This window comes from Salmo salar, chromosome ssa23 (genome assembly GCF_905237065.1).
Source record: "Salmo salar chromosome ssa23, Ssal_v3.1, whole genome shotgun sequence".
Taxonomy (NCBI): Eukaryota; Metazoa; Chordata; class Actinopteri; order Salmoniformes; family Salmonidae; genus Salmo; species Salmo salar.
The window spans coordinates 24,108,304-24,229,711 of NC_059464.1; the positions used below are offsets into that span (position 1 = coordinate 24,108,304).

The window sequence follows — 121,408 nt, forward strand, 5'->3', positions numbered from 1 at the left end:
CTCGTTTTACTATGGTTGAGGTAGAGGAGAAATCGTGAAATAGGGAGAGAAACTATCTCAGATAATTGAGGTTAACAAACGTTTGATTTTGCTATGTGACTGGCTCCATCGTATCCCCACAGACCTGTCAGTCAGTCGGATATTCAATCTGATTGGTCTGTCTGTTACAGTCAGCTCAGTGCCATAGGCGTTTCATTCACGTAGAAACTCACGGGGCTTTTACAGCGTAGTGACCAGGAAACATGACCACATTACGCAGTTAGCGCTAGAGATCCAAACGCCGCAGGTGAGGTCAAATGCAGAGGGAAGGGAAACCGCGTTGTTGTTGACAGGTGCAGTGAACTACCATGTCTAGTCATACCCGACGCGGAGAAATGGAGACTGACAAAGTGGTGTTGTGTGAGAGCCTTGCTATATGGGTAAGTATGTCAATGATGTCCTCTGTTCATTCAGAGAGCGCTCTAAAAAAGCGTCTGATTGCATGAATGTTTACTCTCTTACCGATGACGGTATCGTTTACCTACGGCAGGTAGGTTAGTGTTTGCCCATTCATAAACGCTAACCTTTAGGCGGGGCGGCGCTATAAGAGCCACGACGCTTTCTCTAAACCAGGGATGGGCAACTTTGATGGGGGTGGGGGCCACAAAAAAATCTGAAGTCATCATGAGGGGCCACAGTGGCTCACTGGTCTGCTTACCCACATCCATACACACGTACACCTAGTCACAGCTGGTCCTAGTTTTCTGGGTGCCCTAAGTGAAATGTTGTTTCAAGCAAAACATATTAGCAGCCCTCCCCTTGACAGCAGAGAGAAACAATTTAAGTATTACAGTTAATTACCAGCAGTTCTACACTTTTTGCCATGGGATGTAGAGATAAATGTGCAGTTTTACAGTTCATTTCCTGTAATTCTACACATTTTGCCATAGGGTTGGGAGACATTTGCAGTTTTGTATATGATATCTCAGCGAGGGTGACTAACAAAATCAATGGGGGCCCACCCAGTCGGTAATTTGACCATGATTACTACACGTTTACATACCTGGCTAAACTAATTTACCAATCTAAATAATGTTAGGTGACATGGGCTAATTGAGTGACTGTCAGTGACATAACAAGAGGGAAAAATGCTGATGCACAACCAAATTTCATAATTGTATTCTACTATTCTAACTCAAAACATACATTTTCGGTCAATTGACCTGCTGGTCTAAACGTTAACACACATTTCTTGCGGTATGGTTTTGGAAACGTATCTTTCATGTCAGTGAGAAATAAATACTTCTCAAAAAACTAAATGTTCAATTACTACACACCTTTTATAGGGTTATGGTTAGTGTTCCCACACGGCCATATCTCCATGTTACATCGCTTGTTGACAGAAGACAGGCGACCACCTGTGTTAATTAGCTACCTGTGTGTAAGCCTAACTGGGGAGGAAGGGTAGTTTGTCAATTAGAGGCACACAGCATATGGATCTGTGGAAATTTTGTTTTACCTTTATTTAGCTAGGCAAGTCAGTTAAGAACAAATGCTTATTTTCAATGACGGCCTAGGAACAGTGGGTTAACTGCCTTGTTCAGGGGCAGAACGACATATTTTTCCCTTTCAGCTCGGGGATTCGATCTTGCAACCTTTCGGTTACTAGTCCAACGCTATAACCACTAGGCTACCTGCCGCCCCAAATCTGCTACAGTAAGTGTATCTTTTTCATTTGAATAATTATTTATTTCTGATATGAAACATGTTTCGAAAACCATTTTACAAGTGATAATTTTTTACCTTTCTAAACGTTAAAGCACAGCTTTGGAATTGTAGTTCACACGGAGCTAGCCGTGGGCAAAGCTAACCTCTGAAAACCCAACAGAGAGAATGGTTGTTGAGAGCTAGGTCAGTGTTGGGACTGAAGGAATCAGGAAATGGGTCACTTGTGTGGATTTGGAAACCCACCTGTTCTCTCCTATTTACCATTGTCGATATGGACAGATTTTTTTTCACACCTATTCCCAACTTAACCCGCCAAGACAATGTGCTGTAGGACTTTGGTACCCAGCCAGGCACTAATGCATCTCTCTCACTGAATGAATGACAAATGGATGAAGGGGCAATAATTGTGCACCTGATCTCACAATTTAATTTAAATTAGGCCTAACTGAATAATAAGGAGGGAGAAGACTTTGATTGTAATTTAGAAATATAATAGTGTAATGATGAGTTTGTTATGCCTATTTACAGAAAATAATTTGACTGCCAGCCATGCGGATTGATACCATTCTCTTTAACATTTTACTTTGTAAAAATAAGCCGTTATGGGACTGTTTTATTTACTATAACTCTATTACTAATCAAATTTATTGTAAGGAAAACGTAAACATACAACAGTTGCAGTAGGCCTTTAGAATAATGCAAAACATATCCTTGACTATCCAAGGAAGCAAACGATGCCAGCCCACTGAATGAATGACACATGGATGGGATGGGCTATAATTGTGCAAGTTCCTTCACAATCAAATTTAAATTAGGCCCAACTGAATAATGAGGGTGAAGAGGTTGATTTAATTTAGAACAACACAAACTCATCATTACATTGTTGTTATGTCGATTTATCAGTGTTTTGCACTAATGCTAATAGTTTGATGGCATGCCTTGCTGGTTGATACCATTCTCTTTTACGTTTTACTTTGTAAAAATAAGCTGTTATGGGACTGTTTTATTGACTGTGACTTTATTATTAACGAAATGTATTGTAACGGAAGCGGATACATGCTACATGTTGCAGTAGGCCTTTAGAATAATTTAAAACATATCTTTGACGCTATCCAAGTTGATGAGCGGGAAACAAACGATGCCAGTCAGCTTGCACAGCTGGCCCATCGAAATTACACCTAAACTATACTGAAACTAATTTCACACATTGTAAGAGTTAACCTATAGACAATATTACATTTACAATAATCTGATGAGTGATATTAGGTTTATCAGTTGTCAAATTGTACATGAAGAGATGGGCTCATCTTGTAATTGACAGATGCACGGAAAGTACCATCACTTTATCAAATCCTCCTTCAGTCACTTGCAGGTAAAACATTTTCATTTCTATATAGTATCAGAAAGAGCATATTCTGTAGTTTCTATGACACTTACTTTTGTCAAATAACTCAACTGTGACTGAGTTGAATGATGAACTGAATGATGAGGGTGAAGAGGGTGATTGGATTTAGAACAATAGTGTAATAATGATGATGAAGAGTTGTGGGCGGTCTAATTATTTTATTATGAAAGGCTGGAAATGGTATATACTTTCCCCTGGGAGTGTAACATACAATCTGTGTAGTTCACAATGACAATCCGGACCAAATGAATGGACGCACTGTTATCTTTCGTCTCTCTGCGTTTCATAATTTTCTTTCAATTTGCAAGAGGCTGAATGTATCTCACAGTAGAAAGCATCCGAGCCAGTGAAACAGCGCCCTCTGTCTCTCTACGTGTAGGCCATCTATCTGATGCTGTGTGTGTCACGCCCTGACCATAGAGAGCCCTTGGTTCTCTATGGTGTAGTAGGTCAGGGCGTGACTAGGGGGTGTTCTAGTTCAATATTTCTATGTTGGTGTTTTGTATGGTTCCCAATTAGAGGCAGCTGGTAATCGTTGCCTCTAATTGGGGATCATATTTAGGTAGCCATTTTTCCCACCTGTGTTTGTGGGATATTGTTTGGTTCTTGTTACACCACGTAGTCACGTTGTGTTGCTTGTTTATTGTTTTGGTTGAAGAAGTTTCACTTTAAATAAATATGTGGAACAAACGCTGCGCCTTGGTCCATCTCTTATCAGCACCATGACAGTGTGGTCCAAACTAATATGATATTTTTACCGCCCCTTAGCATTGAAGGCAAGGGAATCCGGTGAGCATCTGGCCTCCCTTGACAAAAAAACTATACGAAATGTGTCAATCAGCGTTGAGCTAAACTGAACGAGCTCAACTGTGAATGGTCCTGGCGCCGCAACAAAAAGTGTCAAGAGAAGCCAGCTTGGATTGCTGTATCTCGTTGTGTTGTTGTCCTCTGGTGGCTAGCGAGCCAGCTAGCTAAAATTGGGCCTTTCCTAAATTAGCCATGGATGGAGATAGGGATTTGGACTTGTGGTTTTACTGTACTTTACTGGTATTCTCTGTACTGGGCAATGATTATAATCCAACCATCAGAATCGGCTTGGCTTCCCCTGTGATTTTACCCATGCACCACTACTGAGTGGGTATACGTTGTATACCTGCTGCGTATACCCTCCACTACACAACTGTTAATAACCGAAACCCCTGTCACGACTTCCTCTGAAGTCGGTCCATCTCCTTGTTCGGGCGACGTTCGGCGGTCGACGTCACCGGTCTTCTAGCCATCGCCAATCCACCTTTCATTTTCCATTTGATTTGTCTTGTCTTCCCACACACTTGGTTTCAATTACATCAATTACATGTGTATTTAACCCTCTGTTCCACCATGTCCTTGTCCGGTATTGTTTATTGTAAGTGCTTGTGCACATTATTTCTGGTGTGCGTTGGGTTTTGTACCCATTTATTGATTGTTCTGTTTTCCGGTGGTTTTTATTATTAAACTGTGCCGTTGGAAACACAGTTTTTGCTCTCCTGTTTTCTCAATTAAATTAAATTCAGCATAAAAAAGGAGCACGTTTTTAAGTTTGTTCCAACTGAGCGAGTCTGACCACACACAATGCGCTTGATGGATACTTTTTGTCTTCTTCTAATGCCTCTTAAGGGGAAAGTAATCAAAAATTAACCAGTTTTATGTTGCTGAGTTTGGGTAATCCAAAAGTTACATTACTGACTACAATTAGAGGTCTCAACCTTTGTCACAGACTTTCACCTCGTGAGTGAAGCCTGGGAGCTGAGGCTAGTGGTCATCTGACACCATGGAGAACAGTCCTGGAGGGTGAATTATTCACAAATCCACCGTAGCAGAGCTTAGAAGCATCTCTCTCTGGGGCTGTCTCTCGGTCTCAATACACACAAGCTTTCTCTCTTTCTGACCCAAGGTTTGTCGCTTTTCTATCTGCACACCCATGACATGTGTTTGATGGTTCACGACAGGCTTTGCAACTTGATGCTATACGATGAATGAAAATGGAGATAGATATCAGTGTCTCCAACTGCCTCGCCCTTTTCTCATTCCTGTCCCAGCGTCTCCCCTTCTCCTCAGTCTCTACTCTATCCTGTGTTATTCTCCCTGTTTGTATCACCCTCAGCTCCAGACCTTCAACACTGCAGCACCATGCACGACTGTAGAGGAGCTGACCACTGGAGCTGCCATTTCTCAGGCCCTGCATCAGATGTGAGGCACATACACATACACACAATTCACAGTATATGTCCAGGCTGCAGAGACATGAATTTATACTGACAGTCTTACCCTGGCTGAATATTTAACACACTGGAGTCGGGTCTAAGCCCAGTCAGATTCTGGGGTTGGATATTTTCTGATTTGAATACGGTTGTTTAGTAGACATTTTTGTCCAATGCTTATGCGTGTGTGTGTGTGTGTGTGTGTGTGTGTTGTGCCATGCAGAGATCCAGCGTGGTTCAGTGAGAGTTGGCTTGGTCGCATTAAAGAAGATGTTGGGAATAACTGGAGACTGAAGGTGCTGAACTCCATACTTACCTCTCTGTCCATCCCTTCTCTCCACTCCCTCTTTCTCTCTGTCTTTCTATCCCTAATTCCCTTGCAATCCTTCCTTCCTTCCTCTCTGCCTCTATCCCTCCTTCCCCTCTCCCTCCTTCTTTCCCTCCCCTACTGACCTAAAAGCCAGTGTGACTGCTCTCAGTATTTTAGCCAGCCATTGGCCTGTCAGATATATCCTCTCCAGATCAGAGAAGACTCACTCTAAATGTTTCCATAGCTCACTGTGAGGAGATTCTTTGAGGTGTAAACTTTGTTTATGTAGAGTGATGAGTGTGTAACTTCTTTCTCCAGATGAACAACCTGAAGAAGATCCTTCAGATGATGGTGGATTACTACAATGAGGTCAGTAGAAGCACTGATTTAAAACCCTTTATGTCTGGTTCTATTCTCTCTCTGTCACCTGTCACGGTTGTGTGGAGAGACGGAGCAAGGCGCAGCGTGCTCTGAGTTCCACATATTTTATTTAGTGAAACTCACAAAACAAAAGGAAACCAACAACTAACCGTAACATCAGAGGTGCTGCATGCACTAACTCAAAACAAGATCCCACAAAACACAGTGGGGAAATGGCTGCCTAAATATGATCCCCAATCAGAGACAACGATAGACAGCTGCCTCTGATTGGGAACCATACCAGGCCAACATAGAAATAAAACACCTAGATAGAAACACCCTCCCCTAGTCACACCCTGACCTAACCAAAATAGAGACTAAAAAGGCTCTCTATGGTCACGGCGTGACATCACCAGGTCCTGAACCAGCAGATCTCAGACTTCTCCCTCCCAGACCTGGTCCAGGTAATAACTGTTTAGTGTCTAGTTATAACTGTTATATTCTCTTTCTATGTCACTAGGTCCTGAGCCAGCAGATCCAGGAGTTTCCCCTGCCAGACCTGGTGAAGGTGGCACAACACTCAGACCCTGTAGAACTGGGACGACTGCTGCAGTTCACACTGGGCTGTGCTGTCAAATGTGAACGCAAGCAAGGTATTACGCTTGCACACACACACACACACACACACACACACACACACACACACACACACACACACACACACACACACACACACACAGTGTATTCGGAAAGTTTTCAGACCCCTTCACTTTTCCTACATTTTGTTACAGCCTTACTCTAATATTGGTGAAATAGTTTTTTCCCCTTCAATCAGCACACAATACCCCATCATGTTAAAGCAAAAATAGATTTTCAGACATTTCAAATTTATTACAAATACAATTTTTTTAAATACCATTTACATAAGTATTCAGACCCTTTACTCAGTACTTTGTTGAAGCTCCTTTGGCAGCGATTACAGCCTTGAGTCTTCTTGGTTATAACGCTACAAGCTTGGCACACCTGTATTTGGGGAGTTTCTCCCATTCTTCTCAGCAGATCCTCTCAAGCTCTGTCAGGTTGGATGGGGAGCGTCACTCCACAGCTATTTATTTTCTACGGACAATTCCTTTGACCTCATGGCTTGGTTTTTGCTCTGACATGCACTGTCAACTCTGGGACCTTAAATCATGTCAAATCAATTTAATTTACCACAGGTGGACTCCAATCAACGGTAATGTGTGTAGATTGATGAGGAATTATTTTTATTTAATCCATTCTAGAATAAGGCTGTAACGTAACAAAATGTGGAAAAAGTCTGAATACTTTCCCGAATGCACTGTATATACGCACATGGTGCAGTCACAGAGGCTGAACTAAAATTGTTCAACAACACTATATTGTTGCTTTGTCAAGACAATGACGAAGGAGTCTGCTCAATCTGAAACAGACTGGCACACAAAACGGGAACTATGTGCGCATATTAGTGTGTAATCCTCTCTTTCCCTTCCTTCCTCTCTCTTTCTCTCTCTTCCTCTCCAGAGTACATCCAGGTCATCATGACTCTGGAGGAGTCCGTACAGCATGTGGTGATGACAGCCCTTCAGGAGGTAAGGCTTGGCCTGACCAGGGCCATTCTCTCTGATTGATTTCAAATAGTTTGTCATGCACGGTAGGATCTTATAAATCAAATCAAAGTTTGATTTGCCCATTTGTGTTTAAAAAGCCAGTTACCAATACTGTGATGTTGTTAAAGTAAATGTCATGACATCTCTTTGGCTTTAGAAAGTCATTTAGAACACCTGTGGCGTGTGAATGAGTAGGGTTGAAGTTGGCTCTAACCAAACCTGTACAATGTCGCTCTCTCTCTCTGTTAGCTGATGAGTAAAGAGAACATGGCCCAGTTTGGAGCAGAGCCACCGGGGGACGTAGAATCACAGGTGAGAGGAGGAAATCCACTGTGTTAGGTCTCTAATAGTCTATAGTGTTGTTGCTGACAGTGCATGTCTCTCTATAGTTGACACTGGAGGACCTGGAACAAGAGGTGAGAGGAGATCCACTGTGCTAGGCATCTAATAGAATGCTGTTGTCTTTATTATAGTTGTTGTTTGCGTATCTCAATAGTTGACTGCTTGTCTTAGACTCTTTAATTAGTACTGCGATATTGCTTGTCTCTCCTTGGAGCTGCTGAAGTAGGCTTTAGAGCTGTATTGTTGTGTGTGTGTGTGTGTGTCTAGTTGAAGAAGGCTCTCGAGGACCTGGCAGATCTGGTGGCAGAAAAGGAGGAGCTAGCCCAGCGCTGTCAGGAGCTCGACGTACAGGTACACACACATTTTAAATACTTTATTTGAATCCACAAATCACATTACCTCATAAAGGATTCATACATTTAAAAGGTTGTTCATACGAGGACACTTAAGGAAACAAAAAACACCTTCTCCTCCACACAGCTAGTCTGCCCATAACGGCAGGCTTGTAATCTGAAGGTCACATACTGTAAGCCTATGTACGTGGCCGAGGATACCAAATATCAATGACACACACAACCCTGGTACTGTATAAACTGGGTCTGTGTTATGTGCTGTGATGCCAGAGGCTATTGTCTGTGGCTGGTGTAGCAGAAGGGCTGTGGTTTTACAGACTAAGCCACTGCTCTCCCCCTACCTGCTCTCTCTGCCACACCCTGCTCTGCCTGGCTGGGGAAAACATAGTACAGGACAAAATTCTGCTACTGGTTACTGATTAGGTCAAGTCCATGTTGTATGGGCCTCTCGTCTCGTGTCTCCAGATTGAGTTGTTGCAGTAGATCACCAGTGTCTCTTCAAGGACACACAGAGGTAAGTCAACATGGCTGCTCGTCGTCAAGGCGGACAAAAAACATCTAACGGCTGGTTTCCGAGGCGGATTAAAATATCTATACCCTGTCGTGCTCTCTGTCGCTATCGTATCACTAATCTAAACTACGGGGTGTGTTCATTTGTAGTGTTTGGGAACAGGTAGAGAGAAGACGCTGGGTTGAATTTTAAAAAAATGATGCACTCACACACACAAAGCTTCTATTCCCAAGTATTGTCTCTGACATAAAGCATGACTAATGAACAGAGGAGAGACTGTGTGTCAGGGAGAATAACCAACCAGCCTTTCAACCTATTAGTCAACATGTTGAAGGTGTTGTGTGGCCTCACCGCACTGTACTTTCAGGGTGTAATAATGATGCTTTGTTTGTTGAACAGTTGGCGAGAACGGGTCTTTCCCAGTAGAGATGAATTGATACTTATCACATCTCTCAAAGACTCTTTTAGTTACCTTTCTCCCCATTCTTCAGGCATCCGTGACCATGTGGTACCTCCGTTTTGGATGAACTGTAAAAAAAAATGGTGGTTGGAGGGTTATGTTCTCGCTCCTAATTCATATTTTGAGATTGAGACACAGTCCACCTCTGACCCTAGTTTGACCCTTGTCAGGTGACGGTCCTTCAGGAGGAGCGGAACAGCCTATTAGCTGAGAACGACGTGCTGACGGACCGAGCCAATCAGCTGGACTCGTTTGATGACCCGAGCACGCCCTCCGGACGGAAACACAGCCAGCTACAGATACAGCTAGAGACACTACAGGAGGAGAACTTCAGGTGTGTGTGTGTGTCATGTGTCAGTGAAAACACATCACACTGGAACGACAGAGTTATTCATCACAGCACTTACAGATGTCTCGCTCTCCCTCTCTCTGTGTGTGTGCGTGTGTAGGCTAGAGGCAGCTAAGGATGACTACCGTATCCACTGTGAGGAGTTGGAGAAGCAGCTGATCGAGGTTCAGCATCGTAACGACGAACTCACCAGCCTGGCCGAGGAGTCACGAGCACTTAAAGACGAACTCGATATCCTCAGGTGTGTTTGGTGGTGTTCTAGGTCCTTTATTTCAGTTGTAATCATCAGATCTTCTGAGATGTGCATCACTACCTGGAATGTGTATAAATGGGAGTGGGAGAGAGGAAGTGGTCAGTTTGAAGTAAGGGTATGTAAACTTTATTTAACTAGGCAAATCAGTTGAGAACAAATTCATATTTACAATGACGGCCTACAGTAAGACCAGTAAGAATATGTTGTTTGGGTCCTTACTTTAATCGATTTGCCTGTTCTATTTATTTATCTTTATAAATTCAATTAAATGCAATAAATTATAAGTGTGTGTGTGTGTGTGTGTGTGTGTGTGTAGGAGCTGTTCGGACCGTGCTGTGAAGCTGGAGGCGTCAGTGGAGACATACAGGCGTAAACTGGAGGACCTGGGAGATCTGAGAAGACAAGTCAAACTGCTGGAGGAGAAGAACATGACCTACATGCACAACACTGTCAGTCTGGAGGAGGAGCTACGCAAGGCTAACGCTGCCCGCGCACAGCTAGAGACATACAAGAGACAGGTGAGACATGCCTGAGAATATACTAGAAACAGGATAATTCCTAAAGGTGTCCCCTCCCTTCTGCCCTGTGGGTCTGACAGAACTGGGTTGGGAAAAGCAATATGCCGGAACTCTGAAGCTTTTGCCCTCACTTACCAAATCGTCTCTGAGGAGACATCGTTTTGGAATGGCAAACAGCCAATCAGGAGGCTTACTAAATCGAATTCCTGTTTCCTACCAGGTCCAGGAGCTGCACCGGAAGTTGTCAGAGGAGTCTCGGCGGGCAGACAACCTGGCTTACGAAAAGAAGAAGTTTGAAGAGAAACATGACACCTTGATGAGGGAGAAAGAGGTACAGACTGGATCCTAATACTTTCTATTCCAACCTACCTGGTCCCCCTGACATGCAAACACATTAGGGAAAGGAATGTTTTAAGCAATAATCTAATGCTGTTGACTTGTCTCCTGATGATGATGGTCATCAGAGGATCATTATTGAGCGAGACTCTCTGAAGGAGACCAATGAGGAGCTGCGATGTAACCAGGCTCAACAGGAACAGCTCCTACAAGCAGGTAGCTCATTGGACCATAACATTGACAATGTAGATTGACTGGTGCTGCATATGTTTGGAAAGCAGATTTACTGTAGTTGAGGTTTGGTTTTCGTTGATAAAGTGTTGGCGCGTTTGACATTGCTGACGACTTTAAAGGCGAATCGAGACTGACTGATCTCCAAATCACCATGCATCCTAAAGAACTTCTCAATGTTATTTTTAGATCAGTCAGTCACAATTTACCCATGATACATCACGGTTTCGAACACCGCCTGTGTCTCTCTGAAGCCTACAGAGACACGTGGCTACTGATCTGCTCTCTGTTTCTCCACAGGGATGGCAGGGATGCCAGCTGGTAGTCCAACCCATGATAACCTTGCTGCTGAGATCCTACCTGTAGAGTACAGGTGATTACCTGTATTTAATAGTTGTGTTTGTTTTGTGTGTGAGACACTGACTGCACTAACTGTGTGTCCTTGTCTGTACAGGGAGAAGTTTATTCGGCTCCAGCATGAGAATAAGATGTTGCGTGTGCAGCAGGAGGGATCAGAGAATGACAAGATCTCTGAACTACAGACACTGCTAGAGGTGGCACACAGAACCCGCTCCGAACTGGACACCGAGAATAGGTAAGCTGTGCTTGTTTGTTTTTTTTACTTCCTGTTTGACTGTGATGTACTTCCTGTGTGTCTGATGTACTTCCAGGTTAAGCAGGGAGAGGGTCACTGAGCTGCAGCAGCAGGTAGAGGATTTACAGAAAGCCCTACAGAGCCAGGGAGCCAAGACTGATGACGTGAGTTCTGTACTATAGTTTATACACTATATCAAATCAAAGTTTATTTGTCACGTGCGCTGAATACAACCTTACAGTGAAATGCTTACTTACAGGCTCTAACCAATAGTGCAAAAAAAGGTATTAGGTGAACAATGGATAGGTAAAGAAATCAAACAACAGTAAAAAGACAGGCTGTAAACAGTAGCGAGGCTACATACAGACACCGGTTAGTCAGGCTGATTGAGGTGGTATGCACATGTAGATATGGTTAAAGTGACTATGCATATATGATGAACAGAGAGTAGCAGTAGCGTAAAATAGGTTTTGGCGGGTGGTGGGTGGGACACAATGCAGATAGCCCGGTTAGCCAATGTGTGGGAGCACTGGTTGGTCGGCCCAAATGAGGTAGTATGTACATGAATGTATAGTTAAAGTGACTATGCATATATGAAAAACGGAGAGTAGCAGCAGTGTAAAGAGGGGTTGGGGGGGGCACACAATGCAAATAGTCCGTGTAGCCATTATACACAACCACAATGATACTACACAGTTACGGAAAGCCCTACATGGCCAGGGAACAAGACTGACAACATGAGTTCAACCAGACATATAACCTTACAGTATACTGCTATATCAAACATGAACCCTAAATACTGCATAATACTGCCACTCATATGTACAGTAGCAGCTGTGAGGTAACAGTAGCTGTGTGTTCGCTCTCTTACAACTGCTCTTTATTTGCAGTCTCACCTGAAGAGGAAACTGGATGCTCATATGTAAGTTTGGTCCAGACTGCTTTGTGAGACCTCTATGGCTGTGTTTACATAGGCAGCCAAATTCAGATCTTTTTTTCACTAATTGATCTTTTGACCAATCAGATCAGCTCTGAAAAGATCTGATGTGATTGGTCAAAATTAGTGGCAAAATGATCAGAATTGGGGTGCCTGTATAAACACAGCCATACTTCCTCCTGACAGAGACATTTGTAAAGTAAGGTGTTTTATTATCCAGGGTGCAACTGAACGAGGCGCAGGATGAGATCATGAAGAAGAAAGAACTCCTGGAGGACTTGCAGCCAGACAACACACAGACCTGTGAGTACAACCATAACGCGACCACAACACTGGCGGTATAGTTCTGAGTAACCCCAGTGAGTGTTGTCCGTCTGTCCCTTAGCTCTGAGACTGGAGGAGCTGATGGCTGCTCTGAAGAAGAAGGACGATGACATGAGAGCCATGGAGGAGAGATACAAGATGTACCTGGAGAAAGCACGCAATGTGATTCCTTAATCATTCATTCATTCTTCTCACATCCAACTAGCAGCTGGACAAAAAATAACAAGAGCAGAAAAAGAACATGCCTCTTGCTGCTGCTCCCACCAGTGATGTCTCTGTCTCGGTGCTGTAGGTAATCCGTGCATTGGACCCCAAGCTGAACCCAGCCACAGCAGAGATCCAGGCTCTAAAGAACCAGCTGACGGACAGAGACAAGAGGATCCTCAGCCTGGAGGTAACGCTGATCTTTAACCCCTGGCCCTGACCTTTGGCCCTTAACCATTAGCCATGAGGCACTCATTCACAAGGGGATACACAGTACTTATCTCACAATGCACTCTCGACCTCTTGTATTGATCGTCTCTCTCATTCTCTCTGTGTCTCTCTGTAGAGGGAGTGTGAGCAGGCAAAGCTGAGAGAGTATGAAGAGAAGCTGATTGTAACAGCATGGTACAACAAGGTTAGAACATGTAGTCAGAATAGACACGTAGTATTTTTGACCTTGTATTTTCTTCTGAAAATAAAGGACAGGAATGTACCATTTACAAATGTTACTTATACAGAGATTTTGTTCCAACTCAAATAAACATTCCTGATGCATGTCTTCCGCCTCCTTCAGAGTCTGAGCTTCCAGAAGCTGGCGATCGAGGCCCGTCTGGGGGGTCGCTCCACCTCCATGGTGCCCCCAGGTCAGTCCTTCCTGACCCAGCAGCGCCAGGTCACAAACGCCGCCCGCAGGAACCTCTCTGTCAGCGTGCCTGCCACCACCACTAAGTAGACCTGGGATGGGTGACTACTGAGGTGGGCCAGCATGTGTACAGGCTTCTGCTATTAATATTGAACCACGATTAGTTCAATCAGTTTTGTTAGTGCTGGGCTGGAACAAAGGCCTGCTGACACTGCGGCCCTCTAGGACTGGGATCTCCTACATCTGACGTAAACAAACGAATGGCTCCTCTCTAACTCCTTTCCAGAAGTGCACACTCAAGTGACCTTAAGCACATTAGTTCTCAGCCCCTGGATATGGGACAAGCATGCACTGACCGACTTGAACATGAGCACTTACTCTAACCAGGTTCCCTCCTCACTGATACACCAGACAGTAACAGTTATACGCCCCATTACAGTTTAGGATGTTTATAATCTCCTGTAATGAGTTTGGTCTGGCAACCCTACCAACATGCTTTATTAGCTTAGCACATAACACTGACTGAGCCCTACAATATACCTGTGTTGGCCTAGCTAGCAGCAGGCTCTGACTAGCAGTGATTCGTAACCTTGACATGTACACTGAGTGTAAAAAACATTAAGAACGCCTTCCAAATATTGAATCCTATGCCTCCCACAGTTGTGTCAGGTTGACTGGATGTCCTTTGGGTGGTGGACCATTCTTGATACACATGGGAAACTGTTGAGCGAGAAAAAACCCTGCAGCATTGCAGTTCTTGACACAAACCTGTGCGCCTGGCACCTACTACCATACCCCGTTCAAAGGCACTTAAATATTTTGTCTTGCCCATTCACCCTCTGAATGGCACACATACACAATCATGTGTCAAGGCTTAAAAATCCTTCTTTAACCTGTCTCCTCCCCTTCATCTACACTGATTGAAGTGGATTTATCAATAAGGGATCATAGCTTTCACCTGAATTCACCTGGTCAATCTATGTCATGGATAGAGCAGGTGTACACTCAGTGTGAGTTATTCTGTCTATGGATGTGCTAAAAACTATATTATTCACAATTGGTCTTAAACGGCTTATTTTAACGCTGAATATAGCTGATTTTATAAAATGTTTTTATACTACAACAAAATGATGAATCGACCGCACTATGCAGTTAAAGGATGTTACAATCATCTTATCAACCATTGGACTACAAAGAGAGTTTGACCTCTGATCTTCCTCTTCTGTGTTTCACAATCACCAGAATGGAATACAGGAGAAATGGGTGTATTTAGTGCTGGCAACCAAAAGTTGGTATTGCAGCACAGATCGGTCCATTACTCGTTTCTTACACAAAAGTAGTCTGTACTGCAGACCTGTGTCAACATCCTGTAATGCCATACTGACACAAGCATCTCTGTTGCTGCAACAACTAATCATTCAATCAAATCAGAAATGCAGGACTTGTTAATGGTATTTATTTTTGATACTGTGATCTGACTACTAGAACTTAGCGCATGCTCTATCGGAACACTGTTGGGCCTTTACAGTGCCTTCAGAAAGTATTCATCCCCCTTGACTCATTCTAAATTTTGTTGTGTTACAGCCTGAATTTAAAGATGTATTTAAAAACACACACACAAATGACCCATCTACACACAATAGCCCATAATGACAAAGTGAAAACATGTTTTTAGAATTTTGTAAATTTATTGAAATTTCATTTACAATTATTCACACCCCTGAGTCAATACATGTTAGAATCACCTTTGGGAGCGATTACAGCGGTGAGTCTTTCTGGATAAGTCTTTAAGAGCTTTGCACACCTGGATTGTACAATATTTGCGTATTCTTTTTTTTATTCTTCAAGCTCTGTCAAGTTGGTTGTTGATCATTGCTAGACAGTCTTGCCATAGATTTTCAATCCAATTTAAGTCGAAACTGTAACTAGGCTACTCAGGAACATTCAATGTCGTCTTGGTATGCAAGTCGTGTATATTTGGCCTTGTGTTTTAGGTTATTGTCCTGCTGAAAGGTGAATTTGTCTCCCAGTGTGTTACTGTAAACCAGGTTTTCCTCTAGGATTTTGCTTGTGCTTTGCTTTATTCTTTTTATCCCAAAAAACTCCCTAGCCCTTGCCCATGACAAGCATGCCTATAACATGATGCAGCCACCACAATGCTTGAAAATATGAAGAGTGGTACTCAGTGATGTGTTGTGTTGGATTTGCCCCAAATGTAACACTTTGTATTCAGGACATGAAGTTATTTTCCTTGCCTAATTTTTTGCAGTTTTACTTAAGTGCCTTATTCCAAAAAGGATGCATGTTTTGGAATATTTTTTATTATGTACAAGCTTCCTACTTTTCAGTCTGTCATTTAGGTTAGTGTTGTAGAGTAACTACAATGTTGTTAATCCATCCTCAGTTTTCTCCTATCACAGCCATTATACTCTTAACTGTTTTAAGGTAACCATTGGCTTCATCGTGAAATCCTTGAGCGGTTTCCTTCCACTCCGGCAACTGAGTTAGGAAGGACACCTGTATCTTTGCAGTGACTGGGTCTATTGATACACCATCCAAAGTGTAATTAATAACTTCACCATGCTCAAAGGGATATTCAATGTCTGCAATTTTTTTTTTTTTACCCATCTACAAATGGGTGCCCTTTTTTGCGAGGCATTGGAAAACCTCCTTGGTCTTTGTGGTTGCATCTGTGTTTAATTCACTGCTCAATGGAGGGATTTTACATATAATTGAATGTGTGGGAGACAGAGATGAGGTAGTCATTCAAAAATCATGTTAAACACTATTGCACACAATGGGTCCATGTAATTTATGTGACTTGTTAAGAACATTTTTACTCCATAAGGTATTTGGGCTTTCCATAACAAAGCGGTTGAATACTTATTGAGTCAAGGCATTTAAACTTTTCATTTTTTATTAATTTGTAAAAATGTCTAAAAACATAATTTCACTTTGACATTATGGGGTATTATGTGTAGGCCAGTGACACAAAGTCTCAATTTAATACATTTTAAATTCAGGCTGTAAAACAACAAAATGTGAAAAAAGTTAAGGGGTGTGAATACTTTATGAAGGCACTGTGTCTTGTGTCTGGATGAGTAGAAGGAATCAACAGTATAGTAATCTATACAGCACTACTGTAATCAGGGTTCAAACACCAGCTTGGAATTTTAGAACTGCTTTCACAGACCCAGATTGTTATAGTTGTGCTATGAAATATTGAAATGTGAATTAACTAAACCAGAATTAAACCTTGTCCTGGATGTATTTAATCTGCATTTGTGAAACCAGCTCCTAGATGAAATATTGTTCCTCTCTGATGAAGCAAAAACGCAGTGACAACTTTTGAATTTCTTACAAATGTGTATGGGCATGTTGGCCCTCTGTGGTGCATTGGGATCTCTGAATGAAACATGAAAAGCTCTGTAAAATAGCTATCAATTGATTTGATCATTTTCTACAATCCCTACTGGTTTGGATTCCTAGCCTTATAGTGAAGCTTAACGTAGCTCAAAGCTAGCAGTTAGCTAGATATTGGATTTGCTGTTTCGGGGAAATGTGATATTCCAGTATGTCATGATGCTTCTTACGTTATGTACACACACATACTACAGGTAAAACAATGTGGTATCTAGACTCGTGCCTCTAGGTCAAATCACATTTTATTGGTCACATACACATATTTAGCAGATGTTATTGTGGGTGTAGCAAAATGCTTGTGTTCCTAGCTCCAACAGTGCAGTAGTATATAACAAAACATACATTTTATAGTAAAATAATGTAATTTAGAAATATATAAATACTGGGACGAGCAATGTCAGAGTGACATTGACTAAAATACAGTATATATATATATGTATATGTATGTGTGTGTATATATATATATATATATATATATATATATATATATATATATATATATATATATATACATACATACATACATACATACATACATACATACATACATACATACAGTTGAAGATAAAGTAATCCTTCTAACCCCCCCCTAAAAGATTTAGATGCACTATTGTAAAGTGGTTGTTCCACTGGATATCATAAGGTGAATGCACCAATTTGTAAGTCGCTCTGGATAAGAGCGTCTGCTAAATGACTTAAATGTAAAAATGTAAGTCGGAAGTTTACATACACCTTAGACAAACACATTTAAACTCAGTTTTTCAGAATTCCTGACATTTCATCCTAGTAAAAATTCCCTGTCTTAGGTCAGTTAGGATCACCACTTTATTTTATGAATGTTAAATGTCAGAATAATAGTAGAGATTTATTTCAGCTTTTATTTCTTTCATCACATTCCCAGTGAGTCAGAAGTTTACATACACTCAATTAGTATTTGGTAGCATTGCCTTTAAATTGTTTAACTTGGGTCAAATGTTTAGGGTAGCCTTCCACAATCTTCCAACAGTAAGTTGGGTGAATTTTGTCCCATTCCTCCTGACAGAGCTGGTGTAACTGAGCCAGGTTTGTAGGCCTCTTTGCTCGCACACACTTTTTCAGTTCTGCCCACAAATTTTCTATAGGATTGAGGTCAGGGCTTTGTCATGGCCACTCCAATACCTTGACTTTGTTGTCCTTAAGCCATTTTGCCACTACTTTGGAAATATGCTTGGGGTCATTGTCCATTTGGAAGACCCAGTTGCGACCAAGCTTTAACTTCCTGACTGATGTCTTGAGATGTTGCTTCAATATATCAACAATTTTCCTTTCTCATGATGCCATCTATTTTGTGAAGTGTACCAGTCCCTCCTGCAGCAAAGCACCCCCACAACATGATGCTGCCACCCCCGTGCTTCAAGGTTGGGATGGTGTTCTTCGGCTTGCAAGCCTCCCCCTTTTTCCTCCAAACATAATGACAATATGGCCAAACAGTTCTATTTTTGTTTCATTAGACCAGAGGACATTTCTCCAAAAAGTACCATCTTTGTCCCAATGTGCAGTTGCAAACCGTAGTCTGGCTTTTTTATGGCGGTTTTGGAGCAGTGGCTTCTTCCTTGCTTAGCGGCCTTTCAGGTTATGTCGATATAGGACTCGTTTTACAGTGGATATAGATACTTTTGTACTTGTTTTCTCCAGCATCTTCACAAGGTCCTTTGCTATTGTTCTGGAATTGATTTGCACTTTTCGCACCAAAGTATGTTCATCTCTAGGAGACAGAATGCGTCTCCTTTCTGAGCGTTGTGACGGCTGCGTGGTCCCATGGTGTTTATACTTGCGTACTATTGTTTGTACAAATGAACGTGGTACCTTCAGGAGTTTGTAAATTGCTCCCAAGGATGAACCAGACTTGTGGAGGTCTACAATTTTGTTTCTGAGGTCTTGGCTGATTTATTTTGATTTTCCCATGATGTCAAGCAAAGAGGCATTGAGTTTGAAGGTAGACCTTGAAATATATCCACAGATACACCTCCAATTGACGTCAATTAGCCTATCAGAAGCTTCTAAAGCCATGACATTTTCTGGAATTTTCCAAGCTGTTTAAAGGCACAGTCAACTTAGTGTATGTAAACATCTGACCCACTGGAATTGTGATACAGTGAAATAATGTCTGTAAACAATTGTTGGAAAAATTACTTGTCATTCACAAAGTAGATGTCCTAACTGACGTGCCAAAACTATAGTGTGTTAATTGTAGTTTGTGGAGTGGTTGAAAAATGCATTTTATTGACTCCAACCTAAGTGTATGTACACTTCCGACTTCAACTGTGTATGTAAACATTATGAAAGTGACTAATGTTCCATTTATTAAAGTGACCAGTGATTCCATGTCTATGTACATATGGTAGCAGCCTCTAAGGTGCAGGGATGAGTAACCGGGTGGTAGCTGGCTAGTGATGGCTATTTAGGTTCTCTTGCAGTGGATGGTAGTTGTACACCTACTGATTATTCACATATACAATACCATGTATACAGAGATCAGCGCAGCACTAGGCAATGAGTTCACAATAAAGCTGTTCAGATAGTACTTATTGATTGTGTTAGTGGAACGATAAGGAAGTGTGAATTGTGAAATTATTATATGAAATGAAAAATAAGCCTTTGGTTTTCATGTATTGTAAAGAATAAACTCAAATGTATTTTTGAATTAGTGTTATGGTGTTATTTTGAATTAGTGTTATGGGTTGAGAAACCTGTGTCATCCTCAGTGGCCATGTCCATATTTTGATTTTTACTCACTTTCTAATCAAAACAAGAAGAGTGATCCTCCATAACATAACACATGTCGTCATTGCTCGCATATCCTTTGATCAACATTAATATTGTTTTTGAGTGCACAAACCAAAAAAATCAGAAAAGCAAACTTACTTGTATAACTTACTCAGGCTACGCTTTCAGTTATTAGTACATTGACACTGATACTGTACCGGCTTACATGCTGACCACACTACCCGCGTCGGGTGTGCGAGCGTTGCAAAATAAATGTACACGTTATTTATTCATGCACCAACACTACTTGCGCACGCCAACGAGCATCTGCATAGTCAGGCGCTAAAATCGAACTTGGTTCTATTTGTGATGATTGACGCGCTGCAAGTCCTGCCTCTCCTGTCTCCTCATTGGTTTTTAGGAGCGTAAACCCATGTGGGTGATTGAAAGATGAACTGAGCTCCATACTCCAGTTCAGTTGGTGGTGGTAATGCACCTTAAAGTTGGTTGCCAACCGCCATATAACCTTGTGCATTTCAGGTAAAATAACAACCCAATGTTTATATCCCAGGACAAATTAGCTACCAACAGCAAGCTAGCTAGCTACATTGCCATAAATGTTTAATGGTTCAGAGTTCGTTTTGATATTTCAACCTGCGTGTCCTGATTTGTGTCTGGTGTGGGTGGACAAAATCAACATGCTTGTGATGGCACACGCACGCCCGGTCTAATCAGCATGTTAGTCTACATTTTAAAGCTAGAATCCTTAGTTGCTACATCCATTTATGGATGTATAAATTAATGATATCTACCCATTGATTCTTGAAGAACATAACTTCTAAATGCCTGATGAGTTTAGTTCTACTGTCGTACCCCACGAGAACACACATAAGCTTGTTTTACTCCAATGTTTTTAAACAACGTAAATTTAAACAAACACTGTATAGCCTCAAAACATGATTCAAACTGTGTATGGCCAGTCCTTGCATCCATAGCTCTGTCTATGAAATTGAGAGTGGTTACATTTCTCCAGGCCCATCCCTCGGCTTTATACCAAAACCGAGGCAGGGTGACTGCTTTGTTATTGTTTCAAAATAGGATTCTAGATTTAAACTCTGTATAGAAATGCTAATGTAGAGAGTGCTTACATTGCCGTTGGAAGCGAACCCTCTCTGTTTACATTCCTTACTCCTTTCACTATCTACATAGAAACTGATGCTCTTTTAACCACTTTATGTAATCTCAGGTCATTGAACAGACTTGTATCACCATCATTAGCTTTGTTGATCAGCACAAGCTCTGGCCTTGTTGATCAGCATGAGCTCTGGCCCAAAGGTACATGTGGTAGAGGTGAATTCAGATGTATCTGGGGGTGTTTAATGGCCCTGAAATACTGCTCTAACTATCATCGCTTGGCACATTAAATTGAGGTTTAGGATGAAGTTAGGATAGGATAAATTGAGGGTTAGGACCAGCAGACTAGATTAAATCAGATTGACATCCACATAGCATTGTTTTGACATTGTTGAAGGTGGAACTGTGTTAGAGCTGTCAAATCAACAAGCGGCTCATTGCGTTACCTTATCGTGGACACTACCATTGGATGCAACGAAACCACACCTGATTATAATCTGACAAAATCCCATGCAGCCGCGTTACAAGTTCAAACACTTAAATTAGACTGATACACAAATACCCCCTCCAAATTAACATGAAAACATGCATAACACACTGTAAATGGTTTGACATTATTTCTAACATCTGTAGAGAACGGCAGGTAGCCTGGCAGGTAGGAGCGTTGGGCCAGTCACCAAAAGGTTGCTTGATCGAAACGCAGAGCTGGGGAGGTAAAAATATGTTGTTCTGCTCCTGAGCAAGGCAGTTAACCCACTGTTCCCCAGGCTCCGAAGACGTGGATGTCGATTAAGGCAGCCCTCCTCACCTCTCACCCCCTCTCTGAGGGGTTCTAACAAAATTATTGTATTTTCCTAACAGCTTGATGGTCATGACTTTCTTACACGAGGGGAGGTTAACTTGGCCCCAGACAATCGATCTGAGATCAACTTAAATTTCAGTCGAGGGATTTTTTGGGGGCTTTAACCCCTGGCTCCAAGTGATTTTAATTGAAGAAATCTGTTCCCAATATTCCCACGCATAATGGAGAGATGTGATCGTATACAAATGTGAGCAAGGATAGAAACGATAATGTTTTATTGGCATTCTTGCGGTCAATATGCAGTCTACAAATAATTTCAAATTATGTTCTGTCCCCCTGACCATCCACTAAAGAAAAATTGTCTCGCGGCTGAATCTAGTTAATGATTCCTGATCAGTGGCGACCCGTCATTCAGGGCACCTGTTTTGAGCACCACACTTTTAGGTAAAAAATAAATAATTAATAATAATTGTTATGTTATTTTGGCATTAATACATGTCACATATCAGTTTGCAAACAACGTAAAAGAACAACATTGAGTAAAGAAAGCCACATACAAACATGGTCTCTTTTTTGCTTTCTTGAGTAAGGCAGCTCCAAAATGCAGGTGTTTCAGCCTAGCTCAGTGCTTTCTGTGTTGGTGGGGCTAGCCAGCAGAAAATACAGAGCGTTGCGCCTGATTGGCTCAGTTTTCTGTAATGATTGGCTCAGTTTTCTGTCACTTGTGGGACAGTACGTCATCCCCAATTCTAAGTTTAGAGCTTGGAAATTTTTGCCCCTTGGGTTCTGCCATAGAGTTATATTAGAAGTGCCCATCCAAGAAGGCTCAAGGTCATTGGCCACAGATAGAATGAAACCAAATCACATTATATCTACAGTAGTATTGATTGTACTGATCATGTCAACATCTTACTTTCAAAGTATCAGTCATCATCAGTTGTCATCAAGTCGGCAATCTACTGGCAAATCCTTTTTAATCCTTGTTCAGTGAAGATAAATAATGAAGAGAAATGATCAAACTTATCGGTGCTCATCGACCATTGTACATAAAGATTACACAACAAGTTGGAAATCGCAAATTTGCACAGTGAGTCGTTTGGAAGGAATTTGTGGCTAACTGCAAGCGTTGCAAAGAAACCTCTAACGTTAGCCTGCTGTTCAAAGGAGTGGCTGTGTTTTTTCCCCCCCGAGTTCCCACCATAAATCCAGAGAATGCCAGACTGATGACAAAGTTTGATGACAATATTTGCCAACAAAGGACCACTGTGCCATCTTCACAGGGTGAGTCCAAAAATGAATTTTATGCTGCTGCATAAATGTAATATTCAAGGGAGAAATGTATACTGTAGCTAAGAAAGTAATACTAATTGCATGTTGTGTAGTAAGCTGTTAGTAGCCCATGTGCCTCACCCTAATGATTTGGTCTATTTTCACCAACGTGGTGTTGTAAACACATTGTTCGGTATGTGTGCTTGTTTGGCAACTTTTTTTGTACAGCTTTGACAATGCTACTGATAGTAGTTGTGGTGGTTGGCTTGCACTTGCAAATTCAGCACACGCAACATTCTATAATATAATTGTGTTATTTGACGTCTCGAATTAAAAGCTTATTTAACGCGTCAAATAGTGTTATATGACGTGTGTCTTTTTTGACACGCAAAGACCCAAATGGCGTTCAATGTGCCTCACGCTAATAATATGGTCTATTTTCACCTCTTAATTTTGCCACTGTTTTAACTTTCTGGTGCACAAATAGCCTATAACCTGTTTTAGAGAAATGTAATCATCGAATATTGTAAGAACTTTCATTATCTGTTTATATGCCCCATTTATTTATTCTACTGTTCTGACGTGTACAAGGGAGTACACTGTAAGAACGGCCCATGTTCTGAATTCTGTCTCTGTACATTTCAAAAGTGATGAACAAAGAGTTATATTGACTACGTCCGTCGTTGCTTGCTCATTAATGTCTTAATCAAAATTACAGATTGCCTCTTATCCGCTTGTCGTCCCGTTATGCCAAAGTTTGTACATCTCAATTGTCAGTAGAAACCACATTTGTTTAAGCAAGTCTGCCATATCATCTATGTTTTTATGTGTAGTGGCTTTGCTGGTGTAACCGTGTAGGTTCCGTCCCTCTCTTCGCCCCAACCTGGGCTCGAACCAGGGACCCTTGCACACATCAACAACTGACACCCACGAAGCATCGTTACCCATCGCGCCACAAAAGCCGCGGCCCTTGCAACGCAAGGGGAACAACCACTTCAGGTCTCAGAGCAAGTGACGTCACCGATTGAAACGCTATTAGCGCGCACCACCGCTAACTAACTAGCCATTTCACATCGGTTACACTGGCATGCATCCCACTTTCTCCTTTTTATTTTGCTCCACCAAGATTTACATGCTAAAATTGCCACTGTTCCTGGTGTAGGGCATCTTGGGTCTGTTAGACATGTTGGGTTGGCGGGACTGACCTATCACTCTGTTCATCTCAGCCTGGATCTTCTCTGTAAAGGAGAGGGGATCAATCAATCAATTAACTTCTATGGACGTGACCGTCCCACCTGCGGGACACACTATTCAGCAGCCAGTAAAATAGCATGGCGCGAAATACAAAACAGCAAAAATCTCATAATTTCATTTTCTTAAACAATCAACTATTTTAAACATTTACGTTACATTTACGTCATTTAGCAGACGCTAAAGGTGCATTCACCTTATGATATCCAGTGGAACAATCACTTTACAATAGTACATCTATATCTATTTTTTTGGGGGGGGGGGGGGTAAGTAGAAGGATTACTTTATCCTATCCCAGGTATTCCTTAAAGAGGTGGGGTTTCAGGTGTCTCCGGAAGGTGGTGATTGACACCGCTGTCTTGGCATCGTGAGGGAGCTTGTTCCACCATTGGGGTGCCAGAGCAGCGAACAGTTTTGACTGGGCTGAGCGGGAACTGTGCTTCCGCAGAGGTAGGGAGGCGAGCAGGCCAGAGGTGGATGAACGCAGTGCCCTTCTTTGGGTGTAGGGACTAATCAGAGCCTGAAGGTACGGAAGTGCCGTTCCCCTCACAGATCCGTAGGCAAGCACCATGGTCTTGTAGCAGATGCGAGCTTCAACTGGAAGCCAGTGGAGTGTGCAGAGGAGCGGGGTGATGTGCGAGATCTTGGGAAGGTTGAACACCAGACGGTCTGCGGCGTTCTGGATGAGTTGTAAGGGTTTAATGGCACAGGCAGGGAGCCCCGCCAGCAGCGAGTTGCAGTAATCCAGACGGGAGATGACAAGTGCCTGGATTAGGACCTGCGCCGCTTCCTGTGTAAGGCAGGGTCGTACTCTGCGAATGTTGTAGAGCATGAACCTACAGGATCGGGTCACCGCCTTGATGTTAGCTGAGAATGACAGGGTGTTGTCCAGAGTCACGCCAAGCCTCTTAGCACTCTGGGAGGAGGACACAATGGAGTTGTCAACCGTGATGGCGAGATCATGGAACGGGCAGTCCTTCCCCGGGAGGAAGAGCAGCTCCGTCTTGCCGAGGTTCAGCTTGAGGTGGTGATCCGTCATCCACACTGATATGTCTGCCAGACATGCAGAGATGCGATTCGCCACCTGGTTATCAGAAGGGGGAAAGGAGAAGATTAATTGTGTGTCGTCTGTGTAGCAATGATAGGAGAGACCATGTGAGGATATGACAGAGCCAAGTGACTTGGTGTATAGCGAGAATAGGAGAGGGCCTAGAACTGAGCCCCGGGGGACACCAGTGGTGAGAGCACGTGGTGCGGAGACGGATTCTCGCCACGCCACCTGGTAGGAGCAACCTGTCAGGTAGGACGCAATCCAAGAGTGAGCCGCGCCGGAGATGCCCAACTCGGAGAGGGTGGAGAGGAGGATCTGATGGTTCACAGTATCAAAGGCAGCAGATAGGTCTAGAAGGATGAGAGCAGAGGAGAGAGAGTTAGCTTTAGCAGTGCAGAGAGCCTCCATGACACAGAGAAGAGCGGGCTCAGTTGAATGGCCAGTCTTGAAACCTGACTGATTTGGATCAAGAAGGTCATTCTGAGAGAGATAGCAAGAGAGCCGTTCTGTGAGTTCGCAATGAGTCGTCAAGCCACGGAGCAGGAGGGGAGGACCGAGCCGGCCGGGAGGATAGGGGACATAGAGAGTCAAAGGATGCAGAAAGGGAGGAGAGGAGGGTTGAGGAAGCAGAATCAGGAGATTGGTTGGAGAAGGATTGAGCAGAGGGAAGAGATGATAGGATGGAAGAGGAGAGAGTAGAATGAGAGAGAGCGAAGGTTGCGACGGCGCAATACCATCTGAGTAGGGACAGAGTGAGTAGTGTTGGAGGAGAGCGAGAGGGAAAAGGATACAAGGTAGTGGTCGGAGACTTGGAGGGGAGTTGCAGTGAGATTAGTAGAAGAACAGCATCTAGTAGAGATGAGGTCAAGCGTATTGCCTGCCTTGTGAGTAGGGGTGACGGTGAGATGGTGAGGTCAAAAGAGGAGAGGAGTGGAAAGAAGGAGGCAGAGAGAAATTAGTCAAAGGTAGACGTAGGGAGGTTAAAGTCACCCAGAACTGTGAGGGGTGAGCCATCCTCAGGAAAGGAACTTATCAAGGCGTCAAGCTCATTGATGAACTCTCCAAGAGAACCTGGAGGGCGATAAATGATAAGGATGTTAAGCTTGAATGGGCTAGTGACTGTGACAGCATGGAATTGAAATGAGGAGATAGACAGATGGGTCAGGGGAGAAAGAGAGAATGTCCACTTGGGAGAGATGAGGATTCCAGTGCCACCACCCCGCTGACCAGATGCTCTCGGGGTATGCGAGAACACGTGGTCAGACGAGGAGAGAGCAGTAGGAGTAGCAGTGTTTTCTGTGGTAATCCATGTTTCCGTCAGCGCCATGAAGTCGAGGGACTGAAGGGTAGCATAGGCTGAGATGAACTCTGCCTTGTTGGCCGCAGACCGGCAGTTCCAGAGGCTGCCGGAGACCTGGAACTCCACGTGGGTCGTGCGCGCTGGGACCATCAGGTTAGAGTGGCAGCGGCCACGCGGTGTGAAGCGTTTGTGTGGCCTGTGCAGAGAGGAGAGAACAGGGATAGGCAGACACATGGTTGACAAGCTACAGGAGAGGCTACGCTAATGCAAAGGAGATTGGAATGAACACTCAATGACACTCAAATATAACTTTCCAACTTCCACTTTAGAAATTATAATTGATGTAAGCTCCAGTGGTTCAATGTTACCAGGAATAGGCTCAAACTTAGTTTATTCAGCTAAATAACTTGGTACAGTATTCTTCCAGTGCACCGTATCCTATGACGCCGTAGCTAACTAGCATGCTAGCATCCAATAACACACGGTTAGCACCAATACTTGGTTACAATAAACTACCAATGGATCATTCGTGTCCGTGTCTAGTACCTTTCATAACGCAGAAGTGATTACTTTACTGATTTCATGAAACGGGAGGAAGAGCAGGATGTCGGAGGAAAAAATAGAACTAACGACCTTGTGTCTATAACAACAACGTTATCAACTGCTCTAAGAAAGCTAGCTCCCTTGGGGGGTTGTAATCATGCTTATAAACTGGGTGGATCAAACCCTGAATGCTGATTGGCTGGTACAGGTATGACAAAACATTACTTTTTACTGTTCTGATTACGTTGGTGACCCATTTATAATAGCAGCAAAGCACCTCTGAGGTTTGTGGTATATGGCCAATATACTATGGCTAAGGGCTGTATCCATTGACCATATACCACACCCCCTTGGGTCTTATTGCTTAATTATATAACGGGTGGGTCTAATCCTGAATGCTGATTGATTAAAACCGCATTTCAGATGGTGTCTATTCCACAAGTTACCACCGGCTAAATCTACGATGTTAAAGTGCTTATTTACTCTGTTCCATCTGACTGTGCAATCCACTGTCTCATCAGCCCAGCCAAGCAATTTATAAACTTGATCTCCACTATAAAAAGCATCTAGACATTATCTCACATTTCTATTAGACTAACATTTAGTTTTCAACAGCAGAGATTTGTATAAACCTGTCTGTCTCTCCGACTTTTGCAACATTGTTTCAATATTCAAATTCAAGCTGTCCCATAGTAATGAACGTGTCAGGAGTCGGGATTACACGGACAGACAGGCAGTGTTTCTCAGCCAGTCGAAATCATGAATCAGCTGGCATACTTTTTATGGATATATAAAAAAAATTATGTAAAGGTAAAACTAAACGAAGTGCAGCTAGTTTGCAATCTTTCCAGCTTCAGTTTGAAGTGATTCAAATCAAATCAAATCTAATTGTATTGGTCACATACACACGGTTAGCAGATATTGCGTTATTGCAGTTATTGCGAGTGTAGCTAAATGCTTGTGCTTCTAGTTCCGAAAGTGCAGCATTATCTAACATGTAATCTAACAGTTCCCCAACAACTACCTAATACACACATATCTAAGTAAAGGAATGGAATAAGAATATATACATATAAATATATGGATGAGCAATGACAGAGCGGCATAGGCAAGGTGCAATAGATGGTATAAAATACAGTATATACAGCAGCAGCCTCTCTGTGTTAGTGATGGCTGTTTAACAGTCTGATGGCCTTGAGATAGAAGCTGTTTTTCAGTCTCTCGGTCCTAGCTTTGATGCACCTGTACTGACCTCGCCTTCTGGATGGTAGCGGGGTGAACAGGCAGTGGCTCGGGTGGTGGTTGTTCTTGATGATCTTATTGGCCTTCCTATGACATCGGGTGCTGTAGGTGTCCTGGGTGGCAGGTAGTTTTCCCCTGGCGATGCGTTGTGCAGACCGCACCACCCTCTGGAAAGCCCTGCGGTTGTGGGCGGTGCAGTTGCCATACCAGGCGGTGATACAGCCTGACAAGATGCTCTCAATTGTGAGGGTTTTAGGTGACAAGCCACATTTCTTCAGTCGCCTTCTTTACCACACTGTCTGTGTGGGTGGACCATTTCTCATCAACGGGGCTGTAGTGGAGCAAGTTGAGAGCTTCAAGTTCCTTGTTGCCCACATCAATAACAAACTAGAATGGTCCAAACACACCAAGACAGTCGTGAAGAGGGCACGAAAAAGCCTATTCCCCCTCAGGAAACAAAAAAGATTTGGCATGGGTCCTGAGATCCTGAAAAGGTTATACAGCTGCAACATCTAGAGCATCCTGACTGGTTGCATCACTTCCAGGTACGGCAATTGCTCGGCCTCTGACTGCAAGGCACTACAGAGGGTAGTGCGTACGGCCCAGTACATCACTGCCTGCCATCCAGGACCTCTACACCAGGCGGTGTCAGAGGAAGGCCCTAAAAATTGTCAAAGACCCCAGTCATAGACTGTTCTCTCTACTACCGCATGGCAAGCGGTACCGGATTGCCAAGTCTAGGACAAAAAGGCTTCTCAACAGTTTTTACCCCCAAGCCATAAGACTCCTGAACAAGTAATCAAATGGCTACACGGACTATTTGCATTGTGTGCCCCCCCCCCAATCCCTCTTTTACGCTGCTGCTGCTCTCTGTTTATCATATATGCATAGTCACTTTAACTATACATCCATGTACATACTACCTCAATTGGACCGACCAACCAGTGCTCCCGCACATTGGCTAACCGGGCTATCTGCATTGTGTCCTGCAACCCGCAACCCACCACCCGCCAACCCCTCTTTTACGCTGCTGCTACTCTCTGTTCATCATATATGCATAGTCACTTTAACCATATCTACATGTGCATACCACCTCAATCAGCCTGACTAACTGGTGTCTGTATGTAGCCTCGCTAGTTTTATAGCCTCGCTACTGTATATAGCCTCGCTACTGTTATTTTTCACTCTCTTTTTACTGTTGTTTTATTTCTTTACTTACCTATTGTTCACCTAATACCTTTTTTGCACTATTGGTTAGAGCCTGTAAGTAAGCATTTCACTGTAAGGTCTACACCTGTTGTATTCGGCGCACGTGACAAATAAACTTTGATTTGATTTCAGTTTGTCCGTGACGTGTACGCCGAGGAAATTAACTTTCCACCTTCTCCACTGCTGTCCCGTCGATGTGGATAGGGGGGTGCTCCCTCTCCTGAAGTCCACTATCATCGCCTTTCTTTTTTTGATGTTGAGTGAGTGGTTGTTTTCCTGACACCACACGCCGAGTGCCCTCACCTCCTCCCTTTAGGCTGTCTCGTCGTTGTTGGTAATCAAGCCTACCACTGTTATGTCGTCTGCAAACTTGATGATTGAGTTGGAGGCGTGCATTGCCACGCAGTCATGGGTGAACAGGGGGTACAGGAGCATGCACCCTTATTGGGCCCCAGTGAGGATCAGCGAAGTGGAGATGTTGTTTCCTACCTTCACCACCAGGGGGCGGCCCGTCAGGAAGTCCAGGACCCAATTGCACAGGGTGGGGTTGAGACCCAGGGCCTCAAGCTTGATGATGAGCTTGGAGGGTACTATGGTGTTGAATGAGGAGCAGTAGTCAATAAACAGCGTTCTTAAATAGGTATTCCTCTTGTCCAGATGGGATTGTGCAGTGTGATGGCGATTGCATCGTCTGTGGACCTATTGGGGCGGTAAGAAAATTGAAGTGGGTCTAGGGTGACAACGTAAGGTGGAGGTGATATGATCCTTAATTAGTCTCTCAAAGCACTTCATGATGACAGAAGTGAGTGCTACGGGGCGATAGTCATTTAGTTCAGTTATCTTTGCCTTCTTGAGTACAGGAACAATGGTGGCCATCTTGAAGCATGTGGGTACAGCAGACTGGGATTGGGAGAGATTGAATATGTCCGTAAACACACCAGCCAGCTGGTCTGCGCATGCTCTGAGGACGCGGCTAGGGATGCCGTCTGGGCTGGGAGCCTTGCGAGGGTTAACATGTTTAAATGTCTTACTCACGTCGGCCATGGAGAAAGAGAGCCCACAGTCCTTGGTAGAGGCCGTGTCGGTGGCTCTGTATTATCCTCAAAGCGGGCAAAGAAGGTGTTTAGTTAGTCTGGAAGCAAGACGTCGGTGTCCGTGATTGCCTGTAGACCCTGCCACATACGTCTCATGTCTGAGCCATTGATTTGCGACTCCACTTTGTCCCTATACTGACATTTTGCTTATTTGATTGCCTTGCGGAGGAAATAACTACACTGTTTGTATTCGGCCATATTCCCGGTCATCTTTCCATAGTTAAATGCGGTGGTTCGCGCTTTCAGTTTTGCGTGAATGCCACCATCTATCCACGGTTTCTGGTTAGGGTAGGTTTTAATAGTCACACTGGGTACAACATCTCCTATGCACTTCCTTATAAACTCACTCACCGAATCAGCGTATAAATCTATATTATTCTCTGAGGTTACCCGAAACATGTCCCAGTCCGCAGGATCAAAACAATCTTGAAGCGTGGATTCTGATTGGTCAGACCAGCGTTGACTGGTCCTTGTCACGGGTACATCCTGTTTGAGTTTCTGCCTATAGGAGGGGAGAAGCAAAATGGATTTGTGGTCAGATTTGCCGAACGGAGGGCAGGGGAGGGCCTTGTATGCATCAAGGATGTTAGAGTAGCAGTGATCCAGTGTTTTGCCAGCTCGGGTACTACAATCGATATGCTGATAGAATTTAGGTAGCCTTGTTCTCAAATTTGCTTTGTTAAAATCCCCAGCTACAATAAATGCAGCCTCAGGATATATGGTTTCCAGTTTGCATGGAGTCCAGTGAAGTTCCTTGAGGACCGTCACAGCTGTGACAATAACGGTAGAGAATTCTCTTGGGAGATAATATGGTCGGCAATTGATTGTGAGGAATTCTAGGTCAGGTGAACAGAAGGACTTGAGTTCCTGTATGTTGTTACAATTACACCATGAGTCGTTAATCATGAAACATACACCCCCCCACCCTTCTTCTTCCCAGAGAGATGTTATTCCTGTCGGTGCAACGCACAAAGAATCCCGGTGGCTGTACCGACTCTGACAACATGTCCCCAGAGAGCAATGTTTCCGTGAAACAGAGTATGTTACAATCCCTGATGTCTCTCTTAAAAGCAACCGTTGCCCTAATTTCGTCTACCTTGTTACAGTCTCTAGAGACTTGACATTAGCGAGTAATATACTCGGAACTGGAGGGTGGTGTGCGCGCCTCCGAAGTCTGACCAGAAGGCCGCTCCGTCTACCTCTTCTGTGGCGATGTTTTTTTGGGTCAGCCTTTGGAATCAGTTTGAATTCCTTGGGTGGTTCGAACAAAGGATCCGCTTCGGGAAAGTCGTATTCCTGGTCGTAGTGCTGGTAAGTTGACGTCGCTCTGATATCCAATAGTTCTTCCCGGCTGTATGTAATACGCGGGCAATATAGGAGTATCATGGCAAAAAATTGTCAGACTAGCCAATAGCTTCTTCCCTCAGACATTCAGGTTGTTAAATAGCCACTAGGCACTTAACTGCTCCCCCTATTCCCCTCTTGCCCCCCAGACTTCATACCCCCCCCCAAATACTATGAGTTTATTAATGAAATGATTAGTGTATAAAACTCAGAGATCACAAGACTAAGATATGCAAATAACAGGGTAGGGGTGTGCAGCAAATAGCTGGATATAGGTTATTCTTGGTGACTTGAGGAATACAGGGCTAAGGAAAATGGGTAAGAGGGCTGAGATAGGCAATTAACAGGAATGAGATGCTTTGGCAAAGGAAATGGGGTCTATGAGTAACAAATAGGGCATTTAGGGATAGGATATGGGTGATTGTATCAATATTAGGGTATTGACATGTGGCTGTCTAGCAATGGGGTAACAGGGCTGGGGTGTGTGGGTAATAGGGTTTAGGTGTATGGGTTAGTGGGCACAGGAATATACAGTAGATATTGGGGCTGAGGAATAGGTTTAAATGTCTGTTAATGTCTGTTATTATAGGCAGACCACTGGAGAGGAGAGGAGGAGGGGGCTAAAATGTGTTTGTTGATATTGAAGGAAAGGCTAGCTGTGTATTATGTAACAAGTAGGGGATAACTGGTTTGAACTTTTACAAATCTCTGAGGACAGTCGCCATCATTTATTCTCATTCTCTCCCTCGTCTTTTGAACCGCATGTGTTTCAAATTACAGACACGTACACATGCACTCACACACACACAGACACACAAATACAGAATGGATCTTATGTGCTGCATAAACTACCACCACTACTACTGAAACTAAAACTTTTCTTTGTCTTTGTTGCCCCTTAGAAGAAATAATTCCAAAGGGGTATTTGGCTATCCCCATAGGAGAACCCTTTTTGGTTCCAAGTAAAACTCTTTTGGATCCCATGTAGAACCCTTTGTGGAAAGGGTTCTACATGGAACCCAAAAGGGTTATACCTGGAACCAAAAAGGGTTCTTCAAAGGGTTCTCCTATAGGACAGCCGAAGAACCCTTTTCAGTTCTAGATAGCCCAGCTATAAGGATGCACTTTCATGATAGATTTAGGACCTAATATTGTAGCTTAAAGAGACCTGAACTGAAGTATAAAGTAGTCTTAAAACTATATACTTTTGTTTCGATACAAGTATCATGAAACCTGTAACACAAATTAAATTGACTTTGTGAAAATCTGTCTTTTGGACCTAATTTGCTTACCACATTTTCCATGTGCTTTCTTCCTTCACAGACTCCATGAAATGATGACCTCTTCCTACAGTGCCTTCAGAAAGTATTCACACCCCTTGACCTTTTCCATATTTTGCTGTGGGATTATAATTTATTTAATTGTAATTTGTCAACAATCTACACAAAATACTCTAATGTCAATGTGGAACAAAATTCTAAAATGTTCATTAAAAATAATGGAAAATAAACACGAATATATCTTGATTCAATAAGTATTAAACCCCCTGAGTCAATACATGTTAGAATCACCTTTGGCAGCGATTACAGCTGTGAGTCTTTCTGGATAAGACTAAGAGCTTTGCACTCCTGGATTTTACATTCTTTAAAAAAATCTGAAAGCTCTGTCAAGATGGTTGTTGATCCTTGCTAGACAGCCATTTTCAAATATTACCATAGATTTTCAAGACGATTTACGTCAGAACTGTAACTAGACCACTCACGAACATTCAATGTTGTCTTGGTAAGCAACTCCAGTGTATATTTGGTCTTGTGTTTTAGGTAATTGTCCTGCTGAAAGGTGAATTTGTCTCCCAGTGTTTTTTGGAAAGCAGACAACCAACTTTTACTCTAGGATTTTGGCTGTGCTTTCTGTAGCTCTATTCCATTACTTTTTATCCTAAACAACTCCCTAGTCCTTGCCAATGACATGCAAACCCATAACATGATGCAGCCACCACCACGCTTGAACATCTGAAGAGTGATACAAATTTTTTTTCTGCAAAAGCTTTTGCAGTACATACCTTATTGCAAACATGATGCATATTAGGGACATTTGTATAATGTACAGACTTCCTTCTTTGCACTCTGTAATTAATGTTAGTAGTGTGGAGTAATTACAATGTCATTGATACATCCTCAGTTTTCTCCTATCACAGTCATTAAACTCTAACTGTTTTAAAATCACCATTGGCCTCATGGTTTCCTTCCTCTCTGGCATCTGAGTTAGGAAGGGTGCCTGTATCTTTGTAGTGACTGGGTATATTGATACCCTATCCAAAGTGTAATTAATAACTTCACCATGCTCAAATGGATATTCAATGTTTTTACCAATCTACCAGTAGGTGCCCTTCTTTGCGAACCATTGGAGAACGTCTCTGGACTTTGTGGTTGAATCTGTGTTTGAAATTCACTGCTCGACTGAGGGAACTTACATATAATTGTATGTGTGGGTTACAGAGATGGGGTAGTCATTAACAAATCATGTTAAACACTACTATTGCACACAGAGTGAGGCCATGCAACTTTGTGACTTGTTAAGCAAATGTTTACTCCTGAACTTATTTAGGCTTGCCATAACAACAGGGTTGAATACAAAACGACTCAAGACATTTCAGTTTTTCATTTTAAATTAAATTAGTTAACATTCTAAAAACATAATTCCACTTTTGACATTATGGGGTATTGTGTGTAGATCAGTAAAACAAAATATTTTAAATTCAGGCTGTAACGCAACAAAATGTGGAAAAAGTCAAAGGGTGTAAATACTTTCTGAAGCCACTGTAAATATTTAGTCACACAATTCATTTTGTGTATGGTTTCCTAGAAACATGGGGTGGTTCAGCTAACCCTTTGGCACGATTTCCCCACTCTCCCCTACTGACCATAACTAAACACAGGTCACTACTTTCAAATCAACCATTAGTCATTCACCTCTGCATATCTTTATTTGATACAAAGTACACAGTTGTATGACAGGGAAATCAATACTCTGTTCAAAAGTGTAAAAAAAAGAAAGAAAAAGAAACACCACAAACACTATGTTCAGTACGTATATTGAGAGAATCTATAATTGGACCTGGAAAATGTGTAATTTTAGTAAATCTGCATTAGTAAATTGCTATTAGTTCAATATTGAGTTCTCTATAAATTGCAGTTACCTGTAGTTGAATCAATAAAATACACAGTACAAAAAATATATTATTTCGTAATGATATCCTGTAGTCTACTTCTCTCTGTCTGGTGAATCTCAACACTCACAGCTGTTTCCTGCTTCTTCCAGCCAGCCATTGTTTGGAGACACCATGTGTTGCTCTATGTTTTGATCAGAGTGAGGGGGAAGTGGTCAATGTGAGGAGGTGGTCACCGTGGCAGGGCTCGGACCAGGAACTCCGCTGGGGAGTGAGTGAACCCCAGGACACCGTCCAAACTGGGCATGGCTCCAGAGACCGGAGACAAGGAGAAACGCTGGAGCAAGGAGGAGAAGAACAGGAACAGTTCCATACGAGCCAGATGCTCCCCCACACACGCACGCTTACCTGGAGAGACACACACATTTAATCTGAGGAGACACACACGCTTACCTGAGGGCGAAAGATGTGTGACTGACTGGGTTTGAATCATTTGTCAAAAGCTCAGGAGTGGCAGATACCCTAGTGGTTTGAGAGGCGAGCCAGCAACCGGAGGGTTCAACTGAACAAAATTTGTCTGGAAGTGAGCTGGCATCAAATTCTAGATGCTATTGCCTACCGTTGTGACCTTGAGCAATGCACTTAACCCCACAAAACAACAGCTCCCTGGGCACTCAGTGTGGCAGCCCCCCCACCTCTCCAAAAACCTGTATACGTGTATCTTTCGGACAGGTTGTGTTAAAAGCAGATGTCAAATTTCAGTTGGACTTTCTGTACATTTGACCAATAAAGGGATCTTAATGTTAAGTTTTCCGGTCACAGGCAAGGTTATTCATCACACAAGTTTGTAATGAAAACATGAAAACAAACCCACAGAGATCATAACCTAAGCAACGAATAATAAATGTTGTACGGATAGTTTGTTGTATGACCTGCTGAGAAAGGCAGGAAGGCATCTCTCCTTCTGAACTGTCCTTCAGAATCCAGGAAGTGCTCTGGGTTGAAAGTGTTTGGAGTTTCCCACTCGTCTTTGTCAAACAGCACCGAAGACAGGTTGGTGTTGACAACCGTCCCCTGAATAGCACAGAGATACTGTAACTCACAGACTGCCCACCTGCCCAGCAATGTGCAGAGCAAGACTATAGCTTATAATCAGTTGTAGCAGCCATATGGTTAAGTTGGTACATTAATGACTAACTGTACAAATCATCCATGGATTTTGGTAGCTATTGTTTGTATTCCGCTAGCCTTGAGAGCTGAATGTCACAAAAGTTCAGGGACAACAAGTATCATTCACTTGATACATGGAGGGACTCAGGAGTGTTAATGCTGTATCTTACCTTGGGTATGAAATATTCCCCAAGTTTCGTGTCTTTGCTGGCCATCTTGGGGAAACCCAGCGGCAAAATGTTTCCTATCCTCTGTGTCTCATGGATGACAGCGTCAGTGAAGGGCATGTTGGGTCTGTCAGCCATGGTGGGCTGGCGGGACTGTCCTATCACTCTGTCTATCTCAGCCTGGACCTTCTCTGGAGGGATAAAGGAGAAGGGATCAATCAATAGATTAAATCAAACACAGGGATGCTGTGGAAGAGTCGACTCACCCTGTATCTCTGGGTAGTTCATCATGTAGACCAGGACCCAGCGTAAGGTGGTGGCAGCGGACTCCATCCCAGCCTCGATCAGGTCCAGAGTACACACCACCAGGGTCTCTGTGTTGAAGCCAGCTTTAGGGTCCTCCTTCCTCTGAGAACGTTGAAGGAGAAGGTGGATTGGAATGTGGCAAAATAAAAGAAAACATGACTTGTCTGGTAGAAGTGGTTCGCTACATTCACGTGATGTGTGTCTTTGACCTTTGTCTTAGTGTTGGCTACTATTCTGGTACCATACCTTGTCAATCTCTGTGAGGTATGTGTCTATGTAGTCCCGGGGGTCCTCTGGATCCCAGTCCTCCTGATGCTTCTCTATCTCTGCCTGAAGGAAGTCGGTGATCTGTTGGTAGTTGGAGTGGATGGTCTGGTGGGGACCAGGCAGATATTTCATGATGTGTGGGAAGGCATCATACAGCTGGAACAGGGAGGGACAGAGTTACACATACAGATCAAACTACAGGAGAACAGTTATGTTTATTTTCCTGTTTATACTGTATGTGCATAATAGTTAAGATAAAAGGATAGGATTTCTCAGGTAATTCCCCAAAATAGTTTTGTGATGGACAGGGACATGAGCTCTGACCACTGAGAGCTAGGCTCTAAGTTTAACATCCCATCTGAAGGAGTTAAGACCATTAACCTGCCAACAACTTGACACCCACCTGAGCCCGAGCAGAGCCGGATAGTATCACAACCTCGTTGTCCAAGCGTAGGACCTTCTGGAAGGTTTCATCGCTGTACTCGAAGCGATGGCCGAACACCACACAAGAGATAATGTTCCCCACCGCGTTGTTCAGGATGTAGTGGGGGTTGAACCCTCCCCCTGACAGTAACACATACTGGCTATGCAAAGCTTGCATGGATTCTCTCATCAACTGTTGTCCTGCATGTGTCTTTATTATTTTATTATTAGTAAGTTAAGTATAAGTGGACCAAAGGCACATGAAGGTTACACGTATTCTATAGGGGACACAGTTGACATGATATATTGATAGAGTGTGTTCTCACAATGTTACGACAGAAATGTGTACAGTACATGTCTGGTGTATGTCTACAGTGCAGTGTTGTTATTTCTATAAAATAAAAAGCAGTAACCCTAACCCTAAATATACATACCCTGCTCCTCTCTGAAGGCCTCACACAGGAAGTTGCTCTCCAGCTGGATGTAGTGCTCCAGTCCCTTCTTCCCTTCTCCGAAGTATCGCAGGTGGGTATGGGCAAACTTTCTCTGGTTCTTCCACATGTGACCGTTGCTTAGAGTGATACCTGAAGCCAGAGGAGAGGTGGAGATTAAGAGCCAGGTATTGGGTGGATCTCAATAGTCTAAAATGTCCTTCATCTCCTTGTCTCCTTTCCCCCCACCTGCAGTGATAGGTGCATTGGGCAGGTGGAAAGTTCATTCCTGGTAGGCATCCTTTTTCAGCTATTTCAGATGAAGGAGAGGAAGCGAGGTAGGCAAGCATTTTTAGATTATTGACAATATATACAGTACCAGTCAAAAGTTTAGACACATACTCATTCAAGGGTTTTTCTTTATTTTCACTATTTTCTACATTGTAGAATAATAGTGACGACATCGAAACTATGAAATCATGTAGTAACCAAAAAGTGTTTGTGTTATATTTTATATTTGAGATTCTTCAAAGTAGCCACCCTTTGCCTTGATGACAGCTTTGCACACTCTTGGCATTCTCTCAACCAGCTTCATTAGGTAGTCACCTGGAATGCATTTCAATTAACAGGTGTGCCTTGTTAAAAGTTAATTTGTGGAATATCTTTCCTTCTTAATGCGTTTGAGCCAATCAGTTGTGTTGTGACAAGTTAGGGTGGTATACAGAAGATAGCCCTATTTGGAAAAAAACCAAGTCCATATTATGGCAAGAACAGATCAAATAAGCAAAGAGAAATTACAGTCCATCATTACTTTAAGACATCAGAAGGTAGGTCACTTTTATTAGAGTTAACTGCACCATTGCAGCCCAAATAAATGCTTCACAGAGCTCAAGTAACAGACACATCTCAACATCAACCGCTCAGAGGAGACTGTGTCAATCAGGCCTTCGTGGTCAAAATGCTGCAAAGAAACCACTACCAAAGGACACCAATAAGAATAAGAGACTAGCTTGGGCCAAGAAACACAAGCAATGGACATTTGACCAGTGGAAATCTGTCCTTTGATCTGATGAGTCCAAATATGAGATTTTTGGTTCCAACCACCGTGTCTTTGTGAGACGCAGAGTAGGTGAACGTGTAGCGGTATTTATTAGAGAGGGGTAAAGATAAAGATTTTGTTGGGGCGCCAGGCAGGTATTAACCATGCCGAAAGGAAAAGAGTAGAACAGAGAGAGTACCACTACCAGACCCACACACACGTCAGCAGAAGAGACTGCCTAGAGTGTTGCCTGTTAGCCAGTGGAGGGAAAAGAGAATACACACCCTATAAAACCCACATCACAGCACAGGGGTAACCCCACCAAGAATACCTCATATAATAATAATAATAATAATAATAATAATAATAATAATAATAATGGCAGAGCAATTGAACACCAACTTCATAGAAACAATTTACAAGAAAGAACCCAGTCATCAACAGAAGATTTGCAATAATCTGTATTATCTTCCAGGAGAGGAGTGCAGAGGGTATGAATGTGGGGGGTGTTCATAGACAAAACAAAGGCCTTAAAAATATCCACAATCTTCTCGGCCACATGTCATTAGTACACCCCACCTCAATACAATTCAAATAACAATCCACAACTTGCAAGTAACCTCCCTTTTAACTAAAATGTTGACCCAAATACTTCTGGCAGGGCAATAATAGTCAAGCTCTAATGAACATCAATGGGAGGTGCATTTGAAAAATAGAAAGTCTGTTGCAGGGTAAAGCACTGGAACGAGAGGGAAGAGAAAGAGAACAAGAGAGATCTTAGCTGTGGTCTTCAGGCTTGTAGTTGTCCTGTCTGACCCTCCGATGGTTTGTATGTCAAAGCTTCGCAACAATGTTGCTACTAATCCAGGTGATCCATAACAGCTCCTCCCCAGAGAACGGAAAGAGCTGTCTTTATTTCCTCCTTCCTTACTGCTGATGCGCTCTTAAAGTGGCAGCACACGGTGAAGGCTCCGTGCAGGATTTTGCCACAAACGGATGATCTCCGTATGTGTGGTTCCCACCACGAAGCATGGAGGAGGTGTGATGGTGTGGGGGTGGTGAAGGCTCCGTGCAGGATTTCGCCACTATATATATATATATATATATATATTTATATATATTTGGTCGTCTTACTACGATTTGCTTATGTCAAATGAGGTTTTTGGTTGAGAGCCTTGATACATTTTACTTATTTTCTCTCTCAATACCTGTTATAAGACTGGGAATATAATTATATACATCTGCAAGTGGTGCTTTTCTAATTTCAATTGCACACGGGATTCACTTTTAATTTTTTCTCTCTTTTTGCTGCTTCATCCACTAACACAAAATGCGCCTTTAAAGAGTTTGGGTTTAACACCGCACTCTCACAGACATACTGTGCGAAGAGAACATGTCCTATTTAGGCTTGTACCTTGTTTGGGGAGGTACTATCAAGGCTCTCAACCAAAAACCTAATTTGAAGTAAGCAAATCGTAGTAAGACGACCAAATATATATAAAAAATAATTGTCTAGTTGGATGATAAGACAACTTACAGCCAAGACCAAAAAATGACGTTCAGTGCCTTGCGAAAGTATTCGGCCCCCTTGAACTTTTTGACCTTTTGCCACATTTCAGGCTTCAAACATAAAGATATAAAACTGTAATTTTTTGTGAAGAATCAACAACAAGTGGGACACAATTATGAAGTGGAACGAAATGTATTGGATATTTCTAACTTTTTTAACAAATAAAAAACTGAAAAATTGTCCGTGCAAAATTATTCAGCCCCTTTACTTTCAGTGCAGCAAACTCTCTCCAGAAGTTCAGTGAGGATCTCTGAATGATCCAATGTTGACCTAAATGACTAATGATGATAAATAGAATCCACCTGTGTGTAATCAAGTCTCCGTATAAATGCACCTGCTCTGTGATAGGCTCAGAGGTCCGTTTAAAGCGCAGAGAGCATCATGAAGAACAAGGAACACACCAGGCAGGTCCGAGATACTGTTGTGGAGAAGTTTAAAGCCGGATTTGGATACAAAAAGATTTCCTAAGCTTTAAACATCCCAAGGAGCACTGTGCAAGTGATAATATTGAAATGGAAGGAGTATCAGACCACTGCAAATCTACGAAGACCCGGCCGTCCCTCTAAACTTTCAGCTCATACAAGGAGAAGACTGATCAGAGATGCAGCCAAGAGGCCCATGATCACTCTGGATGAACTGCAGAGATCTACAGCTGAGGTGGGAGACTCTGTCCATAGGACAACAATCAGTCGTATACTGCACAAATCTGGCCTTTATGGAAGAGTGGCAAGAAGAAAGCCATTTCTTAAAGATATCCATAAAAAGTGTTGTTTAAAGTTTGCCACTAGCCACCTGGGAGACACACCAAACATGTGGAAGAAGGTGCTCTGGTCAGATGAAACCAAAATCGAACTTTTTGGCAACAATGCAAAACGTTATGTTTGGCGTAAAAGCAACACAGCTCATCACCCTGAACACACCATCCCCACTGTCAAACATGGTGGTGGCAGCATCATGGTTTGGGCCTGCTTTTCTTCAGCAGGGGCAGGGAAGATGGTTAAAATTGATGGGAAGATGGATGGAGCCAAATACAGGACCATTCTGGAAGAAAACCTGATGGAGTCTGCAAAAGACCTGAGACTGGGACGGAGATTTGTCTTCCAACAAGACAATGATCCAAAATATAAAGCAAAATCTACAATGGAATGGTCTTGATGTGATTGGCCTGACTGAAACATGGCTTAAGCCTGATGAATTTACTGTGTTAAATGAAGCCTCACCCCCTGGTTACACTAGTGACCATACCCCCCGTGCATCCGGCAAAGGCGGAGGTGTTGCTAACATTTACGATAGCAAATTTCAATTTACAAAAAAAAAACAATGACGTTTTCGTCTTTTGAGCTTCTAGTCATGAAATCTATGCAGCCTACTCAATCACTTTTTATAGCTACTGTTTACAGGCCTCCTGGGCCATATGCAGTGTTCCTCACTGAGTTCCCTGAATTCCTATCGGATCTTGTAGTCATAGCAGATAATATTCTAATTTTTGGTGACTTTAACTTTCACATGGAAAAGTCCACAGACCCACTCCAAAAGGCTTTCGGAGCCATCATCGACTCAGTGGGTTTTGTCCAACATGTCTCTGGACCTACTCACTGCCACAGTCATACTCTGGACCTAGTTTTGTCCCATGGAATAAATGTTGTGGATCTAAATGTTTTTCCTCATAATCCTGGACTATCGGACCACCATTTTATTACGTTTGCAATTGCAACAAATAATCTGCTCAGACCCCAACCAAGGAGCATTAAAAGTCGTGCTATAAATTCTCAGACAACCCAAAGATTCCTTGATGCCCTTCCAGACTGCCTCTGCCTACCCAAGGACGTCAGAGGACAAAAATCAGTTAACCACCTAACCGAGGAACTCAATTTAACCTTGCGCAATACCCTAGATGCAGTTGCACCCCTAAAAACTAAAAACATCTGTCATAAGAAACTAGCTCCCTGGTATACAGAAAATACACGAGCTCTGAAGCAAGCTTCCAGAAAATTGGAACGGAAATGGCGCCACACCAAACTAGAAGTCTTCCGACTAGCTTGGAAAGACAGTACCGTGCAGTATCGAAGAGCCCTTACTGCTGCTCGATCATCCTATTTTTTTCAACTTAATTGAGGAAAATAAGAACAATCCAAAATTTATTTTTGATACTGTCGCAAAGCTAACTAAAAAGCAGCCTTCGCAAATGGAGGATGGCTTTCACTTCAGCACTAATAAATTTATGAACTTCTTTGAGGAAAAGATCATGATCATTAGAAAGCAACTTACAGACTCCTCTTTAAATCTGGGTATTCCTCCAAAGCTCCATTGTCCTGAGTCTACACAACTCTGCCAGGACCTAGGATCAAGGGAGATACTAAAGTGTTTTAGTACTATATCTCTTGACGCAATGATGAAAATAATCATGGCCTCCAAACCCTCAAGCTGCATACTAGACCCTATTCCAACTAAACTACTGAAAGAGCTGCTTCCTGTGCTTGGCCCTCCTATGTTGAACATAATAAACGGCTCTCTATCCACCGGATGTGTACCAAGCTCACTAAAAGTGGCAGTAATAAAGCCTCTCTTGAAAAAGCCGAATCTTGATCCAGAAATTATAAAAAACTATCGGCCTATATCGAATCTTCCATTCCTCTCAAAAATTTTAGAAAAAGCTGTTGCACAGCAACTCACTGCCTTCCTGAAGACAAACAATGTATACGAAACGCTTCAGTCTGGTTTTAGACCCCATCATAGCACTGAGACTGCACTTGTGAAGGTGGTAAATGACCTTTTAATGACGTCAGACCGAGGCTCTGCATCTGTCCTCGTGCTCCTAGATATTAGTGCCGCTTTTGATACCATCGATCACCACATTCTTTTGGAGAGATTGGAAACCCAAATTGGTCTACATGGACAAGTTCTGGCCTGGTTTAGATCTTATCTGTCGGAAAGATATCAGTTTGTCTCTGAATGGTTTGTCCTCTGACAAATCAATTGTAAATTTCGGTGTTCCTCAAGGTTCCGTTTTAGGACCACTATTGTTTTCACTATATATTTTACCTCTTGGGGATGTCATTCGAAAACATAATGTTAAATTTCACTGCTATGCGGACGACACACAGCTGTACATTTCAATGAAACATGGTGAAGCCCCAAAATTGCCCTCGCTAGAAGCCTGTGTTTCAGACATAAAGAAGTGGATGGCTGCAAACTTTCTACTTTTAAACTCGGACAAAACAGAGATGCTTGTTCTAGGTCCCAAGAAACAAAGAGATCTTCTGTTGAATCTGACAATTAATCTGGATGGTTGTACAGTCGTCTCAAATAAAACTGTGAAGGACCTCGGCGTTACTCTGGACCCTGATCTCTCTTTTGAAGAACATATCAAGACTGTTTCAAGGACAGCTTTTTTCCATCTACGTAATATTGCAAAAATCAGAAATTTTCTGTCCAAAAATGACGCAGAAAAATTAATCCATGCTTTTGTTACTTCTAGGCTGGACTACTGCAATGCTCTACTTTCCGGCTACCCGGATAAAGCACTAAATAAACTTCAGTTAGTGCTAAATACGGCTGCTAGAATCTTGACTAGAACCAAAAAATTTGATCATATTACTCCAGTGCTAGCCTCCCTACACTGGCTTCCTGTTAAGGCAAGGGCTGATTTCAAGGTTTTACTGCTAACCTACAAAGCATTACATGGGCTTGCTCCTACCTATCTTTCCGATTTGGTCCTGCCGTACATACCTACACGTACGCTACGGTCACAAGACGCAGGCCTCCTAATTGTCCCTAGAATTTCTAAGCAAACGGCTGGAGGTAGGGCTTTCTCCTATAGAGCTCCATTTTTATGGAATGGTCTGCCTACCAATGTGAGAGACGCAGACTCAGTCTCAACCTTTAAGTCTTTACTGAAGACTTATCTCTTCAGTAGATCCTATGATTAAGTATAGTCTGGCCCAGGAGTGTGTAGGTGAACGGAAAGGCTGGAGCAACGAACCGCCCTTGCTGTCTCTGCCTTGCCGGTTCCCCTCTTTCCACTGGGATTCTCTGCCTCTAACCCTTTTACAGGGGCTGAGTCACTGGCCTACTGGTGTTCTTCCATGCTGTCCATGGGAGGGGTGCGTCACTTGAGTGGGTTGAGTCACTGACGTGGTCTTCCTGTCTGGGTTGGCGCCCCCCCCCCTTGGGTTGTGCCATGGCGGAGATCGTTGTGGGCTATACTCGGCCTTGTCTTAGGACGGTAAGTTGGTGGTTGGAGACATCCCTCTAGTGGTGTGGGGGCTGTGCTTTGGCAAAGTGGGTGGGGTTATATCCTGCCTGTTTGGCCCTGTCCGGGGTATCATCGGATTGGGCCACAGTGTCTTCTGATCCCTCCTGTCTCAGCCTCCAGTATTTATGCTGCAGTAGTTTGTGTCGGGGGGCTAGGGTCAGTCTGTTACATCTGGAGTATTTCTCTTGTCTTATCCGGTGTCCTGTGTGTATTTAAATATGCTCTCTCTAATTCTCTCTTTCTGTCTTTCTCTCGGAGGACCTGAGCCCTAGGACCATGCCTCAGGACTACCTGGTATGATGACTCCTTGCTGTCCCCAGTCCACCTGGCTGTGCTGCTGCTCCAGTTTCAACTGTTCTGCCTGCGGCTATGGAACCCTGACCTGTTCACCGGACGTGCTTGTTGCACCCTCGACAACTACTATGATTATTATTATTTGACCATGCTGGTCATTTATGAACATTTTAACAATTTAACATCTTGACCATGTTCTGTTATAATATCCACCCTGCACAGCCAGAAGAGGACTGGCCACCCCTCATAGCCTGGTTCCTCTCTAGGTTTCTTCCTAGGTTTTTGGCCTTTCTAGGGAGTTTTTCCTAGGGAGTTTTTCCTAGCCACCGTGCTTCTTTCACATGCTTTGCTTGCTGTTTGGGGTTTTAGGCTGGGTTTCTGTACAGCACTTTGAGAATATCAGCTGATGTACGAAGGGCTATATAAAAATAAATTTGATTTGATTTGAATTTTGAATGGTTCACAAATAAACATATCAAGGTGTTAGAATGGCCAAGTCAAAGTCCAGACCTGAATCCAATCGAGAATCTGTGGAAAGAACTGAAAACTGCTGTTCACAAACGCTCTCCATCCAACCTCACTGAGCTCGAGCTGTTTTGCAAGTAGGAATGGGCAAAAATGTCAGTCTCTCGATGTGCAAAACTGATAGAGACATACCCCAAGCGACTTACAGCTGTAATCGCAGCAAAAGATTGGTCAGTTCTAATGTTGTCATTCTGTCTTCTTTTTAGTTTTTTTTCATGTACTTTTTCCAAGTATTCTACACCGTACATTATTACTCTGAGACAAGTTATTCTGGGGTTTTGGTCACTCTGCTTTTCCACACTATGCTCTAATGACAGGGTTGTATAATGGTGAGCTTTCAGTTTGGCCGAAATAATACGATCAAGTACATTTTGTGGAATATCAAAGGGGCTAACAACCATGTGAAGCGTAAGAGGATGCTGACATACGTAATTTGAATGAAAATTTTTCATTTCTACAAGAGACTCACTTGAGGACTGGTGAGCACTTTAGGATGCGTAGGGACTGGGTTGGTCAACTGTTCCACTAGTAAATCAAGAGGTGCTGCCATTTTGGTTGATAAATCTACTCCCTTTGTAGCTTCTTCCTAACCTTTGGAGGTGTACTTATGAGAGTATTGTTATTTCTGACCATTCACCATTAGTGCTTGACCTACAGTTTCCCCAGCAACCTCCTATGTGTTATCAATGGCGTCTTAACCCCATTTTACTCTCAGGTAAAGAGTTTATCAATTTAATTTCTTCTGAAATCACCCTATTCCTAGAAATTATTTCAACGCCAGGTATGTCCTGCTCTACCATGTGGGAGTCTCTCAAAGCATACCTAGGTGGCCAAATTATTTCTTATACAGCCAACAAAATCAAAGCTCGCTCTCAGCAGCTTTGAGACCTGAGTGAAGCCATAGCTACATTGGAAGAGAAGTATGCTACAGCTATTACCTCTGATCTACACTTGAAGTCGGAAGTTTACATACACCTTAGCCAAATACATTTAAACTCAGTTTTTCACAATTCCTGACATTTAATCCTAGTAAAAATGCCCTGTCTTAGGTCAGTTAGGATCACCACTTCATTTTAAGAATGTGAAATGTCAGAATAATAGTAGAGAGAAAGATTTATTTCAGCTTTTATTTATTTCATCACATTCCCAGTGGGTCAGAAGTTTACATACACTAAATTAGTATTTCGTAGCATTGCCTTTAAATTGTTTAACTTGGGTCAAACATTTTGGGTAGCCTTCCACAAGCTTCCCACAATAAGTTGGGTGAATTTTGGCCCATTCCTCCTGACAGAGCTGGTGTAACTGAGTCAGGTTCGTAGGCCTCCTCGCTCACACACGCTTTTTCAGTTCTGACCACAAATTTTCTATAGGATTGAGGTCAGGGCTTTGTGATGGCCACTCCAATACCTTGACTTTGTTGTCCTTAAGCCATTTTGGAAGTATGCTTGAGGTCATTGTCCATTTGGAAGACCCATTTGCGACCAAGCTTTAACTTCCTGACTGATGTCTTGAGATGTTGCTTCAATATATCCACATAACTTTCCTTTCTCATGTTGCCATCTATTTTGTGAAGTGCACCAGTCCCTCCTGCAGCAAAGCACCCCCACAACATGATGCTGCCACCCCCGTGCTTCACGGTTTGGATGGTGTTCTTCGGCTTGCAAGCCTCCTCCTTTTTCCTCCAAACATAAATGGTCATTATGGCCAAACAGTTAAATTTTGTTTCATCAGACCAGAGGACATTTCTCCAAAAAGTACCATCTTTGTCCCCATGTGCAGTTGCAAACCGTAGTCTGGCTTTTTTAAGGCGTTTTTGGAGCAGTGGCTTCTTCCTTGCTGAGCGGACTTTCAGGTTATGTCGATATAGGACTCGTTTTACTGTGGATATAGATATTTTTGTATCTGTTTCCTCCAGCATCTTCACAACGTCCTTTGCTGTTGTTCTGGGATTGATTTTCACTTTTCACACCAAAGTACGTTCATCTCTAGGAGACAGAACGCGTCGTCTTCCTGAGAGGTATGACCGCTGTGTGGTCCCATGGTGTTTATACTTGCGCACTATTGTTTGTTCAGATGAACGTGGTACCTTCAGGCATTTGGAAATTGCCCCCAAGGATGAACCAGACTTATGGAGGTCAAAAAATAAAATTCTGATGTCTTGGCTGATTTCTTTTGATTTTCCCATGAGGTCAAGCAAAGAGGCATTGAGTTTGAAGGTAGGCCTTGAAATACATCCACAGGTACACCTCCAATTGACTCAAATGATGTCAATTAGCCTATCAGAAGCTTCTAAAGCCATGACATCGTTTTCTGGAATTTTCCAAGCTGTTTAAAGGCACAGTCAACTTAGTGTATGTAAACATCTGACCCACTTGAATTGTGACACAGTGAATTATATGTGAAATAATCTGTCTGTAAACAATTGTTGGAAAAATTACTTGTGTCATGCACAAAGTAGATGTCCTAACCAACTTGCCAAAACTATAGTTTCTTAACAAGAAATTTGTGGAGTGGTTGAAAAAACAGTTTTAATGACTCCAAACTAAGTACATACAAACTTCCGACTTCAACTGTACATAAAGAACGCCAGCTACTCCAATCTGAATTTGATGAGCTTCTACCAGACAAGCTGAACAATTAATCTAACGAGCTCGATACAGAGTGTATGAATAAGGAGACAGGGCCAGTAAACTCCTTGCACATCAGATCCGTAAATCTGAGGCCTCACGTTTAATCCCACCAATAAAGACCCTGTCTGGTGCTACCACAGTTATGCATAAAGAAAGAAATGATCAATTCAAAAATTTTACTCTGAGCTATACACCTCTGAATCTCATCAAGACCCTTTGCTGATTGATTGATTATTTAATGGTCTGAATATGCCTTCAATTGATACAGACTCCCATTACTGTTTAGAAGAAGAATTTACACCTGAGGAGATTGCAACAGCAGTGTCCGCAATGAAAAGTGGTAAATCACAGGACGTTTTCCGGTCTGCTTTGCACATTCCTGTCTCGATTATTTGCAGAGTGCCTTAATACATCAAAAGCTACCGCCTAGTCTTTATCAGGCTTCAATTTCATTACTATTAAAGAAAAAACAAAGACCCCCTGGAATGTGGATCCTATAGCCCAATCTCGCTTTTAAACTGTGATTACAAAATCCTAGCCAAGCTCTTATCCACCCGTATGGAAGGCTCACTACACCAAGTAATACACTCTGACCAGACTGGCTTTATGAGAAATAGGCATTCGTTTTTCAATATTAGATGCCTTATGAATGTACTGTACTGTACTCCCCAGCGTCGGGGGACCCAGAGGTTGTGGTCTCGCTCGATGCGGAAAAAGCTTTTGACCGCGTTGAGTGGGACTACCTAATAGCTGCCCTTTATAGATTTGGCTTTGGCCCCAAATTCATTGCGTGAATAAAGATTCTTCACTGCTGATGACCTCCTTTTGTTTATCTCCAGCCCTGATTCCACATTACCACATGCCTTATCTATTCGTAAAAAGTTTGGATCAATCTCAGGGTTGCCTAGCTGCATCTAGGCAAGAGTGAGCTTTTTCCTGTAAATCAGGCTGCTTTAAAGTGCTCTTTTACAAGCTTTCAGTTTAGGATTGTCTGGGATCAATTCACCTACTTGGGAGTTAAAGTGACAAGGACATATTCAAATTTGTTTAAGGAAAACATTGTTGCTCTAGCAGACAGTTTGAAACAATCTTTTACTTTTTGTAAGTATCTACGTCTTTCTCTTATTGGAAGGATTAATGTCATTAAAAGGAATGTGTTCCCCAAATGTTTATATTTATTTCAATGTTTATCCTGTTTTATTCCAAAATCTTTTTTTTATTCACTGGATCAAACATTCATGTATTTTATTTGGGATGGCAAGGTACCACGGATTTGTAGAAAACATTTACATAAGCCTAAGGCATTGGGTGGTTTAGCTCTACCAAATTTTCAAACATACTATTGGGCTGCAAATTTCAGAACCCTTTTGTACTGGCTGCAGACCGATCCTACTGGCCCAAGACCACTCTGGGTCCAGATGGCGTCTGAATCGTGTAAACCTGCTGCACTTTCTTCTGTGTTGTGCTCGTCTCTCCCAGTGTCCCTAGGCAAAAGGTTGAGTGTGTAAAGCAGTCTCTTAAAATGTGGAATCAGTTCCATTTAGCCTTTGAGGCTTTTCTCTATCAGGCCCAATCAATCAGAACATGTTATTCATTGGGACTCTCCTCTCTAGCCCAATTATTCTTTGATGATACATTTGCCTCTTTTGCTCGGCTACAGGAAGAGTTCAACCTCCCCCAATCCTACTTTCGTCCGCTATCTTCAGACTAGGAACTTTGTCAGAGCTAACACACCTGAATCTCCCCATAGGCCTGCGAATACAGCTGTAGAGAGCATCTTTGAGCTAAACAAGCTTCCTAGTGGTGCAGTTTCAGATGTACATGCAATCATTAATGACTTACAGAACCCTTCTTTGCTGCCTTTAAAGACTCAATGGGAAAAGGATTTGGGGGAGGAACTTGGGGAGACACCTGGGAATCTGTGCTGCACAGGGTACATTCGTCCTCTTTTAGCACTAGACACAGCCTCATTCAATTCAAGGTGGTTCACCGTATCCACTGGTCCGGGGCCAAACTTGGAAGAATATTCTCTGATTTTGATCCTACCTGTGTCCGATGTAAAACGGAACCAGCCACACTGTATCATATGTTTTGTGGCTGTCACATATTTAAATGTTTCTCTGATATATATGACACTGTTATAGATGCGTCTCCCATTAAAACCCTTTTTGGAGTACTGCTCATCAAGAATTCAGTTGGACACTGTTGCTTATACAACTCTTTTAGCTAGATGGCTAATACTCCAGAACTGGAAGTTGGCAGTTCCCCCATCTTATAAATATTGGGTGGGAGATGGGTTGTGCTCTTTGAAATTAGAAAAAATGTAATTCAATACAAGTGGGAATCCCAAACTGTTTTATGAGGCCTGGGTTCCATTCCAGTCTTACTTTGAACAGTCCATCCTCTGATGGCATTCTTATTAAAACAAAAATAACTCTGTATTTGACACCCCTGTGACTTAAGGGTTGGATGAGCATTTCTTTGTGGGGTTTTTTGGGGGGGAGGGGGGTGCATTAAGGTTGATGATGTGCCTATTGATTCTTATTGGATGTGACTTGTGGATGCCTTGTTCATCTTGCCCTGTCAGAGACTAAAAGGTGAGCTTGTTTTGCGCTGTTTTTTTTATTTTTGTTTACACCTACATTAAAAGAAAGCATTGTAAACTTTATTTTTCATCCAGTGGATGGTCGGTCTGTGGCCATGACTGTCTGTGAGTGTGAGTGGTTGCATTTCTTCACCCATATCCCTTGTCTGTTTACAGGAACAATGGTGAGATGTCCACTCTGTCCCTGTACTACAGATTGCACTTTAACCTTTGTAGCCTTCTGCTCGGTGTGTTTAACTTGTCTAAAGTATGGTATCTTTATAGCTAGTCTTTTTTATTTTTTCTAGTTGTATATTATTTATATTGTTTTGTGTTGTCTTATGTGTGTAAAACTGAATAAACAGAGTAAAAAAACCCACCCTCTGTGTTCTGTTAGACAATTAACCATTTATCCACATTATAGCAGGGGGTGTAAAGCCATAACACATACATTTTTTCTGCAGCAGACTATGACCGATAATGTCAAAAGCTGCACTGAAGTCTAACAAGACAGCCCCCACAATCATTTTATCGTCAATTTCTTTCAGACAATCATCAGTCATTTGTGTAAGTGCTGTGCTTGTTGAGTGTCCTTCCCTATAAGCATGCTGAAAGTCTATTGTCAATTTATTTACTGTGAAATAGCATTGCATCTGGTCAAACAATTTGTTTTCCAGAAGTTTACTAAGGGTTGGTAACAGGCTGATTGGTCGGCTATTTGAGCTAGTACAGGGTGCTTTACTATTCTTAGGTAGTGGAATGACTTTAGCTTCCCTCCATGCCTGAGGGCACACACTTTCTAGTAGGCTTAAATTGAAGATGTGGCAAATAAGAGTGGCAATATCATCTGCTATTATCCTCAGTAATTTTCCATCCAGATTGTCAGACCCCGGTGGCTTGTCATTGTTGATAGGCAACAATCATTTTTTCACCTCTTTCAAACGGACTTTACGGAATTCAAAAGTACAATTCTTGTCTTTCATAATTTGGTCAGATATACTTGGATGTGTAGTGTTAGCATTTGTTGCTGGCATGTCATACCTAAGTTTGCTAATCTTGCCAATGAAAAGGTTATGCAAGTAGTTGGCAATATCAGTGGGTTTTGTGATGAATGAGCCATCTGATTCAGTGAATGATGGAGCCGAGTTTGCCTTTTTCCCCAAACATATCATTTAAGGTGCTCCAAAGCTTTTTACTATCATTCTTTATATCATTTATTTTTGTTTCATAGTATAAGTTATTTTTCTTTTTATTCAGTTTAGTCACATGATTTCTTAATTTGCAGTACGTTTGCCAATCAGTTGGGCTGCCAGACTTATTTGCCATAACTTTTGCCTCATCCCTCTAAACCAGGTATCCCCAAACTGGAGTTCGCGTACCCCCAGGGGTACGTACAATGCCGTCGGGGGTACGCCAAATATTTTTTTGTTTTTTATTCTCACATTTTCAAACAGTCCATTTATATTTTCCAATGGGGCTATACATTTGGGTGAGGTTTTTTTCTTGCCTGAGTAGCCTCGTTTCACTGCCAAATATTAAATGAAACCATCTAGTGTTCAGCGAAATAACAACACAATGTCAAATACAGGTAGCCTAGTCAAATAATTAACCTGTTGAGGACCCCTTCCCGCTCTGATCCCGGTACCGGGATTTATTGACAAGATACCATGGCGGGAAATTCAAAACTGCAAGAATCTAATAATTTCAATTTCTCAAACAATCAACTATTTTTCACCATTTGAAAGATAAATATCTCCTAAATCCAACCACATTGTCCGATTTCAAAGAGGCTTTACGGCGAAAGTATAAAGTTAGGTTATGTTAGGAGAGTACATTGAAAATAGCTGTGTGTAATGTTTTGTCAATTCAAAGACAGGCGTCACCAAAAGCAGAAAACCAGCTAAAATTATGCACTAACCTTTGACAATCTTCATCAGATGACACTCCTAGGACATTATGTTATACAATACATGCATTTTTTGTTCCACCAAGTTCATATTTATATCCAAAACAGCATTTTACAGTGGCGGTGAAATTCAGATTTTTTTTTCCCTCAAATGCTTCCGGTGAATCAGCGTTACAATTTACAAAATTACTATTCGAAAACATTGGTAAATTATAATATTGTCATTCAAAGAATTATAGATTAACATCTCGTAAATGCTACCGCATTGCCAGATTTCAAAATAACTTTACTGGGAAATCACACTTTGCAATAAACGGGGTGCTATGCTAAGAACAATAGGCTAGGATATACAGGTTAGCACCATCTTGGAACCATCTAATATCAATAATACTATTGTAAATAATCCCTTACCTTTGATTATCTTCATCAGAAGGCACTTCCAGGAATCCCAGGTCCACAACAAATGTGGTTTCTTTCGACAAAGTTAATAATTTATGTCCAAATAACTCCAAGTTGTTCCATGTTGTTAGCGCGTTCAGTAGGCTCCTCAAAATGTAGGGCGGGGGGGAAAAGTCACGACGAAAAGTAAAAAAAAAAATCTATTTACGTTCGTTGAAACATGTCAAACGTTGTTTAGCATCAATCTTTAGGGCCATTTTTAACGTGAAACATCAGTAATATTTCAACCCGACCTCTCCTGTGTCTTGAAAAACGTTTTGAAAAATGTCTCGCCTCACATGAACGCGCATGTGCGCGCAATAATGAAGTGAGGACATCCCAGGGACGTCAACTTCTCTTCCTTGTCATCCGGTCTCTGTTCATCATAGACGCTTCAAACAACTTTATAAAGATCGTTGACATCTAGTGGAAGCCGTAGGAAGTGCGAAATGAATCCTTTGTCACTGTGTGATCTATTAGCAATGACTCGAAAATAGTACAGCCACAAAATTCTCATTTCCTGCTTGTATTTTTCTCAGGTTTTTGCCCGCCATATGAGTTTTGTTATACTTACAGACACCATTCAAACAGTTTTAGAAAATTAAAGTACTGGACAGCTTTGTGACATCAAATGAACTTTGGTGGTCAAGATGTGTTGGTATCTGTACTGATGGCGCAAAAGCCATGACAGGGAGACATTGTGGAGTGGTAATGCTCGTGCAAGCAGTTGCTCCCAACGTCACTTGGGTACACTGCAGCATCCACCGAGAGGCTCTTGCTGCCAAAGGAATGCCTGACAGCTTGAAAGACATTTTGGACACCACAGTGAAAATGGTTAATTTTGTTAAAGCAAGGCCCCTGAACTCTTGTGTATTTTCTGCACCATGCAATGATATGGGCAGCGACCATGTAACGCTTTTACAACACACAAAAGTGCGCTGGTTATCAAGGGACAAAGTATTGACATGTTTTTTTTAAATTGAGAGACGAGCTTAAAGTTTTCTTTAATGACCATAATTTTCACTTGTCTGACAGCTTGCATGATGATGAGTTTCCCACACGACTGGCCTATCTGGGTGATGTTTTTTCAAGCCTGAATGATCTGAATCTAGGATTACAGGGATTCTCCGAAACTATTTTCAATGTGCGGAACAAGATTGAGGCTATGATTAAGAAGTTGGAGCTCTTCTCTGTCTGCATTAACAAGGAAATACACAGGTCTTTCCATTTGTGTAAAAATGAACTCAAGCTAACGGACAATGTCAAATGTGATATAGCGAAGCACCGGAGTGAGTTAGGTGCGCAATTACTCAAGTACTTTCCCCGAAATGGATGACACAAACAACTGGATTCGATATCCCTTTCATGCCCTGCCTCCAGTCGAGGACCGATATCTTACCGATATCTGAACAAGAGAGCCTAATCGAAATTGCAACAATTGGTTCTGTGAAAAATGTATTTAATCAGAAACCACTGGCAGATTTCTGGATTGGGCTGAGCTCAGAGTATCCTGCCTTGGCAAATCGCGCTGGTAAGACAATGATGCCCTTTGCAACCACGTACCTATATGAGAGTGGATTCTCGGCCATGGCTAGCATGAAAACTAAATACAGGCACAGACTGTGTGGAAAATAATTTAAGACTGAGACTCTCTCCAATACAACCCAACATTGCAGAGTTATGTGCATCATTTCAAGCACACCCATCTCATTAACATGTGGTGAGTTATTCACAATTTGATGAACAAATAAAGTTTTATATGTAAGATGGCTAAATAAAGAGCAAAATGATTGATTATTATTATATTATTATTTGTGCCCTGGTCCTATAAGAGCTCTTTTTCACTTCCCACGAGCCGGGTTGTGACAAAAACTCACTCATTCTTATGTTTAAAAATGTATCTTATTGTGTATGTGTGACAGGCTTACAATGATAGTAAAAAACTACATTTGAGAGTGCGCTGACCCTGGTGCTAGAGGGGGTACGCAGCTGGAGTTTGAATGTTTGAAGGGGTACGGGACTATAAAAAGTTTGGGAACCACTGCTCTAAACCATACCATTTTTCAATTCCTCATCAATCCAAGGGGATTTAACAGGTTTTACAGTCATTTTCTTAATGGGTGTGTGCTTATTAGTAACTGGAATGAGCAATTTCATAAATGTGTCAAGATTAGCATCTGGTTGCCCTCATTACACCCCACAGACCAGCAAATATTATTTACATTATCAACATACGAATCACTACAAAATTTATTGTATGACCTCTTATACACTATATTAGGCCCAGCCTTCGGAACTTTGGTTTTCCTAGATATGGCTACTATATTGTGATCACTATATCCTATGGATTTGGATACTGCTTTAAAGCAAATTTCTGCACCATTAGTAAAGATATGATCTATGCATGTTGATGATTTCATTCCTGTGCTGTTTGTAAATACTCTGGTAAGTTGACTGACAACCTGAACCAGATTGCAGCCACTGGTTACAGTTTGAAGTTTTTTTTGGAGTGGGAAGCTTGATGACAGCCAGTCAATATTTAAATCACCCAGAAAATATAGCTCTGTTGATATCACATACATTATCAAGCATTTCACAGATATTACCCAGTATGGTGGCAAAAGTGCAAGATTATGTTATAAAAACTTTTATTGCATCAAATGGTTATTTTATTTCAACGGAATAGAGTATTCTTAACTTCTCAGGGCTACGTGGGACGCTAGCGTCTCACCTGCGGGACACACTATTCAACAGCCAGTGAAATAGCATGGCGCGAAATACAAAACAGCAAAAATCTCATCATTTCATTTTCTCTAACAATCAACTATTTTACACCATTTTAAAGATAAGACTCTCGTTAATCTAACCACATTGTCCGATTTCAAAAAGGCTTTACGGCGAAAGCATAAAATTAGATTATGTTAGGACATAAACTTCACAAGAAAAACCACACAGCCATTTCCCAAGCAAGGACATGCATCACAAAAACCAAAAGTACAGCTAAAATATTCACTAACCTTTGATGATCTTCATCAGATGGCACTCATAGGACTTCATGTTATACAATACATGTATGTTTTGCTCGATAAAGTTCATATTTATATCCAAAAACAGCATTTTACATTGGCACGTGATGTTCAGAAAATGTATTCCCACCAAATTTACAAAAATACTCATCATAAACGTTGATAAAATTTACAACAGTTATTGAAAGAATTATAGATACACTACTCCTTGATGCAACCGCTTTGTCAGATTTCAAAATAACTTTACGGAGAAAGCACATTGTTCAATATTCTGAGTACATAGCTCAGCCATCGAAGCAAGCTATACAGCTACCCCGCCAAGTTCTGGCATCAACAAAACTCTGAATTAGTATTATAAATATTCTCTTACCTTTGCTGATCTTCGTCAGAATGCACTCCGAGGACTCCTACTTCCACAAGAAATGTTTGTTTTGTTCAAAATACTCCATATATATATCCAAATAACTCCATTTTGTTCGTGCGTTCAGATCACTAGAGACGAAAAGTCTCAGTACCAGAGACGAAAAGTCAAATAGTTCCATTACCGTTCGTAGAAACATGTCAAACGTTGTTTACAATCAATCCTTAGGGTCTTTTTAACATAAAACGTCGATAATATTCCAACCGGACAATAGCGTATTCACTCAAGAAGAAAAAGAAGGAGGGGCGCGCTGGCGGGCTCGCGCATCACCAAGTCCTTTGTCCATAGGCAGTCCACTCATTGACTGAGGTCCTATTTTCTGCCCAGTAACAGGAAAAGGATGAAACATGTTTCTAAAGGCTGGTGACAGCCAATGGAAGCCTTAGGAAGTGCAACATGACCCCACAGACACTGTAGTTTCGATAGGGATTCAAAAGAAGAACTACAATTCTCAGATTACCCACTTCCTGGTTGGATTTTTCTCAGGTTTTTGCCTGCCATATGAGTTATGTTATACTCACAGACATCATTGAAACAGTTTTAGAAACTTCAGAGTGTTTTCTATCCTACTAATAATATGCAAATATTTGACTCTGGGCCCGAGTATTAGGCAGTTTACTCTGGGCACGCTTTTCATCAGAAAATGAAAATACTGCCCCCTATACCTTATAAAGTTAACTATTGTGTGTGTGTTCTACTAAGGATGGGCCTCTGGGAGATAACACTGACAGGAGATTTACGATGTCGTTTGGGTGATAACACCTAAAGAGCATGAGTTAATATTTCTTTTCTAAACCGTACCAGGGAGAGATGGTTCCAGTTTGGAATCGGCGGGCCAGACACTGGTCTATAAAATGAAAACTGTTGACACAGCAGATACTGTCTGCTATGTATTATAGGTATCTTTCATACAGATCTTAACCTTGTGACCCATTCTATATATCTGTTGTTCATCATGTAGGTTGAAAGGGGTGTATCTTGGCTATAAAAGACCTTTGTACTTTTGTCTCATCACTCTCAATGAATCATCAGAGACGGTGATTCATCGACCAGCCATCGCTATTGCAAAGCTCTCACTATTAAAGATTTAGTTTAAGTATAACTCTAACTTGTGTGATAAGTTTGTCTCTCCTCATTTGATAGTAAAGAAATGAACCACCACACCAGTTACTGACTGTTGGCACTTGGTGGTCTATAGCAGCTTCCCACAAGAATAGGCTTAAGGTGAGGCAGATGAACCTGTAGCCATTTTACTTCATCAGTGTTTAACATGAGATCGTCTCTAAGCTTTACAGGAATGTAGTTCTGAATATAGACCGCAACACCGCCCCCGTTGGCATTTCTGTCTTTTCGGTAGACGTTATAACCATGTATTGCTACCACTGTATCATCAAAGGTATTATCTAAGTAAGTTTTAGAGATCAGAATATGAATGTCATCTGTTACAAGCAAGTTATATACTTCATGGACCTTGTTTCTCAGGCTGCACATGTTAACATTGGTTATTTTTAGCACTTTTCTGGTTTGCTTGAATGTTTTTAATGCTTTACTGGGAAGCTTATCAGAAGTAGACTTGCACATGTTATTTATATTGGAGCTGATAGTGAAGGGTGAGCTGCACACAGTGGTCTGCCTACTAGGGCACACCACCTAAATGCTAACAGTATAACTGTTGGACCGCAGAGTGAAGGAAAAGCAGCCAACAAGTCCTCAGCATAAGTGTCCTTCAAGACTGTTGGAAAAACATTCCTCATGAAGCTGGTTGAGAGAATGCCAAGAGTGTGAAAAGTTTTCATCAAGGCAAAGGGTGACTACTTTGAAGAATCTGAAATATATTTTGATTAACACTTTTTTGGTTACCACATGATTCCATATGTGTTATTTCATAGTTTTGATGTCTTCACTATTATTATAGAATGTATAAAATAGTAAAAAATAAAGAAAAAACCTTGAATGAGTAGGTGTATCCAAACTTTTGACTGGTAATGTACATAATGCAGAATTTTCATATCTGACATATTTATCCTCTCCAAAAAAGCAACAGGAGTATATTCTAGTGCTCACAGCCTTACTCACTGGAGCCTGGCCAGGTCAGAAGTGGTGCACTATGTAGGGAATAGGGTGACACTCACTCACCAATGCCTTTGAAGGTGACATGAAACAGAGGGACAATGGGCCGGTCATAGAAACTGTCCAGTTGGTTGACCAGAGCTTCCTTCACCATCTTATACCCTGAGATAAACACTACCCTATCACTGCCTCGACGCAGGCTGAACACTGGACCATAGTCCTTAGCCATCTGCAGGGAAGGAAGGAATGGTGGTGACACATTTATTAAATTTTTATAAAAAATTGAACCTTTATTTAGAGAATCCCAATTAAGACCACAGTTTATTTTTCAATTGTGCCCTGTGTAAAACACACCACATGCAAGTCAAATCTGTGTCAATGATTTCACTGCACTAGTAAAGATATAGTGTTGGTAACATAAGTCATTAGTAATCAAATATTACTGATTAATATTAGCAATGATTATATGAGTATTTATCTGACCTTGTCAATGGTCTTGAAGTCGAGCCCTGTGAAGACATTACCCAGGAAAGGTACAGACCAGGGTCCAGGGGGGAAGTTAGTTGGAGTTCTGTTTCTGACGATGTCCACCACCAAGAGAAACACAAAGATAAACACCAGCCAGCCCTTCACATCGAAACAGTCCAATACCGCCAGCAGAATCATGGTGAGAACATCTGTTTTTGCAGATACTCTCTCTCTGTCTTTCTCTCTCAGTAGCCTCTCTCTCTCTCTCTGTTTCTGTCTTTCTCTCTCTCTGAAGCCCTCCTCTTTCTGTCTCTCTTTCTCTTAGCAGCCTCTCCACTATCAAGCCTATCCTTAGCAGTGGTAACTATAAGAGTCAGTGACAAGGATGAAAACGAGGCTGCTCGACCATTAACTTGTGGTCTCAGGAGGAGTGTTGTTCTGTAATGGGGCCCCTTTCAGAGTTTCTGAGAAAAACAAAGGAATACCAGACACGCAGGAGAGGGAGCACGAACTTTCTCCCTAACATGCACTTTTGTTAATTTTTTCAGAAGCTGTAAAACTAGCAGTGATCTTGTTACAAGAAGGCTATCTACAGAATAAACCAACAGACAAGTTTAACTACAATAACATTCTCAGTAACATTTATTTGTCGTTGCTATTACTGTGGAATGTTGGTGTTTATATACAGTTGAAGTCGGAAGGTTACACACACTTAGGTTGGAGTCATTAAAACTTGTTTTTCAACCACTCCACAAATTTCTTGTTCACAAACTATAGTTTTGGCAAGTCGGTTAGGACATCTACTTTATGCATGACAAGTAATTTTTGCAACAATTGTTTACAGACAGATTATTTCACTTATAATTCACTGTATCACAATTCTAGTGGGTCAGATGTTAACATACACTAAGTTGACTGTGCCTTTAAACAGCTTGGAAAATTCCAGAAAATTATGTCATGGCTTTAGAAGCTTCTGATAGGCTAATTGACATAATTTGAGTCAACTGGAGGTGTACCTGGGGATGTATTTCAAGGCCTACCTTCAAACTCAGTGCCTCATTGCTTGACCTCATGGGAAAATCAAAAGAAAATCAGCCAAGACCTCAGAATTTTATTTTTTGACCTCCACAAGTCTGGTTCATCCTTGGGAGCAATTTCCAAATGCCTGAAAGATACCCCGTTCATCTGTACAAACAATAGTATGCAAGTATATACACCATGGGACCACGCAGTCGTCATACCGCTCAGGAAGGAGACGCGTTCTGTCTCCTAGAGATGAACGTACTTTGGTGTGAAAAGTGCAAATCAATCCCAGAACAACAGCAAAGGACCTTGTGAAGATGCTGGAGGAAACAGGTACAAAAGTATCTACATTCACAGTAAAACGAGTCCTATATCGACATAACCTGAAAGTCCGCTCAGCAAGGAAGAAGCCACTGCTCCAAAACCGCCATAAAAAAAGCCAGACTACGGTTTGCAACTGCACATGGGGACAAAGATCGTACTTTTTGGAGAAATGTCCTCTGGTCTGATGAAACAAAAATAGAACTGTTTGGCAATAATGACCATTGTTACGTTTGGAGGAAAAAGGGGGATGCTTGCAAGCTGAAGAACACCTTCCCAACCATGAAGCATGGGGGTGGCAGCATCATGTTGTGGGGGTGCTTTGCTGCAGGAGGGACGGGTGCACTTCACAAAATAGATGGCTTCATGAGAAAGGAGAATTATGTGGAGATATTGAAGCAACATCTCAAGACATCAGTCAGGAAGTTACAGCTTGGTCGCAAATGGGTCTTCCAAATAGACAATGACGCCAAGCATATTTCCAAAGTTGTGGAAAAATGGCATAAGTACAACAAAGTCAAGGTATTGGAGTGGCCATCACAAAGCCCTGACCTCAATCCCATAGAAAATTTGTGGTCAGAACTGAAAAAGCGTGTGGGAGCAGGGAGGCCTACAAACCTGACTCAGTTACACCAGCCCTGTCAGGAGGAATGGGCCAAAATTCACCCAATTTATAGTGGGAAGCTTGTGGAAGGCTACCCGAAACGTTTGACCCAAGTTAAACAATTTAAAGGCAATGCTACCAAATACTAATTGAGCGTATGTAAACTTATGACCCTCTGGGAATGTGATGAAATAAATAAAAGCTGAAATAAGTCATTCTCTCTACTATTATTCTGACATTTCATATTCTTAAAATGAATTGGTTGTTATGGCTGTCGAAAGGAGGGGACCAAATCGCAGCGTGGTGAGTGTTCATTATATTTATTTAGACAATGAAAACACTATAACAAAGAAACAAACCGAAAACAGCCAAACAGTTCCGTCAGGTCACAGAATAACAAAAACTGAAAATAACTACCCACTACCCAGGTGGGAAAAGGCTGCCTAAGTATGGCTCCCAATCAGAGACAACAACGATAGACAGCTTCCTCTGATTGGAAACCATACCCGGCCAAAACATGGAAATAAAATACATAGAATGCCCACCCCATATCACACCCTGACCTAACTAAACAGAGAAAAACGTCTCTCTCAGGTCAGGGCGTGACATTGGTGATCCCAACTGACCTAAGATTTTTACAAGGATTAAATGTCAGGAATTGTGAAAACATGAGTTTAATGTATTTGGCTAAGGTGTATGTAAACTTCCGACTTCAACTGTACCTTAGTTGAATACACTGACGACTAAGTTGCTCTGAATAAAAGTGTCTGCTGAATGAACAAAATGTAACGGTGAAAAACAAATCCTTGCACAACATGCTGGGTATTATTGTAATGAGCTCCTACCCCAAACAACTACACAATTGGTCGGTGCGGACCAGATCCAAATCTGAACAAATCATAGACATCTAGGCTGTTGCACAAGTTTGAACATCACATCACTACAACACATCAATACTGTGCTCCCCTGCATTGCATTGACTGTACTATAATCTACTTTTCTTTACTGTACTGTGGACTGTAATGTACTGTACTCTGCTGTGCTTTACTGTACTGTACTGTGCTGTCCAAACTTGTGAAACATGGATGTACATGATTGGTTTAAATTTGGTCTGAACAGAAACCAATCTGAACCAACTATATATGTCTATGTTTGGGCCAAATCAAGGCTGGACCAGACCAAATCTAAACCAATTTGTAACGGCTGTCGAAGAGATGAGACCAAGGCGCAGCGGGTACCTGAATACTCATACTTTAATATTATTATTTAAAGTGAGTAACAGGAAAAAACAAGAAACAGAACGACAGCTAACAGCTTTGCAGGCTAAACAAACAGCAGTGCAAATACAACTACCCACAAAAACCCAAACCAAACACACACCTATATATAGGACTCTCAATCAGAGGCAACTAGAAACACCTGCCGCCAATTGAGAGTCCAACACCCAAACCTAAACATAGAAAAACTAAACTAGACAGAACATAGAAATACATACAAAACACAAACCCTCTGCCACGTCCTGACCAAAACTAATACAATTACTCCCTCTGCTGGTCAGGACGTGACACAATTATAGACGTGCATGTTTACTTTGGGCAAATATAGGCCGGTACGGACGTCTGTGGACGTTGAAATCCAAGATGGTCCAGACCGGACCAAATCTGAGCCAAATATAGACATCTGATTGATTTAGATTTGGTCCGGTCCGGACCAAAAATCGACATCCTTGGATGTTGAAATCAAGGCCGGTCTGGATCAAAAAAATACCAAAAAAGATGGTCGGTCTGGACAGGACCAGAAAAATAAGTTGTTAATGCTAAGTGGGAGGGTTTATGCGCGCTAGCAGGCACCGACTCATAGGTAAGAGCGGGGCTAAATGTAACACTGTAGGCCTACATTATAACTACAGTGTATCCTTGGTTGGCTGTGTCAGTGAAATGTTTTTTGGGGACATTCAAGTCATCAATATGTTGCTATAACTAGCCTAATGTTTAGACTTCAGAGTTTGTGATCTAGCTAATGATTATCCCAATGGGGGTAAATGCAGACGGGTAACCCTCAGACTATTTATTTATAGCCACTATGCTGCATCAGTTGGGCTAAATCATGCGATGCTATGCTCAGATGACGCAGATGCTAAGCTACAGGGCTGTTTTGCAAGCACAGACTGGAATATGTTCTGGGATTCTACCGATGGCATTGAGGAGTACACCACATCAGTCACTGGCATCAATTACGTCATCCCCACAGTGACCATACGTACATACCCAAACCAGAAGCGATGGATTACAGGCCACATCCTCACTGAGCTAAAGGGTAGAGCTGCCACTTTCAAGGTACGGGACTCTAACCCGGACTCTTATAAGAAATCCCGCTCTGCCTGTTTGATGGTTCGTCGGAGGGCAAAGTGTCAAAACAGGACTAAGATTGAATACTACTACACGGGCTCTGATGCTCGTCGGATGTGGCAGGGCTTGCAAACTATTACCGTCTACAAAGGGAAGCACAGCCTTGAGCTGCCCAATGACACGAGCCTACCAGACGAGCTAAATTACTTCTATGCGTGCGTCGAGGCAAGCAACACTGAAGCATGCATTAAAGTACCAGCTGTTCTGGATGACTGTTTGATCACACTCTCCGTAGCCGTTGTGAGTAAGACCTTTAAACTGGTCAACATTCACAAGGCTGCAGGGCCAAACGGATTACCAGGATGTGTACTCCGAGCATGCGCTGAACAACTGGCAAGTTGTCTTCACTGATATTATCAACCTGTCCCTGACCGAGTCTGTAATTCCAACATCTTTCAAGCAGAGCACCATAGTCCCTGTGCCCAAGAACACCAAGGTATCCTGCCTAAATGACTACAGACCCATAGCACTCACATCTGTAGCCATGAAGTGATTTGAAAGGCTGGTCATGGCTCACATCAACACCATTATCCCAGAAACCCTAGACCCACTCAATTTGCATACCGCCCAAACAGATCCACACTGCCCTTTACCACCTGGACAAAAGGAACACCTACGTGAGAATGCTATTCATTGACAACAGCTCAGCGTCCAACACCATAGTGCCCTCAAAGATCATCAATAAGCTAAGGACCCTGGGACAAAACACCTCCCTCTGCAACTGGATCCTGGACTTCCTGACAGGCCGGCCCCAGGTGGTAAGGGTAGGTAACAATACATCTGCCACGCTGATCCTCAACACGGGGGCCCCTCAGGGGTGTGTGCTCAGTTCCCTCCTGTACTCCTTGTTCACCCATGACTGCATGGTCACACACACGACTTCAACACCATCATTAAGTTTGCAGACGACACAACAGTGGTAGGCCTGATCACCGACAACGATGAGACAGCCTATACGGAGGAGGTCAGAGACCTGTCAGTGTGGTGACAGGATTATAACCTCTCCCTCAACGTGATCAAGACAAAGGAGATCGTGTACTACAGGAAAAGGAGGGCCGAGTACGCCCCCATTCTCATCGACAGGGCTATAGTGGAGCAGGTTGAGAGCTTCAAGTTCCTTGGTGTCCACATCACCAACTAACTATCATGGTCCAAACACACCATGACAGTCGTGAAAAGGGCACGACAACACCTATTCCCCCTCAGGAGACTGAAAAGATTTGGCATGGGTCCTCAGATCCCCAAAAAGTTATACAGCCGCACCATCAAGAGCATCCTGAGTGGTTGCATCACCACCTGGTATGGCAACTGCTCGGCCTCCGACCACAAGGCACTACAGAGGGTAGTGCGTACGGCCCAGTACATCACTGGAGCCAAGCTTCCTGCCATCTAGGACCTCTATTCCAGGCGGTGTCAGAGGAAGGCCCTAAAAATTGGCAAAGACTCCAGCCACCCTAGTCATAGACTGCTCTCTCTGCTACCGCACGGCAAGCGGTAATGGAGCGCCAAGTCTAGGTCCAAAAGGCTTCTTAAGAGCTTCTACCCCCAAGCCATAACACTCTTGAACAGCTAACCAAATAGCTACCCGGACTATTTGCATTGACCCCCCCCCATTTTTACACTGCTGCTACTGTTTATTATCTATGCATAGTCACATTACCTGTCACGAACTTTGTTGTAATGATCGGACCAAGGTGCAGCGTGGAATGGTTTCATCATCTTTATTCGAGTGAAACACACAGAAAACAATAAAGAGCAAAATGAAACGTGAAGCCAATGTAGTGCTTGCAGGCAACTATACATAGGCAAGATCCCACAACAAACAGGTGGGAAAAGGCTGCCTAAATATGATCCCCAGTCAGAGACAACGATAGATAGCTGTCTCTGATTGGGAACCATACCAGGCCAACATAGAAATACAAAACTAGAGTACCCACCCTAGTCACACCCTGACCTAACCAAACCAACCATGCTTATTGCTAAATAGCACACCTGCCTGATAATATGGACCATTTTATTTTTCTTCATTTTGGAGTAGAATTTCCTTCACCAGAACTGACCTTCTCACACTCATAACCCCCAAGAAAATTGCATGTTCCTCCGCGACCTGTACAACACTGTTATATGTGCTTTTGTCAGTATATATTTAGGTGGATGTATAATATAACAGGGAAATAAATACTCTGTTCAAGGGTGTAAAAAGCAGGGAAACACTGTATGTGTACAGTACATATATTGAGATAATCTATAATTGGACTGGAAAACATTTAGTAAATCTGCAGTAGTAAGTTGCTTACCCAACCTCCCACCTCTGTCTGTATAAATGTCCTCAGAGTCAAGCGCTCTTTTCTTTATAGAAAGGAAAGCTAGACAGCTGTATATTTTGGTTAATAATTAAATGAATGACTCATGCATCACATGATTGCCTCTTCATCCCTTATTGTCATTAGGTTAAAATGTATGTGTCACGACTTCCGCCGAAGTCGGCTCCTCTCCTTGTTCTAGCCATCGCCGCTCCATTTTTCCATTGTTCCACTTGTTTTGTCTTGTTCCCTGCACACCTGGTTTTGATTCCCTAAACACACTCACTAGCGGTTCTGGGGGGGACAGGGGGGGCCAGTGCCCCTGTGACAACAATGTTGGACCCCCTTGTGGCCCCCCTAAATGTGGAGTATGAAATCATTTTTATAACACATTTTTGCTGTCGTTCTTTTTTTACATCCGTTATTAGACAGTGGCAACGATGATGATTATGAGCATGGTCTTTTGCCTGCTAATGCCTGCAATGCAGTGAAGAAAATGATATGACAACAATAACGTCTAATGTTATATCTAGCCTAGCTGTAGAAGAACGCACATCTGCACAGTTTCACATTGTACATCACTCTGTTGTTCAACCCATTCATCCGTAAAGCAGCACACTGTCGTAAACCATAACAACGTACGGTATGACGTACAGCACGTCGTACCATACATAACATTTCCCCCCCCTTTCCAAAACCAGGGACTGGTACCATATATAAAAATGTCCATAGGGCAAGAACCTAGAGTGATACCTGTAAGAAATAAAACATGAACCCTTAAACGGAAGGACTCTCCAAACTAGCCAGCTCAGTCCATTAACCTGGAGGATGACTAAGACACCTACCGGAGCCTAAGAATGAAAAGAGGTTAAGTAGTCCCCCAGATGAGCAGGGCGAGTTCGTGCCCGCATAGGCCTTTCTTCAACCGCCACCGCTTGTGGCTCTGGCCCTTGGGGAGCCCACAGAGGCTGGGGCTCGGGTGGTAGTGGTGGGGGAGGTCCATCCGGTGGCGTCTCTGGCCTGCATGTCTGTTCTGTGTGCATTCGTATTCCTTGAGGGGCAGGGACTTTTCTGAGGCGGCTGGCGTGCCAGCGTGATCCATTGCTCAACATGAATGTGGCGGGCCCCAGTTGTCGACTGACCTGCAAGGGGTCCGACCAGAATGAGGCCATTTTGTTGCACCGCTGAGGCCGTCGGGCTCGGACCCAGTCAGACACTTGGATGATCGACTTCTTCACCCTGTGTGCCTTGTCAAAACGCTGTTTCATTGCTCTTTGGTGCCTGGTCACTGCCTGCTTTTCTTGGGTGCACCTAGTCGCCGGTTCTGCAACTCTCTGTGTTCTGAGTCTGTCCAGTGGCAGTTCCATCTCACGACCTAGCATGAGGGATGCCGGGGAGACCTGTGTTGTTGTGTGTTTGCTTGCTCTGTAGTGCATTAGCGTTTGATTCAAAGCAGTTTGGAACGTGCACCCCTGGACCAGGTGCACTCTGATGCCGTTCTTCAGCGTTTGGTTGAAGCGTTCCACCCCTCCGTTAGCTTGTGGGTTGTAGTAGGCCGTGCGGATGTGTTTGATTCCCTTGTTGCTGAGATATGAGGAGTACTCGGCAGAGATTAGCTGGGGCCCATTGTCCGTGGTAAGGGTGAGGGGCAGGCCCCACCTTGTGAACAGGCTGTCTAGGATGTCCACGATGGCCTGTGCTGTGACAGTTCCGACAGGAACCACTTCTGGCCACTTAGAGTGGAGGTCATACACCACCACCAGGAAGCGCTGATGGTGAGGGACTGCGTGACCATGGATCTCGCAACAGATGTCCAGTTGGATGTGCTCCCAGGGGCGGGACGGCCATGCGAGAGGCTGCAGGGGGGGTGGGGCGTCATGTCCTGTTTTCCCACTGAGGAGGCATGCAGCACAATCCCTGACCAGGGCTTCAATGTCGTGGTCGATGCCTGGCCACAACACAAGGTCTCGACATCGCTGTTTGACCTTCACTATGCCCAAGTGCCCCTCGTGCGCCATGGATAGAACACGCGCACGCAGACCACTTGGGACCACAGTGCAAAACCCTCGAGAGACACAGACTTCTTCCCAGCAAGACAGTTCGTGCTTCACCCTGGCGAAAGTCGCCAGCTCTTCCGGCACGTGTGCTGGCCATCCAGTGCATATGTAGGTGCGCAGGGTAGACAGTGTGGGATCCTGTTCCGATGCTTGCTTCAGCTCCTCCAGTGAGACGACTGACTGAAGAGGAGCGTAAAGCATTTGTACGAGCTCTGTTTCGTTGTCGTCTGGCAAGACGGTCGGAGTAGGAGCGTCAAAGGAGCGTGAGAGGAGGTCTGCCACCACGTTATCCCTCCCTGGAGTGAACTTCAGCTGATAGTCGTACTGTCTGAGGCGGTCGGCCCATCTGTGCAGCCGAAGTGGCTTGTGGCCAGTTCCTGATGCCGACAGTAGCGGTGTGAGGGACTGGTGGTCGGTTCGGAGCGTGAACAGATGGCCATAGAGGTGCCACCTTTCGCACGCCCAGACACAGGCCAGTGCTTCTCGTTCGCCCACAGAGTACCGTTGTTCTGTGGGGCTCAGGGCCCTTGAGGCGAAGGCGACGGGCCTCTCAATGCCATTCTGCAGCTGTGAGAGGACAGCTCCTAGTGCTCCAGCTGAGGCGTCACATGTGACAATGGTGGGGCAGACGGGGTCAAAGTGAGCCAAGACTGGGGCTGTGGTGAGCTGGCTCTTCAGTGAGCGGACCGCGTCTGAGCAGGCTGCCGTCCAGGCCCATGGCTCATCCTTCTTGAGGAGCTGGTGAAGGGGCGCTGTGGTCTGGGAGTAGTGGGGCAGAAACCGGAGGTAGTAAGCTGTCATGCCCAAGAATGATGCCACCTGAGAGGCTGAGGTCGGTTCCGGGATCCTGTGGACAGCTTCAATGTTCGACATGAGTGGGGCGATGCCTTTGGCCGACAGGCGGAACCCCACAAACTCGACGGCTGGAGCTGCAAAGGTGCACTTTCCACCGTTAAGGGTCAGGTTGTTCTGCAGTAGAGCGCTGAATACTCTGTGGAGTCGATAATCATGGATGTGGAGGTCAGGGCCGTGGACCACGATGTCATCCAGATAGACCGCCACCCCAGGTATTCCAGCGAGGATGGTGCTCATCACCTTCTGGAAGCAGCTGGGGGCGGAGCTAAGTCCAAAAGGCATGCGTGTATATCTGAACACGCCAGCATGTGTGACAAAGGTAGTGAGATCTCTGCTAGCTGCATGGAGGGGTACCTGAAGATAACCCTGACGAAGGTCAAGCTTCGTGAAGGTCGTGGAGCCATGGAATTGTGCGGTCAGCTCCTCAGCTGTAGGCAAGGGGTACTTATCCGGGACAACGGCCTTGTTCATAGCACGGAGATCCACGCAGGTCCGGATTCCACCTGACTTTTTGGTTGCAATGACTAAGTTTGAAATCCAGGGGGCAGCGTTGACTGGCTCAATGATGCCTGCATCCAACTGTGCCTGGAGATCTTTTGTGACGTCATCACGCAGTGCAAAGGGAATGCGCCGCAGGGGCTGCATGACTGGGGTCACTTCCGGATTCACTAGGGGCCTGTGAGTAAAGGCTGTGAGGCAGCCCAGTCCATCAAACAGAGTTGGCCAGTTCTGTTGCCATGTGCAGGTAACCTGGTGGATAGCTGACACACTGTCATCTCTCAGTGTGAATCCCAAGCCTGTGAAGAGGTCGAGGCCCAAGAGGTTGGCACCCCGCTTTGCAACATGAAATGTGAATGATGGCAGATGCTTGGTGCCGTAGTGTACTGGGACCTGGAGGGTGCCTACAATGTCTATCTTGGATCTACCGTACCCACACAGGGCAGTGGAGGGCTGTTGGAGTGGTAGGTGACTGAAAAACTTGTAGTAAGTGGCAAGGTTGAGCAATGACACCGCAGCGCCAGTATCCAGCAGCAAAGGCAAACCCACCTCACCCAGCTGCACAGTGCATGTCCTGAATGACGCATGGTTGGTGGAGACAGTTCGAATTTCTGTGCAGTTGAAATGGTCTAGAACCGCCACTGATCACACTGATCACACTGCATGTATTTATTCTTTGTCTTTGTGTAAAATTGTATTTGTTACGTGTTTCGTGTGTACGCGCCAGGCTGGGTTTTTTCCCGTTATTTCCGTGGTATTTCACGAAGGTTGTTTATTGTAACATTTGCTCATTTTTTTGTGACTGTTTCGCGCCTTGCACTTTATCCTTTGGCTGGAGGTTTTGATGCAGTGGCGTTTGTCTGTTTTATTGCCTCTGCCCAAATAAAGTGTGTGCCTGTTCACAACTCTCTGCTCTCCTGCACCTGACTTCTCCACCAGTAGTGCTCACCGTGACAGTATGGAGCGATTTAATTGCAAACAAAAATTGTATTTGAATTCCATAATTTTGAATTAATATTAAGATTTTATCATTGAATTTACAAATTGAACTTGTATTTCGTGATTTGAAACGGAATCAAATTAATATTGTATTCAGTAAAAAAAATCTATTTCAGTTTAATTCCATTTTCAAATTCAATATTTATATATTAGTTTTGATATGGTAAACATTGCATTCATTTTCTGCATTTAACTTCTCAGATGCATTTAGATTCAGTTTTCAAATGTAGTTATCTAAATTCAGATTAAAAACCTAAAAACAACATCCTGGTACTTTGCCAGCCAGGAAAGCTACCGGAGAACAGATAGAATCAAATGCTGTCTGGTAAACAGAAGCTAGCGGTAGGTATGGTTTCTGAAGCCAATGTGGCATGTAGAATTTATTTTCTTTGTATGAATATGGCTCTAGGATTTTAGATCCAACTTCAGCAGCACCATTGTAAAGGATATCACGCTGCGAGTAACGCTTCCTCCTGATTCAACTAATATCAAGACTCAAACTCAGGACCTCTGCCTCGCAAACATGTGACCTCTTTCCTGAAGCAATCCAACCCATCGTGCTATTGAAAAATGCCAGTTTCAATTGTGCAAGGGGCAACACTTCAGGCTGAGGATTGAGTTTCACAGATTCCCATCGATTACACCAGGGGTAGTCAACTAGCTGAATTATTAGCATTCTTTTGACTAAAAACTACACTCAAAACTTTGGGGGGCCCCAAAAAATTACTTACAGACTGGTTTTGGCCACAAGTCTTCAAGATCCAGCAAGGTTACTTATCAAGAGAGCATGGTTTGGTAATCTAGTTTGACATGCTTTAGTTTGTGTTAGATATGTTAGTTTCAAGTCTCCGGCAAGGGTAGTCATTGTAAGGGTAACATGTGACTGACTGGGTTATGACTGTGTTAGCCTGCTAAGCTAAAGTACAGGCATTGGTCCTGTTACTTGGATGGGTCTCTTCAAGGAGGTCAAAGGGGGGTGATGTGTAACACAGGTAGTTCAGTGACCGCGCTTGCGTAATGAGTAGTCCGTGTGGTCCTCTGTAGCTCAGTTGGTAGAGCATTACGCTTGCAACACCAGGAAAGTGGGTTTGATTCCCTGCACCACTCATATGTGAAATGTATGCATGCATAAGTCGCTTTGGATAAGAGTATCTGCTTAATGGCATATATTATTATGAGCAACTTGGAAAGTTGAATTGGCTGTCTGACACACAGGAGACGTGGGTTAGAACCCCATCAGTCAAACTAACACCTGTCTTCAGGTCACAGACAAGGTTGCTCATCAAATTCATGGATCACCAGACCACCTCGGTTGCACTCTCATTACATGGGTTGCGCAAATCCTTCACCTTCTGTTTGCCACGAAAGGGTTGTTGCTGTTGTGCAGTAGGCCTGATTTTGAACCCAGTCAGTTACATTGGTGCCGTAATCTCAAATCGCAATATTTACCATATTGAAGCTGAATATAAATATTGAATTTCAAAATTGAACTACATTTAAATTTAATTTCAAAACTGAATGTAATTTTCATTCGATTCAGTTTCAAATCATGAAATATAAGTTACATTTGTGAATTCAATTATTACGTTTGTGCATTACAAATTCAAAAATATCTAATTCAAATTCAATGTTTTAATTCAAAATGATTGAATTCAAATAAATGTTCTGTTGGCACGGAAATCGCTCCATACAACTGCCATGTCTGACTGGGAGTCAGATGGAACACATCATGTGAATCCTGGGTCTTAGTGCTGGGTTGGAGGAGGAGGGGACCAAAATATGGTTGTTGATGTATAGTAGGAAATGCTAGCTTTGTATTATATAACAAGTAGGGGTTTCCTGGAAAGAGGGGAAAAGTGCTAATATTGGTTTGAAATTTTACAAATCTCTGAGGACAGTCTTCATCATTCTCTCTCTCTGTTTTCTAACTGCTTGGTCCTCAAATTACAGACAAGCACACACACACACACACACACACACAAAATGGATCTTACAGTGCTGCGTAGACTACCGCAACTACTACTGAATCTACAATGACTCTTTGCCTTTGTTGCCCCACTATAACTAATAATTAACAACTGATGAATAATTTACAGTGCAATATAATTTACAGCACAAATAACTGCACTTTATCTTCTCTCTAATATTATACAGTCAACACTATCTGCCCTTTGTATGGTACCTATACCTTACTGAGCATAACTAATGACAGGTCACTGCTTTCAAATCAACCAGAAGTCATTCACCTTTGCATATTTTGAATGGACACAAAGTACACAGCGGCATGACAGGGAATCAACACTCAGTTCAAGAGTGCAAAAAGCAGGAAAACACCATGTTCAGTTCAATCGAGTACAGGCTTAACTGAGTGAACAATAACAGAGTAGAAGAAACAAGAGGCTATGCTCATGATGATACGTTTGTATTCATTAGAAAGGTTTGTGGTCAATCCTTAAAAACATAGGTGCTGGGGTAATAAAGAATACTAGCATAGAACAAGAAGGCCCGCACACTGTTAAAGCTCCCAATTCACCGCCTTATTGACAACGTTTCGATCCGAACGGATCTTTGTCATGTCAAACACACTGAGTGTTAACATCCCAAAATATTGCAGCGACCCGCACAGACAGCTGTGGGTTATGTGTTATGCTGTTAGTTGGTTGTGTTGTACTTACCAGTACTCAGTGTTCGCGGGGTCCGACATACCAATCAGCCTGCTATCTGCCAATCACAGGAATGCCTGGATTGTTCTGATGCTGGGCATCCTGGTGGTTGATGTAGTGGTGGGGAGGGTTGGCAGGGGGATGGAGCATTGCAAGTTAAGACCGTTTAGCCATTGTTCTCTCTCTTACGTCTGGTCTTCACAAGAGAAGGTCACGGTTGTTTTATACGGGTGTCTTTCATTTATTTGGCTCACTCAGAAGTAAAAATGTAGATAAAAGTTAGCCAGCTAGCTAGCTGACTACCGTGGCTAGCTAACGTATGTGACAATGGTGGTTGAAAATTCTTCGAGGGAATCCTGTCACACCCTGATCTGTTTCACCTGTCTTTGTGATTGCCTCCACCCCCCTCCAGGTGTCACCCATCTTCCCCATTATCCCCTGTATATTTATACCTGTGTTTTCTGTTTGTCTGTTGCCAGTTCGTCTTGTTTTTCAAGTCAACCAGCATTTTTGTTCTCAGCTCCTGCTTTTCCAGTCTCTCTTATTCTCGCCCTCCTGGTTTTGACCCTTGCCTGTCCTGACGCTGAGGTGCCTGCCTGACCACTCTGCCTGACCCTGAGGCTGCCTGCCGACCTGTACCTTTGCCCCACCTCTCGATTATTGACCTCTTCCTACCCTGACCCTGAGCCTGCCTGCCGTCCATTGCCCCACCTCTGGTCACTAATCCCTTCCTTCCTTGACCTGTCTATTGCCTGCCCCTGTTGCATTATTAACCCATTGTTAATTCGACGTGTCTGCATCTGGATCTTACCTTCATACCGGATAAAGTGAAGGTGGAGGTAGGGGACAATTATGGCCAAGGAGGTGTGTGTGCATGGACATCGGAGGATCTGGCTGAGGAGATCACCAGGGCATTGGAGCACAGAGGCCGCTTGAGGGAGACCGCTAGAATGATGGCAGCTGAAGCGGGCATGAGTGCTTTGTCGATTGTGCTTAGTGCGGATTCTGGTGGGCGGACCGAAGGGATTACGTCGACGCTGCGGGACGAGTAATCTGGGGCTCAGGATGTAAACAAACATGGCGACGCCCAGTTCCCAATTGCGTCCATATCTGTTAAGACCCTGAAGTACTCCGGTAAGGCGGATTGGGAAGCTTTTCATTCTCAGCTTGAACTGGTAGCTCATTTTGGGGGGTGGTCGAATGAAGATAGTCAACTGCAGTGCCCTTTGTGCCTCACGGATAATGTTCTGTCCTGTATGAAATTGATTAGCCGTGAGGACAGACGTGATTATGGGGCTTTAGTGCGAGCACTAAGGAAGGTCTTTGGACAGTGTTTTCAGCCCAGGTTGCTGTGCTCCGAACTGAGTAATAGACGCAGGCAGCCTGGAGAGCCACTACAGGTGCTAGCTAATGACATTGAGAGTTTCTCTCGGCAAGCATATCCTCACAAGCCCCCCTCCGTGCAGAGCGAGCTAGCATGAGACCAGTTCAAACTTGCACTCTCTCCTGCGGAGCTGCGCATACAGAGCCATCTGGCTCATCCTGAGTCAATGCAGATAGCCTTGGAGAGGGAGCTCGTGTGGGCTGGGGCTTCAGTTGGGGCTTCGGTGGGGGTGCAGGGAGACAGACCCAATGTGCAGGCTGGGGGGCAGAGCAGACCAGAGCCAGAAGAGCATAAATGGGTAGCAGAAATTACTGAACCCATTCGTGCTGTGTCGCTACAGGCAACAGGAAACACATGCCCTGGTCCCAGGGTCTGCTGGGGGTGTGGCCAGCCAGCCCATCTGCGCCGGGATTGCCCCATGTCCCCTAGAACTCAAGGAAACGGCTCGGGTCCGCATAACGGGGCAGTGCGAACCCCTGGCTCTCTTTCCCAACCACCACCATCTTCAGGAGGAGCCCACTGACACGGACCAGGGAGCAAATCTCCCCCAGAAGCAGACGAGGGCAAGCGTATGGAGCCTGTTGTGGTGGGCCGGACCTGTGTTGGGGACTTTTGTCATGTCCCTGTCAATGTGGAGGGGGTGCCCTGCTCTGCCCTGGTGGACACTGGGTCCACAGTAACCCTAGTGAGGCCAGATATAGTGCTAGGTTGGACTCAGTTTGAGCCCACAACTTTGCTGCTCCGCACAGTCACAGGTGAGCTGGCACCCACGAAGGGTGGGAATAATGACTCTGACAGTAGGGGGCAGGACTGTGCCTCATCCTGTGTGGGACCCTTGTATCCTGGTGTTGGACTTTCTTAGGAGCACAGGCTGCCAGTTAGACCTGTAGACAGGCGGCTGAATGAGGTAACCAGGAAGGACTCAAACCCCATGTCACATATCGATGAGTCGCTGGACCTGGTTAAGGGGTCCTCCTGGTTCTCCTCACTAGACCTCCGCAGTGGCTACTGGCAGGTGCCCCTATCCCCAGAGGCCAGAGCCAAAACTGCCTTCTCCACTAACAGAGGACACTGGCAGTTCAAGGTCCTGTGCTTCGGGCCTGTGCAACGCTCCAGCTACTTTTGAGCGTTTGATGGACAGGGTGCTGGATGGCATCCTCTGACAGGAGTGTCTGGTATACCTCAACAACATCCTGGCCCAGTGTAGCTCCTTCCAGTCAGCCCTGGGGGTGCTAAGGCGTGCTCTGGAGAGGGTGGCTGGCGCAGGCCTGAAGTTCCACCCCAAGAAGTGCCACTTCATGAGGAGAGATGTGTCCTTCTTGGGCCACCGAGTGGGGAAGGAGGGTATCAGCACCATGGGCGACAAGGTGGGGGTTGTCCGAGACTGGCCCACACCCACCAACCAGCATCAGCTGAAGAGCTTCTTGGGCCTGATCTCATACTACAGGAGGTTTGTACGGGGCTTCTCAAACACACACACACACACACACAAATACAACATGGATCTTACAGTGCTGCGTAGACTACCGCCACTACTACTGAATCTACAATGTTTCTTTGTCTTTGTTGCCCCACTATAACTAATAATTAACAACTAATGAATAATGTACAGTGCAATATAATTTACAGCACAAATAACTGCACTTTATCTTCTCTCTAATATTATACAGTCAACACTATCTGCCCTTTGTATGGTACCTATACCTTACTGAGCATAACTAATGACAGGTCACTGCTTTCAAATCAACCAGAAGTCATTCACCTTGGCATATTTTGAATGGATACACAGTACACAGCGGCATGACAGGGAATCAACACTCAGTTCAAGAGTGCAAAAAGCAGGAAAACACCATGTACAGTTCAATCGAGTACAGGCTTAACTGAGTGAACAATAAAGAGTAGAAGAAACAGTAGAAGAGGCTTTTTCCCCCAAGACGGCATAGCAGTGCAGACATGGTTTGTTGTCCTCTCGTTTACTTTTTTTATTTTGTCTTTTTTGTATATATTCCAATTTATTTTTCAAACTCTTTTTCCATTTTTCAATTAAATATACCTTCTGGTAACCCGCCTCACTCAATGTGACACGGATCCGCTATTTTCTTTAGACCTTATAGCCAAAACTTTCATCGGAAGCTAGCCTGCTAATTAGCTACTAGCTATTTAGTCATTGTTAGCCACTGCTAGAGGCCTTTACCCTCTGCTCAGGCACCAGCCTTTTTTTAGCCTGGATAATACCTGCCAGCCTCGGACTGTTTTTCTCCACTACAACACCGGATTCCTGCCGTTAACCCTGGACCATTACTCCTGATCATCACAGCTAGCTAGCTGCCACTGAGTGACCCAGCCCCGACGCTAGCCCTGAGCCAGGCGCATCTCCCGGCTAGCAAACGAACTTACCACAACTACAATACCTCTTTCGCCATCTGGCCCGGTCCCTTCGTCGACACGGCGCCCCGCCGCACCACCATGACTGGTCCACAGACGTAATTCCATCCGCTGTGCCTTCAACCGGCCTTTGCCGGACGTCAGAGCAGACGCCTCTACTTACCCCGGCCAGCTAACTTTAAACGCCGTGTCTCCCGCGTGCTAGCATAGGAACGACTACCCCGCGGCTTCCCTGTTCCATCTATTGCTGTACACTGGACCCTATGATCACTTGGCTACATAGCTGATGCCTGCTGGACTGTTCATTTATCACGGTATTCCACTTTGTTTACCTTTGTTTATCTGTCGGCCCTAGCCCCGAACTCAGGCCCTGTGTGTAGTTAACCGACCCTCTCTGCCCATTCATCGCCATTTTACCTGTTGTTGTTGTCTTAGCTGATTAGCTGTTGTTGTCTTACCCGTTGTTGTCTTAGCTATCTCTCCCAATCAACACCTGTGATTGCTTTATGTCTCTCTCAAATGTCAATATGCCTTGTATACTGTTGTTTAGGATAGTTATCCCTGTTTTAGTTTACTGCGGAGCCCCTAGTCCCACTGTACATGCCTCAGATACCTCCTTTGTCCCACCTCCCACACATGCGGTGACCTCACCCAGTATAACCAGCGTGTACAGAGATGCAACCTCTCTTATCATCACTCAGTGCCTGGGCTTACCTCCACTGTACCCGCACTCCACCATACCCGTCTGCACATTATGCCCTGAATCTATTCTACCACACCCAGAAATCTGCTCCTTTTATTCTCTGTCCCCAACGCACTTGACGACCAGTTTTGCTATCCTTTAGCCGTACCCTCACCATACTAATCCTCTGTTCCTCGGGTGATGTGGAGGCTAACCCAGGCCCTGCGTGTCCTCAGGCACTCATTTGTTGACTTCTATAATCGAAAAAGCCTTGATTTCATGCATGTTAACATCAGAAGCCTCCTCCCTATGTTTGTTTTACTCACTGCTTTAGCACACTCCGCCAACCCTGATGTCCTTGCCGTGTCTGAATCCTGGCTTAGGAAGGCCACCAAAAATTCGGAGATTTCCATACCTAACTACAACATTTTCCATCAAGATAGAACTGCCAAAGGGGGAGGAGTTGCAATCTACGGCAGAGATAGCTTGCAAAGTTCTGTCATACTTTCCAGGTCTATGCCCAAACAATTCGAGCTTCTAATAAAAAAATTCATCTCTCCAGAAATAAGTCTCACTGTTGCCGCCTGTTATAGACCCCCTCAGCTCCCAGCTGTGCCCTGGACACCATATGTGAATTGATTGCCCCCCATCTATCTTCAGAGTTCATTCTGTTAGGTGACCTAAACTGGGATATGCTTAACACCCCAGCAGTCCTACAATCTAAGCTAGATGCCCTCAATCTCACACAAATTGTCAAGGAAACCACCAGGTACAACACTAAATCCGTAAACATGGGCACCCTCATAGATATTATCCTGACCAACTTGCCCTCTAAATACACCTCTGCTGTTTTCAATCAGGATCTCAGCGATCGCTGCCTCATTGCCTGCATCCGCTATGGGTCCTCGGTCAAACGACCACCCCTCATCATTATCAAACACTCCCTAAAACACTTCTGCGAGCAGGACCTGGCCCAGGTTTCCTGGAAGGATATTGACCTCATCCCATCAGTCGAGGATGCCTAGTCGTTCTTTAAAGGTAATTTCCTCACCATCTTAAATAAGCATGCCCCTTTCAAAAAAAATTGAACTAAGACCAGATATAGCCCTTGGTTCACTCCAGACCTGACTGCCCTTGACCAGCACAAAAACATCCTGTGGTGGACTGCAATAGCATCGAATAGTGCCCGCGATATGCAACTGTTCAGGGAAGTCAGGAACCAATACACACAGTCAGTCAGGAAGGCAAAGGCTATCTTTTTCAAACAAAAATGTGCATCCTGTAGCTCTAACTCCAAAAAGTTTTGGGACACTGTAAAGTCCATAGAGAACAAGAGCACCTCCTCCCAGCTGCCCACTGCACTGAGGCTAGGTAACACGGTCACCACCGATAAATGCATGATAATCGAAAAATTTCAATAAGCATTTCTCTACAGCTGGCCATGCTTTCCTCCTGGCTACCCCAACCCCGGCCAACAGCTCCGCACCCCCCGCAGCTACTTGCCCGAGCCTCCCCAGCTTCTCCTTCACCCACATCCAGATAGCAGATATTCTGAAAGAGCTGCAAAACCTGGACCCGTACAAATCAGCTGGGCTAGACAATCTGGACCCCCTCTTTCTAAAATTATCCGCCTCCATTGTTGCAACCCCTATTACCAGTCTGTTCAACCTCTCTTTCGTATCGTCCGAGATCCCTAAAGATTGGAAAGCTGCCGCAGTCATCCCCCTCTTCAAAGGGGGTGACACTCTAGACCCAAACTGTTACAGACCTATATCCATCCTGCCCTGCCTTTCTAAAGTCTTCGAAAGCCAAGTTAATAAACAGATCACTGACAATTTTGAATCCCACCGTACCTTCTTCGCTGTGCAATCCGGTTTCTGAGCTGGTCATGGGTGCACCTCAGCCACGCTCAAGGTACTAAACGATATCATAACCGCCATCGATAAAAGACAGTCCTGTGCAGCCGTCTTCATGGATCTGGCCAAGGCTTTCGACTCTGTCAATCACCGTATTCTTATTGGCAGACTCAATAGCCTTGGTTTCTCAAATGACTGCCTCGCCTGGTTCACCAACAGCTTCGCAGACAGAGTTCAGTGTGTCAAATCGAAGGGCCTATTGTCTAGACCTCTGGCAGTCTCTATGGGGGTGCCACAGGGTTCAATTCTCAGGCCAACTCTTTTCTCTGTATATATCAACGATGTCGCTCTTGCTGCTGGTGATTCCCTGATCCACCTCTACGCAGACGACACCATTCTGTATACATCTGGCCCTTCTTTGGACACTGTGTTAACTAACCTCCAAACGAGCTTCAATGCCATACAACACTCCTTCCGTGGCCTCCAACTGCTCTTAAACGCTAGTAAAACCAAATGCATGCTTTAACCGTTCGCTGCCCGCACCCGCCCGCCCGACTCGCATCACTACTCTGGACGGCTCTGACCTAGAATACGTGGACAACTACAAATACCTAGGTGTCTGGCTAGACTGTAAACTCTCCTTCCAGACTCAAATCAAACATCTCCAATCCAAAAGCAAATCTAGAATCAGCTTTCTATTTCGCAACAAAGCCTCCTTCACTCATGCCGCCAAACTTACCCTAGTAAAATGACTATCCTACCGATCCTCGACTTCAGCGACGTCATCTACAAAGTAGCTTCCAATACTCTACTCAGCAAATTGGATGTAGTCTATCACAGTGCCATCCGTTTTGTTACCGAAGCGCCTTATACCACCCACCACTGCGACCTGTATGCTCTAGTCGGCTGGCCCTCGCTACATATTCGTTGCCAGACCCACTGGCTCCAGGTCATCTATAAGTCTATGCTATGTAAAGCTCCGCCTTATCTCAGCTCACTTGTCACGATAACAACACCCACCCGTAGCATGTGCTCCAGCAGGTATATCTCACTGGTCATCCCCAAAGCCAACACCTGATTTGGCCGCCTTTCCTTCCAGTTCTCTGCTGCCAGTGACTGGAACGAATTGCAAAAATCGCCGAAGCTGGAGACTTACATTTCCCTCACTAACTTTAAACATCAGCTATCCGATCGCTGCAGCTGTACATAGTCCATCTGTAAATAGCCCACCCAATCTACCTACCTCATCCCACATATTGTTTTTATTTACTTTGCTGCTCTTTTGCAAACCAGTATCACTCCTTACACACCATCTGCTCATCATCATCTGCTCATCTATCACTCATGATAATCTGCTAAATTGTAATTACTTTGCTATTATGGCCTATTTATTGCCTTACCTCCTCATGCCATTTGCACACACTGTATATAGACTTTATTTTTTTCTATTGTGTTATTGACTGTACGCTTGTTTATTCCATGTGTAACTCTGTGTTGTTGTTTCTGTCGCACTGCTTTGCTTTATCTTGGCCAGGATGCAGTTGTAAATGAGAACTTGTTCTCAACTAGCTTACCTGGTTAAATATTGGTGAAATAAAAAATGCTCATGATGATACGTTTGTATTCATTAGAAAGGTTTGTGGTCATACGCACATCCTTAAAAACATAGGTGCTGGGCTAATAAAGAATACTAGTATAGAACAAGCAGGACCGCACAGTGTTAAAGCTCCCAATTCACCGCCTTATTGAAAAGTTTTGATCCGAAATGGATCTTCGTCAGGTCAAACACACTAAGTGTTCGCATCCCAAAATATTGTAGCGACCCGCACAGACAGCTGTGTTATGTGTTATGCTGTTAGTTGGTTGTGTTGTACTTACCAGTACTCAGTGTTCGCGGGGTCCGACATACCAATCAACCTGCTATCTGCCAATCATGTGGATGCCTGGACTGTTCTGATGGGGCAGGGGGGGTTTGCAGGGGGATGGATCATTGCAAGTTAAGACCGTTTAGCCATTGTTCTCTCTCTTACGTCTGGTCTTCACAAGAGGTCACAGTTGTTTTATACGGGTATCTTTCATTTGGCTCAATTCTCAGTCTGGACAATTGTTCCTTTATGATCTATCTAGGTCATTACATTGGTGTCAGAAGTAAAAACGTAGATAAAAGTTAGCCAGCTAGCTAGCTGACTACCGTGGCTAGCTAACGTACGTGAGAACGGGGGTTGAAAATGCTTCGAGGGAATCCGGTCACACCCTGATCTGTTTCACCTGTCTTTGTGATTGCGTCCACCCCCTCCAGGTGTAACCCATCTTCCCCATTATCCCCTGTATATTTATACCTGTGTTTTCTGTTTGTCTGTTGCCAGTTCGTCTTGTTTTTCAAGTCAACCAGCATTTTTGTTCTCAGCTCCTGCTTTTCCAGTCTCTCTTATTCTTGCCCTCCTGGTTTTGACCCTTGCCTGTCCTGCCCCTGAGCCTGCCTGCCAACCTCTACCTTTGCCCCACCTCTCGATTATTGACCTCTTCCAACTCACTGCCTTCCTGAAGACAAACAATGTATACGAAACGCTTCAGTCTGGTTTTAGACCCCATCATAGCACTGAGATTTTCTGTCCAAAAATGACGCAGAAAAATTAATCCATGCTTTTGTTACTTCTAGGCTGGACTACTGCAATGCTCTACTTTCCGGCTACCCGGATAAAGCACTAAATAAACTTCAGTTAGTGCTAAATACGGCTGCTAGAATCCTGACTAGAACCAAAAAATTTGATCATATTACTCCAGTGCTAGCCTCCCTACACTGGCTTCCTGTTAAGGCAAGGGCTGATTTCAAGGTTTTACTGCTAACCTACAAAGCATTACATGGGCTTGCTCCTACTTATCTTTCCGATTTGGTCCTGCCCTACATACCTACATGTACGCTACGGTCACAAGACGCAGGCCTCCTAATTGTCCCTAGAATTTCTAAGCAAACGGCTGGAGGTAGGGCTTTCTCCTATAGAGCTCCATTTTTATGGAATGGTCTGCCTACCAATGTGAGAGACGCAGACTCAGTCTCAACCTTTAAGTCTTTACTGAAGACTTATCTCTTCAGTAGGTCCTATGATTAAGTATAGTCTGGCCCAGGAGTGTGAAGGTGAACGGAAAGGCTGGAGCAACGAACCGCCCTTGCTGTCTCTGCCTTGCCGGTTCCCCTCTTTCCACTGGGATTCTCTGCCTCTAACCCTTTTACAGGGGCTGAGTCACTGGCCTACTGGTGTTCTTCCATGCCGTCCATGGGAGGGGTGCGTCACTTGAGTGGGTTGAGTCACTGACGTGGTCTTCCTGTCTGGGTTGGCGCCCCCCCTTGGGTTGTGCCATGGCGGAGATCGTTGTGGGCTATACTCGGCCTTGTCTTTGGACGGTAAGTTGGTGGTTGGAGACATCCCTCTAGTGGTGTGGGGGCTGTGCTTTGGCAAAGTGGGTGGGGTTATATCCTGCCTGTTTGGCCCTGTCCGGGGTATCATCGGATGGGGCCACAGTGTCTTCTGATCCCTCCTGTCTCAGCCTCCAGTATTTATGCTGCAGTAGTTTATGTGTCGGGGGGCTAGGGTCAGTCTGTTACATCTGGAGTATTTCTCTTGTCTTATCCGGTGTCCTGTGTGTATTTAAATATGCTCTCTCTAATTCTCTCTTTCTCTCTTTCTGTCTTTCTCTCGGAGGACCTGAGCCCTAGGACTTTTGCCTCAGGACTACCTGGTATGATGACTCCTTGCTGTCCCCAGTCCACCTGGCCGTGCTGCTGCTCCAGTTTCAACTGTTCTGCCTGCGGCTATGGAACCCTGACCTGTTCACCGGACGTGCTTGTTGCACCCTCGACAACTACTATGATTATTATTATTTGACCATGCTGGTCATTTATGAACATTTTAACATCTTGACTATGTTCTGTTATAATATCCACCCTGCACAGCCAGAAGAGGACTGGCCACCCCTCATAGCCTGGTTCCTCTCTAGGTTTCTTCCTAGGTTTTTGGCCTTTCTAGGGAGTTTTTCCTAGGGAGTTTTTCCTAGCCACCGTGCTTCTTTCACATGCTTTGCTTGCTGTTTGGGGTTTTAGGCTGGGTTTCTGTACAGCACTTTGAGAATATCAGCTGATGTACGAAGGGCTATATAAAAATAAATTTGATTTGATTCCTACCCTGAGCCTGCCTGCCGTCCATTGCCCCACCTCTGGTTTACTGACCCCTGTCTGCCTTGACCTGTCTATTGCCTGCCCCTGTTGGATTATTAAACCATTGTTAATTCGACGTGTCTGCATCTGGATCTTACCTTCATACCGGATAAATCCTAAAGTGAAGGTGGAGGTAGGGGACAATTATGGCCAAGGAAGTGCGTGTGCATGGACGTCGGAGGATCTGGCTGAGGAGAACACCAGGGCATTGGAGCACAGAGGCCGCTTGAGGGAGACCGCTAGATTGATGGCGGCTGAAGCGGGCATGAGTGCTTTGTCGATTGTGCTTAGTGCAGATTCTGGTGGGCGGACTGAAGGGGTGACGTCGACGCTGCGGGACGAGGAATCTGGGGCTCAGGATGTGAACAAACATGGCGGCGCCCAGTTCCCGATTGCGTCCATATCTATTAAGACCCTGAAGTACTCCGGTAAGGCGGATTGGGAAGCTTTTCATTCTCAGCTTGAACTGGTAGCTCATTTTGGGGGGTGGTCGAATGAAGATAGTCAACTGCAGTGCCCTTTGGGGCTTCGGTGGGAGTGCAGGGAGACAGACCCACTGTGCGGGCTGGGGGGCAGAGCAGCCCAGAAAAGCATGCATGGGTGGCTGGAATTACTGAACTCATTCGTGCTGTGTCGTTACAGGCTGCACGAAACACATGCCCTGGTCCCAGGGTCTGCTGGGGATGTGGCCAGCCCATCTGCGCCGGGATTGCCCCATGTCCCCCAGAGCTCAAGGAAACGGCTCGGGGTCCGCATAACGGGGCAATGTGAACCCCTGGCTCTCTTTCCCAACCACCACATTTTCAGGAGGAGCCCACTGACATGGACCAGGGAGCAAATCTCCCCCAGAAGCAGACGAGGGCAAGCGTATGGAGCCTGTTGTGGTGGGCCGGACCTGTGTTGGGGACTTTTGTCATGTCCCTGTCACTGTGGAGGGGGTGCCCTGCTCTGCCCTGGTGGACACTGGGTCCACAGTAACCCTAGTGAGGCCAGGTATAGTGCTAGGTTGGACTCAGTTTGAGCCCACAACTTTGCTGCTCCGCACAGTCACAGGTGAGCTGGCACCCATGAAGGGTGGGAATAATGACTCTGACAGTAGGGGGCCGGGCTGTGCCTCATCCTGTGTGGGACCCTTGTATCCTGGTGTTGGACTTTCTTAGGAGCACAGGCTGCCAGTTAGACCTGTAGACAGGCGGCTGAATGAGGTAACCAGGAAGGACTCATACCCCAGCCAAAACTGCATTCTCCACTAACAGAGGACACTGGCAGTTCAAGGTCCTGTGCTTCGGGCCTGTGCAACGCTCCAGCTACTTTTGAGCGTTTGATGGACAGGGTGCTGGATGGCATCCTCTGACAGGAGTGTCTGGTATACCTCAACAACATCCTGGCCCAGGGCAGCTCCTTCCAGTCAGCCCTGGGGGCGCTAAGGCGTGTGCTGGAGAGGGTGGCTGCCTCAGGCCTGAAGCTCCACCCCGAAAAGTGCCACTTCATGAGGAGAGATGTGTCCTTCTTGGGCCACCGAGAGGGGAAGGAGGGTATCAGCACCATGGACGACAAGGTGGGGGCTGTCCTCGACTGGCCCACACCCACCAACCAGCATCAGCTGAAGAGCTTCCTGGGCCTGGCCTCGTACCATGCTCTAGTCGGCTGGCCCTCGCTACATATTCATCGCCAGACCCACTGGCTCCTGGTCATCTATAAGTCTATGCTAGGTAAAGCTCCGCCTTATCTCAGCTCACTGGTGGCAGGGGGATGGAGCATTGCAAGTTACGACCGTTTGCTCTCTTACGTCTGGTCTTCACAAGAGAAGGTTACGGTTGTTATATATGGGTATCTTTCATTTATTTGGAGTGGGCTACAGCCAAACAGTAGCCTGTGTGGAGTTGGGTTAATAAACTGTGAATTCGTAAACTCAAACCTCCGACTGGACAATTGTTCCTTTATGGTCTAGCCAGGTCATTACAATATACACATTTCACCTCACATAACCATTGCGGATAAGACGTATGGTGGGTGCAAAAAACATTTGGATATCTCTAATAATTAAATAAGAATGAGATGGGTACAGGTAATGGTTCCAGAAAATAATATAAATTTACAAAATGACCAAGTGGGTAACCTGGAAGGCAAGACAAATCAAAGTAAAGTAACATATTCAGGTAAGAAATGGTCTGATATCAAACTCGGTTCAGACCTCTTGGAGACATGGCACATAAACGGTGAATCCAATACAATGCTTTTAGTCATTTAGTCATGTTCGATGCCAATGTATCTCAAAGAGCTAATGTTGTGATGAGCCTCCATGAAATGCACAGCCACAGGGTTTCTCTGGTCAAGGGTCCTGATAACACGTTCCTGTGTTCTGCTAACCTTGTTTTCAGAGCTCATTTTCTTTTTCCTTCATAGCATAGACCACAAATACACCTGATCAGGTATATCACATTAATCTTAATGGCCTTGCCCATAATAGGGTGATTGAATATTTTGCATTTGTTCGTGAAGTTACACTGTGCATCCGCCACATCTAGTTACCGTCCGGCACATTGTCTAGAAAGGTACTGCGTAGCACTGGTGGAAGATCAGACCTCATCACCATTTGACTGATGTTGGGGGCGCATCTGAAGACTACCCGCGGGTGTTCTTTAAACGTCTTTTGCACTTGTGGATCAGTGCTCAAGATGTATCAGTGTTTTTTTAATGATGTGGTTGAACTGTTTACCAAGTGGGGAGTACTGAAGGAAGCATTAAATGCGTTGGTCAGCAGGGCGGGGATGTTTGGGCGTGAGGCTGTCATCCTGGGGGATATTTTTATAACATTACCTTGCGTCATGCAGCCATTCCTCTGCGTAACCCCGCTGTCTGAAACGCTCATCCAGATGGTCGGTTTGTTTGACATAGGATTTGTAGTACACAGAGTGACTATGTATGCAACTGTATTGGCTAATGGGGAGGCTCTTTTTTATGGGTGTAGGGTGGAAGCTGTCTCCGCATAACAGGGAATTCCTCCCTCCATCCCTCTTAATCAATGTGAGGGTGAATTTCAAATGTTCACTGCTTGTTTTGATGAAGGAGTGGAATCGATTAAGTTTGTATTCATTCCCACTATGTCAGTAGAATAGGAAACAAAGTGAATTAGGTTATGCTTACTGGATGAAGTTAAATAAGCATTTGGACCAGCCTTCCCGATTGAACCTTCGTAAACTAAATTTCAATAGAGTACAGGATAAACCGAATGAACAATAAAGCCCTATGCGGGGCTGCTGGCATGGGAACCCTCCAAAAATATAATGTTACTTACCAGGGAGAATGGACACAACGAAACAACAATTGGATCTAAAGATTGAACACAATTATTAATTGCATTTACTAGACACTCTTATTCAGAGCGACTTGCAGTAGTGAGTGCATACATTTTCATATTTTTTCGTACTGGTCCCCCATGGGAATCGAACCCACAACCCTGCTCTACCAACTAAGCTACACGGGACTAATTAGATGTAAAATAGATATATGTGAAGAATAGAACAAAAGTGAGATTATGCTGTAATGGAAAGTATTATATACACATTTTCAATAAAGCATGACAGATGGTATACTTAGATGAAATTCTATGTATACATGTATGTAGAACCCAACCATGCATTATGTAATGCGATTTGTATTATAAAATTTGACGTTTCCTTTGCGTCGAACCCAGTCATGCATGCGATAATATGAAGCGATACCCTTACAAAAAAAGATTGCAGTTTTGAAACTGCAGTAAAAATGCAGTAACTGCAGTCAACTGTGGTAATGTGGACGCAGTAATTACAGAATAACTACTGCAGTTATACTGCACTCTGATTGCAATCTTTTTCATAAGGGTAGGGACACGTGCCAAATAGTGTCTGACCGAGTGCCGGTGTTGTGCCGAAAATCTCCCCCCTGCCAGAATTCTCCCCCTTGAGTCAAATACTTTCTGTGGCACACATCAGAGTCAAATACTTTCTATAGAACAAACTTCATGTCAGGATAGGCAAACGAAATTAATAATTAATGTATGTGTGTTATATTAAACATAGAGGAGGGAGTAAAATGTTGGAAAGCAATAAACAAACTATGGCTGAATTATTATCCTACACTTTCAAAAATACTAGTCGAATAAGACATGGGAGCGATGACGAATTTTGACAAAGAGATTTATTTATAGACTAATACAAATCAGTAGCGGATTTAGGTACGGGCGGCATCTTGAACCCACCCCCGGGTGCGGGCGCTGAAGGGGGGGGGGTTCGCCCAGGGCGCCATACAAGCTAGAACCATCATATACACTTGAAACAAATAGCCAAACCGAAAACTGCAGACAAAAATGCTTTCTGCTCCTAAGATCAGTGAAATTGTGTTCGCCTTCCAAGCCAGCAACCTGGGTTCTATTCCCCGCCCCGCCGTTCACTACAATATCATGACTTTATAAATCAAAAAATGGATGTAACAACTCCAGATTGACCCTTTAATAAGAGGCCAGTTTTTTGATGACATCACCGTTTTAGTGACATGCCATGCTGCGGGACTGCAGCTGGATGCGTCTATAAAAATGTAGTCTTTATTACAAGGAATGGTATTCTTCTTTTGGACATCTTCAGCATCTTACTGACATATCATCAGTAACCACATACGTCACTGAAAGGTGGTAGCATAATCATAATATTATTACTCTCCTTATGTTCGAAATAAATGTTTGTAACCTGTGTCGCTTCCTCCACTGTAACTGCCCCCTACTGGGCTTGAACTAGCGGTCCTCTGATCGCAAACACATGTGATCGCCTGCCTTGCAAACAGACCAGGGGTGCATTCAGCAGTATGCAACGTTTTGGAACGACATCATCTGATAACAAGATATATGTAAGAATGATAACATTCAATCAATCTATACAGTTGCAATCAGAAAGTATCCAGACCCCTTGACCTTTTCCACATTTTGTTATGTGACAGCCTTATTCTAAAATGGATTAAATAAAATGTTTTCCTCATCAATCTACACACAATACCCCATAATGACAAAGCGAAAACAGGTTTTTACAAATGTATTTAATATAAAAAACATACATACCTCATTTGCATAAGTATTCAGACCCTTTGCTATGAGACTTGAAATTGAGCTCAGGGCACCCTGTTTCAATTGATCATCCTTGAGATGTTTCTACAACTTGATTAATTTACCCCAGGTGGACCAAATTGATTGGACATGATATGGAAAGGCACACACCTGTCTATATAAGGTCCTACAGTTGACAGTGCATGTCAGAGCAAAAACCAAGCCACGAGGTCGAAGGAATTGTCCGTGGAGCTCCGAGACAGGGTTGTGTCGAGACACAGATCTGGGGAAGGGTACCAAAACATTTCTGCAGCATTGAAGGTCCCCAAGAACACAGTTGGCTCCATCATTCCTAAATGGAAGAAGTTTTGAACCAACAAGACACTTCCTAGAGCTGGCCACCAAGCCAAAATGAGCAATCGGGGGAGAAGGGCCTTAGTCAGGGACGTGACCAAGAACCCGATGGTGACTCTGACAGAGCTCCAGAGTTCCTCTGTGGAGATGGGGGAAACCTTCCAGAAGGACAACCATCTCTGCAGCCCTCCATCAATCAGGCCTTTATGGTAGAATGGCCAGACGGAAGCCACTCCTCAGTAAAAGACACATGACAGCTTGCTTGGTACTTGCCAAAAGGCACCTAAAGAACTTTCAGACCATGAGAAACACGATTCTCTGGTCTGATGAAACCAAGATTGAACTCTTTGGCCTGAATGCCAAGTGTCACGTCTGGAGGAAACCTGGCATCATCCCTACGGTGAAGAATGGTGGGGGCAGCATCGACTGTGGGGATGTTTTTCAGCGGCAGTTACCGGGAGACTAGTCAGGATCGAGGGAAAGATGAACGGAGCAAAGTACAGAGAGATCCTTAATGAAAACCTGCTCCAGAGCAGGTTCACCTTACAACAGGACAACAACCCTAAGCACACAGTCATGAAAACACATGTCATTCCTGAAGAAGACTCAAGGCTGTAATCACTGCCAAAAGTTATTCAACGAAGTACTGAGTAAAGGGTCTGAATACTTATGTAAACGTGATATTTTCATTTATTTGCATACATTTGCAAAAAATTCTTAAAACCTGTTTTTCCTTTGTCATTATGTGGTATTGTGTGTAGTTTGATGGTGATAAAAAACAGTCAATTTTTAGAATAAGGCTGTAACGTAACAAAATGTGGAAAAAGTCAAGGGGTCTGATACTTTCCGAATGCACTGTATATAATTTTCAGATTTTAAATAAGCATAAATCCTTTAAATGAAATAAATCCTTTAAATGAAATAAAAACTCAATTCAACTCCCACTGAGACTGACAACTCCCGCTGACAAAACTCTTATTGACGCTGATAACTGTTTTGTCTGTCTCAGCTGGTGTTGCGTCATTTGGACTTCGGGGAATCTGCATGCGGAAATGTTCCTGCAGAGGGCACTCAACTCCCACTGACACAACTTTTACTGAAGCAGACAACAGCTTTTGTCTGTCTCAGCTGGTGTTCCATCATTTGGACTTCAGGGAATCTACATGCAGCTATTTTCTTAGAGGGGGCTCTCAACTCCCTCTGACACAACTTTTACAGACGCTGATAACAGCTGACCGACATGTGACAGCACCATACCACCCCTCCTCAAATGTACAGGCTGAAAGGATGGTGCAAACCACCATGACGCACTGAAGAGGATTGCAGCAGGGCACTGTCAGACACGCTTGGCCAAGTTCCTACTAGCCCAACACACAACCCCCAACTCAGCCACAGGGAAGAGCCCTGCATAGCTGCTGATGGGTCATCGGCTGACAACTGCACTTGACTGCTTGCACCCTGATCTCCAAGAGGATATGCACCACAGACAAGAAGAGACAGGAATGAGGCACCAGGAAACATTCAGGCAGTTCCAACCAATGGAGACTGTGTTTGTCCACAGTGTTGTAGGATGAACTAGATGGATGCCTGCTGTGGTGGAGCAGGCCACAGGTCCGGTGTCATGCAGAGTCTCTGGACACAAGTACATTTTAGTATTTCATTATAACTTAAAGATTGCATACAGGAATGCACCAGGTGTCGGCTACCTGAGGCCTAAGGGACATTGCTCGTCCATATATTAAAATATTCTTAATTACATTCCTTACTTAGATTTTTGTGTACTGGTTATATGTTGTGAAATTGTTAGATATAACTTGTTAGATATTGCTGCACTGTCGGAACTAGAAGCACAAGCATTTCACTACACCCGCAATAACATCTGTATGTGACCAATAAAATTTGATGGTCAGGTTCACAGGCACCATGTTGACCAGCTTTGAGGGCGCACTTCTGTGGCAGGGACCGAAACAACACTGCCCGTCCCAGCCGACTCACAGCTTCCTCTCAGAAGTACCACTGAAATGACTCCTGCTTCTGCCCCACCAGATTCACGAACTGCTGGAGCAGAGTCCTGCTACTGTGGGAGGCCCTACGAAGGTTAGTAGCTCAGTTTCTCAGCGATCCCGCTGGGTCAGAGTTCACCCTAAGCATTTTGAGGACTAGGGTGGTCTAATCTGGGGGAAAGGAGTGTTATGTATAGAGTTACTTGCTGCCCAGCTACAAGCGGCTATGGGGTGGGGGGGCATGGTTCACAGTTGAGACTGTTCTGAAGTTCTTAGTAAAAACCCATAAATGTTAAATCGGTCTTCAGCCATCCTTCCTACTTATTGAGAGACGTTATACCTCCTCTGTCTCTCTTTCTCTGAGCAGCCCCTCCACTGCCAAGCCTACACTGCCTATAGTTGGCAGGGGTTATTATAAGAGTCAGTGACAGGGATGAAACGAGGCTGCTCGACCAACAACTTGTGGTCTCACGTAGTATCTTAGGATGCTTCTTAGATCGTGGAATTTCCTTCCTTCTTAATGCGTTTGAGCCAATCCGTTGTGTTTTGACAAGGTAGAGGTGGTATACAGAAGATAGCCCTATTTGGTAAAAGACCAAGTCCATATTATGGCAAGAACAGCTCAAATAAGCAAATAGAAATGACAATCCATCATTACTTAAAGACATGAAGGTCAGTCGATCCAGAAAATGTCAAGAACTTTGAAAGTTTCTTCAAGTGCAGTTGCAAAAACCATCAAGTGCTATGACTTGGTTAGACCCTGTAAGTAAGCATTTCACTGTAAGGTGTGGTATTCGGCACACGTGACAAATAAACTTTTATTTGATTTGAAACTGGCTCTCATGAGGACCGCCACAGGAAAGGAAGGTTTATTGATCACAGAGAAATGGGGAGTGCAGAACTGGGGTAGCTCAGATGAGTTGCAAACACCAGGAGTGTAGAGTGAGGTTGGAGTTGGCTGAGTAGAACAGGGGAACAGGTCCGGAGGGGAATCCAAGGCAATGGTGGTGAGTGATATCCAGAGCAAGGTGGTTGGTGGTGAGATGTGGAACAGGAGACAAGAGCCAGAGACAGAGCAGTAACTGCAAGGAGAGGACAAAAATGGTGTAAGGCAGGAAAACAAGCAAAGCAGAGCAACAGGAGCTTGAGAATAGACAAAATGCTAGAGTGATAAGTGACTGAGCAGAGATTACAATCTGGCAGAGTGGAGGTGGCAGGGATGAGTATATGTAGAGGTCTTGATTTATGGGACGATTTGCAGCTGGTAGGGATCTGCTCTGACTCCAGCACACCTGTCTCCAACCACACCAAGAGAGAGAGAGTGTATACAGGGGGAGAACTGAAGGTTTGGACGACACCGGATGAACACCAGAGGGCGTAGTGGGCGCCGATGTGATATGTCTCCCCTTTTTTTTGCCGATCCGAAAAATGATCCAATCCGTGACTCAAAATTGTGATCTGATCCGAACCATGAGTTGTGTGACCCCGTTGCACCACTATTAGGCACCTACAGTAGAACGTCATGATGGGGGAAACAAAATTGGTCATGCTCCTTGTCCTACCAGATCCGCGAAGAGAAGGTTCTAACTAGTGTATCCCGCTGTCCTTCGACTCTTGTTGAGTGTAGTTGTCCAGTTTATCGGGTCCCAGGCTCCCATGGCTGTTGTAATTAACTTGTAAATACAGAATCATAACAACAACCAAAAATTGTAGGGGCTCATAATATTTGGGGGTCCTTGATATTAAGAAGTTTGAAAACCCCTGGCTCAGAGGAAGCTGGGCAGAACCTTCTCTGTTGTCAGTTATATGAAATGGTGCCAATTTTGTACTGTCACTAAGTATGACATTTATTTTACAGTTATAAGGTGAAATATTATATTAAGTTGTTTATCATTTGATTGTTACTGTATTTAAAAAAGCATTTAAATAAGTTCAAGCCACTTTTGTTGAATAGGAAAAAAATAGATCATTTTTCATAATATTGGTGTGTACCCCTCAGCAGTTTATAACTTTTTTTTTTAGCAGAGACCTTTCTAGAACTATGCAGCATTACTAGTTATTGTTTATAGCCCTCCCATGATAAATAATACATTTTGGGATTACATAGGTTACATCTAACAGGTTTTAAGCATTGCGTTTTCGAACTGGCACTGGTCACCTTAGATATGAAAACGAAAATACACCTATTTCACTTTTGCATGTAGAATCACCACCAACCACCGTGCTGCGCAAGCTGCCACTGTTTCGATCGCCAAAGTTTGTTTTATTTTTAGAACAAGCAGTGCACAGCCAGCTCATGGGTGCATTGGTGCCACAAGCAAAGGGAAAATGCAACAAGCACAGATGCCACAAGTTAAAAAAAACGTATCTAACTGGGGATAGCTATCGGCATGCAAACTAGAAAGCTAGCTTCCGGTAGCTAGCATACTGGAGCTGGTATAAGTTAATGTACAAAGCACATTCAGCTTGTCTATATGGTATAGTCTGTCTCCATCCTGTCTCCATTCTCATTCTAGTCCTCATCTGGCAGGGAAAACAAATTGGGCACAGAGCCATGTTTTTTTTTGTCCTACCAGATCCGCGAGACGGTTCTAGCGTATCCCTCAGTCCTTTGACTGTTTATGGATGTGGATAAAGATATAAATATTTGATGTGGTTGTCAGATTTAGGTCCCAGGCTCCCAATGACTGTCATGATTATTTATTTACAAGTAAATTACAACTTGCTCTTTAGCGCCATCTGTTGAGTAGCCTACCTGAGAGCCAAGTACCCCTGACTGCTGTGTGCAAGTCGGGGCCAGGCTCAATGTGGGCGGGGTCAAATGGTTGACTCCACCCACCGTTTTTTGTGTGAGCTTTGACAAACACACATGTTTGTGCAAGGCACATGTTGAATACAAACGTATTTCATTTTTGAAGATTGTAAGCAATATTATATAAAGTGGTACCAGCACATGAGTTGTAACACTTATTTGAGACAAGCTACTGATATTGTTGCAGTGAACAGACTTATGCATGTCATGTAGTGTTAAAATTGTGTGTGTGTGTGTGTATGTATATATACACATACACACACAGTTACTACCTATCCTGATTTATAATGCCATTTACTTTCCTCATGAGAATGGAGACAGACTATACCATATGGACAAGCTGAATGTGCTTTGTACATTAAGTTATACCAGCTCCAGTAAAGAGTTCAGAGACTCGGGTGACTTCTACGTCATCTTTACTAAACAACAGAACACAATTAACACAGCAGACAAAAATAAGGTTTGAACACTCCTATAAAATTGCTTCACTCCTGCTCTTCAAAATGGGCAAAGACAGTAATTTTCTTGTCGTCAACTGCCTCCACATAGAACATCTCATAATCTCTCTGTAACGACAACATGAATGGTTCCTTGAGGAGAATATTTTCCTCTTCATCCAGGCCATCATACAACCGTAGCACTTGAAGGGTTGTAATGCGGTCTTCCCCGTCCATCCCAATTACACTAGGGAGGGAAACAGTGCCTTTAAATGTTTGGCATGTGCCAAACATTAAGAGTAGTGCCTCATTGGGTGATCCAAGTCAAATTACACCCCACTTTCACAATACCACCATGCAAACAAAAGCCACTATTACTAAAGGGGTTTTCAGTGATATCTATAACTACTCAACAAGTCATCACAACTATTATACATTGCCATGCATCAAGCCTTCAGCATTACACACAGTAGACTACATACCCAGTTCACAGTGCATTTTGCTTTCAGTATCGTCTAGAAAGAAAACAGATTGTGGTCATTAAGTAATGTAAGAGAACCTCTCGGGATGTGTGTACAAGAATGCACCTTACTTTAGCTAATAGCCTATACAGTACCTGATCCTGCAGAGCTGGATGCTGATGTGACATACTGTGACTTATTGGGGAGGACATCTTCTACATCATCCTGAAATATATTGGAGAGGGGTGGGTTTAACCTCTCTGGGCCAGTGGGACCCACCCTAGTCAACAGCCAGTGGAATCGCGTGGCGCGAAATACAAATACCTAAAAAATGCTATAACTTCAATTTCTCAAACATATGACTATTTTAAACCATTTTAAAAGATAAGACTCTCGTTAATCTAACCACGTTGTCCGATTTCAAAAAGGCTTTACAGCGAAAGCAAAACATTAGATGTCAGGAGAGTACCCTGCCAAAAATAATCACACAGCCATTTTCAAAGCAAGTAAATATATATATATATATATATATATATATATATATATATGTCACAAAAACCAAAACCACAGCTAAATGCAGCACTAACCTTTGATGATCTTCATCAGATGACACGCCTAGGACATTATGTTGTACAATACATGCATGTTTTGTTCAATCAAGTTCATATTTATCAAAAACCAGCTTCTTACATTAGCATGTGATGTTCAGAACTAGCTTACCCACCGAAAACTTCCAGTGAATTTACTAAATTACTCATGATAAACGTTGACAAAATACATAACAATTATTTTAAGAATTATAGATACAGAACTCCTTTATGCAAACGCTTTTCGGGGGAAAGCACATTTTGCAATATTCTTAGTACATAGCTCAGCCATCACAGGCTAGCTAATTTGACACCCACCAAGTTTGGGACAACCTAAACTCAGAATTACTATTAGAAAAATTGGATTACCTTTGCTGTTCTTCGTCAGAATGCACTCCCAGGACTTCAAAAACAAATGTTGTTTTGGTTCCAAATAATCCATAGTTATATCCAAATACCTCCGTTTCGTTTGTGCGTTCAGGTCACTAGCCGAAGGGTAACGTGCGAGCGCATTTCGTGACAAAAAATGTCAAAATATTCCATTACCGTACTTAGAAGCATGTCAAACGCTGTTTAAAAATAAATTTTTATGCCATTTTTCTCATAAAATAGCAATAATATTCCAACCGGACAACGTTGTATTCATTCAAAGACTGAAAGAAAAAAATTGAGAAGTCTCGTGAACACGCATCTCAGTCTCACTGTCCCCAGGCAGGCCACTTACAAACTCTGCTGCTGTACTTTGCCCAGAGACAGGAGACACGTCATTCCATTTTCTGAACGCTTTAGAGAGCCAATGGAAGCCTTAGAAAGTGTCACGTAACAGCACAGATGCTGTATTTTCGATAGAGATGCAACAGAAGGACAACAAATTGTCAGACAGGGCACTTCCTGCATGGAATCTTCTCAGGTTTTGGCCTGCCATATGAGTTCTGTTATACTCACAGACACCATTCAAACAGTTTTAGAAACTTTAGGGTGTTTTCTATCCAAAGCCAATAATTATATGCATATTCTCGTTTCTGGGCAAGAGTAGTAACCAGTTTAAATTGGGTACGTTTTTTATCCGGCTGTGAAAATACTGCCCCCTAGCCCCAACAGGTTAAGTTTGATAGTTCTGATAACAATAATGATAATAGTAAATAATAATACCACCCCCTCACCAGGAATATATTTCAAGATGTAGAAGACACACACACCCCCCCCAACAAGTCACAGCATGTCACATCAGCATCCAGCTCTGCAGGAGTTTGATGTATGAATTGTGTTTGCAGTGTAAAAGCTGTAGGAAATAGGTCCTAAAGTGTCAAGAATAATAAACAAGAAAAAGTATGAGCAACAACAATAGTGTGCTTTGCTTGCTGCAAGCACAGACATATTGATAACTTTTCATATGTTATAACAGAAAGTAGGACTAATATAATATAGTGAATAGCCAGCATCTTACCATCAAAACAAACCTTGCTTTGGTAGGCCCTGTGGTGTGAACAAGGTACAATTTTCAATAAAGGAATGACAATCAAAACGTACAGTTCAGTGGAATAATTTGAAGGAATATCTAACCTGATCATCATCCACACCAAAAGTCCTCCAAGGTCCAGGGGGCAAGATCTGAGCAATGTTTCTGTCAACACAGTGTATGTGAAAGTAAAGAAAAATTACAATTCAACAGCTTTTTATGCTCCAGCATGCATAACAGTTTTGAACACCGCAGTCAGCGGCTTCTCGAAATAGCAGGTCCAGAAGACCTGGGTGTTCATCTGAACTCCCCCAGGACAGTAATTTACTTTGTGCTGTGAAAGTCATATGATAAAATATTTTTGGAACAGTAAAATGTACACAAATTAACCACGCTTTTATGGACAATTTAAACATAATCCAATTATATATTATTCATTTTTCACCAGAAAAAGTCATGTTTTTTTACCACTCACAAGTGGAGTACCACCCCTAATGCCCTACTGGATGGGTCCCGACTGCAATCAAATCAATATTTAATATTAAGGAAATTGTCACATTCATTACCTTCATCTGAAGATATCTCGAAATCACTGTCAGACCAATACGCAGCGGGTTGCGTGCTCCACATCATGTTATTTAAATATGATGTACACGAAAAACAATAAACACGACAGATGACAGTTTCACAGGCTAAAGCAATAATACTTAGCAGTGCAAAATATAACTACCCACAAATGACAAACCAAACACACACCTACTTATAGGACTCCCAATCAGAGGCAACTAGAAACACCTGCCTCCAATTGAGAGTCCAGTACCCAAACCTACACATAGAAAAACTAACCTAGAACATACTAATTCAGAAACATACACCCAAAACCCAGGAACACATAAATAACACACCCCTCTAAACCACACACACACAAAAAAACACCATACAAAACAAATATACCTCTGCCACGCCCTGACCAAATATAATACAAATAATACCTAAATACTGGTCAGGACGTGACAGAGATATAACCCTGGCCTACAGACAAGACAAACATTTATTTTTGCGTATTTAGGAAAATGATTCACCTCATCTTCTATTAAACATATCATTTACACCATGCGAATCTGGTATTCTACAGGTACAGTATATAAAGTATAATATACGTAAATTAGGCATAGTAATAATTAGACAATGGTGAATAACCATGAGTGCATTTGTATCTATTTTATTACTCTCTCTCTCTCTCTCTCTCTCTCTCCCCCGTCACACAGGCAGACCTTCAACTTGTGCTGTTGGGGAAGGGATTCCTGGCAAAAACTTGGCAGGAAACACAATCCTGGGTGAGGAGGAGTTTGACACAACCAAGAGGACTGCCCAGTGTGCAAGCTGACAGACAGGTCCCTGTGGTAGACACACCTGGCTGGTGGTGGAATCACTTGTTGGCGGTGACCTCAGCACAGGACAAGCAGGAAATTGCTCTTGCTGTGTCCCACATGCCTTCCTCCTTGCGCTTTCCTTGCACATACTGCACGCAGACACAGTGGAGGAACACCTGAACCACCTCCTTGAGCAGAGGGTATGGAGACACACCATGGTGCTCTTTACCAGAGGGAAATGGCTTGTAGATACGACATTACAGCAACACATTTCAAGTGAGGGAGGCATCCTTCAAAGGCTTGTAGAAAACTGTGAGAACAGGTACCATATCATAGACAACAGAAACAGGGAGAATGTGACTCAGGTCACTGACTGTTGCAAAATATAGAGAGGATGGTAGCACAGAGTGGTTGTTATCAAATTCACAATGACATGATTGTAAAGTTGCTGCAGAAGAGAGCGGATGTGAAAAACTGAGGGATGCTGAGGCTAATGTAGAAGAGAGCAACTGTGTGTGATGAGTGTATATTGGGATTAGGTTTGGAATCTATGGGATTAATGTTTTCTGTGGGGGGGGGGGGGGCATTAATCAATTAGTGAAATTCAATGCTATATAAACAAATATTGTCATCTCTCCCCTTTGTTTGTCCATCTTTCTGTCTGCCTTATAGGAGGAGGTAAACATGATGTGGAGGTGAGGGCTGTGCTTCTGGGTGCGAACTGTGTTGGGAGGAGCATGGCAGGGAACATCATCCGGGGCAAGGTGTTTGATACTGAAAGACTGGCGCACAGTGTGAGATGACAGGGTGAAGTGGCTGGTAGGCAGGTAGTCTTAGTTGATACGCCTGGCTGGAAGGGTGAGTTCACCACTGAATTTGATTCTGAGGACTCCGAGTGTGGCTCTATACTGCCCTGGACCCCATGTGCTTCTCATTGTGATGCCTGTATTCTCCTCGTTCACTGAATGGTGAATAAGACAAACAGATACCTGCCTGACGTACCTGGGAGAAAAGGTTTGGAGTCACCATTCAGGTGGACAGCCATGGTGCTGTCCACCTGGGGAGACTGGCTGGGCAACACCACAATAGAGCAGTACATAGAGAGTGAAGGGAGAACCCTCCAACAACTGGTGAAGAAATGTAGGAACAGATACCATGTCTTTAACAACAAAAACAACAGATCCCACACAGGTCACAGAGCTCCCACAGAAGATAGAGCAGGTGGTGGCATCCACAGGCCATTTGGAGATTGACCAACATGTGTTGAGCGAAATAAAGGCACACAGAGTGGTAGTAGAAGACAGATCAAAGGAGAGACACAGGAAGGCACTGAGGCAGAGAGAGACACTCAGAGCTCTGTTTTTTAATTATTTATTTTATTTCACCTTTATTTAACCAGGTAGGCTAGTTGAGAACAAGTTCTCATTGCAACTGCGACCTGGCCAAGATAAAGCATAGCAATTCGACACATACAACAGAGTTACACATGGAATAAACAAAACATACAGTCAATAATACAGTAGAACAAAATAAAACAAAAAGTATATATACAGCGAGTGCAAATGAGGTAAGATAAGGGAGTTAAGGCAATAAATAGGCCATGGTGGCGAAGTAATTACAATATAGTGTAACCGATGTGAAATGGCTAGTTAGTTAGCGGTGGTGCGTGCTAATAGCCTTTCAATCAGTGACTTCACTCGCTCTGAGACTTGAAGTAGGGTTTCCCCTTGCGTTGCAAGGGCCGCGGCTTTTGTGGCGCGATGGGTAACGATGCTTCGTGGGGTGTCAGTTGTTGATGTGTGCAAGGGTCCCTGGTTCGAGCCCGGATTGGGGCGAAGAGAGGGACCGAACCTACACTGTTACAATAGCAATTAAGAGACCCCTTAACACGCGAATCCCGTTAGCGGGATCGATTTGCCAACAGCCAGTGAAATAGCAGAGCACCAAATTCAAAACAACCAAAATCTCATATTTCAAATTTCTCACACATACAAGTATTATACACCATTTTAAAGATAAGATTCTCCTTAATCCAACCACAGTGTCCGATTTCAAAAAGGCTTTACGGCGAAAGCATAGTATTAGATTATGTTAGGACAGCACCTAAACAAGAAATACCACACAGCCATTTTCCAAGCAAGGAGAGGTGTCACAAAAACCAGAAATACAGCTAAAATTAATCACTAACCTTTGATGATCTTCATCAGATGGCACTCATAGGACTTCATGTTACACAATACATGCATGTTTTGTTCGATAAAGTTCATATTTATATCCAAAGATCTCAGTTTACATTGGCGCGTAATGTTCAGTAATGTTTTGCCTCCAAAACCCTCCGGTGATTTTGCAGAGAGCCACATCAATTTACAGAAATACTTATCATAAACTTTGACAAAATATACAGGTGTTATGCACAGAATTATAGATACACTTCTCCTTAATGCAACCGCTGTGTCAGATTTCAAAAAAGCTTCACGGCGAAAGCACACTTTGCAATAATCTGAGTACGGCGCTCAGACAACAACAGCAAGCCAAACAGAAACCCGCCATGTTGGAGTCAACAACACTCAGAAATGGTATGATAAATATTCACTTACCTTTCATGATCTTCATCAGAATGCACTCCCAGGTATCCCAGTTCAACAATAAATGTTTGTTTTGTTCGATAAAGTTCATCTTTATGTCCAAATACCTCCATTTTGTTTGCGTGTTAGGTTCACTATTCCAGGTGTGTGCTTGCTAAGTCCAGATGAAAAGTCAAAAAAGTTATACTACAGTTTGTAGAATCATGTCAAACGATGTATAGAATCAATCTTTAGGATGTTTTAACATAAAATCTTCAATAAAATTCCAACCGGACGATTCCTTTCTCTTTAGGAATGAAGATATACTAAGCTCGCTCCCAAGGCTGCGCGTGTAACTGAACTCATGCCTTATCCTGGGACACCTGGTTGAGTCAGCTCTTGTTCGCTCCCTATTCACAGTAAAAGCATGAAACAAGGTTCTAAAGACTGTTGACATCTAGTGGAAGCCTTAGGAAGTGCAACATGACCCCGCTAATACTGTATGTTGGATAGGGAATCACTTGAAAAACTACAAGCCTCAGATTTCCAACTTCCTGGTTGGATTTTCTCAGGTTGTTGCCTGCCATATGAGTTCTGTTATATAATCACAGACATCATTCAAACAGTTTTAGAAACTTCAGAGTGTTTTCTATCCAAATCACCAATAATATGCATATCCTACCTTCTGGGCCCGAGTAGCAGGCAGTTTCATTTGGGCATGTTTTTCATCCGGATGTGAAAATACTGCCCCCTATCCCTATTAAAACACTGGAATGGTAGATGTGCAGAAGATGAATGTGCAAGTAGAGATACTGGGGTGCAAAGGAGCAAGATAAATAAATAAATACAGTATGGGGATGAGGTAGGTAGATAGATGGGCTGTTTACAGGTGGGCTATGTACAGGTGCAGTGATCTGTGAGCTGCTCTGACTGCTGGTGCTTAAAGCTAGTGAGGGAGATATCAGTCTCCAGCTTCAGAGATTTTTTGCAGTTCGTTCCAGTCATTGGCAGCAGAGAACTGGAAGGAAAGATGACCAAAGGAGGAATTGACTTTGGGGGTGACCAGTGATATATACCTGCTGAAGCGTGTGCTACGAGTGGGTGCTGCTATGGTGACCAGTGAGCTGAGATAAGGGGGGGCTTTACATAGCAGAGACTTGTAGATAACCTGTAGCCAGTGGGTTTGGCGACGAGTATGAAGTGAGGGCCAACCAATGAGAGCGTACAGGTCGCAATGATGGGTAGTGTATGGGGCTTTGGTGACAAAACAGATGGCACTGTGATAGACTGCATCCAGTTTGTTGAGTAGAGTGTTGGAGGCTATTTTATAGATGACATCACCGAAGTCGAGGATCGGTAGGATGGTCAGTTTTACGAGGGTATGTTTGGCAGCATGAGTGAAGGATGCTTTGTTGCGATATAGGAAGCCGATTCTAGATTTAATTTTGGATTGGAGATGCTTAATGTGAGTCTGGAAGGAGAGTTTACAGTCTAACCAGACACCTAGGTATTTGTAGTTGTCCACGAATTCTAAGTCAGAGCCGTCCAGAGTAGTGATGCTGGACGGGCGAGCAGGTGCGGGCAGTGATCGATTGAACAGCATGCATTTAGTTTTACTTGAGTTTAAGAGCAGTTGGAGGCCACGGAAGGAGAGTTGTATGGCATTGAAGCTCTTCTGGAGGTTAGTTAACACAGTGTCCAAAGAGGGGCCAGAAGTATACAGAATGGTGTCGTCTGCGTAGAGGTGGATCAGAGAATCACCAGCAGCAAGAGCAACATCATTGATGTATACAGAGAAGAGAGTCGCCCTGAGAATTGAACCCTGTGGCACCCCCATAGAGACTGCCAGAGGTCCGGACAACAGGTCCTCCGATTTGACACACTGAACTCTATCAGAGAAGTAGTTGGTTAACCAGGCGAGGCAATCATTTGAGAAACCAAGGCTGTCGAGTCTGCCAATAAGAATGTGGTGATTGACAGAGTCGAAAGCCTTGGCCAGGTCAATGAATACGGCTGCACAGTAATGTCTCTTATTGATGGTGGTTATGATGTCGTTTAGGACCTTGAGTGTGGCTGAGGTGCACCCATGACCAGCTCTGAAACCAGATTGCATAGCGGAGAAGGTACTGTGGGATTCGAAATGGTCGGTAATCTGTTTGTTAACTTGGCTTTCGAAGACCTTAGAAAGACAGGGTAGGATAGATATAGGTCTGTAGCAGTTTGGGTCTAGAGTTCAGATGAGCCAACTCACCATCTATCCCAGGTATTCCCAAACTGGGGGTACGCTCAATGCCTTCGGGGTACACCAAATAAAAATGTGATTCACATTTTTTTTTTTTTATGTAGTTTTTTTTCACATTTTCAAAGATTTTCCAATTTCAAACATTTTCAAAATGGGGCTATACATTTGGGTGTGTTTTTCCTCTTGCCTGAGTAGCCTCGGTTCCCTGCCAAAAATAAAAATTAAACCATCTAGTGTTCAGCGAAATAACAACACAATGTCAAACACAGGTAGCCTAGTCAAATAATTAACATCCAATCACATTAACCGTTACTCTCTCGCTGGAATTCCACTAACGGTCAATATGTAGCCAAACGTAACTGCTGCTCATTTCGTTTGCTCGAAAATTGACAAATGGTTAAAACAAAGTAAGGCCCGCGTCCATAGAGACACATACCAGCTCTACTGGTAGTACTGCTACTACCAGCAGTACTACACCTGCACCTGTCCACGACACAGGTTGTTCTGCTTCCACGAGCACATCCAATGCTAGCATCAGTAATTTTACATCTGTTGTTAGTCCAGCTAGCATGGATATTGGGACCCCAGTGATGACTCCCCTCAATCTAGCATAAGCACCAAGGACATGGCTTTTAAAATTCTTCCCATTTTCAAAATCTTCTCTAGCTGAGCCTGGCTACCACACAATATTAACAATCTACCATTTCCAATGAACCCGAGCTCATTTCACTTCACCTACCTATGGCATTAGTAAGTCTGATAGTGTGTAAGTGAGACCCTTTGGTCTCATCAAACACTATCACCATTTTCCACTCCAACACATCCCTACTATTGCTTCTTACCTTGGTCCTCTTTATGCTTTCTTTACTAGACGCTCCACTGCTTTCTGTATCATGATCTCTCTTCTTCCTATGTCTTTCCACTACCGGCCATTCCGGTCCTTGACCCTCGTCCTCCCGCTCCATGACATCAGAACTGACACTTTGTTCGCATTCCAGCACAGCTGTTGCTTCACCAACTTTTCCTCAATTTCGTCCGCACTACTCTCCGCCATTTTCCATTCCCCGAACTATGGATAAACTCTACACGCTTCACCAATCAAGGAACCTCATGCGAACAACCACGCAGCTCGACTCTTCTGCCCTGGAAGACCCATTCTTCTTCTTCAGTGGGGTTTATCGGCATTGGCATCCAACGTTATGGTGCATTACCGCCACCTACTGTACTGGAGTGTGGGCCAGAGACGGCGAGAAATGAAATCCTACCTGCCAGCTCCCGTTACTCTTAAAAAAGATAACAAAATATTTGAGACTATATCCAATGACGTTGGATGATTTCCTATCACATTTAAGGACTTATTCAACTGGCTGTGTCCCACCCTTAATCTTGTAAAAATAGCCTCCTCTCTTCTGTCCCTTCCTGCCTTCCTCCCCTCCGCAACTTTCCTCTTTACTAGAAATAAATGCCTGCCCTTGGTCACTCTATTCCACTGCTCCTGCCATCTCTGCACCATCACTGTCCATATCAGGCTTTTTGCCTCTGTCTTGCCCATTGAAACTACGACATCAACATCCCCACTTCTATGTGCTTGTTTAGCCAGTACATCAACTGCCTTGTTCCCCTCCACCCCCATATGGGCTGGGACCTTAGTAAATCTTATCTGTATACCCATCTGTCTAATCCTGCCATGTGGAAGACACATTGTAAAAGTAGATGCTTTTTGTATTAAAACGTGTCCAAGTGCAACATGCCTAGCTCTGCCCACTGGGGCGTGGCTTACGGAGTGGTCTTTTATATAAATGCTTGTCTCACAGTATTCTAACGGATTGAGTTATCTCGCAACACTTGCCTACAGTACTACCTCAAATACTCGAGTATCCCTTCACATTGTACATTTGGTACTGGCACTGACCCTGGATATAACTTCCTCTCTTATTTCTTATTTCTCGTGTTCTACATTTTGTATTAGTTATACTATTTTATATTGAATCCTGCACTGTTGGGTAGGGCTTGCAAGTTAAACATTTCACTGTACTTGTGACAAGTAAAACTTGAAACTGAAAAGTGTATATCCGTCCACAAGAGGGAGCCATACATATCATAAACTCCATTGGTCGTGACGTCAATTTCTACGGGCCGGAAGTTCAAATTGTAGTTGTTCGCCTCACTGCCACTGGGTGACACAGGCACACATCAATATTTCGTCTGAAAACCAAAGTAAACGAATCCACACATTGCTACAACAGCAGTAGACTTTTGGAGTGAGTATATGTGGTGTTATTATGTTGGAATTAATGTTAGTACATGTGTTTTTATCGAATCGACATGTGAATAAGCGGGTATACTCAACGGTGCGTCCGACAGCTTGGGGTCCTGTTTTGTTGATGGGCGATTGCCAAGTCGAAGCGCTAATCATGTATGTTTACAAATACTTTCGACTGGCGAGTCGATCTTCATGTATTCAGCAAACGGATTATTATTATGCTGTAGCCGACTTGACACAACTCAGTATTCCCCTCACTCGTTGTTTTGCTGCCATCAGAAGGTTGGTGCGGTTTTGGGCAAGTGTGATTACGGCCCGCAATTTGGGGCGTTCCTGCATGTGGGAATTCCTGCATCTGCAAACCCCCCCCCCCCCCCCGAACATCCCATTGGTTTCTGCATGAACGCCTTGTGTAAATAGCCTCCTCTCTTCTGTCCCTTCCTGCCGTCCTGTCCTCCCCGACTTTCCTCTGTGCTTGAAATAAATGCCTGCCCTTAGTCACTCTATTCCACTGCTCCTGCCATCTCTGCATCACTGTCCCTATCAGGCTTTTTGCCTCTGTCTTGCTCATTGAAACTACGACATCAACATCCCCACTTCTAAGTGCTTGTTTAGCCAGTACGTCAACTGCCGTGTTCCCCTCTACCCCCCACAAGCACGACATTTTCATGCTTGTGACAATTTTGGATTTAGATGGAAAGCAAAATTAAAAGTATTATCAGAGTTTTTGCACCACTCTGATGTGTTCTGGAGTCCTTAACTAGCTAGCGGGAGTGACACCGGTTGACAGTGTCCTTCGCTCCCGCCTGACCTCACCGTTGTTAACAGAACTGCCGGAAAACGGTGCCCGACAGGCGAGGCTGAAAGACACTGTCTACCGGTGTCGCCCCCACTAGCTACTCAGGTTAGTGATGGGCATTCTGGCTCTTTTCAGTGAACCGGCTCGTATAAAATGTATGCACTCACTACTGTAAGTCGCTCTGGATAAGAGCGTCTGCTAAATGACTAAAATGTAAATGTAAATGATCGGCTCAGCTCACCTAAAAGAGCCGGCTCTTTTGGCTCCCAAACGACTCTTTAAAAAAATATGTTTTATATTTTTTCAAGTCAAACAGTTTGCGATAGTTTGACTATGATTGGTGTTAAAACAATTAAAATTAAATTATTAAATGAAATCATACTCTAACTTAACCACAATGTATTTAACAATGCATTGGTTTGTTATGAAAAATAATGCTATTAAACATTTGCATTTAAAGTATAACTTTTTAATGTATATAAACAAAGTGCATATAAATCTGTCCATTCAAAACGAACACAATCTGAACAGCATAATAGAATATTGCGCCATATCAAAGAAAAATAAATAAGAATTTGCAAAACTGCAGCATCCCACAAATTGAAATAAATGTAAAAAAGAAAGATGCTATTACACATGTGCATTTAAAGTATAACTTTTTTAATGTATATAAACAAAGTGCATGTAAATGTAACATTTCAAAACTAATACAATCTGAACAACATAATAATAGAATATTGCACCATATCAACGAAAAATAAATAACAATGTGCAAAACTGCAGCATCCCACTTAAAACATTAAACTGGTCCCTCTTTTCTCTCTCTTCTTTATGGCCATATTATAACCAGCAGCACACAGCAATGCTGACCATATTTTGCTTTTATGAGAGATTGCATTCAGAAATGCAAGCTGCCTCACTTTCGAGGGGCTGATGCGGTTTCTTCTCTCAGGAATTATTTGTCCTGTTTTCGAGAAGACCCTCTCAGAGGGAACGGATGTGGCCACTGCAGTCTCCCTGTCATGACTTTAGTAAGCCGTGGGTAGACAGAGGCCTTGTTCTTCCACCAGCTCAGGATCTGCAGATCTTTGGAGGGGCTCCTCCAAATAGGATCGGACCTCCATTACGGCATCTGCTGAGGGATTCATTCGTGCGGCATCCCCAGTTGCTCTCTCGTCAAACAGCATCCATTCGTTCTTTGAATTAGTTAAATCTATTCATTTAAATCTTTTGATTATTCATATCTTATTTTTTAATGTATTTTTATAAATAGTTTAGGCTCTTCTGATATGCGAGCCGGATCCCAACGTTCACCTACAAGAGCCGGCTCTTAGAGACGACTCGTTCGCGAACGACCCATCACTAACTCCGGTACACAGCATACGGAGGCGACACCGTCTGCTAGCTTACTAGCTAGCTTTCTTTTTACTGGAGGCCTAGTACTACCTAGCTAGCGCATAACGTTAAGTGTCCTTCGCTCCCGCCTGCCGAACACCTGCCCTCGCTGTTGTTAACAGAACTGCGGGAAAACAACCGTCCTCAGCAGGCAGGGGCGAAGGACAATGTCTACCGTTGTCGCCCTCGCCTCATCTGTAGTGTTTATCGGCTGTTGGCATCCAACGTTACGGTACCTACTGCACTGGTCTATTCCCGTCTGTCCTAGCTTAAAAATTGACCAAAAGTAGTTTAAAGAGGTGTTCCCGCAGATGCAGGCCGCAATTGCTTTGAGTGTGTAAGCGCAGGCGCCTGACGGTTCCGTGGTTCACATACTTAATTCTTGATTTCACATACTTAATTCTTGATTCGCCATCTCAATCTGCTCTTTGGTTTTAGATTTGCACAGCCTATTCCCTGAACTGACACGATGGTGAGTGAAGAGTGATTATTTTTCTGTGTTCAAGTTCGATTTATTTATTGTAATCTTTTAATCATTACTGGATATCAATCCAATGTGCTAATTGAGTGTCTTCCTGTGTGTCTTTCTCACAGCATGGACGGGTAAAGCTGAAGTCCACCGCCCAGCAGGAGGAAGAGAAGAGAAAAGAGAGAGAGAAGAAACTCAAGATTTATGTGGCAGCACGAGATGCCATCTTTACAAAGGTCTGTTTGACACAGACACATTCAGTCAAAATCGGAAGATAAACCAATAGGTTTATCTATGGCTGTGGTTTAAGCCTGGTAATGCCCTGATTATGCAGTTGCTTGGATGGGATGACAGAGCTGTGCAGTAACTTTGAAGATCACATTTCATCACTTCCCTTTTCCTTTTCTCTTGCTGGTTTTAGAGGATGGAGGGTGTGTTGGATGATGAGGCCCTTCAGTTGACCCAGCAGCTGCTATCCTCCAATCCTGATTTTGCCACTCTCTGGAACTACAGGAGAGAGATCCTGTTGCACCTGGAGACTGTACGGTGAGGACACTACAACTCTTATAATGCATTTTTGCCCATGGTGGCACAGCTGAGTCTCTTGTAGCTATAATTATTTGAAAGTACCAATACTTGTTAATTATATAAGTGCATCATACTCATACATGTCTTATCCTTTTCTCTGTATCAGTGAGGAGGATGACGTGCAGAAGACGTATGAGGCTGAGTTGTTGTTTCTGGAGTCGTGTCTGAAGGTGAACCCAAAGTCGTACGGCAGCTGGCACCACAGAGGCTGGGTTTCAGCCCGCCTGCCCAGACCTGACTGGGCCAGAGAACTGGGCCTGTGTGACCGCTGCCTCAGTCTGGACGACCGCAACTGTGAGTCAGAGGGTAGGAGGATGATAGTGAGGGAGGAGAGGAGTTGGGGAGGGACTACAGTTTTGAAGGAGGATGGGTGGAGAGGTGGATGAGAGGTGAGCTTGATAGAGACAAGAGATAGAAATGAATGAGGCAGAGGATCAAAATATGTTTTGACGTCCCGGTCTCTCCATTCATACTTTTTTTTCTTATTCAATTTCCCCTCCTCATCTTTCTCAGTTCACTGCTGGGACTATCGCCGGATGGTGGTGAAGATGTCTGGTGTGCCTGTGGACCAGGAGCTGCAGTTCACTGACCGTCTCATCGGCTCCAACTTCTCCAATTACTCCAGCTGGCACTACCGGAGCACCCTCCTTCCCCTACTCCACCCTGAGTCTCCCGACCCCCCCTCGCCCTGCCACCAGCCCTCCCACTCCTCCCCTCCACCCTCCCCTCAGACACACTCTCATCGCGTCTGTGAGGAACAGCTGCTCAAAGGTATGGACAACACCACGGCCAGGCAGAGTTACAAACATATATAGATATATTGTCAGTGGAATACAGTTGTGTAATACTTTAAACAGGCAGACAGAGGGCACTGTCACTAGGAATACCATGGGTTGGATGCAAGGCAGAATAATGAGTTGATGTGTGCTGGTTGTCTGTGTTATCATCATACATTACTAAACCCTTTTGTTTTTATTTTCAGAGTATGAACTCGTACAGAATGCCTTCTTCACTGACCCCAATGACCAGAGTGCCTGGTTTTACTACAGGTGGTTGCTAGGCAGAGGTGCGTGTATAATTTTGTATTTTCTATATAAATTGTCTTTATTATCTTCCAGCAGTGAGCAGTATGTGAGCTCTGTTTCTCTGCCTTTCTCAGCGGAGCGAGAGGAGATGATAAGCTGTGTGTTTGTCAGCCGTGAGGAGGAGAGAGTGGCTGTGGCCTTCTCCAGACCTGTCAACGTGAGTACTCCAACGTATACCCTCAAAGTACACACCTTACTGTAACGTGTATGTCCTCTGCTCCTTCTACAGTTCAACTCTTCCTCCCTGACTCTCTCCTTTCAGGCTTCATCTAGTGGTCTGATGCTGGTGTTGGATGGTCAGCCCCAGCGTGTGGAATGGAGGAGTGTCCATCCTCACTTCAGACACAGCCCTGTCTGGGTATCCTTTCCTTCATGGTCATGGGTAAAATGTGAATGATGTGGCAAAATGTTGATTTCTGCCAAAAGGTATACCCAACCATAATTATGTAGTCACTTTTGAGGATACAAGCTCAAGTACATAGTACAATTCATATGATTTTTTTCCCTATTCAACAAAAGTGGACCAGTAGAGTTTGAAATGACTGAAATGCTTACTAAATATAGTAACAATCAAATTATATTACAATCACATTTCTTATAACTAAAATAAATATGATAATACTTAGTTGACAGTACAATATTGGCACAATTTCATTTAACTGATCACACAATTTTTCTAAACGTCCACCGAGCAGTGTAGACACCATTCAAACGTGTGCAGAATCGTTACAACTTCAGCTTTAAGCACAAAGTGATTTAGTCTGTCTTTGAGCAAGAGAAAGTGGTTTTGCTACAATTCTATGAAATTATTTTGTGTTTTTTTCATGTTGTGAGCTCTAAATCCAGCTGAGAATATCACAGTGAGATGAAACCACAACGGCTGCACTTGCTAGACTGTCACCGTTCATGTGCTGTCTCACTTGCTCAGAGGAAGAGAACATTTGTCCGTCTGAATAGGCCAGAAAATGTGACACGTCACTCCCTATGCAAATGTGGGGTGTGCAACTTGACATTCACGTCAGCTCCGCTGAGAGAGTGGAAAAGGAGAGCAGACAGATGGGGCTTTTTGGCCCTATATGGTATGGGACCCTACAACGTTCACAAGCGCTTTGTACACACATGTCAAACGGAACCAGTCCAGATCAGCTCAAAGACCCCCATAAGGGAGACTTTTAACATCTCAGAGGCTAAAGACATTACTCTGTTCTAGGCATGTGGTAATGCACTTTTCCTTTGTGCTGCTCAGTGCTCACTTTCTTTTTCATTCCTTTCTCATCCCTGTGTTGTAGTCTACAGTAGGTTTCATCATTCTTAACATGTCTCTTTTTGATAAGAGCTCTCCATATCTGTTACTGAAACACAGGTAGAGAAAGAAACCAATGAACCTTTACAGACATAGATAATTACTTTATCTCTGCAGCGTGTTGGGCCAGTAACCAAACGGTGGCTAGTTCGAATACCTGAGCTGACAAGGTGAAAAATCTGTCTTGTGCCCTTGACCAAAGCACTTAACCCTAATTTGCTCCACGGACACACTACTACTATGGCTGACCCTGTAAAATAAAAAATGTCACTGCACCTATCCGGTGAATGTGACAATAAAACTAGTGTTATTATTATTATATATATTTTTAATGATCTATGTTGAACCTGTCTTCGAGATGGGCAATGCTCAACAGGTATTTGCAACATATAACATTATACATTCGATCACTTTAACAAACACAAGCATCCACACTTACTCTATTTGATTGTGGACCTTAACATGGTGTCAGATCTGTGAGCTTCCTCCTGGCACTATCAGTGACATCATTAATGAACACAACCTGACCGTGCACTGGACTGAGAAACACACTCACAGAGACTGTGCTCTGTACACAGGTGAAATAATGTTTATGTGCTAATGCACCTTCTGTGTGACTGAGTACATGCTCTTGTCATTTTTTGTGTTAACATGTCTGCGATGGGTATATAATGTTTAAGACTTCAGTCCTTGCTCTCTGCTGCCCTCTGGCTTCACCTCACAGTATTGCCTCCATCTTTCACAGGTCGGTCTGAGAGTTGGTGCAGGGATTCTGCCACTGATCAGGAGCTCTTCAGGTAGTGTGTGTGTGTGTGTGTGTGTGTGTGTGTGTGTGTGTGTGTGTGTGTGTGTGTGTGTGTGTGTGTGTGTGTGTGTGTGTGTGTGTGTGTGTGTGTGAATAGCAGCGCTTTTGCAGGCTCTCTGGTTGGTATATCAGACTTTCTGTTTACTGAATGGGAAAAAAAATACCTCTGCATCTTTTTTTGTCTCTGGTAGGAGTGAGCTGTCTGTGGAAAAGACCTCTGTGTTGCAGTCTGAACTACAGTCCTGCAACCAACTGCTGGAGCTGGAGCCTCAGAACAAGTGTAAGTACACACTTTGAGTGTAGCGTGTATGTTGGGGTTTGTTATTTATCTATCACTATTGGAAACATCACAAAATGTATGACAATTGTAATTTCTCACTTTCTCAGGGTGCTTGCTGACCATCGTTCTGCTTATGAGGGCACTAGATCCTCTAGGTTACGAGCGAGAGACCCTTTCTCACTTCCAGACTCTTAAAGTTAGTGCTTTACAGGGCTATTACCTAGTGGTGTACACTAATACATAATAGATGTGTTTTCTATCACTGCTCTGTCTTTCTCACACAGGAGGTGGACTCCATGCGCTCTGCGTATTACGGTGACCTGTGCAGTAAGTTCATGATCGAGAACACCATTCTCAAGATGGAGTACGCTGAGGTCCGGGTCTTCAGTCTCTCTGACAAGGTTAGTGCTGTCTGTTCCTGCCTGTATCTGTCAATCCTTGTCCATCCAGAGTTTGACTCCCCATTCTCTTCTTTGTGGCTGTAAGTCCACCTAATGTCTTTCACCCTCACCTCAACAGAACCTGACCATGTTATGCCACCTGGACCAGCTGCTATTGGTCACTCATATCAATCTATCATGCAATCAGCTGCTTAGGCTGCCTCCTCAGTTTGCCATGCTGCAGTGCCTCGAGGTATAGTACTTAAAAAACATTTGATGTTATGCTCAAATTAATATTTATTCATGTGCTGTACTCTAGTTTTTGTACTTAATATTTTGATGTTTGTCTAACAATATGGCCTTCCATTTCGCAGGTGTTGGAGGCTGATGACAACACTATTGAGAATTTGGATGGACTGTACTATCTCCCCAAGTTGCAAGAAGTGTCCTTGAAGAACAACCGTATCCTTGCCTTTCTCTTTTTATCAGTTTCAATGTGGTAATACATTAATGTTTAATAACCTCTAGAGGATAAAATCCCGTTAACGGGATTGGTTGGACAACAACCAGTGAGATAGCACGGCGTGAAATTCCCCCAAAAAAGAATCTCAAAATTAAAATTCAAGTATTATACGGCATTTTAAAGATACTCTACTAGTTAATCCAATCACATTGTCCGATTCCAAAAAGGCTTTACGGTGAAAGCAAAACATTAGATTATTTTAGCATCTTAGCAACAAAAAAAAGAAAAGCCATTTTCCAAGCACGGATAGCCATCACAAAACCAGATATACAGCTAAAATTAAGCACTAACCTTTGACAATCTTCATCAGATGACACTCCTAGGACATCATGTTAGAAAATACATGCATTTTTTTGTATAATCAACTTTATATTTATATCCAAAAACCCAATTTTTACATTGGCGCGTGACGTTCAGAAAATGTTTTCTCCCCAGAACTCCCGGTGAATAGGCACATTTAATTTACAGAAGAACTCATAAACGTTGACAAAATTTATAACAATTATTTAAAGAATTAGAGATAATCTACTACTTTATGCAACCACTTTGTCAGATTTCAAAATAACTTTACGGAAAAAGTACATTGTTCAATATTCTGAGTACAGAACTTAGCCTTCAATGCTAAGCTATACAGTTAGCCTACAACCACGACGTCGACAAATCTCAAAAAATATGTTCGAAATATTTACTTACCTTTGCTGATCTTCGGCGGAATGCACTCGGATGGGCACCCACTTCCACAAGAAATGTTCATTTGTTCTGCAAAGTCCATAATTTATGTCCAAATACGTCCGTTTTGTTGACCCATCCAGAACACTTTACAATGCCATGTGGCGTGGACGCAAATCCATAGACGAAATGTTCAAAGTTCCATTACCGTTTGTAGAAACACGTCAAACGATGTTTACAATCAATCCTTTAGGGTATTTTTTAACGTAAAATTGCGATAATTTTACAACCGGGCAATAGGTATTCATCCCAGAAGAAAAATAAAAAACAACAAAGTCACGTGCACGCGCATCATAAGACACCTGTCCTCAGACTGGCCAGTGATTGACTGAGCCACAATTTTCTGCCCGGTAACAGGTGACGGATGAAACCAGTTCCTAAAGATTGTTGACAGCCAATGGAAGAGTTAGGAGGTGCAATGTAAATCCTATGTCACTAGTTTTTCAAGGGATTCAAAAGAAAAACTACATTTCTAATTTCTCCCACTTCCTGATTAAATTTTTCTCCGTTTTTTTGCCTGCCATATGAGTTATGTTATACTCACAGACACCATTCAAACAGTTTTAGAAACTTCAGAGTGTTTTCCATCCAAATCTACTAATAATATGCATATTCTATTTTCTGGGCCAGAGTAGTAACCTGTTTAAATTGGGTACGTTTTTCATCCGGCCGTGAAAATACTGCCCCCTAGCCCCAACAGGATAATACTGTTAGAGATGTTGTAATTTTCTTTGACCGTAATATGCAGAAATATCCAAACTATCTGACCTTCAACTCCTGGCTTCCTGCCCAAAGCTGACCTGCCTTGATCTCCGTGGCAACCCTGTCACCCAGATTGCCAACATTCAATCTGAGTTGACTGAGCTACTGCCCTCAGTCACTGACCTCCTGATCTGATTGGACAAACAGCAGGGCTCATTCTAAGTTTCCCTTAGACACAGATTTAGGATCAGCTTATCACCCCCAAACCATAACCATTCTAGGGGGGAAATGGAAAAACTGACATTAGATTAGTGTCTAGGGGCAACTTCCCCATATTCCCGGCGTACTACCATCAGCAGCATTTGTTTGTGTGTGTCCATGTTTGTGGGCGTGCGTGCATGTATGTGAGAAGCAGAGGGGTGTTTAAGTGTTTTGTTTCCTTTCCACTATATATTCCTCTTGTGTGGTGACATTGATTCACAGCGAACCTCCACTCATTTTAATGCCTGATAACATTGGACCTTCTATCAGAGACTTCACTAAAACATTCTCACAAACCTGTGTGTTTATGTGTATGTACAGTTTGTGCGTGTGTGTGCGCTCTATTTCTCTCATACAGTTCAAGACACCAAACTGCATGCCGATTCACTGATAAAGGTAATATTACTAACTATGTGTATGAGTGAGCATGGTGAGAATGTGGCTTTTAGTAAACACTGAAACAGCATCTGTATGGTGGTTGCAGTAGGACATTGATCAGAAGAATATTGCAAAATACTTATCTGTGGTTGTATTTTTGAAACAGTTGTGCAAAAAAGTTTATGAAATGAATCTATACTGTTAATAAACAACTGTAAATGACTATTCCACCAATAAAACAGCACATGCGGTGTCACTGCCTCCCAGAGAGTCTCCTGTGTGTTTCTGTGGCGAGGGAGGTTCAGTCAGGACTCAGATCTTCCTTCTGTTGGGTGCCTCAACCGTAACCACACATTACTTGTCCCCCATGATGGAATCTGGTTGGGGAAAGTGGATCTGTCTCAATTTGTTCGTACGTTAGTCACATGCGAGATCTGACAGCACTGGCCCGATTTTGATGAAACTTGGGTGAATGATGCGTCTTGCCATAGCGTTCCGGAGTTTACAAAATTACACTGATCGGCCCAAGGCGGGGGCTATAGTAATTAACTGAAATTTGTTAGTCACATGCGATATCTCAAATGGCCCAAGGGTGGACGCTGCATCATTTGTGGGTGAAGACATCTTCACTTTTGCTTTGTCATAAATTAGCTTGGTGGGTGTGTCTGTCTGTGGCGCCAGAGTAGATTAACATGAATGGATTAACACAATTCTGTACATTGTATCAGTGGTGGAAAAAGTACCCAATCGTCACACTTGAGTAAAAGTAAAGATACCTTAATAGAAAATAACTCAAGTAAAAGTGAGTCACCCAGTAAAATCCTACTTGAGTAAAAGTCTAAAAGTATTTGGTTTTAAATATACTTAAGTATCAAATGTAAATGTAATTGCTAAAATATACTTAAGTATCAAAAGTAAAATAATAAATCATTTCAAATTCCTTATATTAAGAAAACCAGACAGTACCATTTCGTTTTTTTATTTACAGATAGCCAGGGGCACACCCCAACACTCAGACATAATTTATGCACGAAGGATGTGTTTAGCAAGTCTGCCAGATCAGAGGCAGTAGGGATGACCAGGGATGTTCTTGATGTGTGTGAATTAGATCATTTTCCTATCCTGCTAAGCATTCAAAATGTAACAAGTACTTTTGGGTGTCAGGGAAAATGTATGGAATAAAAGTGAATAATATTCTTTAGGAATGTAGTGAAGTAAAAGTTGTAAAAAATATAAATGGTAAAGGAAAGAACAGATACCCCAAAAACTACTTAAGTAGTTCTTTCAAGTATTTTTACTAAAGTACTTTACACCACTGCATTTTATTCACATGTTTGATTTGGCGTGAAAGGATCCCACTAATTAAAATCTGTGCACTTGCGTCATCTTTGTCCTCTGCCTGCTACACAAGCAGGTGTTGTCACCTGTCTTGCTGTGACGTTGTTTGTGTATAGGGTGGTTCCAAGAAAAGGATTGGATAGGGGTTAAGTAATTTCACAATCAAAAAGTTTCATGTTTGATTGTGAAATATTAGGTGCAGTTTGAGACTCACAAAGGAATGTATGGTTTAACCCTTTTTTACAAAAGAAACAACACAGAGGATGTGTTTATTAGGTGTGACATCATCTTTTTGTCACTCCTTTGTTTCTAGTGCTTGCTATTAAAACTGATCACATTGCTGTAATGTTAGTAAAATGGAAAATGTTATCATCAATCCAAAATAGATGAATTTTGTTGAGTAACTGGTAAATGGTATAGGCGGATGGATATTAATTGGCATAGAGGCATGAATGTCAGACCATAGTTGGAATGTAATAAGGAACATAATTGTGATAATTTACAGCAGGATATATTAATTATTAACAGTTTGATAGTATCCATGTCAAGTGATCACTTAGCTCGGTTTTGTTGTTTTGAAAAAGTTTGTTGTTTGTTGTTTTGAAAGTGTATTGGAAAGTTCTTAGTAGCTAGCTAACTTTTTAGTTTTGATCCCGCAACGCAGTTGGCATCAGTTTCTGGGACCGCTAGTCTCTGTCCAGAAATCCTGCCGAACAACAGGTCTGAGGAGCTATTTGGGGTTGCAGCTAGCCTAGCTGCTAGCTATCTGCATACCAAGCTAGCAGGGTTTTCTTGAAGGCTTGAACGCAGCTCGCGGCGCGGTTGTGGCTGGGACCGCGGATTGTCCCGGGTTTGTGGCTATCTAGACAACTGCTGTTTGTTGTTTTTCAATCTTCCCTGTGACCTACCCGGTCTGGAACTGCGAAGAGTAACAGCGTAACCTACGTTGCTAGCTACCATGACAAAGACCAAAGCCAGCAGGAGTAGCGTTGAGGACAGTGGTGTCTCTATCACACGTGAAGGATCTTTTAAAGAAACAAAAATAGTTCTACAAGTAGTTGCTACAACAACAAGAAAATTGCTTCAAGTGTTTTGTCCAAATACTGGGGGATTCAACTAATAAAAGAATGGAAGACCTGACCAAAGAGGTCCAGGACCTGGAGAACAGTTTGCAGTTCTCCCAGGGTCAGCTCGATGAGTAAGTCATTGAGAGAAGACATCAGTTCTGTGTGTGAATCCATGATAACAATGACTGATAAATCAGACTCGAGGGACAAAGGCGGAACAACATGGTTGTGGACGGAATTTCAGAATCTCCACGAGACCTGGACGGAGTCTGAGGACAAAGTGAGGGAAATGATCTCAGAGAAATTGAAGATGTACCACAGGAAGATTCAGTTGGAGTGCGCCCACAGGACTGTAAAACCAGCCCAGGTGACAGGCCCAGGCCGATAGTGGTCAAGTTCCTGAAGTTCAAGGACAAAGTAGCTGTTCTGGAAAGAGCTAAGAACTTGAGAGGAACGTATATCTTCCTCAACAAGGACTATCCTGAAGCTGTGCGCCAGAAGAGGAAAGAACTGATCCCAGCCATGAAAGCTGCCAGAGTGCGTGGGGACATTGATTACATCCGCTATGACAGGCTCATTGTCCACTCTCCCTCCCAGAAGCCTGGAGGGGATGAGAGAGCCAAGCCTATGGGTTTGTAGCTTCAACCCTGCAGCACGCAAACGCACACACACACACACAAATTGATTAATAGACTGCAGAATATGTATTATTTTCTCTTGCTTTGTTTGCTCTTTTCATTATTATGACTATCTCTGATAAGCTACCCAGGAAAGGGCTGAAAATAGCCCATATTCATGTATGTAGCCTTAGAAATAAGGTTCATGAAATCAATAACTTGCTAACATCAGATAACATTCATATATTAGTAATTTCTGAAACTCACTTAAATAATTAATTTGATGATACAGCAGTAGCAATACAAGGACATAATATATCCAAATTCAATTCCATCTCTCATCGAATCAGATGGCTTATTCATCACAAAACCATTTGATGTTGCCAATTATTTTTATGATTACTTCATTGGCAAAGTGTGCTATCTTCGGCAGGAAATGCTAACAACGAACAGGCCTGGAGGGAAGCCAAATTAATTCCGCTATTACCCAAGAGTGGTAAAGCGGCCTTTACTGGTTCTAACAGCAGACCTACAGTATAAGCTTGCTGCCAGCTCTTAGCAAACTGCTGGAAAAAATTGTGTTTGATCAAATACAGTGCTATTTCTCTATAAACAAATTAACAATAGACTTTCAGCATGCTTATAGAGAAGGGTACTCAACATGTACTGCACTGACACAAATGACTGATGATTGATTGAAAGAAATTGATAAAGAGTTCCAGTCTGTTTTGGAATGGGTGGCCAGTAATAAACTGGTTCTGAACATCTCTAAAACTAAGAGCATTGTATTTGATACAAATCAAGAACTAGACCTCAGCTGAATCTGGTAATGAATGGTGTGGCTGATGAACAAGTTGAGGTGTTACCTTAGATTGTAAACTGTCATGGTCAAAACATATAGATTCAATGGTTTTAAAGATGGGGAGAGGTCTGTCCTTAATAAAGAGATGCTCTGCTTTCTTGACACCACACTCCAAAAAGCAAGTTCTGCAGGCTCAAGTCGTGTGGTCCAGTGCTACAAGGAAAGACATAGTTAAGCTGCAGCTGGCCCAGAACAGAGCGTCACATCTTGCTCTTCAATGTAATCAGAGGGCTGATATAAATACTATGCTTGCCAGTTTCTCTTGGATAAAAGTTGAGGAGAGACTGGCTGCATCACTTATTTTTGTAAGACAACTTAGATGGAATGATGAATGGAAACATTAATGTGACAGGTGAATGGACAGGTGATTGGAAGCATTAATGTGTTGAAAGTCCCAAATTGTTTGCATAGTCAACTTACACACAGCTCTGACACACACTTACCCCAACTGACATGCCACCAGGGGTCTTTTCACAGTCCCCAAATCCAGAACAAATTCAAGAAAATGTACATTATTATACAGAGCCATTATTGCATGACTTTGTTCCATCTCATATTGCTCAAATAAACAGCAAACCTGGTTTCAAAAACCAGATAAATCAACACCTCACGGCAAACCCCACAAAGTGTGCGTTTAAAAAAAAAATGTATGTAGTTCTGTCCTTGAGCGGTTCTTATCAATGTTCTGTATTATGTTATGTTTCATGTTTTGTGTGGAACCCAGGAAGAGTAGCTGTTGCAACAGCTAATGGGGATCCTAAAAAAACACCAAATACTTAGCACAAAATATGATGGTAATTAAATAAGTTAGAATAATGTAAGGGGTCCTGGGTAGCTCATCGCTCTAGCGACTCCTTGGGCCGGGCGCCAGCAAGCTGACTCTGGTCGTCAGTGGAAGAGTGTTTCCTCCGACACATTGAGGAGTTGCAGAGATGAGCCAAGGGCCATTATTTGGGGAGAAAACAGGGTAAAAAATAAGTTTCTGGCCATACCGTCGGGCCTAGTTAGTACTGGAACGGGAGACCGCCTGGGAATACCAGGTGCAATAAGCTAAAAATAAATATTTCAAAATAAATCATGTAGAATAACTTTTCTCATGAAGAATCGTAAATATGTGAGTGGGATAAAATGAGTGACAGACAGGTGAATGGGACAACAGGTGATTTAAGGTGCGTTGTATGTTATTATAAGGGCACAAGGCGAGACCCAAATGCAGACACAGGAGGCAGATGGTAGAGCTCTGATCTTTATTATAACAAAGGGAGTAGGCAAAGGCAGGTCGGGGACAGGCGAGAGTTCATAAACCAGATCAGAGTCCCAACAGTACCAGACGATAGGCAGTCTCGAGATCAGGCCAGGCAGGGGTCAGAAACCAGATCCGAGTCCAAAACAGTACAAGGGGATAGGCAGGCTGGTAGTCAGAACAGGCAGAGTGGTCAGGCAGGGGGGTATGGAGTCAGGACAGGCAAGGGTCGAAACCAGGAAGACTAGAAACAGAGACTGGGGAAAAATAGGAGCAAGGAAAAACGCTGGTTGACTTGGCAAACAAGATGAACTGGCACAGAGAGACAGGAAACACAGGGATATATACACTGGGTATAATAAGAGACACCTGGAGGGGGTGGAGACAATCAAGGACAGGTGGACCAGATCAGGGCGTGACAGGGGCGCCACCTGGCGTCCTACCTGGACGCATACCTGGTTGACCGGGGTGTCGGCGGTGGAAGTTGGTGATAAGGGCTGGATCCAGGATGTCTCTAGCGGGAACCCAGCACCTCTCCTTTGGGCTGTAACCCTCCCAGTCAACCAGGTACTGGAAACCCCTGCCCCGTGGTCGAACACCCAGGAGGCGTTTCACTGTGTATGCCGGATGGCCATCAATGACACGGGGGGGAGGGGGGGGGGGGGTCTGGGGACAGAAGACAAAGGATTGTGAGACATGGGCTTAATACTAGACACATGGAAAGTAGGGTGAATACGGAAGGTATGGGGTAACAAGAGACAGACAGCAGTGGAACTAAGGACTCTAGAGATGGGAAAAGGACCAATGAAATGGGGGGACAGTTTGCGGGACTCTACCCGAAGGGGCAGGTCCCGTGTGGACAGCCATACCCTCTGCCCAATGCAGTAGCGGGGAGCTGGAGTCCGGCGGCGGTCCGCTTGTTGACGATGCCTGGAGTTGGTCTTGAGAAGTGTTACCCGAGCTCTTCTCCAGGTACGTCAACAGAGGCAGACAAACATCTCGGCCGAGGGTACGTTGACTTCTGGTTCTTGTTCTTGGAAAACTGGAGGCTGGTACCCCATGGAGCACTCAAAAGGGGAGAGTCCCGTGGCTGAACAGGGAAGGTTGTTCCAGGCATACTCCACCCAAACCAGTTGTCAGCTCCAGGTAGTGGGGTTGGTTGAGATCAGGCATCTTAGGGTTGTCTCTAGGTCCTGGTTAGCTCGCTCCGACTGGCCGTTAGATTGGGGATGGAATCCGGAGGATAGGCTGGCCGACGCCCCAATAAGGGTGCAGAACGCCTTCCAGAACTGAGGACCCCAGTTGGAAACCATATCCACCGGGAGTCCATGGATCTGGAAGACGTGCTGGGCCGTTTCCTTGGCAGAGGGACATTTGGGGAGAGGGATGAAATGAGCGGCCTTTAAGAACCGATCCACCACCGTCAGAATGA

General features: G+C 43.5%; 3 protein-coding genes across 4 annotated transcripts; 2 read left to right on the forward strand and 1 right to left on the reverse strand.

The window, feature by feature from the left end:
* Window positions 1-247: 247 nt before the first annotated feature.
* On the forward strand, window positions 248-16,976 carry LOC106584290 (protein Hook homolog 1-like). Its single transcript, XM_014169364.2, has 22 exons — window positions 248-419; window positions 5,256-5,341; window positions 5,576-5,648; window positions 5,981-6,031; window positions 6,543-6,675; window positions 7,565-7,632; window positions 7,900-7,962; window positions 8,260-8,343; window positions 9,487-9,650; window positions 9,766-9,906; window positions 10,235-10,436; window positions 10,657-10,767; window positions 10,901-10,988; window positions 11,304-11,376; window positions 11,458-11,598; window positions 11,675-11,762; window positions 12,489-12,520; window positions 12,756-12,838; window positions 12,921-13,021; window positions 13,152-13,253; window positions 13,410-13,478; window positions 13,638-16,976. The coding sequence occupies exons 1-22, from the start codon at window positions 348-350 to the stop codon at window positions 13,794-13,796; spliced, it is 2,184 nt and encodes a 727-aa protein (XP_014024839.1). The 5' UTR covers window positions 248-347; the 3' UTR covers window positions 13,797-16,976.
* An 18,104-nt stretch (window positions 16,977-35,080) lies between these two features.
* Window positions 35,081-59,624, reverse strand: LOC106584291 (cytochrome P450 2J2). The gene is made up of 9 exons (XM_014169365.2): window positions 59,288-59,624; window positions 58,871-59,033; window positions 38,050-38,199; window positions 37,596-37,756; window positions 37,172-37,348; window positions 36,886-37,027; window positions 36,623-36,810; window positions 36,215-36,356; window positions 35,081-35,690 (listed from the first exon to the last, which is right to left on the reverse strand). The coding sequence occupies exons 1-9, from the start codon at window positions 59,468-59,470 to the stop codon at window positions 35,515-35,517; spliced, it is 1,482 nt and encodes a 493-aa protein (XP_014024840.1). The 5' UTR covers window positions 59,471-59,624; the 3' UTR covers window positions 35,081-35,514.
* Window positions 59,625-105,049: 45,425 nt separating this feature from the next.
* On the forward strand, window positions 105,050-115,115 carry rabggta (Rab geranylgeranyltransferase subunit alpha). 2 transcript variants are annotated; one of them, NM_001141798.1, is given in 17 exon segments: window positions 105,050-105,150; window positions 107,785-107,818; window positions 107,941-108,051; window positions 108,237-108,361; window positions 108,510-108,697; window positions 108,917-109,174; window positions 109,386-109,469; window positions 109,563-109,645; window positions 109,751-109,846; window positions 111,264-111,369; window positions 111,537-111,588; window positions 111,788-111,876; window positions 111,984-112,072; window positions 112,161-112,277; window positions 112,396-112,509; window positions 112,631-112,718; window positions 114,257-115,115. In NM_001141798.1, coding segments are annotated over 16 exon segments (1,752 nt in total). In that variant the 5' UTR covers window positions 105,050-105,150; window positions 107,785-107,815; the 3' UTR covers window positions 114,406-115,115.
* Window positions 115,116-121,408: the final 6,293 nt, after the last annotated feature.

Bases quoted from the DNA above. Each gene is read 5' to 3' on its own strand.
- LOC106584290 (XM_014169364.2), top strand. From the start codon at position 348: ATGTCTAGTCATACCCGACGCGGAGAAATGGAGACTGACAAAGTGGTG. The intron at 10,437-10,656 runs GTGAGACATGCC...GTTTCCTACCAG, and splicing joins TAGAGACATACAAGAGACAG to GTCCAGGAGCTGCACCGGAA. The intron at 12,521-12,755 runs GTAAGTTTGGTC...TTTATTATCCAG, and splicing joins AGGAAACTGGATGCTCATAT to GGTGCAACTGAACGAGGCGC.
- LOC106584291 (XM_014169365.2), bottom strand. From the start codon at position 59,470: ATGATTCTGCTGGCGGTATTGGACTGTTTCGATGTGAAGGGCTGGCTG. The intron at 59,034-59,287 runs GTCAGATAAATA...CCTTCCCTGCAG, and splicing joins ACTTCAAGACCATTGACAAG to ATGGCTAAGGACTATGGTCC. The intron at 37,349-37,595 runs GTGGGTGTCAAG...TCCCTGTTCCAG, and splicing joins CCGGCTCTGCTCGGGCTCAG to CTGTATGATGCCTTCCCACA.
- rabggta (XM_014169280.2), top strand. The intron at 108,698-108,916 runs GTGAGTCAGAGG...CATCTTTCTCAG, and splicing joins CAGTCTGGACGACCGCAACT to TTCACTGCTGGGACTATCGC. The intron at 112,719-114,256 runs GTATCCTTGCCT...CGTAATATGCAG, and splicing joins AGTGTCCTTGAAGAACAACC to AAATATCCAAACTATCTGAC.